The sequence below is a fragment of the Camelus dromedarius genome, chromosome 26 (genome assembly GCF_036321535.1).
Source record: "Camelus dromedarius isolate mCamDro1 chromosome 26, mCamDro1.pat, whole genome shotgun sequence".
Taxonomy (NCBI): domain Eukaryota; kingdom Metazoa; phylum Chordata; class Mammalia; order Artiodactyla; family Camelidae; genus Camelus; species Camelus dromedarius.
The window spans coordinates 3,072,147-3,212,544 of NC_087461.1; the positions used below are offsets into that span (position 1 = coordinate 3,072,147).

At 45.3% G+C, this 140,398-nt stretch overlaps 3 protein-coding genes and 1 long non-coding RNA gene across 7 annotated transcripts; 2 read left to right on the forward strand and 2 right to left on the reverse strand.

Annotated features, from left to right (window-relative positions):
- Positions 1-4,622: 4,622 nt before the first annotated feature.
- ASB13 (ankyrin repeat and SOCS box containing 13) lies at positions 4,623-18,033 on the reverse strand. Of its 3 annotated transcripts, none has more exons than XM_031444797.2 (6): positions 17,909-18,033; positions 14,019-14,206; positions 12,754-12,904; positions 10,539-10,673; positions 7,662-7,853; positions 4,623-6,476 (listed from the first exon to the last, which is right to left on the reverse strand). In XM_031444797.2, the coding sequence occupies exons 1-6, from the start codon at positions 17,949-17,951 to the stop codon at positions 6,349-6,351; spliced, it is 837 nt and encodes a 278-aa protein (XP_031300657.1). In that variant the 5' UTR covers positions 17,952-18,033; the 3' UTR covers positions 4,623-6,348. The 3 variants fall into 3 exon arrangements, with proteins under 3 accessions (XP_031300657.1, XP_031300656.1, XP_031300655.1); XM_031444796.2 differs by having other exon boundaries at positions 7,650-7,853; XM_031444795.2 differs by having other exon boundaries at positions 12,754-12,988.
- A 4,131-nt stretch (positions 18,034-22,164) lies between these two features.
- On the forward strand, positions 22,165-95,861 carry TASOR2 (transcription activation suppressor family member 2). 2 transcript variants are annotated; one of them, XM_064479297.1, is made up of 22 exons: positions 43,080-43,104; positions 43,401-43,496; positions 44,522-44,594; positions 48,418-48,555; positions 48,699-48,829; positions 48,913-48,932; positions 49,035-49,134; positions 50,961-51,061; positions 51,953-52,056; positions 54,970-55,042; positions 55,131-55,193; positions 58,040-58,759; positions 61,662-61,904; positions 64,960-65,836; positions 66,686-67,115; positions 69,422-73,213; positions 77,300-77,425; positions 78,167-78,320; positions 79,215-79,320; positions 81,052-81,233; positions 81,635-81,792; positions 95,111-95,861. In XM_064479297.1, the coding sequence occupies exons 1-21, from the start codon at positions 43,100-43,102 to the stop codon at positions 81,751-81,753; spliced, it is 7,653 nt and encodes a 2,550-aa protein (XP_064335367.1). In that variant the 5' UTR covers positions 43,080-43,099; the 3' UTR covers positions 81,754-81,792; positions 95,111-95,861. The 2 variants fall into 2 exon arrangements, with proteins under 2 accessions (XP_031300650.2, XP_064335367.1); XM_031444790.2 differs by lacking the exons at positions 43,080-43,104; positions 95,111-95,861 and adding an exon at positions 22,165-22,654 and having other exon boundaries at positions 81,635-82,447.
- GDI2 (GDP dissociation inhibitor 2) lies at positions 84,134-114,431 on the reverse strand. The gene is made up of 11 exons (XM_031444791.2): positions 114,162-114,431; positions 104,300-104,407; positions 100,884-100,983; positions 99,588-99,722; positions 94,475-94,673; positions 94,071-94,202; positions 87,995-88,094; positions 86,603-86,774; positions 85,350-85,494; positions 85,136-85,190; positions 84,134-85,045 (listed from the first exon to the last, which is right to left on the reverse strand). Exons 1-11 carry the CDS (start codon positions 114,204-114,206, stop codon positions 84,899-84,901), a joined length of 1,338 nt encoding a protein of 445 aa, XP_031300651.1. The 5' UTR covers positions 114,207-114,431; the 3' UTR covers positions 84,134-84,898.
- A 15,701-nt stretch (positions 114,432-130,132) lies between these two features.
- LOC135319380 (uncharacterized) lies at positions 130,133-132,277 on the forward strand. The gene is made up of 2 exons (XR_010377912.1): positions 130,133-130,475; positions 131,350-132,277. It is a non-coding gene; the product is annotated as an uncharacterized LOC135319380 (long non-coding RNA).
- The last annotated feature ends 8,121 nt before the right edge of the window (positions 132,278-140,398 follow it).

A 140,398-nucleotide genomic window follows, 5' to 3' on the forward strand; every position in this document is an offset into this window, starting at 1 on the left:
CCTCCCCCAGAGCATCCCACCCAGCGATTGAGACTTCTCCAGGCACAGAAGGTGCAGGGCTGCTGTAGCAGAAACCCGCAGACTGGAGGCTTATACAGCAGGCCTTTGTTCCTGCAGTTCTGGAGGCTGGACGTCTGAAACGAGGGGCCAGCGCGATCGGGTCCTGGCGAGCACTCTCTTCCTGGCTTGCGGACGATACTGCCAGCCCCAGTGCAAGGTCAAGAGAAAACCCCTGTCCAGCCCAGCAGTCAGGCAGAGCGCAGACACCCCGTCTTCCGTCTCTTTGTTCTATTCAGGCCCTCGAAGGACTGCATGGATGGGTGTGGGGGTGGAAGAAAAGCTAGGTGGATGGATGGATGAAAGGGAGGAAAGATGTGTGGCCTGACAGACAGGAGGAAGGCAGGAAGGAGAACGTGGACCAAGGGCTGAGAGGATGTTCCTGCTCCTTGTCTCACCCAGTGCTCTGTCTCCAGCACTGCAGAAGGAGCCTCCAGCTTCGGCTAACACCAAGAAGCATGGGAGATCCCTCCGCTGATCGTGCAGAAAGCAGAGAGCTAAACTCCTTGCACACGCAGCCTGAAGTTCAGTTGCAGATTCTCATCTCTGGAGTTCATGAGAACAGCACACCTGGAGACCAGCTGCTGGAAAGGAAAATTCTATACAAAGAAGTAAGTGTGTGTATGAGAGACAGACGTGTCACAAACCTTTTCTCCCTTTATTTGTGATCTTGAGACATTAGGCTTTTCCAAGGCACTCTGTTTAGACTGGACCAGCTAAAGACATATTTGCATTCAGACTGCCAGAGATCACAGGTCTTTGACACCAACGTCACGGGGCTTAGCTGTCAACAACTGGCACCTACACTGGAAAAGAGAAAAGGCAACGGCTTCAGGGTCTGGAAGTCTGTTCCAAGCCATTCCAGGGAGAGCAGTAAAAGCTGCAGAGCTGCCTGAGGGTGGGGGAGCAGTCGGCCTGCTAGGGCCCTGGGTCCCGGCAGGCGCTCCCGCGGGCCGGCACAGCTGCGCAGCACGGGAGCAGGGCGGCTTGGTGATGGGAATCCGGTTTAGGCTCATTCTCCTGCGTAAAGGAACTCAGATGCTTAAAGGTGAAGGGTGTTGCCCCTCAGAAAGCAAGCATGAGCCGGGGTTCCAACAAAGCAACCCAGGGCAGGAAGCGGCTGTGCAGACCCATCCTTTGTGTCCCGCTGAGCCGGTAACAGATAAACTGAGGCCTGTGAAAACAGGTGAGACTTTGCTTGAGAAAATCGATTCCAATCGGGCAGACAGAAAGGTGTTCCAAGATGCTGTGTAAAATCAGAGACTGTGACAGACGGGGGGAGCCGGAACAAGAAACGTATTCTCGGTGAAATGAGGGCTGGTTATTGCAAGGTCACGTTCCTGTAGGGGATACAGGGCTCTGTGGGGCAGACTAAGTCACTAGTGCGCACCAGGCGGTTCCCGACGGACTAGATTCCATTTCTGGGAGAGCCGGGACTGTAATCAAGCCTCGGTTCCGTGACGTGGGGCTCAGCATAAGTGACTTTATTTGGGGCCTGTCGTCTTGCTTTTAACAAACGCCAAAGCTTTGTGCAGACTCATCCAGAAGTATCGATGGGTGACCCATGTAGTGGCCCTGTGCTGGCTCAGCGAGGGAAGGAGGAAGGGGGAGACCCCGCGGCGAGCAAGGGAGGGAGGGCGCTGCTGGGAGACCCTGCATTTCCCTGCACCCCTTCTCCGCCACCACCCCCCCCCCCGCAGAGGGCAGGTGATGTCCAGGAGCCGGGGCTGCGTCCTCCCGCTGGGAAATGGGTCCTCCATTGAAGGGACTGGCTTTGATCTCTCCAAAGGCTAGGATTTGGAAGCTGGGGAAGAAGAGGGGTCCGGAAGGTCCACAATCACCTAGGGAGCGAGTCGCATCAGAGCAGGAGAGCTCTGCCCAAAGGCACCTTTCACCCCCACGGGTCATCAGCCAGTGAAGCTAAGTCTGTGTGAACGGAGACTCAAAGCAGGAGAGGCTAAGCGATGGAAGGATGTTACCCCACACGTTCCTCCGGGTGAGATGCGGGCTGGCCCCGCGAGCCACATAGCGTACTCAGGGCCTTTCCTTGAGAAAGTAGCTGCAAGCTGTTCCCTCATCCAGAGATGAGGTGGGTCACAAAGACGTGTCAGCTTGTGTCATGGGACACAGCCTCTTGGAACCAACAACACGACTCCATGGCCAACAGGAAGCTGGAAGTGATTCTTAAACAGAACCCCCCTTATAATGGTCACAAAGATCGCTTTCTTTTTTAAAGACACTTCCACCCTTTGTCCCTCCTCTGCATTAAATGTTTATCATGAAGAAAAATCTGAAACACATGGAGAATAACATCCCTGTGTCACTGCTCGTGTGTTAACCCATGCACCACCGCATGTTCGCTCACACCGTGTATGGATTCACCGCCCAGTGTAAACAAACAGCAGCGTTCTGTCATATTTGCTTCACATCTTCTTTTTAATTTTTAAAAATATTTTATGTATTTATTTTTGTATTAAGTTATTTTATTTTGGTGGTGGGGAGGTAATTAGGCTTATTGATTTATTTTCAGATGAGGTACTGGGGATTGAACCCAGGACCTCGCGCAGGCTAAGCACGTGCTCTACCACTTGAGCTGCACCCTCCCCTCACATCTTCTTTTAACAAATGAAGCATCACAGAGAGTTGAAGTTCCCTTTGTTCTCTTCCCCAAGTCACATGTCCCTGCCGCACCCAGCGTGACACGGGCGTGTGGGTTCCGTGACGTTACGTGTTCACTACACACATGGCTATCCTTCGACGCGTAGGCTATTTTGTATTTCAGTTTATACACATGGATTCACACCACCCTTAAATAAGGTCGGCAGCTCTTTTTTTGTTTTCCATTATAATGTTTAGGTCTGTTAGTGTTAAAACACGGAGCGCTCATTCACCTTAACTTTCACAGAGCGTAAGCATTAAATGAACATATTCTACAGCTCCCCCCCTACTAACGGGGCCTTCCACTGCTTAGTACTAACAGCGGGCAGTGAACACCCCGCCCACCTCCTTTGGGTACGACGGAGGGCTTCTTTAAGGTAACATTTATTTGCAAAAGCAGAAATACTCAGGCATCAGACAAAGGCAGTCAAAAGGTACAAACTTCCGTTTACAAGGTAAGTACCAGGGGTGTAACATCCAACGTGATAAAGATGATAAACACTGTGAATATACATGTATGTTCATGTATAACTGAAAACTTGTGCTCTACACTGGAATTTGGCACAACATTGTAAAATGATTATAAAGCAATAAAAAATGTTCAAAAAAAACATAATAAACACTAATGTATGTTACATGAAAGCTGTGAAGACCATAAATCCCGAGCGTTCTCATCACAAGGGAAGAAATGTTTCTATTTCTTTAATGTTGTATCTACAGGAGACAGTGGATATTCACTAAATCTCTTGTGATTGTTTCATGCTGTATGTTGTACACCTTAAACTTACACAGGGCCGTATGTCAATGATAGCGCAACAAAACTGGAAGGGAAAAAAAACACCCCAAAAAAGGTAGAAATACTGGGCACGTGTGGTAAGCACTTTTAATGGTACCACCTAATTGCTCTCCAAAATACACGTACCAATTTACACCCCCATTGGTAGTCTGTGAGCTCTCATTTTCCGATAGGATCCATCAGCACTAAGAAACTGCCAGGCCTTTTAATTTGCATCAAGATGATGGCATATAATGGTATCTTTTTGTTGAATTGCATATTGACTAATTTCAGCAAGTTTCCCTCATCATGACAGAACATCGCTTTCTGTCAGGGGACACTGGTGTTCTCTTTTGTAAATTTCTTGTTCAGAGTCTTAGCCTGTTTGTTTTTAATTGGTTGTTGATCTTTTTCTTAATGATGTATAAAAGATCCTTATATATTTTGATCACCAGTCATTTGTAATCTGTTGCAAATGTCTCCTCCAAATCTGTCAGCTGCAGGTTGAGTTTTCAAACGTAAACTGAGAGGTCTTGTACATCGATGACCCCTGAAATAGGTGGTCCTGTCTCAAAGTCAGAGGAGAATCATTTACACAGCTGTTAAGGTCTACAGACATCAACACAGCTATGGTAGTCATGACCATGTAACTTGCATCTGAGGAGCACGTAACACTTTTCCAAGGCATCTTCTAATCGCCTAATGTTGGCCTCACTTTCTCATCTGTAAGATTCTGTGGTTGATCATCAATATGCTTTTAGTGATCAAAGTCTGACCTTTGATCCTTCTTCTGCAGCTGGGAAGACCCAGCTCAGAGGATTGGAGACATCTGCCTTTAGCCACATCATACTGAGGGGTCCAGGCCCAAGGATTTCATGTTGATTACATCTCAGTACAAGTTGGGGGGTGGTACAGGAGGCCCTTAAAATCTTAGTCCCCTGATCCCTTGCAGGCAGCACTGAGGCCAGCATCAGGAGACAGAGAGAGGCAGGAAGGTGGGAAGGTGAGACAGACATCACTTGACCTCCCAAAACACAGGGGAGAGGATAGTGGACTCCTGTCGACTCCCCTTGGATGAGGTCCACCAGGCGCTCCTGCCCCCAATAAGAAAAGAACCACGTGAACACAAGGATGGACTTCCTTCAACAGCTTTTATTGAGCAGCGAGTGTGGGGACCGGATTCTGCACTGAGTGTCGCACATGGGGAAATGTCAGCTGCTCTCACGGCTAGAGGCAAGTTTCTGTTACAAATGGAAGGGCAGAACCCCATGTTTTCCCCGCCATTGTTATTAGCACATGCAGATACGGGGATGTACCCACAACGTGTTTCTGCCCCTGCAGCCAAACAGGAGGGGCTCTTATCTCAGCATCCAACCGAGCACCACCGTGACAACAGCTGGGACAGCGGAGCTGGAAAACCCCCACAGCCACCAGCACAGAACTTTCCACCAGATCAGGGCCCCACCCAAGGAGCTCTGCCAAGTGACACCTCTGGTCATGAGCACGACTGGCACCACCCGGGCCCATCCAGGCTCCTGCTCCCTATGCCCTCTAGGGGCATCTGGTGAGTTCACGTTTCTGGGGACGCCGGCTTCAGGCATGACCCACAATAGTGTCCACAAGTACCTCGTCCATTTCCCCCGACACCAAATACAGCTTAATTGTTTATACAAAGTCCTCTAGTCTAACTCCCTGGTTTCTGTTTTCTTCTTTTTCAAACTACGATACAGCACCTTCAGCAGATGATGCCGTCTGAACATACTGCGTAACGTTTACCTCATGGCTTGTAATGGAGAATTACAGATTGTGAAACATTTTCTTGCCCTGCCTTGATGATGAGTCTGATTCCTACCCAGTTCAAAGCACAGACACGATGCCTTAAGCATAACAGATGCTCCTCGAGTGGCTGCAAAAATGCATAACTCCGTGGTTGACAGTACCCACTGGGGCCGGCAACCTCTTCTGCCAATTTCAGAGCTTCCAGGAATGTGCAAAATTTAGAGCAGGGAAAGAAATCATTAGACAACTGTCAAAACAGATAAAAAATAATCTCTAAAGAGTCTCCTAACAGGGCTTCATACTGGAAATCCTGACCCCAGGAAGACGTGCCAAGATGCCTTCACGTTACCTGCTGCTTTAAAGACTCATTAACCAAACCTAAGTGTGAGAGGCCACATGGCCCCTAAACGTGTATACCCCCTACATAAAACTGAAGAAGAACTTCCCAAGAAACACTGTGCTTGTTGTGGGGAATAAAAAGCCTGAGTCTCCCCTATAAGCTCCCTGAGTGATGGGTTTACTTGGGCACAGGTGGACCTTGGAAAGGGCCAACCGCAGCTCCAGACAACAGCATCCAAGTGGCTGGCTGTCCCCAACGCTGCATCCAGGGCATGTGGTCAGGACCCACCCAACCCAGACCACCCCATGCAGCACGGCCTCCTCCCTCTGCACACTCTGGACCGCCTGGTGCTGAAGGAATCAGATGGTGCCTCCCAGGCGAGTGGAATCAGCAGCAGCGCCCTGGACCCCCAGCCCCACCCTGGGCTCCAGGGAGAGTCTTTCCTGAGAGTCCCTCTGCGGAAGGTCTGTGGAGAGGGACAAGTGCATGGCCGGGAGGACACTGGAGTCAGACTGAAGTCCAGGAGGGCTGGCCAGGGTCCGCCCAGTGCCTCGGAGACATTTTTCCTGAAGTCTGCAGAGAAGACGACGCGGGGCAGCCAGATGGGACTCGGGGCATGGTGTTCACGGCGATGACACAGCTTCAGGCAAACCAGACGAGAGCCCTGCGGCCCGACACTGGGCTCAGGAAGGCCAGCAGCCAGATGTCACCAGCCTGCCCTGCCTCCCGCGCCTGCAGCTCAATTGTAGGAAAGGTAATCGATGAGCCGGGGAGGGATGTCCAACTTGGCGATTTTCTCCAGCCCTCTGACGCCAGTGGCCCTCCTCAAGCTCACCCTGCAGAGCTGGGACAGGGTCAGAGGTGTCTCTGGAAGAAGGGGAAAAGGCGCACATGAGGTCAGCTTAAGGAAGCACTATAGTATCCTTCAACTTAATGAGCAACAAGATGGCACTAAAAACACCCGCCTTGTCCTGGAAAAGGGCTGAACTCCGCGCATCTTCTCTGGTAGTCTACCAGGAAGGACGGGCAGGGACGGAACATAGAAGCTCAGGAAATGGAATTCAGATGCAGGCCACTGAGATTTCACTCTGTGGGCTTTTGGCTTTTGGGTTTTTTTTGTTGTTGTTGTTATTTTTTCCCCATATTATAACTCATGCAGATTTGTAAGCAAAGCAGTAATCGACAGCTACTAGTCTTGTCTGGAAAACTTCCAGACAAATAAGGACAGGGCAAGGATTGGGGCACCGGGAGCTGGCTCTCCACTCCTGCTGTTTCAGGACACAAGCTGGGTTCTGCTCCCCAGCACCACAGGCCACAAAGGACCCACTGGGATGGAGCCACATGGGCAGTCCACAAATGCGCATCCTGGTGGCAGAGGGTCAGGATGGCAGGACTGGGGCCTGAAGTGGAGCTCAAGAGGGATGCAAACCAGGACCAAAGAAGGAAGGTGCCTGGGGGTCTCTGGTAACTGGGGCACCGAACTGTGTATGAACAGAGCCTGGCTGCGTGAGGTTGCTCTTTAGAATCATCTGTGATGAACACATAAATGAACCAAGGAGAGTATTCTCAATGCAGGACACGTTATGAAAGAAAAAGCTCTTTGGAAGAAAAATAAGAATTATTAGTGACATTCATTTTCCCATGTTACTTGCTCGCCCCAATTATTTGGCTGCAGGAAACGGAACATTTTCTAGATGTTTCACCGACAGATACCGATGGTATCTGCCTCTAAAATCATAATAGATTTTGGTTTGGTAAGGCTGGCAAGATTTTGAATAAATAGGCTTTTTTTTCCCCCAATAGATGGGTGTTTGAAGCCTCTTGTGGCTGTCATTCTATGTGAACTCATTTAAAAACGTGCCCCCAGAGAAGAGGTCTTGTCTCGGCCAGATCATGCGTACTGCTTCCTGAAAAGCGGGGGCTGCACCTGTATCACCAGCCTCCCGGGGGCCGGCCCGCGTACAGGGACCATTTCCTCATGGCTGAGCGGCCAGCGCGGAGCTTCCCGCGAGGCCCCACAGCGCGCGGCCTCACGCGCACCCGGACACGCACTCTCGTAGTGCTCGAAGCACTCGGCGGGGGCGCTGCTGCTCCGCGTGTAGTCGGACGGCTTCCGCCCCCGGTTGTCCCGCGCGTAGATGTTGCCCCCGAACTCGATGAGCATCTCGATGAGGTCCACGTTCTTCACCTTGGCCGCGTGGTGCAGCGCCGTCTCGTGCAGCTTCGCTGCGTTCACATTGGCGCCTGCGGGTCCAGAGGAGGCTGACGTCAGCGAGGGGCGGGGCTGGCGGGGAGGAGGCGGGGACTGTGGGAGGGGTGTCCATAGGTGAGTTGACGTCACCAAGGGGGCGGGGTGGGGAGGAGGCGGGGACGGCCCTGTGGCATCGTGCGTGCTCAGCGTGCACGAGGTCCTGGGTTGAATCCCCAGCACATCCTTTAAAAAAAAACATACTAGTCAACATCACCAAGGCGCACCAGACACCAAAACAGCCCTGCCTGGGAAACAAGACCAAGACTCTGCTGCAGCCTTTTTCAAAACCTTCCAGCAGTTTGGCAGATACAAACTACTGTGTACAGAATAAATAAACAAGGTCCTACTCTACAGCACAGGGAGCTAGATTCAATACCTTGTAGCAACTGGTAATGAAAAAGAATTCATATATGTGTGTGTATGTGAATCACTTTGCTGTACACCAGAAACGAATAATATAACACGATAAATCAACGATACTTCAATTTGAAAAATTTTTTTTTTAATTTTTAAATCTTCAAAATCTAGAAGCAGTGATTCCTTTTTTTCCCACTAAGGATAAGAGAGACAAGGACAGGGAGCAGTAAAGAATAAATATAACTGGGAACAGAACCAAAAAGAAGAAAAACAAGACAAAAACCTTCCCGGTGAGCTAAGAGTCTGCTCTGATGTCCTGTGCAGTCTGAGGCTCCGGACTCTCAGGCTGAGCTACTCAGGCTCTCCTGCCTGTCCTACACACACACACACACACATACACACCATGGAAACACCCCACACATGCACACACACACCACGGACACACACATCACATGCACATACATCATAAGCAGAGGACAGAGGCTCTAAAAATGTGTGTTGCATGAATGAATGAATATTCCTTAAGTATGAGAAATCTTGTACAAAAGGGAGGCTCAGCGGGAAAACAGGGAACGTTCCCCCAAATTCCTTGGAGTTTAGATCCAGATGAGGCATCCTGTGAACTCAGCTCTGCCCCACCTTGTGCTCAGGATGACAGGAGACGTTCACAAAGAGGCAAACAGTAGCTGAACACGGCCATTTTTAAATGCATTAAAAAAAAGATTTTGATAAAAATATGATTCAGGTAAAACACCATCCTTAGGGCACAGCTATCATAATTCTATACAATGGAATCTCCTCGAATTTTTTTTTTTTTAAGAAAATACCAACTGGCGTCCTCTGCAGAAGCTGGAAGCAGCAGCCCAGAGGGACACAGAGCCACGTGAGTGCATCTTGAAAACACAGGGCTGAGCGATCAGACAGGAAGCAGAGTCCCATCCATAACACCAGTCACCTCAGTGAAAACTTCATGCCTCAACCGATACTTTGTATTTTACAAAACACACAGAGGCACATTAGAATGGTGGGATTGGGGGGGGGGGGACAGAAGAAGGAAGGGAAGGAGGAGCTAGGGAGAAAGTGGCCTTGCAGGGACTGACGATGACACCACCTGGAACTCGGGACAGAGAGAGCCTGAGCCTACAGCGCCTGATGCCATCCGGGCCCTAAAAGTTCTCAGCTCAGAGAAAAGGGGTCTACGCTTGCTAGGGATCAAAAACCTGATTTCAAAGCAAAGTAGGATTAGAGTGGACTCAGTAGAATCTTAGGGAACAAAGACCAGGCTCCGGGGGCGAGGGAGTGCTGTCACGCGCCTGCCAAGAACTCAGCACGATGCCAGGGCAGCAGGAGGGTGCCGAGCATGGAGAGCTGGGATTTGCCTGCTGGAATAATAGCAAACACACGTCTGAGCAGCACTGTGCTGGGAAGGGAGGCGGGAAGCTCCTTCTGAACGCTCCCAGCACAGCTAAAGATGTACTGCTGGGGTGCGGATTAAAAAGTACCCCTCCAGGAATAAGTGGACTTTCACCTGCCTGACCCCCACTCCTCTGCACAAGTAATCCACAGCTCGGTGACTTAGCCTAGAGGCCTACGGAAGACCCACAGCCTCTGTATCCATCCCCAGGGGCACTCCATGGCTCCCCCACAGCTCCCCTCCTCAAGCAGGGCGGGGACCCTCTCCAAAATCACACGCAAAGGCACCTGCATGCAGACTTTTCTAGAGACGTGGCCCGTGGTTTTCATCAGATGTTCCAAGGGACCTGTGACCTACCCAACAAAAAGTTATGAATCACTGCCTTGGAAAGGAAACATATGCTGACCTCTTCTCTCTACTTTTCTGTATCTTTGAGATTTTTCCAGAGTTCAAAAATAGTTTTAAACAAAAAAGAGAAAAAGAATGCATGTGGTCTAGGAAGGGTGTCAAAAGAGGCCACCTGAGATTAGAATCAGGGACGACAGATGTCTGCAGCTGACAGCTGGTGGAAGACGCTGGCCTCCAGGAAGAATCACTCTCCTTTGGTGAACACCTACTAGGCACCAGGGGCTGCAGAAATGTTACCACGAATCCTCCCAACAGCCCTAAAAGATTGGTTTTATTTTTCCGGTTTTATAAATAGAGAAACGGGCAGGTGGGAGAGCCAGTGGCCCACCTGGGCCGTCTGACGCCCCCTCCCAGCTCTCTGCCGGCTCACGGTGCAGGCGAACTCACCGCGCCTGCGCTGAGCAGAGCCTGCGTAAACACTGACGCACCTGCCCTCAGCAGCCGCGGGCATGAACACAACACACCTGCAGTGAGCAGAGCAGGTATAAATTCGACGCACCTGCATTGAGCAGCACTTTGACGCAGTCCAGATGCTCCCGGGCACAGGCAACGTGCAGTGGGGTCCCGAAGTGGCAGTCGTGAGCTTCCAGGTTGGCCCCAAGGTCAATAAGAAGCCTCACGCACTCGGAACTTCCTTCAAAGAAACGGAGACGGATGAAAGGCATCGTAATGACACACGGCTGGAATAACGAGCCTGGCAGAGACGCGGCTGGAACAGGTGAGCCCCAGCCTGGCTGCAGGGGGGGGGGGCCGGGACTACATCCCCACCACAGGCAGTCCACGCCCCACATGGCCCTCGGGAGCGGCGGGTCCGGGTCCTATCTGGCCGTGGGAGAAACAGAGAGAGGTCACAGCTGGCACTCTTGATGGGAGAACACGAAGTTGGGGGCACCAGCTGTTGGACGCAGAGAAGACGCCTCACTGCCCCCTTGGAGGGGGGAAAAGGGGCTCCCCACTACCGGCTGCCTGCTAAGCTGTGTCAGGAACGTCCAGGCCGCCTGGGTGAACTTCCCTACACTCCCCCACCAAGCGGGTTCCCCACCCCTCCCAGCAGATACCTTCCCGGCCTCTTTGCAGGCATCTTTAACCCCCATCTGGGGGTCTGGGTTTCATTCTGTCCCAGACCCCATCCTCTCTCCTCCCTTGACCATACTTTGTTGTTGGCTCCTGAGCCTCTCCCCAGACCCCAGACCCCAGACCTAGCCCCACCTCCACAGCCGTCCGTTGGACATCCCCACCACTACCAGGTCCTCCCGTCCCCTCCCCAGCCGGTCTCCCCGCTCACCCTGAGTCGGTCTTGACCCTGTGCTCTCCTCTCAGCCTGTCCAATCCCACTGATTCTCCCCGCAAAGCTCTCCAAGTGAACCTACCCCACTTAAGCTGCAAGAGCTCCGCCCTTGGGTCCCCAGGATGGCCCCCACCTCATCTCCCCATTTCTGGGATACCCACCACCACCATCTCCTGAAGGAAGCAGAATGTGCCACCCAAAATACGCCACTTTGGTCTAAGGATTACTTTGAGCTGAAGATAGTTAAAGACGCAGCTAGAAGACAAATTCTCTGCTCCCCCTCACTTGCCCAAAAGCAGTATGTAAATGTGTAAAGCTGTCCCCTCCCCTCTCTCCCAGGAAGCTAATTGCCAGGGACAACTCGACCCCAGCCGGCTGAGAGCCAGCACCAGAGGCGTCCACGCAGCAGTCCTCACTGACCAGCCCTGCCTCCTGGCAGTTTCCCAGCAGGTTTGCCTTCCCATAACTTGCCACCCTCGAGCTCAAAGTCCTTCTCCTTTGTCTCGTCACTGCTCTTTATTAAGATGCTTCATAAACCCCAATTCTAACCACCCTTTGCCCGAGCTCCCCTGGGTGTCTGTGCAAGGCAAACCCTAGCAAACTTCGGCTTCTCTTGTTAATTGCTCCCTTGTCAGTCTCACGGGCAGGGCCCTGGCCAGCGAACATAACCTTCCCTGTCCTACACTGTACACAGATGGCCATGAAGCCACCCTTTAAAAATGTTGTTTTCCTATTGTTCAGCAAGTACTCAAAAACCTTCAAGGCTGCCTGTGGGGACCTCAGTGCCTGCCGGTGACAAAGATGGCCTAGCTGTGGGAATCAGCGTGGGGGCAGCAGAAAACAGTGGCCCTGGTGGGGCGGTGGAGGAGCCCACACCCCAACGAAACACGGCGAAGACAAACACCACACTGGCCGAAGCACAGGACGTGATGTGCAAACCTTGCTCAAAACAGCAGGGGTCAGACTCCTCAGTCTATCATTTAAAACACTTCCCACCAGCTCCCAACCTAAACTTCCAGTTCCACCCGTTGCAGCCCCTCTTCCGGGCGCTTCTGATCTCCCACCATCTGAGCTCCGTCCCTGCTCGGAGGGCAGCTGAAAGCCCGCCAGCTCCCCATCCTCTGAGGACACCTGCCTGGGCGATGCTCCGGGCCTCACCTCCCAGCGACATGTGGGGCCCGCAGGCCAGAGGGACAGCCGCCACCAAGCGAGCGGCTGCAGAGGGAACAGCTCCAGGCTGAGCCTCTGAAAGGCGCTGACTCGGCTGGACGCAGAGTCCTCCCTTAGAAACAAAGCGCCCAGTCCCGGGTGAGGACCGCTTCGCCAGGAGGAGGAGTGAGGGAGTCCATGGCTCAGCCGGGAGCCCCCTTCACCAGCAGAGCCTCCCCTTGCCCTCCCGTCCACACTGCTCCGCAGTACGGCTCACCGCTCATGCAGGCCTCGTGCAGCGGGGATGCCGTGTACAGGGGCGGGTTGACCTTGGCCCCGTGGGAGAGCAGGAGCTTCACACACTCGACGCTGCCCGAGGCACAGGCGTCACAGAGCGGGGTGCTGCCATCAATGTTGCGGGCATCCACCTGGCAGGAGGGAAGAAACCAGTGCCGGGGGCGGAGGGGAAGATGCAGGCTACTCTCTTGCTCGTCCTGATGGATGCTCTGCATCTTTGCAAAGACACCATGTAGTTTTTCTAAGTATTTGGTTTTCTACTAAGAGCTGAGGTGCCGTGCCAGGCAAAGGCATTAGAGAGAGAAGTAGGGGGGTGCCTGCTGGCCTCCTGAGCACAGTGGGCAGGCGGCTTGGGGCTTTCTTCTCTCTTGGGGAGGATCCACTCAGCCTTGCTCCAGCCGCCACCCCAAACAGCTAGTAAGCACAGGCAGGGCATGAAAACAGCCTCGGCTGGAAAGAGTGCCTGAAACTGTTTAACATGCCTCTTCCTGCTGGAAAATTACAGGGCAGGAAAACGGCAACTCCCCACAGTGGCAGCATCTGCTCAGAATTTGTCCAAATTCAGCTGTTATTTGGGTTCACACTGAAGCGTGTGCCACTTCCTCTGGAACCACCTTCAGAGCCAAGTTCTGCAAAGGCCCAGCAGCACAAAGTTTCCCTTCCTCCTCACCCCCACCTCTGTCCAGCGGTGGGCGAGCGGGGCCGGCTCCAACCAGCTCACCCAGCCCAGCCGGCCGTTAAACACGCAGCAGTTCCACCAGCCGGATGCCGCAGTGGGGTGAGTATTCACGCCAGGCAGAGCCGCCCATCAGCATCTTGGTTTGGTTCCTTCTTACCTTTCCTGCCAGAGCTGCTCGGCCAGCACCCCACTTAGTCATCCTGCTTTCTGAGCGCAGATGCCCCTGCAGCCAAGGCCCACCAGCCCTGCCCACGTGCAGACCACAGCACCCCACCACTGTGCTAAACTGCCTTCCCTCCAGCCACCAGTGACCTCCCAGCAGCCAGGTCCACGACCATCCTCACCGGCCCTCAAGTGTGCGGCTGACACAGCGACCCGCCCTCCCTCCTCCCTCAGCCGCCACGACCCCCACTCTGCCAGCCTCTTTCCTCCCCATCTCGGCTGCCTCCGGTGGTTCCCTTTCTTTCCATGAGTTTGCATCACATGGAACGCTATTCCCAAGCCTCTTTTCCTCTCGAGCTGGTCTCGTCCACCCCCCCAGGGGCCCATGCTGCAGGGCGGCTCACCTGAGCCCCGGCAGCCAGCAGCAGCTGCACACACTGGGCCTGGCCCCGCAGGCTGGCCATGTGCAGGGGCGTGATGGAGTCCACGGTGACCTGGTTGACACAGGCCCCGTTCTCGATCAGCTGCTGCAGCTGCCGGGTCTCCCCTCGCTGGGCCGCCTCATGCACGGGGGTGCGCTCCACCCAGAAACCTGGAAAGGAAAACACCGAGTGCTGGGACCACGCCACTTCTGGCCAGGTCCAGTGAACGTACGCACAACCCCGGGGACCTTTTACAAAACCCAACACACTGTACGTGTGATCATGTAGTTGGTCCAAACAGCCCTACTCGAAATCCTCGAGCGACCCCCACTGCCGGGGGGTGGGGTCCAAATAGAGGTAGCTTTGCTTCTTCCTTCCTAATCAGGATGCCTTCTCTGAGTGTCTAACAAGTTCCCAGACGATGCTGACGCAGCTGGTCTCGGGACTGCACATGGAGAACCCCAGCTGCAGACACTTCTCCCCCGGAATAAAGCCCCTTTCTCTCCCCACCTCTGGCCTCTCCCTCTCACCCACCACCCAACCTTACCCTAGGTAATGTCTACTTGTACCTCTCCTGATTGCCCTTGCCCCTCCTCAGCCCCCATCCACGCTGGGTTAGCCCCTCCTGGGTGCCCCCCACCGCCTGCCCCAGTTCCCACCAGTCCTTACTGTGCTGTGGTCCCCACCTGTCTGCCTGCCGCACAGCAGAAACAGACAAGATAGTGGTCCCTGATACGGGTTCTCAGTGCCACCCCCCCCCCCACAGACGAGTGGTCCAAGTTAATCACAGAATTCCCATTTCCCGTAGAACATCTGACCCAACTCCAGTGAAGGAGACCTAAGGGAGAGCCTCCTGAGACGGTTCACAGATTCAACACGCCCCTGGCTCCCAAGAAGGTACCGGCGAAGACTGTCTCCCTCCTTCCCCGGTATATGGCCTAGAGGTAAGCTGGGAACTTCTGCAGCCATCGGGCTACCTGCCTGAAGACAGAACCAGAACCCCGGAGATGGCCAAGCCCAGGAGATGGGACCACCAGGTGAATCACTGATCACATGGGGCCTGGAGCCCGCCGACAGCCCAGCTTCCCATGCTGCGAGCTTGGCGTTTCTTCGCCGTCTAAGCCAGGTGCAGAGAAGTGCATGCAAACACACAGGGTGTGAACTCCCCGCTGGCAAAAAGTCACAGGGTGTCTCCTCAGCACCCGTCAGAGCACCTGGGACAGAGTGGAGTCTTTTAGACACTCTAAAAATGTCACAGGGTAGGAGCTTGGGATTAACACACTCACACTACTATATATAGAATAGATAAACAACAAGGACCTACTGTACAGCACAGGGAACTATATTCAGTATTTTGTAATAACCTATAATGGACAACAATCTGAAAAAGAATGTGTGTGTGTATATATATTCTTTTGATAGTAACAGTGAAAACAGGGGGAAGGGAGCAAAACCCCACAAGGACGAGACCAGTGCCTAAGAATAACACACCTGCTGCACAGAATGCACCTGCTGCCATGGGAACCGGAGACACAGTATATGCAGCGAGCCCGGCACAAGCGGGTGTTTAATAAGTGCTTTATCGTGATCACCCTTGTTTAGCAGTGCAGTCCGAAGTAAAGCCCAGCCTGCGGGGAATGACCGGTCACTTTGATTCTAAGGGAAAACAGAAATCTGTATTTTGATATGAGGAAACCCTCACTCAGGAGATTGGGGCTGAGTACTTGGTTGCTTTTTAAGAGGTTTTTCAGCAAAAGGTTTTTCATATGAATGCCGTGAATATTGTTTGTCGGTAAACTAGTGGTTTTAAGATGTGTTACGGAGACAAGAAGTCAAAACTTGATTAAGAGAGGAAAAGAGAAAGTGAAAAAGAGTAAGTGAAAGCAAAAGAGAACAGTGGAAAGAGGTTACCAAGAAGTGGAAAACAGCCTGGACCCCTTTTAACATATAAAACAAGCAAAAACTAAACAAACAAAAAGAAACACCTGGGTTAAAACCTTGGCCTGATGGCTTTATAAGCTATGCAGACTCAGTTTTACCTCTGAGTTACCAATAATGATGACTGTCCCGTGTCTGCCACAGGGCGTATGGCCCGTGCCCGGCACACAACCTAGCAGCTCCGTGGCTCTCGTTGCGGTCCCAGGAGCTGCCTCTCCTTTTTCCGCTCCATCTCACCTTCTCAACACCCCAGAAGCCAATGAACTGTTTAAGGATAACTGAAGAACATAACAGCCCACCTTGCTTGGAGCCCAGATCCCTAAGGCACCTTTTCATCTTCTGCCAGCCTCTTCCTTCCAAGTGAGAAGCTCTTGAGCACACAGGCTGAATTCGGAGATCACCTTTTTCAGCTCTGCAAATAACACTTAACCTTGGGTCGATGAGGATGTGTATTACATTTGCTAATAAACACTAGATTCAGCTTAGGATGTGACTCTCCCTACATTCTTACTTATAAGGGCATATCCTAAGACTGCAGCCTTTACCTCTGTGAGGTATCATATGAAAAACAAACCTACCTGGTTTGGTTAGGGTACACCACATATACAGAATTTGAGATCAGAATATTACATTAGGTTAAACTTCCTATGATGGGAACTTCTGCTGGGAGAGCAGGGTTGTTTTGGATTGAACACACTGAGCTGATTCATTAGTGTTGAGAATAAAAATGTCAGCAGGACATGTCTTCAGAGAAATAAATGAAATAAAACAATGACAAAGTCAAAAGTGGCCAGGAACCCCAGAAGCCGTGCATCAGTTAGTCCAGAATGTATTTTCTTCTCAAGATACATTCCCTGAACTACATACATTCCCACAAACAACATGTTCAGAAGCGATGCTGGCTGCTGAATGTTGTACATGAACAAAAATATTAAAATGAGCTTAAATAGGTTTTCCTGGTGAGCTGTTCATTGCTTATTTAATTGAACCAACCAAGCACAGATCCCACTGGCAGGGTCAAAGCCCTGAGTCTGCCTGGGGCGGAATGCCAAGTAAAAACAGACGCTTATTAAATGCCTTTGATCATGTCCGAAGTGGCTGTTTTGCAAAACCAATTAAAATTGCTTTGCTTTGCTAGAACTGCAATTCCCCTTAAGCTAAATGTACCCTTAAGACTTCTCACTTTTATTCGGCTCCTTTTTTTTTCAATCAGCGTAAAAATACTTCAGTTGTTTTTTTTTTTTTTCTTTCCAGGTTTTCAAAGTGCTTTCACTGCTCATTTCATTTGCTCTAAAACTGCTTCCTAGGCAGGAAAGTTTGCTCCCCCAAAAAATGGCCCTTTGCCCTCCAGTCCATTTTATTCTTGGGTTGGCCAAGTGGTAGAGACGGTTCAGTGAAGATCCAAGGTGCATGGTTCGCACAGTGCGACCAGGGCACATCCCCCTCCTGGATCGGATTCCTGGGTGTCTGTAGGATGCTAATGACCCCGCGCCTGACCTTCTCACAGGGCGCCTGGAAGACGGTCCAGCTCCCACCCCGGGCTCGGGCCAGGGATCCCGCCAAGGCATTTCCTAAGTTGTCCTCGGAACCTGGCAACGACTGCGCACCCCCCTCCCCCGCACGCAACCACACCCGGGTGCGCCGCACTCCGGTGGGTCTGCAGTTCTGAAGTCCTCCCAAGGATGAGCAGCCCTGCAATGCGCCGATCCCGGCCACGGGTTGTGGGGACGAGCAAGGCGCGGGACGCAGAAGCCGAGTCTGAGATGCATGGGATCCCGGGACCGACCTGCTGAGTTAAGGACTTGGCCCTCCGTCACCGCGTCACCGCTCGGGGCGAATGTCCCCAGGTGCACCCTTCGGTCCCAGGAGCCAGCCCATTGGCGCTCGCTCCTCGGCCGGCCCGCGCTCCCCGCAGCCTGCGGTCCCGCACCTACCTACGTCGCCCAGGAAGCAGCCGTCCGCCCCGCGGGGCTCCATGCGGCCCGCCGGCTTCCGCGCGCCCCAGCTCCGCGGCCCGGCCACTCGCGCCCCGGGACCTGCGCCGGGACCTGGGCCGGGACCTGGGCCGGGCCCGCGCTGCCGGCTGGGCGGGGCCAATCGGCGCCGGGAGTTGTAGTTTCCGGCCCGGCCACCGCAGCTGCCCGGGCTTCGGGCCAGCGCCACGCCGCGGTCACCTGCGTCCAACTCCGTGGTCGCTGCCACAGGCTTTTCTGGGCACATGTGTGATCGTGCGCAAGATACATGTTCTTGTGCAAACCGTGATGTGTCCACGTGCAAAGCATGCCCCTGTGTGCAAAATGTGTCCACGTGCACATTGTGTCTGTGTGCGGAGCGTGTCTGTGTCCGTTTGCAAAACATGTTCACGTGTCTAGGTGTCCATATGCAACGCGTTCAGCTGCCACAACTCACTACCTTCCTTGGCACTGATCGAGCTTAGCAACTCTCCAGTCTTCTCATGCTTTCCTTTTAAGGACAGACTTCCTACTGGCCCCGGCATACTCCCTGTTTCTTTCAGCTTTCGAGAGAAATCGTAAAGTCCAGATTGTTCACATTCGTTTAAAAGAAAAAAAAACTAACTTTTGAAGTCTCATGACAGAAGGGAAGAACATGTTTACAAATGATTCCACATTTCCTCTATCCATTCATCCATCAGTGGACACTTGGGTTGATTTTATGTCTTGGCTACTGTAAATAATGCTGCAGTGAACATAGAAGGTACATATTATTGAGTTAGTGTTTTCATTTCCTTCAGATAAATACCTAGCAGTGGAATTGCTGGATCATATGGTAGTTCTATTTTTAATTTTTTGCGGAACCTCCATATTGTTTTCCAGAGAGGCTGCACCAATTTATATTCCTACCAACAGTACACAAGTGTTCCTGTTTCTTCACAGCCTCACCAATATTTGTTATTTCTTATCTTTTTGATAATAGCTACTCTTAACAGATAAAAGGTGATAACTCACTGTGGTTTTCATTTGCATTTCCCTGATGACTAGTGATGTTGAGCATCATTTCATGTACCTATTGGCCATCTGTTTGTCTTCTTTGGAAAAATGTTTATTCTTTACCCATTTTTAAATGTTTTAAAATTGGATTGTTGGTTTGCTTGCTATTGAGTTGTATGTATTCTTTATTTTGGATATTAGCCCCTTATCAGATATATGATTTGCAAATATTTTCTCCCATTCCATAAGTTGGCTTTTCATTTTGTTGATGGTTTTGTTTACTGTGCAGAATCTTTTTAGTTTGATGTTGTCCTACTGGTTTGATTTTGCCTTTGTTGCCATTGCTTTTGGTGTCAAATCGAAAAAATCATCACCAAGACTGATGTCAAGGAGTGTATGGCCTATGTTTTCTTCTAGGAGTTTAATCGTTTCACGTTTAATGTTCAAGTCTTTAATCTATTTTGAGTTGATTTTTGTGTATGATATGAGATAATGGTCCATTTTCATTCTTTTGCAGGTAGCTGTCTAGTTTTCCCAACACCATTTATTGAAGAAACTGTCCATTCCACATTGTATATTCTTGGCTCCTTTGTTGTAAGTTACCTGATCATATATGCATGGGTTTATTTCTTGGCTCTCTGTTCTGTTCCATTGATCTATCTGTCTGTTTTTATGCCAATACCATACTGTTTTGGTTACTATAGCTTGTAATATAGCCTGAAATCAGGAATTGTTATGCCTTCACCTTTGTCTTTGTTTTTCAGGATTGCTTTGGCTATTCAGGGTCTTTTTTGGTTCCATACAAATTTAGGATACTTTGTTCTATTTCTGTGGAAACTGCCATTGGAATTTGATAGGGATTGCATTAAATATGTAGATTGCTTTGAGTATTATGCACATTTTAACAATATTAATTTCGCCAACCCATGAGTACATGTTTTTCTATTTATTTGTGTCTTCAATTTCTTTCATAAATGTCATAGCTTCCAGTATACAGGTCTTTTGCCTTCTTGGTTAAATTTATTCCTAGTTATTTTATTCTTCTCAATGCAATTGTAAATGGAATTGTTTTCTCAGTTTCTCTCTCTAATCTGATCTATGTATTCAACACAATCCCAAACAAAATCCTAGCAGCTGTGGGTTTTTTGGGGTTTTTTTTAGGTAGAAATGATAAGCTGATTCTGAAATTTATAGAGAAATTAAAGTGACTTAGAATAAATATTTGAAAAAGAACAAAGCTGGAGGCAATGCATATTTACACCATAACACACCCTTCAAAGTAGCTAAAATTAGAAAATATTGGCCAAGCTCTAGGGCAGCTAGAATTCTCATACTTTTCTTGTGGAAATTTAATTTGGTAAAACCAATTTGCAAAGAGTTTGACATTATCTATTAAAGTTGAACATAGCCTTCTCTATTGTCACAATAATGCTGTATAATAAACCACCCCAAACTCAGGACGTAGGACAACAGCATTAATTCTCATACTCACCAATCTTCAGGATGTCTAAGGTTCTGCTAATCTAATCTAATCTAATGAGTTTGGCCTGCAGTTTGGATTCATATGCTCCACATATGTTTGGTCTGAGGGTGCAGACTGAAAGGTCAACAGCTACATGAGACAGTGGTCTCCTCATATGCATCACCTGAGCTCAAGGGCCAAATCAAACTCTACAAGCACACTTAAGACTCCTGCTTATCTCCTGTCTGCTACTATTCTATCAGTCAAAAGAATTCATATGACTAAGAACAATACCAGTGAGGTCGAGAGGTAAGCTTGACCAACCATGGAAGAGGGAAGGGGATAAATACTTGCTGAAACAAAAATCCAAATTATCATGTCCAGCACATCCAGCATGGTATACACCTAACATAAATGATGCCCATGGGTACTAAGAGACATGAATAAGAAAGCAGCATCGTTCGTAACAGCCAAGAACTGGAAACAGTGCAAATGTCTCTCAACAGCACAATGGATAAGGAAAACGTGCTCCATCCACATCTACATACATAGTAATGAAAGTGAAAGAGTAAGTGCACACAGAAACATGAGTCTCACAATGTTACCCCAAAGAAACTAGGCGCAAAATCATTCAATTTATATAAAGTTCAAACGACAAGCAGTACTAAATGATAAAGTTTGGGGATGTGTATTTAGGCAGCAAGCCTATTAAGAAAGGGAAGAGATTACCATGGAAGTTAGGTTAGTGGTTAGGTTTGATGGTAGGGGACAGGGTGGGTTTAGGCAGTGTTCTCTTTCTTGACCAGTGTGGTGTTTCATGAGTATTTGTTTTGTGATACATCAGGGAGTTGTACATATTAAAAATGTTATACTTTATTCTCTGCTTCTACAGGCAACCTTCCTCAGTTCTTGAATACAATTTCACATCCAGGGTTTTTGTACTTGCTTTGTCTTCTTCTTGGAAAGCTCGTCCTCCACATCTTTCAAGTATTAGTTTGGTGTGTTTTTATCATTGAGGCTTGACCTCAAATGTCCCTTTTTCAGTGAGACCTTGTAGCTCTGCCTCTTCTGCTCCTGGCTCCAGCCTCCAACCCCTTCCTCCAGCATTTCACAGAATTATTAAATTCTGTTTTGGTGGTAGTGGCGGTAGTTTACTTGCAACTGTCGTCCACCTCTAGAATAAGCTCCATTGTGTGCAGGGTCCTTGTCTGGCTTATTCACCACTGCGATCTTCGTGCCTAATTCAGCACCTGGCCCCAGTAAACGGTAATAAGTCACTCCATTCCCATCACCTGGCTCAGTGCCTGGCTCCCAGTTAAGTGTCTGTAGCACCTGCTACCTCTCATCGGTAGAATTAATGCTACTTGCGTTCCCTCAGCTCTCTCTGCGTTGGATTATAAAGTCCCAGAGGTGTCTTCCTAGGGAACCAGCACACAAACAAAGGTTACATGGATTATCGTTTATTAAATGACAAGGTTGTGACTTCGGCGACGTCGCTTTGGGGCAACACAAAACAAGCGCCGCTGCAGCAGCTGCAGCAGCAGCTGCAGCAGGAGACTCAGGGCGGTCCGGGGACCTGTCGCGGCCTCGCGCCTGCGCAGAGGGAAGCGGCGAGCGCCGCGTGGACGCCGGCCGCAGCCGGCGCCTGCGCGTCGAGTTCTCCTCAGGGATTGGCTCCTGCCGCCTAGCGAGACGCCACAGTTCAGTTTTCACTTTCTCTCTTTTCTCCCCCCCCCTCCTCTTCCTGTGGGTGCAGGGTTTTACTTCCGGGTCCCAGCGCCCGTCAGTGGGAAAGTCGACATGTTCCTTCAGGCGGGGGGGCGTCTCGGGGTCGGTGCCTTCCTATGACCCTCTGGGGCCGGGAGTACGCTTGGCTGACGAGCGCGCCGGGGCCTGCGGGCTCCAAGCCTGGACGCCGGGCCCGCGTCCCTCCAGCCGGCTCCTCGGGGCCGCCCCACGTCGCGCTCCTGGCACCCGGGCGGAGGGGAAGGACGGGCTGCGACGTGGAGGGTCCTGCGCGCCGCTGACGAGCCTGCGAGAACGCGGGCGACGGCGCCCCGTGGAAACCGGAAGGCGGGGAGTCCCGGAAAGGGGCGGCCCGAGGGCTCCCTGGCTCGTTCGCGGGTCCGACGGAGTCTGTCACACCGGCCGCGAGGGAGCGAGGGGAAGGAGGCGCGTGGAGGAGCGGGCAGCATCTCCGAGCATGGGGAAGAAATTGAACCCTAACCCCAAGTCCCGGGGGGCGGCGGCGGCGGCGGCGCCTAGGACAGGTAAACCTCCCCTCGCCGGTGCCCGGGGGGCGCAGGGGCGGCGGGGCGGGGGCTGGCACTTGTCATCTCACGGAAAATCACAGGCGACTCTGCTTTTCTCGCGTGCCGAGCGACTAGCGCGTTCTTGCCTGTCTGCCCTGCTCCGGGGTGCGGGCGGTGGCGCGGGTCTGGGCATTCAGAATCGCTTTTGCTTTGCTTTGCTGCTTTCCCGAACACTTGACGTGCGGCTGTTCTCAGTTGCTAACACCTGGATCTTCACTTGTTTCCAGTAAGTCAGCGTTTGACGGGCTCGAGCAGGGCTTCCGAGGCCCTCTGTCCCCGTTCTGAAAGTCTGGGATGCTTTAAGCCTTGCCTTGGAGTTGCCTGTCCGAGGACCGCTCCACCCTCGCGAACGTTGCGACAAACACCTGGGGGGAAGCTTTGCTCGTTTGGTCTGGCCTGGGCTGTGGATGCTTTGTAAAGTCCGCGCCAACAGTTTCTTTCTGTAGAGGTTTCATGTAGGCAGAAAACGAAGAGGTCTATCCACCGGGAGGGTCATCTAGCAGGAAACCGAGGTAGTGCGAAAGGAGTGTCACGATAGGTTGGTCCATGCAACCCAGCAGTTTGTCTGAAGGTGGCACCAGGCAGCACTTTGGGAGAACGTGGCACATTAACCTCCAAATTTAAGGGAGATACTTCGAAAGTCCTCGTTTCACTTTAATCACCATTTGTGTATTTGAAATCCAGAAATTTAAATACCCTTTATTCTCCTTGTAAGTTAAAATTAGAATGGTAAGGTCTTTGAAAATATGTTCTAAACCTAAGTGTTGTACAAGCATATGGTGTTAACTGCAGTAACATTAGTGATCCTTGGGCCCACGGTGTTCCAGAAGAACACCAGAAGGGAACAGGGGTTTGGATACGGTATTTAATATCATAGGCTCTGACGTTGGTAATAAGCCTGCTCGGGAGATTTATAGCAAAGTTCCTATTCCTTAATAGCGTAAGTATACTTTTCTGTTGAAAACTGACTTCCAGAACTGGATAGCTCTATACAATATGTTCAGTACATCAGTAAATAACCTAGATTAGAGAAAAATTAAAAGTGACATGGTGTTTATTCAGTTATTTTAAGGAAGAGAAAGAAATTTTGAAACTTCGTGTTTTCAGGACATTTGTCCAAGTGCAACCAGTTCTTTTTGAAAAGAGCTGTGTCATGAGCATCTCTTGTAATCCAAACGTAATTACTTAAATGAATTAAAATCTGCAGTGTCTAAAAATTTGCCTGAGACAGTGTTTGTTAAATAAATGCAGTATGATATATCTATTTAGTATAATTAAATAGATATGGCATCTGTTTAACAAATGAGTTTTTCATTCGTCTGTTGATGGACATTTATTTTCAAGTTTTCTCCTCTAATTAAAATGCTGCAGTGATTATCTTTTTTGCCATTATAAACAATGTTCCATGTGCTTATTACAGTATTTCTGTGAATCACAGAATTGGTTCCTTTTGAGAATGATGGATAATAATACTATTAAATTATCCTCAAATGAGTGTACCCTTTTACATTCAGTCTCTTGGAAGTTGTTTTTATCTCCCCACTAGCCAGCGCTTGATGCTAATATTTTACTAATTTTCCAATAATTGAAAATAATATCTCATTTAAATGTTTGTCTTCCTTGGGTAATAAGAAAATTAAGCATTTTTGGCCAGCTTATATACTTTGCTAGTTTTTTTTTTTAATTGGGTTCTGAACTTTATTATTTACTTTGACCCATTTAGCTGTTACCACACTGTTTTAGTTTTTGTAGCTTTGTAATATGGTTGGTGCTTTCTTTTCAAAAAAGCTTTGGGCTCTTGTGCGTTTTTCTTCCAAATGAAATTTAGAACCATCTTTTCAAGTTCTATAGAAAGTCTTGTTGGGATATTATTTGTGATTCCATTGAATTTATAGACTAATTTGAGAAGAGACATTCTTTTGAGTTTTTCTTTCTAGGAGAATAGGTATCTCTCTGTTTCTTCTATTAAAATTTTTGTTGTGAAACATACCATTTGTATGTACTGTTTTAAAAAAGTGTATCTATGTATTCTGCTTAATAGAATAAAACAAGTATCTTAGTAGCTTTTAATGTGTGCCTCTCGCCAGAAACAAAGGATTCCCTGCCTCCATCACCATGGGCATCCTGAATTTTGTGTTAATTATTCCCTTGCTTTTCTTTACAGTTTTATCAACTGTGTATGTATCTTTAACCAGCATGTGCACTTTCACCTGTTCTTGCACTTTAAGTAGAATCATACTGTATATTCTGAATTACTTCCGTTAAACTTTGTGCTTCTGAGAGTCATCCCTGTTGAAGTATGTGCCTGTAGGTCAGCAATTCAGAAACTTCAGGACTCCCTTACACTTTTGGAAACTATTGAGGACCCCAAAGATCTTTTGCTTATGTGGATTATTTCATATTAGTTATTAAAACTAACCAATTTTAAATATAGATATAGGTATATTTACATGTGTCAGTAAGCATATGGTATATTTATTGATACCTCCAAAATAGTAACAATAATAAATATTAAATCTTAAACAACATTTTTAATGAAAAATAACTATTTTCCAAAACTAAAAATAAGTTAGTAGCAAGAGAAGCATTGTTTTACATTTTCACAGATATCTTTAATGACTAGAGCATCATGTTTGCTTCTGCATTCAATCTGTTGCGATATATTGTTTTGGTTGAAGTATTTGAAGAAAATCCAGCCTCATTCAGCTGTATATTTAGGAGAAGGGGGAAATATTTTAATAATCTTTTAAATAGTTATATTTTTCTTTAATACTCATCAAAACCTAGTAGTTTCTTACAAGTTAGCAATGTAGAATTTGAAATCAATGGACTTCTCAAACTCTGTGATGTAAAAACCTATTGATCTGTCTTGCATTTTAAAGGAATCTTTCACCCATGCATTGTTCATGTGGAAGATTTTAGTTCATTGAATTATGTAGATCTCCCAAATGATGACACATTTCAGTATATAATATCAAAAAGTCACATACATTGTCATCACCACTTTGGGAAGCACTCCTGTGATTCATTCATGTTTGTTGAAGTATAATTATCTACTGTACGAATGTTATACATTTATCCATTTTATTCTTTATGAACATAATGGTTATTTCCAACATTGGGCTGTTATAGTTAGTAGTGCCATAGATGTTCTTGTTTGTCTCCAAGTTCATACATACAATACTTTTGTTCGGGCATATTAATAGTGGAATTGCTGTTTCCATTGGGAGGATATGGGCATGTTCAATTTCATTAGAGAATATCTAACTTTTCCCAAATGGTGATTCTGATTTATACTCCACCAATTGTGAATGAACTCCCTCTTTGCTCACCATTCTCTCCACATATGGTGTTGTCCAACTTTTAAATTTTTGCTGGTCTGGTGGAAGTGAAGTGATATATTACTCTGGTTTTAAATTTAAAAGTTAAAAGAAATTTAGGGTCTGTTTTCTTCTGTGTAATGTTAGATTTTCCCTACTTTTTCTACTGGGTGCTTGTTTTCTCTTCTATCTACAAATTAAAATGAACGTTATATATATATACAAGTTGATGACCTCTTCCTGTTGCTTAAAAAAAAAAAGTTACTGGAATCATTTATTTAAACAATTAAAAAATATGTGAAGGTGTACATTGAAGAAAATCTTTCTTCCCTGTACCTGTCCAACTCATTCCCCAGTATATTTTTTATATTCCTCCTTACTGTATGTGCTCCAGTATTTTCCTCCACTTTCCGGTATATTCTGGAAATCCACAAATCAGTATATAGGAAGCAGGCTCATTCCACATAGTAGGGAAAACTGTTTTCTGTTGTGTGGCTGTACCAGTTTATTTAACCTATAGTCTGTACTAGAGTATTCGAGTTTTGTCTAATCTTTTTCTGTTAAAAAAAAGATGCATGGAGTGACTTTGTAGAGTTGTCTTTTTTTTTTTTAACTTTATTTATTTATTTATTTGGGGGGTGGTAACTAGGTTTATTTATTTGTTTATTTTTTAGAGGAGGTACTGGGGATTTTACCGGGACCTCGTGCATGCTAAACATGTGCTCTACCACTGAGCTGTACCCACCCCCGCCAGACTTGTCATTTTGTATGGGAAATTTCTGTACAATTAATTTCTATAACTGTTATTACTGTATCAAAAGATAAATGCTTTTGAAATTTTGGTAAATATTGTCAAACTGCTTTTCCTTGGATTTTGTCTTCTTACCTGCAGTATACCAAAGTGACTTTTCCTAGAGCCTCCCCTCACAGAGTGTGCTAAACTTGTAGGTTTTGATAGTTTGATAGACTGAAAAATGGTATCAGTTTATTTGAATTTACATTTTATTGACTGAGTTTGAGTACCTTTTTATATCTTAGCATCTCTTTATATCCTATCTGTAGAGATCTTTCCCCCCTTTTTCTTGTACTAACTTTGTCCATTTTTCTGTTTTTTTATTGGGTTGTTGAACTGTGGGACTGCATAACATACTCTGGGTACTAATCTTTTGATAGTTAAATGGGTTGCAAATTCCTTTTCTCTTTGTGGTGTTAGAAGTTCTTGATTTTAAAGATTTTTATTTCATGTCTGTATACTTGGAGTTGTTATTTGTATGTAATTTGGAGTGTAGCTATAATTTAACTTTATTCTCATGTGGATAATTAGTTATAGTAGAATTTACTGTTGAATCCAGTTAGGTCTTAAGTGTTGATGGTGGCAGATTTTTGACTAGTGATTTAATTTCTTTATTGGTTACAGGATTACTTAAATTCTTAAAATTTTGTTCATTTTGGTAAATTAGTTTTTTAAGACTCTGTCCATTTTGTCTAAATTTTTAATATTTATTGGCACAGAGTTGTTAAAAGTGCCCTCTTCCTGTTTTTAATGTCTGAAGAATGTGTAATTATGTCTCCGTTTTTCATTTCTGATACTGTGAATCTGTGTTCCCAGTTTCCCTCCGCCATTCTGTTAATTCACCTTGCCTGTAGTTAATCAGTTGTATCAGCCATTTCGGTGAATCCTGTCTTGCCTTTGTGATTATCTCTAACATGCATTTCTTTCTTTGATTGTTTAGTTTTTCTTTTTTCACTTACTATTTTTTGATAGCTGTAAGATTCATATGCAATTCTATATTTTAGATATGTCTCTTAAAAAAGAGCATCTATTGGAATTTTTAATGCAATTTTACAACAGTTTTAACTGGGACATATAGCTTATTTAACTACAGTTGCTCTTATTTTGTGCTTTCTATTTGTCCTGGCTGTTTTATATTTCTTTTCTCTCTCTCTCTCTTTTTTTTTAAATATTGATTTAATACCTTATTTCATTTTCCCATAAACTAATTTAGAAATTTTATCCTTTTTTCCTTTTTATAGAAATACCATGCATCCTTGATTTTTCAATATCTAAAACTAACCAATAGATTTACCTTCCTCTTAGACAATGTAAGAACTTTAGAAGTTTGACTTCATTCAGCCCCATCATGACTTGCATGTTACCATCATGTATTTCAATTTTTTAAAAAATATTCTTACCAGATAGAAGGAGCCCTGTTTAAAATAACTGTTGTGTTTTATAGTCAGTACTTGTTTATATTCCCCACGTTTTGGCTACTTTCTGTATTACTCATTTATTCTTTTATTTTTTAGACCATCCATCTATAGGGCTATTTTCCTTTTGCTTAAAGTATATCCTATGGAATAACTTTTATTGAAGGTCTGTTGATGATGAACTCTCTCAGTTTGTGTTTACCTGAAAATCTGTTTCACTGTCATTTAAGGAAGATGTTTTTGCTGAATATAGCAGTTTAGGTTGGCAGTTGTCTTTTAGCTGTTACTCCTCTGTCTTTTGGTTTCCATTATTGAAAAGTCAGCTGTCAATCTCTCAATTTCTTTTCTCTGCCTGCTTTGATATTTTTCTATTTGTTTTTAGCTTTCTACTGTCTTGCTGTAATGTATATTTATCTTGCTTGGGGTTACTTGGCTTTAAGTATGTAAATTGAAGGTGTTTTAAAATGTGTTTATTGGCTATTCATAATTCCTGAACTGTGAATTTCCATTTTTCTATTCTGTTGATCTGTTTATCTTAATGTATAAATAAATCTTCATAATCTTCATAGTAAATCTTCTCTCCTGGTCTTTTGCTTTTCTTTTCCTTTGTCTCCCACAGTTTCCCCAACAGACTGCATTGCCAAACTTGTGGATTTTTCATAATCTGATAAGTGAAAAGTGAACCTTGACAATAAAACTCGAACTGGTCTTTTGAGAAAAGGAGTAGGACTGTGACCACTTTTTCAATTTTTTCATCATAATTGGTTTATTCCAATTCCTTCCAATTAAACCAATGTTAATAAATTATAGTTTTCAATTTTATTGGTATAGTGTGTGATAATTTATAATTTTAGAAACTTTTCCCCGTATTTTTTATTGTAGCCTCCTTTTTGATATTTTTTCTTTTTTTATTGATTATATTTGCTTATTTTATTCACAAAGAACCAGCGTTTGTTTTTATTAATTACCTTAGTTGACCTTTTGTTTTTGTTTTTGCTTTATATTTGTCTTCAGTTTTTTTAATTATAAATTTTATAAGAAATGTCTGGGGTATACTTTCTGTTTTCTCTTAACAAGATTTTAGTAACACTTAACTGGGTAACTAAATCCCTTGGTCATATTCTGTGGTAAAGACTCACTACCCTCCGTGGTACGGTGAAATAGACCCTGTTTAGAACCTCTGGGCACACCTGCTCCTCATTAGGAGAAGGAATGCTCAAGACTCCCAACTCCTAAGGCCTGTTTTGACCAGTGGAAGCCCCTGCTTCACCCTGTGGTTATCCCCTACTTCTCTGTGAGCCACCTTAGTGAAGAGGCCTGTTCTTGGCCCAGGATATTTGTAATGAGATGTATCTAGGGATGGTAGCAGTAAAAAATCATTGTTATGGCTGGATTAGGTGTCGCTTTCTATTATAGGTAATCATCAGAATAATCCAGAGCAGGTCTTAAAATGTAATTGAATCTGAGAGAAATTTATTGTTAGGATTTTCTTGTAAGAAGGACAGAACTACTTAACAATATCCTTGTAGTAAATCCAGTAACGAGCTTAATGCAGCCTTTTCATTGCAGGCTGTTAGTTTAATTCTAAAACACAAATTAGTAAACGTAGTTTGATGAGCCAGAACAAAAGGTCAGTTTCTTTATACAGATGTTTGAAAATGGCATAGAAACTTTGAAATGATTCTAGTAAAAGATGCTTGCATGTGGAAAGTATGGTCTCTAAAGAATCTGTTGATGTTTTACACAGCATGGCAAGAAAGACGGCAAAATTTGATAGATGAAAGATTGTTAAGTATCTGTCTGATTACAGAAATCCTTTTTACAGGAGGATTGGATTTTGAGAATGTTAAAACAGTCCTCAAAAATTGAATATTAAGTCTAAAAGTAAGCAAGCCACAGTTAAGTGAAAAAGTCAGTACATAAGTATAACTCATTTTTTGCAATGGAAATAACTTTTTTAAGTTTAAAAAAAAAGAAGGCAGTTTCTCTCTCTTTGTATATCTAAGTACCCAAAGTTAATTTGCTGTTTTAAGTAGTAATTAATCTACATGATTCTGGGTGAATTCAAGTCATTTACTTTGTGAGTTAAGATTTCCTTATGTTTTCTAATTGTACAGTACGTAGCAGCTGTGATTCTCTGGGAACTCCTGATTAGTTTTCCTCTAGCAAATGCAGATGCGGCCCAGGGAATGCATATGGATATCTCACATTACTTAGTTAAAACATGGGCCAAAAGTAAAGATGTCCTGAGAGCAGACCAGACACATCACACACACACCTCCCGCCACCCCACCCCCGTTCAGTTTTATTTTTGGTGAATTTTGTTATCGGTGGGTGGCTTAGTGGAAGGGACGGGCACCCCCATCTCAACCCCAGGATGCTGGTATCAGCATCTTCTGGGTAGGTATGGAGTATTCAAAACCGTATTCGGTAGGCCTTTTATATTTGTAAATTACATAACAAAGGCCCATGAAACTGTAGCCGGTGAGCTACGTAGACAATAATGAGAAAGCCTTACAGCGGCAGTAGTCAGAGTACCTTGGGGTCACCGTGGTGAAAAGACATGGATTTTGGGTAAGGTCGGGATTTGCAGTCTGGGATGGTTACTGAATAACCTGCGGGCCAGACCTTCGAGGAAATTGAAGCTTGGAGCGATCGTTGTAAAATAACAAACTGCCCACTCTCAGTACTGGGAGACGTCAGAAACTGAGGACGAGGCCGCTCTGCTTGCTTGCCCAGCCCTCGGACCAGACCGTAGCCCCGCTCCCGGCCGTGTGCGGGCTCGAGGTCTGCCGCGCTCGTTGACTTTTAAAAGGCGCAGCCTAGCGCCGCCGCGGCCGCACTGACTTTCGCTGGCGGGAGGGGGCCGCAGGGGCCGGCAGGGCCGAGGCACAGCCCCCTCCCCCGCGCACCATGAGGTGAGGAGGAGGGTCGGCCCTCACCTCCAGCCGGAGGCTCCCACCCGCTGGCCAGCCTGAGCGCTGGGAGAAGGGCGGGTCTAGGTGTCCCACCTTCGGGGGCTTTAGGGAGTGAAGCTTTGGTGGGGCCGCCGAGCTAGGTGATGGGCAGGTGGGTCTGTGTACTTACGGGGGTACAGAGCTCCCCGTGGGCTTCAGTGAGTGTGGTGGTGGGGAGGAGACCCCTGCGGGGCTGCTGGACAGATGGCATCTCTTCTTACAGCTCTTCTGTGTGTGTCCACTTAAGTGTTTCAGATGATCTTCTGAAATACAAAGCAGTGATTCCAAATGGACTTTGCACTTAAAATAATAGCAAGCGGTACCTTGGATTTTATTTTTTCTGTCCATGATTATTTTTAAACTTTTGTACATGGCAGACTTTTTACATATATTTTAAAATTTTTTATGAAAATCACACGTTCTTCATTACATAGTATTTTCCATTTTTTCATAGAGAAACTTTATTTTATGGAGTCTCTTTTATTATTTTGGCTTATGGAAAAAATGGTATTTCCATTTGTTTTCTCTTAGTTTGTCATCATTTTTAAAAACTAACTTCTACCTAGGGCAATGGGAGATTTTTTTTCCAAAATGAAAATACTTTACTTCCCCCAGATTATGTTTATGCTTATGTAAAATCTCAGGTATATATACATAAAGCCATAAAAAGTAAAACAAAAATTACCTGTACTTGACCCACTTAAGATAACTCGGTAGAGTATTGGATTTCTACCGTGATGCTGGGAGCTCTACTGGATACTAAGGGACTTTGTGAACAAGACAGAGTAGCTGCCTCTGCGGACCTTCCGTTTAGTGGGGAGGACAGACACCCCCCCCACACACACACAAAAGTACACTGACAAAACAGTTGTGTGTTTTAATGAGTGCTTTAAAGAAAATGCCTACTTTAGTGGGGTGATCAGAGAAGGTTTATCTGAGGGTATAATATAACTTCTTGATTTCACTAAAATATGAGAGGGAGCTAAGCTTGGGCAGAATGGGAGAGAGAACATTCCAGTCAGAAATAACAGCAAGTGCAAAGGCCTGAAAGGAGCAAACAGCTTGAATCAGCTCCCAGGGTAGTGGGAAGGTGGTTATAAGCATAAATCGGGAGGTGGATCAAGGTGAGGTATGGGAGTTAAGCAAGAGTCGGCGTTCACACGGCCTTGGCGGGGAGTGTGTGTTGTGTTCTGAGGGCAGCGAGCAGCCACTGAAGGGCTTTGAGTAGAGAAATGAGGTGATCTGGAATACGAATTGATTGGTTCATTACATAAATGTTTATTGAAACCTTACTGTGTACTGGGCAGGCGGGTTACAGCATGGAAAAGGATAAATTCCCTGCATTCCTGAAGCTAACAATCTGGTGATGGGGGGATAATCAAACAAGAAACATAAAGCATTGAGCATTAAACAGAAGATAACCGTTGTTTAAATCATGCTGTATGTTCTTAAGACTTTTATATATACATACCCTTCTCTTTTGTAATCTACTTTTCTTTCCCCTAAACAATTTATGGTAGGCCATTTTTCTGTGTTACTAAATTAACAGCTTTCTTTGGAACCATCAGTTTGTTTTTTAGATTAAGTGTGGCCAAAATAATACATAAATAAAAAATACTGTGCAGCAACAAAAACTTATTTAAATCATCTGTTGGAAAAGAATTATGAAGTACCTTCCTTTGGAGAGTCTGATGCAAGGCTCTCCTACGTCATCTCATGCTGCAGCAGCCCCTCGTGGTAACTTTGACCTGTCAATGTGGCTAGCTGAATTTATGGATTTCCTATTTATTGAACCAGTTCTTACATTCCTAGAATGTACCCTAATTGATCTCTGTAATTATTTTAATGTCCTGATGGATTCTTTTTGCCAGCACATATATTTTAAGATTTTAGTATCAGTAGTCATAAGAAATAGATCTATAGTTTCCTTGTGTATATTCTTTGTGAGATTTTGGTGTTAGCGTTTGACTGCTTTATAAAAAAGAATTGGGAAGATTTATTCCTTTTTCTGAGTTTTGGAACAGATTAAATTGCATTAGTAGTATTTATTCTTTCATTCAATTACCAAATACATATTTACTAAACATCCACTGTGTGTCAGGCATTGGGCTGATGCTGGGTAATTGGAGGTAAACAAAACATAATTCTTGTCCTCATAGGGCTTGGTTTATTAGGGAAATAGACATTGGTGAAGTAATTACGAATATGTAATTATAAACCATGATAAGTACTCTGAAAGGAAAGAACAGAAAGCTTTGAGAGAATTGAAAATCCACTTTGTACTTTTTATGTGTTTGAGTAAATGGTTATTGTGGACATATGCATTAAAAGCTAATTCTTTTAAATTAATCAAATATTTGTTGAAGATTTGATATGTAATTAGGTGTGTGATAAATATATAAGTAAATAAAGTGAGGTCTTCATAATTATAAAAGTTGAAATAAAAAATAATAGTAATAGTAGCGACTATAGTAGATGGTATATTCCACATTTTTTGATTGAAGAAATTAAGGCTTACATTAAGTAAACACTTCCAGTTGTGTCTGTGACACGTCCAATTGTACACACCCTCTGGAAATTCCACTAAGACTATAGTGAAAGAATAAAGGTATAAGTCCATGAAGATCAAGAGAACGAGAGAGGAGAAGATAGTGAAATCAGAAGTCAGACTGGCCCCGGCCTGGGTTGGAGGGCTGGGGTGACAGGCTTGTGCTGGCCCCAGTGACGATAGTGGTGTTTCATAATGAGGTGAGAATCGAGGACTTCCAGTATGACAGGGACTCGGAGACGTACTTCTACCCCTGCCCATGTAGGGTTAACTTCTGCATCGCCAAGGAAGATTTGGAGAAGGGGGAAGACGTGGCAGCATGCCTTAGCTGCTCTCTCATTATAAAAGTGATTAATGACAAAGATCAGTTTACGTGTGGAGAAACAGTCCCAGCCCCTTCCATCAACAGAGAATTAGTTAAATGCTGAAGAGGACTTTAGGAATCCCAAGCATGAACGTTGGAAACTGAGCCAAGCTGGAAAAATCAAATGTAAAGTTACCGGCTTCTTGATGGGGATGAGCACTTTGTAGTTTGCTGCTCCTGCTCCTTTAGGGTGTGGACTCCTTCCATTGGCCGCTGAGTTCATCCTCAGTTAAAGACGCGAGCCCAAGTGGAGATGTTCTTAATTTTCCATCAGAATTTAAAGGAAAAAATTTCAAAGCAGTGCTTTCTTCCCCTCAGTTTTATGTCTTATATCTTACCCATAATTACTTCATTATCTGCAAACAGCATATCTACCACAAAGTCATTTGGATTCTTTAATTTAAAAAATGGCGATTTTAAAAAAGGGTAGTGAAATCAATATTTGGGAAACTAGAAAGAAGGTGGTCAAGTAGTAAATGACTTAGTGGACTAGAGAATGCTGCAGAGAGCTAAGCCAATAAGAGAAGCAAGCTGATTCCCTCACATAATCTGGAAAAGGCTCAGGATTTGGAGGTACCAGGTACTTCTCAAGTCAGGAATACAGATGGAGTAGAAATAGAAGGGTTGATCAATGATTTTTAGAATTTTGATGCCCTCCATCCCCTTCACTCCATACACCCAGACAGCTGTCTGTCTTCTACCTGACAGAAGATGGAGGGTTTATACTCGGGAGACGTGAATGGGGCAGGCGCTGGACAACTGAGGTCAGGGTGAGGCACCTGAATGAGAATACAGATTCAGTGAAAATTAACATATGCAACAGTGAAACCAGAGTTGTCTTTTTCTGAGTGGTTCCCAGAACTAATAGTTAAGCTTACGCTTCCCCTAAACAAGATAATAAAGTTTCTTTTCTGGGGAAACTTAGAGCCCATGGCAGAATATTTAACAGACTCAGATTTTTCAGGTTCGCTTGACTGAACAGCTGCATCACCATCAGGTCACCTGCAAGGATGAGGACTATCGGTCAGGACGCGCTGTTCATGCACCAAACTTTGTCAGCCTTTTTTTTTTTTTTTTAAGGAAGTACTGGGGAATTGAACCCAGGACCTCAAGCAGGTTAAGCATGTGCTCTGTCATTGAGCTGTCTAACCCCTGCCCCGTCAGCTTTAAGTGCCTCACACTTAAATGTAAATGGACAGCCAAGGATCACCAGCCATTTGCTGGAAGTCTTGGTAGACTTGATTTACTACCAGGAATGTATGAGAGTTCCAGTTGTTTCTCGTCCATGTCAACACTGAGTATTTTGTCTTTTTAATTTTAGCCATTCTAGTGGGCAAATAGTATTTTATTTAGCGCCCCCTTGATAGCTAATAATGTTGACCTTTTTCCAGTGTTACGTCTTTTGTGAAGTGTGTCTGGGAATTCTTTATGTATTCTGGACACAAGCGTTTTGCAAATATTTTCATTTCTTAGTGACTTCTTTGGAAGATCAGAAGGTTTTAATTTTCATAAAGTCCGTTGTATCAGTTTTTCTTTTTATGGTAACTGATTTTTGTCCTAAGATATCTTTACGTACATCATGGTTAAGAATTTTTTTTCCTACGATCTTTTCTGGAAACTTTATAGTTTTAGCTTTTATGTTTAGGTCTATGATTCATTTCCAGTTGAATTTTATGGTTTGAGGTAGGAGTTGGAGTTCATGTTTTTTTTTTTCCATTTTGGTGCTTGTAGCACCATTTGTTGTAAAGATGGTCTTTACCTATTGTGTTGGCGGTGTTCCCAACCAGTATCTAATCTCTCTGTATGCATTATCTTTGCATCGACACCTTGGTCTTGACTCCTTTAGCTTTGTAGTAATTCTTGAAATCAAGTGGTGAGCCCTTCAGCATTGCCCTTCTTTTCTAAAGTTGTTTTGGCTGTCCTTAATCCTCTGAATTCCCATATAAATTTTGGAACCAGGTCATCAGTTTCCGCAAACTGGAATTGTGTTGAACGTCTGTAGATCAGTGTTGTATTTCAGCATCCCGCAGCAAGGTCTCAAAGCCAAGCAGCAGCGGTAGAGGGCACAAGTCCAGACTGAAGCTGGACAACATGTGCTACATGAAGGGTGTCTCCAAAAACACTTGCTGTATCTATCTACTCAGAGGAGATTCTTAGTTCTCTGGGAGACTTTTAGGCTGGAATAATGATTGGTAACTGAAAATTAAGCAGAGGTAATTTGAAACTCTGGAAAACAAAACAACATGTAAAAAAGGAAACTGACTACCCAGTGGGGCTCAGCAGTGAAACACTGAGTACCGATATAACAAAATGTGGCTGCAACTATGACAGCATGGTCAGAAGTGTGTTGGGGGGCGGCAGCGGGAAGTGTTTTTCATTAAAGGAATATCTAAAGTTTATATGGGTATTTTATTTAGGAACAGAGTTAAACCAAAAGATACAGCTGAAGTTGAAAGTGGTCACCTAAGAGGACTCCCTGGGAGGGTGGGGGCAGTGACTAATCAGCCTAGTAGTTACTGGGCTTTTAATTTAGTTTATGTTTAGTTTGTTGACGTTAACTCTCAAAAAGAGAGGGACAAAAGATTAAGTGGCTTTCTCAGAAGTCACAAAGCTAGAAAGATATGGATTCAAAATCCTATCTTGCTGTGTCCTTTCGATTCCAAAGTGCAAGTCCTTAATCACATGTTCCACATCCCCCCGTTAGTCTGTAGAGGAGACTGTCCTGAACACAGTTGTTTCACACATAATTCTGAAATTATGACCCAAAGGTTAAAGACCACTCTTTCAGGTAGGCACCTGGTCTTCAGTTTTCTCCTGCTCCAGTCCAGAGCTGTGCATGTAACAGGACTGTGGTGAGTACCTGTGGAACGCTTGTGAGGAGCAACTAATGTGAGCTGGAAAAATCTTAAGACATCAGAGAAGCTAGGTCTTAGGGTGGCCTTTAAACATGAGGAAAACTTGGACATGAAGCGGGGAGGGGCATGAAATCAGACTGTGTATAGCTAGTGGGGGAACCCACCTGAAGAGTGACCTGAGCCGGGGCGCTTTGCCTTGTGCCTGGGAGCGAGAGAAGGTGTACTGAGTGGGTGGAAATCAAGTGGCCAGAGGCTTTAAACATCTTGTGTTTTAAGTTTCGATTATCTGTTACCTGGTGCAGTGCGCGATGCCTCATGCATAACAGCCTTCAGTGAGGCACTTGTGGAGTCACAAGTGAACTGAAAGGAGCCTTACAAGGACGATCACAACTAAAGGAGCCTTTAGAGTAAATAATTTAATAAAGTCCATGGTTAGTCTGCTTTCAGCTGCCAGTAATCGTGGTTTAAAAATTAAGGAACGTTTATTATTTCACTTTTGGAAAGACGCAGAGGCAAGACAGCCCCAGGTTAGTTTATTCAACAGTTCAGGGACTTCATCAAGGATATAGATTCTTTCTGTCTGTTCTATTCCATCCTCAGTGTGTTGGCTGATCAACCCAGTCTTGGTGGCGGGGAGTTCTGGGCTCAAGCTCATCTTTAGATGAGACTCTTAAGGGTAGAATAAGATGAAGGTGGGGAGAGTGCATCTTGTGTCCTTTTGTGGGAACACTTTCCCAGAATTCTCTCTGTAGACATCCATTCACATCTCTTTGGCCAGAATCAAGTCACATGTTTACTCCTGAAACAATCACTAAGCAAAGAGAGTGGAGTCACCATAATGAACGTAGAGTGACTGATATTCACACAGCCCTCAACTCCCACCTTCCCGAGCCACTCCTGAAGCATGGGATCACCACGGTGTCTAAACACAGTTGTGGTTTGAGGGAGGGAAGAAAAAGGGACATGGGAAGGCAGTCAACACATCATCACACACAGGTCTCAGAACAAGTTAGAGGTAGGTCGGCCTTAGAATCTTGGCCTCCTGACTCCCAGTTTAATTCTCCCCTCTTGACATAAATAATGAATGAATATCATCAGTATTGTGACTTTTTCTAAACAATCTTAAATATATCCACACAATTGTACCTCAAATCCTTTTTGAAAAAAATGTGTTATTATAAAACTGTATGTGCTATTTTTTTTGGTAAAGCGTCTTGATTTCCAAAAATAATGAACTGCTTGTAGTCCTGATGTGTGTCACGTTTCTACCTCTGCATTTGCTCCTGTTTCTAGTGCCTTGAAAACATGTACACCAGTGCCGCTTTTCAGCTTCCTTACGTTTGAATACGCACTCAGATTTCAAGTATCCGTGCTTCTTGGAAGTGTCTCCTGACAGGTCCCCTGGGTGACTACCATCATACGCCCTCTGAGTCATGTTCCAGATTCTCCTACAGTGCTTAGTACTGGTTTCTTTATAGGTTTTTATCTTCCTTTTCTAGTCTAAGAGCTTTTGTTGTAGAGACATTTTCTCATTTGTCCACAAAATCCAGGGCATAGCGTAGTACTGAGTATGTAATAGTCACCACTGCTAGTTTTGTTTAGTGAATGGGTGAACCACATACTTACTTAGGGATGGGGAGAGAGTTTATTTAATTATGTTCTATTTGACTTAATTATTTCCAGCCAGTAGAACATAGCTATGGTCCTATAATCTTATTTTGAAAGTTTTTTTTCAATGAGGCAAAACTGATTCCTATAAGCATAACTTATTTCTGTGAAGAAAATTTTCTTTAGAAGTTAAAGAATTGGAGGAAAAGCTTTCAATTCATGCATGTTACTTCTTATAGAGCAAATTTAGCCCTTAGCGCTGGAGACTTGTCAAAGGGAAACATAAAATTGTGCCTTGTGTAAACTAGATGCTCAGTAGACGTTTATTTGTATAGTAGATATGCTAGAAATAGAACTATCCACTTTATGATTTAATTTTTTCTTTTTTTATTTTAGCATTTATGACATTAACAGAGAACAGGACTATATCAAGAATTCTGGGGGTGTACTTGGTGAAAATGAATTAAGACCACCCTCCCAGCTACATTCTTTCTTAGAGACGACCAAGACAGGGTTCATATCAGAAAAGAGTAGGTATTAAACAAAATGCTATAAGTTATTACTAATGACTCCTAAGTATTAAAGTATAATTTTTAAAATTTTAATTTAAATCATGTAAAACGAATGGACTTTTCAAAAGAATTAATTTCCTATAGCTACAGATTTCTTATTAGTCCAAAATTGATAGGTGATTAAGTTTTCAAATTGTATCAGAAGAGATACGTGTCCAAGGGAAATTGTCACATTCCTCTATTTGTATTTCTTTGAAATTAGGATTCACTTTACTTGATTTTTGAATTGCAATATATTAAATAGTAATACATGCTCATACAAGAAAAACCTAAATTGTAGTAATATATATGGTAAAAGTGTAAGTTCTCCTTTTTGTCTGCTCCCCAATCTCAGTAACATTGGTAATAACACTGTTAAACAGTTATGTATTTCCCATCTTTCTACATCTTTATGGTACACCTACAAACACATAATTTTTTTCATTTTTTTTACCAAAGTGATATTATATGGTGCATATTATTTCCTGAGTAGTATACAGTAGATATCTTTGTATGTCAGTATATAAGGATTTACCTTATTTTTTATTTAGGAGTTGTGAGGTGTTGTCTTTGTTGACGGCAGTTTAGGTTTTCTGGCTTGTTTTTGCTGTTAGAGATGCTGCTGGTGCATGGAGCACCCTTGTGCATGTATCCTCTGTACCTTATGCTAGTATTTCAGAGGAATGGATTCCCAGAAATGGAATGGTTATTTGGTATGCCCATGTAAGTTTGTGTTACTTCTTGCCAAATTCTGCTCTAAAAAAGTTGTATTTATGTTAATTTTAGGCTTAGGTGATCAGAGGGTGGGCTCTTCCTGCAGCAGCTCTCAGATGACCTGCTTGGACTAGATGGAGTATGTGGGCATCGAGTGTATTCCTGGATGTGGGCTGCGTTCTGCTAGTGAGCGCCCTTAACGGAAAATATTGTTGGGTTCTGAGCGTTCCTGTCTTTGCTGAGTTCTGGTGCTTAATTCACAAACAGATGTGGTCATGACAGTCGTGGGGAGATGTACAAGTGGCTGGTTTTTGTTAGAGGTATTGTCACACCTGAGTTGTTGGCACTGGTTCATCTCAAGATTTGCTTTCAGACCAGCTGCTTGTAGAATGGAAAATAGGTACCTGTGACATAGCATCAGAAATTGGTTTATCATTTTCTTCTCTCTTACTTGAAGCTAAAAAGAGAAGTGTCCAAACCCAGACACTCAGTATCCCTGTAAGAGCTTTTGCGACAGGAGGAGGTTGATGCAGGGCACTTTGAGCAGAATCCGCTTGTGTTAAGCTGGACCTTGCTTTTAAGATCACATCCACAAATAGCACAGAAATGTGCCCAAAGCTAGGTTCTACAGGAAAGAATATTACCTGAGTCATTTCAACTGAACTTAAATTTTCCCCCGTGTGCCCTTTCTTGGTCACATGAGCCCTAAGGGACAGTCTTTACACTTTATAGACAGATACTTTTCAAGTTAACCTGCTTAGATATTGTTTTAGGTTTCTTTGTGGAATGGCCCCATCTTCATCCTCTTAACATTCTGGTAATCTTGAATGTTTAAATACAGCATGTGCATTGCTCAGCAACAATGAAGCCATCCATTTATTTAGTGCTCGCATTGCTTTGTACACTTGTTAGAGGGTTACGTGAAAGTGCGTTGTGTAATTTCTCAGTGAAATCCTCATCTATTTCCTTATTTGTAGAGCCAGGAGCTTGTGCTTTCTTGAGAGTATAGTTGAGGTTATTTATTATGAAGTCATGAAAGATTCAGAATTTACTGTGCGTTTCTAGCAACTTTGCTTTTGACATACTTTTCCTTCTGCTAACCATAAAATTATTACTTTTATAATATATGGCTATTTGGATAGTGCTGACCTAAAGGGGAGGCATTTTTAACCATACTAGTTTTAGAAACAAAAATATGTAAGCACAAAACAAGTCATTTCTTACTTGTTCCTCTTTGCTCAAGTCATTACCGTTAGTCGTAGCTTTACTGGGAACAGTGTTCCCCATCATGTGTCAGGTGTGGCCTGACCACGTGTATTTGGGAAACACTGTGTTAGATAGGTGGTGGTTTTTGTTGTTGTTGTTAATTGCATTATTTCTCACAGTTTTCCGTTTATTACTGTGGATTGTCACTCAAGAATGGTGATATATGTAGTATTCAGTACTCCTGAAACTTAAAATCTATGTCTACTAGTTAACATCTTGCAGAATTTATGTAAGTTGATAGATTGTTCATTTCCAAAGCTGTGACAACTTTTCTTTCTTTCACTTGTAAGCAATGTCTTTCTCAAATATCTCAAATATTGAGCTGCTTAGATTTTTAAATTTTAGATTTTAAATTTTAATGTTTTGAAAAATATTAAATACAAGGAATCCAAAATTTTAACTTTTAAAGGAATCCTGAATTGATTTTGAGCCAGCAGTGCAGATTATTTGTAAAATGAATTTGCAAATGCATAGGCTTCCCAGTTTGTCTTGAGTAATTAGCTAAAGAGAGCCATGCTTTTAATTATCCCAGGTGTTTTGATATTTGAATCTCTTTAGAATATCCATATTTTGTACAGCACTGGTACACGATATTAAAGGAGAGAAGGTGAAACTGAGGGAAAGTAAAATAGAATATAGATCAGATATACCAACTTCAGAATATTCTTAAATGATTCTTCCTCTTTTCTTTCCTTCCTTGCTATTTATAATCTTTTATTTTTTTAAACTAGGAGGTTGTGTTTATTAAAAGCATTTTTAAATTACCTTGTTAATTGAAGTGTTAGGACCATTTAATCCAAAGTAATTTTACTGAAATGTTTGTTTTCATTTCTGTGATAGTCTAGGGTTTTTTAAATCTGCTGTTCATAAATTAATTTAAAAGCTTTTATTTTCCCTAACTTTTGAACTTCTCTGTAACTGGCAGAGTTCTGGTAAAAGTAGGAAGCCATATTAATGTACTCATTTATACTGTAAGGCCAAAACTTTCAGTGCTACATAAATTACTCTGTTTTCTCTACTATTTATGAATAATCAGTTTGTACCCTCACCCCCAACCTTGTTAAAGAGAGCAGAGAGGATACAGAGAAATCAAGTGGTTAAGCATTACGAGAATTAGCTCAATTCTTGCTAGAGTGAGGACTTGTAAAATCAAAATGCACAAAGGCTCAGCGAAGGGAATTACTGGATTGAGTCAGTAATTCTCATCTAGGTCACAGGCCTCTCGTGGGAGGGGCAGATCAGAATCTCCATAGCATGTGGGTGTGGTTTGAGAAAAACACTTTCAAAAAAAGTAATAAAGTTTTATTTGTATAAAAAGATCATTTTCTAACACAATCCATAAGAAGTGAATTTCAATAGATGTGTCCAGTCTGGTGAGGAAACCCCAAAGAAACACAGTTTCTAATGTGTTTACCGAGTGCAGTAGTAGTTGCCTTCCAGGGAACCTAACACACTTGGGGATTTGTGAGACAACGATAAGGGTAAGTTTATCAAAAAAAATGTGACATAGGGTTAAAAAAAAAGCTTAAGGATAAGAAACATCAGTCTGAGTGGTTGCTGACACCAGCTCGACACCACAGTTGGATCTGCTTTTACCACCTGTGGTTACAGCACCCAGCTTTACACCGAAGGCACGAGGGGTTTGCTCTTGCATTAAAGGTAAATCACCCTCAGTTGTAATCCATTTAGGTTATTTTTTTAACATACAAGGTCTTTTAAGATGGTGTGGATACAGTAGCCAAAACACACTGTAAGCGTCTCAGTTACGCAGGAAGGAAGCAGCTGGAATGTGCAGGGTACTTGGTGTGCCCCCTTCCCCCAGTCCTTCGGCTATCTTAAACAGTTGCATTATTTTTGTTTGTGTTTTACAGTTTTTGAGACAGTGTCCTTGAGTTCAGACTCTCTCTTCCAGAGGGCAGTTTCCATTCTCCATACTTCTTACTTGGACTCTGCATCTGAGCATGGTTTTCAGTACAGTCAAGTGACTTTGGTGAAAAATGACATTTTCTTAAATGAGGTGAGGTGCTTGGTACACACTGTGTCTGTGTGTTAGTTTTATTTTAGTTTTAAAAGAAATAGACCCATCATTTTTTATGTATAAGTCTAGTTCTTCTAGCTATCACATTTCAGCTGAGATAAAAGATCCTTGGAAATAGTCACTTGGAAGGTAATTATAATATATTCTAGGGAATAGAAGAATAATAAATTTCATTAGCTTTTTAGCAGGAGGAATTCAGATGATACATTTTTAAAAATTAATTTTTAAGGCAAAGTAACATGTTTATAGCATTTGATTATTCTCTCTTTATACAGTATAAAACTTTTTACCAAGAAAAGAAAGCAAGTAACTATACTCACGAAGAACTTCAAGAAACTTATGGATTTCTTCTGTTTGAAACTGAAAATCAGGTAAGGGAATTAGCTTGTAGAAAATTAATTTTGTGAGGTTAATGTACAAAATTATATATCATTAAATTTAAATATCAGTGTTTTAGTTCTAGAAAGTTTGTGAGATTACCATCAGTCTTTTTTGTTACTTAGTTTGGTGGCATCGTAAATGACAGTGAAAGCTTGTCAGGAAAGAGACTTGATTTCTACTTTTCACAGGTCCTCTATCTTAAATATACTTATAAGCTCGTGGTGACATTTGGATTAATACAGGTTTGTTATCAATTATGCCTTTTAATGGAGTGAATAGATGTTTTTCCATTTGGGGATCATTGTTTACAAAGACATTTTCTATTTCTTGTGGAATTTTTTCAAGTTTAAATTACATGGCTTGGGGGATCTTATCAGCATTCTAGTTACTTGGAGTCGTTTCATGCTGCCTTTGAAAACTGAACATACATATTTTAGCTTGTACCTAAATTGTGGGAAAAGGAAACTGCTGTGTGCAGGTATGTCTCCAAAGATGTATGTGGTGTCTGGATACGGTGTTAACAGTGCTAGTGATCCAACTTAAAATAGTTCAAAGGTAATGTTTTGGTTGGGTTCATGATTTTTAAAGTACAATGGTAGATTTGCTAAAGAATTATTTACATTAGCATATAACAAAGATGGTGTAGAAGTACCAGAGAGTTGATTTACTTGATTGTTCACTTCCAACTAAGGTGTGTCATGGATTCATATTAAGAAAGGCATTTGGGGTAAAACATTTTCAAATTTCATGATTCCCAAGCTGTAATTGAAACAAATCTTCAAGAGAGAACTTATCTGTGAGCTTGTTTCATTTAGTTTTGCTGATGACATTTCTGTTAACAGAAATGGTAGAAGTTCATGAAAAAGTTTGAACTAAAACACAGTTGCCTTATGTAAGTTTGCTTTGTGCCATGAATACAGTGTACAGATTCTGTATGGAAAATTCATAGATTATAGTGTTACTTCATTGACTCTCCCAAGAATGATATAATAAGCAAACTCCGATCTGTTTAAAGGCGAAGTTGGTATGTCAGCGTGGACTCTGTGTGGGCAGCAGTGCCATCACCACTCTGGGTGACCCGGCGAAAGGTATGTCTTTAAGAAAAAAGAATCTCTTCTTATATAAGCGAAGTGGGGTTTGGTCAGTTTCTAAGATACCTGTGTTAAAAGTTAGTTTCATTGATGATAAATAATAATCTTTAGAATCAGAACTTTAAACATGTAAATGAGCTTTGAGTCTAAGACTTGAGCTTTTCTAGCAGGAGTTACCTTTTTTTAAAGGTTGGTTAGACTAGGAAAGATACCTATCAGTGCCAGGAGCTGAGTGCAGGCATCCGGGGCTGGTGAGGGTCTCTCCTGAACTATCCCAGTGGCAGCGGGGATGGAGAACAGACAGAACTGACCAGGCCTGGCAACCATGGAATGCGAGGGGTCAGAGAAAGGAGAGGATCAGATGCGAGGCTTCAGACTTGCACCACAGCGACTTCATCAGTGGAAAAGAGATACACAAGGAGAGGAGAGTGTAGGGTGGCTGACGAGGTAAAGGAGAAAGGTCATCTGATCGCTAGGAATGTGAATTAGCACTAAGTTTCCTTAGGCTTCGCTCTCCTCATCTGTGAAATAGATGAGACTCTCTTCTAGATTTGCTGTGGGGATTACGTGAGACCATGTGAAGGACTTAGCTCTCAGTGAATGGACACCACTACTGTAACGAGTTAAATTTGGGAAATAATGAGATTTTTCTGAGTGTTTCTGGAAGCTGTCCTGCTGGTCGTAAAAATAGTTGGGAAAGGAATTAAGACTGGAGATTGGGGCTCAAGGTGGCAGGGAAGAGGGTATGAGTTGAAACCAAAGATACTGTCACATGGGACAGCAAAGAAGTTTGAAAGACGGCGAAGAACAAAACGTTGGGGTCATCATGGGACGAGGGATGGGGCGTGGGGAGAGGAGAAGAGTCAGGAAGCGGACATTGACAGAAAGCAGAGGACGTCCGGAAGGCCGCGTAGCAGTCTGATGCTGCGGAAGTTGGAGATGAGGACCGAGAAAGATTATTGGGCTTCATGGCTAGGTTCCTGCTGATCTTTTTTTTTTTTCCCCCAAATAACAGTTTTGTTGAGAGAAAATTCACATACCATACAATTTGCCCACTTAAAGTATACAATTTGATGTTTTTTAGTGCATTCACAGAGTTGTGCAGCCACCAGCACAATCAATTTTAGACCATTTTCATCACCCAAAAGCAAGTCCCATACCTGTTAGCAGTGACTCTCCACTCCCAGAAGCCTGGGCAGCCACTTTTCGCCTCTATGGATTTGCTTGTTCCAGACATTCCATGTACATAGAATCATATATGATCTGTTGTGACTAACTTTACCTCATTCAGTGTTTTTCAGGCTCATTCATGTTGTAGCGTGCACTTCATTCCCTGCCTTACTGGAATTTACAGTCTAGCAGACTTGTTCTGTTTCCTTTTATGTCTCTGCTGCCCAGCCACGAAGTACAGTGATAGACATTAGCACACATTCTAAGATACAAGTGCTTACTGAGATTTTTTTTCTTTTTTGCAAAAAATAACTTGAGAATCAGGTAACTGTAGGCCTTTTCACTGAGGGGCTGCATGGAGAAAAAAACAAAAGAAAAATTTTCCAAAAATTTGATACTTTTATCCCTTTCCAGTTACTATACCCAGCTAGAAAATTGGTTGTCAGACACATACATTCTGTCTTAGCTCTAACGTTTCCATACCTGTAGAATATCTCAAATAGGTTTTAAAAGGTAAGAAGTTTCAAAGTCGTTTATTAATATTAGCTTTTATTTGTCTTTTGTGTTGTATTGTTCCAAGTAGCCCTACATGTGAATTATATATGGTGAACAGTCTTTTTAAAGTGTAAATTAATGTATATTTTATACTTTCCTAGGTGTATATATTTCCAAATACTCAGACTATCTTCATGCAAGACCTTGGTATCATGGAAAGTCTGGTTATATTGTAATTTTTAATCTAATTAAGGTAAAACCGAAATGTACTTTTGTGTGATTTTTCTTTTAAAACTGAAAGCTTATCAGTCTGTGATAATAATCTTTGCAGATCATTTGCTAAACATAGTCCTTGTCGAAGAAAGCTCTCCAAATTCAGAAAAAAATAACTGCTATTTTTGCTTTCCTTAAAAGACAGCTTTTTGTTGTTGTTAATTTAAAAGATGATCTATTAATATGTTTTTTAAAAAAAACACTTCAAAATAATAAAACAAGTTCAGTGAAAACCCTTCCTCTCACCCCGTCCCACGATGCCACTCTTTAAGCATTAAATAACAGAAAACAAGTAGCTGCTTATAAAACTATGATTTCAGTTACAAGACATGAATTCAGAAAGCAACTTTTTTTTTAATTGTCTACTTTAAATTGTCAAAAATCTTTATTTTTTTATCCCTAGAACATCGAGACCTCCCTTGTTGACAGCTTCATGATCTCAGAAATTTTTTAAATGCCCTTTAATAATCCAGTATAAGTGAATCACACAATTAGAATTTTCACTCAAATAATAGGAAAACTCTGATTTTTGAGGACATATTCTGTGGTCTTGTTTTGTTTTTGCTTTTGTTTCAGCTTTTTTACTACCTTAAGTTCTTTGGTTATAAACCCAACACTACTGGGGTTTCTTGGGTTTTTTGTTTTTTTTTTTTTTTTTTTTTTTTTGGTTTGGTTTTTGTTTTTTTTTTTTTAAAGTGTGAACTGTTCATATTCCAAAATTGTCCCCAAGAACTGGAGGGAAGGTAGCATAGCTTTGGCACACAGTTGTTGCTCTTGCTGGTTTTCGCTCCTGCTCCGTGCCGAGTGCTGTGGTCCTGCTGCAGAAGATGCACCTGTCAGCTCAGATAGCAAACGCTGGTTGTTTATTTATGTCGGGTTGTGCCTCGCCATTGGTTTCCTGCCCCTCTGTCCCACCCTGTCTGGTGGGTGTTGCTGCTTAGTTCTTGCCCATACGCTTTCAGTCCTCCTTACTTTACTGCTCAAAAGCCAGCCATGCCCAGCAGGTTCTGACTGCTCACTGAGAAGTCCTGTTTGTATTATGCGTCTTATGTTGCCTTTGCTGGACCTGTGAAGGAAGAGGCAGGACCTCAACAGCAATACATTATATATATTTTTTAAGTAAGTCATCTTACAAAGATACAGATGAAATTGCCTGTAATTTCACACTTCATCTTGGTATATGTTTTGTATATTTTTATCTTTTCCATGTTTGTCATTATCTTATTCAAAATATCTTTTAAAACCATTGTATGATAAACTTGACAGCTTCCCCCCCCCCTTTTCTGGGAGATACATGACTTGATGAAGAGAACTATATGGGAAACACTGTCAGCTGTTTAGTTATCGGGGCTATCGGCCTGTTAAGGGGTTCACTGTGTATTTGCTCCTTGCTGATGTATGGGGTCCTGGCGTAACAGAAGGCTCTCGGTCTGTAATTTACAATTAATTATGTAATACTTCAGTTTGGAAACTCATCTTTTGAAATTTTAGATTTCACTTGTCATCTTTTATGATATAGTCATTAAATAGCCAGTCCGTTTGGTGGGCTGTGTAACTTTTCTTTTAAAGAAATGGTTCTCCTAAATTTGAGGCAGTTCGTGTACTCCTTTGATAGTGTGATAAAAGCTTTGGACATTTGCCTCAGGAAGATGCCCAAATGTACCAGATTTTTAAATACAGTTTTAAGGGTTAAATAGAAATATAAGGGGGTTTGTGGATGATTAAAACTATTGTTGCCCTTAAGATAATTTTCTATTAACTGTAGTTCTTTACACAGTTAACTGTTAGTCGACTAACATATCCACATCTTTATTAAATGAATCCTGGAGTAAGATTATTCCTCTTTGAAAACATCTGATTAGTCTTAATATTTTCATTCTAGGGAAGAGTCAAGTTCGTGCCTGAGAATTATACCACTAACTATACTAGCCCATCTTCCGGCTGTGACTGCCACGTGGCTGCAGATACTGACAAGGTCTCTCCCAAGACAAGTCATTTTCGCACCTTTGAGCTGAGTCAGGTATAGTCACCTGGGAACAAACTCCTACAGTACGTTTCTCAGTCTAATGAGTTACTTTTCGGGACTGGGTGGGGTTGCGATAAACTTGGTGCACGTGGAATTCCATAGTGCTACCCTGATAATATTTATTTTTCTTCTTTCAGTATTACCTCTATGAACTTTCAGGCAGCACTGTTACTGAGCGACCCAGACAGATCTGCCCTTACGTGATTGTAGCTTTTCAGTACAGGGAACCTAAAAAGATGGCAGCACCAGCTCCTCATCATAACAGCGTGTGAGTAATTATGTGCACACTTTGTTTTGCTGGGTTTCTTTTCTTTGCTCTTATAAAAAATGCTTCTTTTTTTTCCCCCCTAGACTTGAACTTAAAGAAAATGGTAAGAAATTATTTAATTGGTTCTTTTCATTTTTTTTTTTAAAGTAAATGTTTTGTTCGTAAGTAAGATAATCAGTTTCTTTCTTACCCTCATTTCTTACAGTTCTCATCTCTCCATGGAAAGGGAAATTAATCATTCAGGGCTGTCTGCTATGTGATATAACTCTTTGGTCGTCTTACGGTACAGTGGTTCCAACGCAACTGTGAGTATTGGATCAATGTCCTTTACTAATGCTTGTACAGTCTTTTAAGTCTCATTTTGAGGTCTGGCTTGCTGGCACCAGAGTGAGATGTAGCAGTTGTGCTGGGTTTTAGTTACTCCCGGGTAGCTGCACAAAGCACAGGAGCACGACGCAGGAGACCGAAATTCAGACCTAAATTCTGACCTTTGCTTCGAAATAAGTTAGTTTTCTCATCTTTCACAAGTCACTTTTTAAATTTTGGTGTCTTAATCCATTCATGGGACAATGACCTCTCAGGCTAAATTAATCTATTTGATACCAAAAGTTTGACTTTCCCCAGGAAACAAATTGGGTTTGCCTGAATTACAGTTGCAGCAGATTATAGCCACTTAATTCTGTTAGAGTCTTTATTAAGATTTGCAGCCTCTAATTTCCTAATTTTCACATGACTTTCCTAGACTAGTGTTAAAAAGAGTAGCTATTACATGTATTAACATTAGGATGAATTATAATATTTGCTTCTGGAGAACAGTGAAAGGCATCTTGTGATATCTTCCTGTTTAAAACCTCTGCTTGGTTTGCACCCAAACCGTTGAAAGTTATACATGGTTTAATTGAAATATGAGATGAAAACTGGTGTGCTATGTGAATTCATTTTCTTTCTATTGGCCCTTTTTTAAAAAAGGGAGGGAATTTATAGCCCATAGAATAAATTAAGAATTCTATGAATAAATAAATAGGAGAGAAGGGCAAGTTCTTCCTCACTACCGAATTCTGCTAGTAAGTATAGAAAAAGTGACGGAATTCAGAAGTTGGCAATACCATAGCAGTCATTGGAGGTTTGATATAGTAGATGAAAGTTTCTTGGTATTTGCTTATCTCACAAAAGGGAAAATGGACTTGACTATGGGAAGAGCTGCAGATACCACCTTAACTAAGTGGTTAAGTGAGACTACCAAGAGAGGAGTGAACATCCTGTGCTTCCAGTGTGCTGCACAGACAGTGACCGGGTATCCTGCCAGTCTCATCAAGAGGAAGCTCAGACATGCCCAGGCTGAGGGACATTCTGCAAAACAAGTGATAGTGTTCTGTATTATTCAAAAATATCAAGGTCACGAAAAGTGAAGAAAGACTAGGAGACTGTTGCAGATTGAAGGAGACTGAAGAGATGTGCCTGAATGTAGTGTGTCATCCTGGACTGGATTCTGGACCAGAGCAGGAAAAGGACATTCCTTTGGTTACAAGGGACCTTAGTGAGACAGTTGGCAACTTGTGAAAAGTTCTGTCTGTAGGTTAAAGTATTATAGTATACCATTGTTACTGTCTTGATTTTGCTAATTGTTTCGTGGTTACATAAAGAAATGCTTTTCTTAAGGATATACAAAGTATTTGGGGCAAAGGAGGCATTGGTAAGTCTACAAGTATTTCGTATTAAAAAAGGAAAATGTAGTCGGGGGAAATGGTGCAGAAGTCTGGATGCGGTTCATTCTTTGGCACTGCGGGATGGGCAATCCGACATTGTTGAAAGTTTTCAACTCTTAAAAGGCATACTTTTTAGAAAATTCTTGTTCCAGTGTGCATAGTTCTTCCACACGTAGATATTTTGGTTATGCCAAAAATGAATGCATTCAGAAAATGTGAGCATATTTTTAGACTATGGTTTATGAGGTCATATATTTGAAAATCTAAACTATTAATATACATGTTATTTGGCCTGGAGTTTATAGGTTCAAGGGCTTTTTGTGGTTATGATATCTTGGTCTGCATTTATATTAGAAAACCAAAAACTAAGATACAGTAGTGTCAGTGTTTATTATGTTACATGGTATTGTTGTTTTGTTTTTCAGACCACATGAACTAGATTTTAAGTATGTAATGAAAGTGTCGTCTTTGAAAAAAAGATTACCAGAAGCTGCTTTTAAAAAACAGAATTACTTGGAGCAAAAAGGTCTGTTGAAATGTCACATACACTGCCTGTCCTGAGCTTTGTTTCAGTTGTTCCCATGCTCCGTTTCGTATATACACGCGCACTCGCGTGCGCACACACACAATCTTACTTCTGTTTTCCCTTAAGTGATGCTTAAAGGGGTTTTTTGTGAAAGTTGTAGAATTGCTATGTGATTCAGTTCCTGGGAGGCCGGCTAGAACTAATGAAAGGTAGTTCATCTAATGTGGCAAAGACCAGCTTTAATATAGAATACCGAGGGAGTTAAGCAAACAGAGGTATGCTTACAAATAGTGGGGAGCTTATAATCATTCCTTTCAGGGGGAACAGAGGCTTTGTGGTTGTTTTTATTTATTTATGTACCCCTGACGCTGGAAGAACACAGGTTCACTCATACGCCATCTTTCCAGCACTGCGTGTTGCAGAACCACGTGGCCTGCGGCTGCGGAACCGCGGACACTGAGGGCCGCCTGCGGCGTTGCACCTGAGTTTCTGACTGCGCGGGGGTGGGGGACAGGTGCTCAGGGTCAACTGTATGTACTTTTAAATGAAGGAAAAGAGCAGAAGACACGGGAAGGAAAATTTCTTGGTCATTTAGATTAATTCACGGAACATTGCAGTTTGTATTATTTATATAGTATTTATTTGTCTTGTTAATCCTGTAGTAGTGGTGTTATAAGTAAAAGCATTGTTTTTGAATACTGTATACAGTAACTGTTTATTAAGAAGTTTTACAACCAAGAGCCTTGAATGATAAATGTTTTTTAAAAAGTATTCCTAGTTCTTTCCTCTTTTTAGCATGAATAAATCAGTCATAAAAATGCATAATAGCATTTTTTAATGCATAATCGCACTTTAAAATAACTGTTCTGTTTTTCTGATTTTTCTCCACAGTCTGTTGCCAAGAAATGTGCTTCAATATGTATGAGGTGGAACTGTCAAACAAACAAGGGGAAAAAATAGACAAGCTAACAGAATACATTAAAAATGAGCAATTGGTAAGAATCATCCATTTCAAGTATAATTATTATTTTTTCCTTAAATCGAGAAATCATCTAATTATTAGTTGGCCCTCTGCTAGATTGAATTATTTTAGTGTGCTGAAAGGGTGTTTATCATTTAATATGTATTGATATTTACTGGCTCACATTTTCAACCCCTTTGTGTCTTAGTTCACTTCTGTGCCTCACTAGTCAGTTTACACTCCTGGTTTTAAGAATAAGAGGATAGTTTTTCTCAGGTCTTTTTTTGTTGTTATTTTTGTTTTATGACTGAAGAGTAGATCCGTGGTATTTCTGCATTAGTCAAAGGACCACATGTGAATACTTCTTTAAAAGTGACTTGTGTCAATACTTACATTTAAAAAGAAAGAAAAGTTGCAGCTTCTACTGTTTTCATGATGTAGAAAGTAAGAGTCTACTGAGAAACACATAGCGAGCGGAAGACCTCCGTTACGTTGGCCACATTCCTCAGGGTGAGGATAGGAGTAGACACTTGACTTGACAGCGAGCGACTCCTCAAGCTCCCAGAGGAAACGTGTGAGGGAGGGACGGGGCCTGGCAGGTTCGAGCCCTCTCTGACATGATGGACTCTCCCTATGGTAGATAGCATGAAATCAGTAAATTAAACAGAACAGATGCGGAAGCTGTGAAGGTGAGCTGCCTCGGGGACGGTCAGGTGAGATGCTTTGAGTTGCGTATAAGCAAAACCCAAGCTGTCTTAAACAGAGTTTCAGTAGGCTCACTTCTCAGTTCTGGGTGATCAGGAAGCTCAAGTGCCACTTGCACGGGGCTCTGAGCTGCTTTCTCCTCTGCGTGACGGTTCTGTCCTGGGCTGCTGGGCAGGGTGGTGTGCCTCCTTTTTGCATCCAGAGAGAGAACGCCTCCTCCAGACCCTGGCGTGTTTCCTTAGAGCAGTTCCATCGTGTGCACGCATCCCGGCCAGCAACAGGAAAGGGAACGGCCCTCACTGTTAGCTCAGGCCACTCAGTCCACCTTTTCGAACTGGATGCGGGGCCAGCCCCCCCCACCCCACCCCCCAGTTCTGCAGTCCGGAGGTGCGGGGGGTGACAACAGGCGATGAGCCGATAACCACTGAATACAGGATGATAGGCCGTGTGTTTCTGAAGTAGCATAGTTCATTTTACATTTGGAAGTTGAAAGGAAGAAAGCTCAAGGGTATTTTCAGGAATGCATTGGGGAAGAGCTGCCTTGTGAGTGCTTCTAGTGTCGAACTCAGTGCTCGGCTTTGCTTCAAAACCTGTGTGTTCATTATAATTACTTACAGAAATTACACGTCACAGGAGGCCCTGCCCCTCGGTGCTCCGGGCCGCCTTTCCTGCCCCATTATATTAGGAAGAACCCTTACATATCGGTGTCCCCCACCTAGACGCCGCGCCCCTTGACGGCAGGTATCGCGTCTTAAGCTCTTTTGCCGCCTTGGTGCCCGCTGTGTAATGGCTGCGCAGTAGGCGACCCTGTGCCTCAGGAACAGGACAGAGCACAGTCTCTGAAGAGGTGTTACGGACACGTGTGGCAGTGCTTTCCTGTGTGTAAATGGAAGAGGCTAGAGGTGGACGTTTCAAAGATTCCCCACAAAGGGTAAAACAGGAACTTTCTGTAGTCTTTTCAGCACGTGCTTTGAGAGACTAGCAAGATAGCACTGCGTGTTTCCGTTTTATTTGCACACTTTTTGGAATGCAGAACTTACAGGTTTAAGCAGAGAGAGGGATTTTACTTTCATCTCTATTAAAACCTAAAATGCAGAATAATGTAGCCAATTACTTACTTTCACTTTTTACACTGATTAAAACCCAAACAAGAATTATGCGCATTTGCTAATAGGTACCAAAGCTCTGGGCACATGTAACTGCTGATGCCTTTATTCAGTCGTTCTTTCCTGAGTGCTTATTACGTGCCAGAAGCAAAAAGTACAAACTTGCCCCTGCCATCGAGGGACTCACTAGGCTGTGGAGGAGACAGAAACGTCCGCCAGCAGACGCACAGCGGCTGTGATGGGGGCGCCTGGGGACTCCCGGTGGTGGCTGCTTCTGTGCGGAAGCGTCAGTGTCGTAGCTTAGCTCCAGTAAATAATTAGACAAGATGTCTTTTTTCCACCCTTCAATTATTATTGAAGAACTTACTGATTTATCACATTTGTAGGCTTAGACCTGTCAGTTTTTGAAATAGGTTGTTTTTTCACTTCATAAAGTGGTATGTTTTATTCAGTTTTTTTAGCTGAAAAATTATTGTATGAACATTGATTTTGTCTTCATTATGGATATGTAGGCTTTTGAAATGGTGAATAATGGGAAAGAAGAACTGTTTATCTTTGTGGTTCAGAATGGCAGCTACCACTGAGGGCTAGTAGAGGGAAAGAGAGGAGACGGCTATTGTCTGCATTTCTCGTTTCCAGGGGACCTAATTAGGTCATTTCCCATCACTGTCTGTCTCCAGGAAGCTGCAGAAGGCGTTCCTTCAGTGGGGTCTTCCAGCTCTTCCAGTTCCAGGGGTCTGATACGTTTTGTGTGAACATGGGCTTAAGTGTCAGTCACAGGTCTGGCTGACCTTGAGTTTATAGTGGCTGCTTCGACAGCAGTGTGAGATGTCGGACGAGGCAGTGAGAAGGTGAAAGAAGTCGTTTCTGATTGATTCGTTAAGTTGTCAGACACGACCCTGACACCAGGCCTTGGTGTTCCCGTTAGTTATGAGGTGTAGCCCTGCCAAGGCCACGACTGAGCACTGAGGAACTGGCAGTTTCTGGTACTGGGGACAGAGTTGTCCTGATTCCTGTAAACACTGACATTTCAAGAACTTTTGTCTATAACTTTTCATGAGATTAAAAACCACTGAAGAATGTGGCAGAGGGGGAAGGAGAGAGGAATTGAATCTTCTTTCTTTTTTATGTTCAAGGCCATCATCAGATGCTTAGAAGAGCGGGAGTTCTTCATTTTACTTACATCGTCGGCCTTAATATCAGAAACAAGTAAGGACGACTTTGTGGAAAATGTGCTGTTCAGTATGTTTACTTCTATTGTGTGAACCAACAATCCAACTTCTGATTCTCTCTACAGATTCTGGGGAGGAGCAGGCGGGTCTACACGGGCTACATTTATTCCACTTATCCCCGTCAGCAGGTAAGGCCCGGGGCTTGCGGCTCCCTGCACCTGTGCGCCCCCTTTCCGTCCTCATCTGAAACTCTCAGCAGCACGTGATTCTGGTGACTGCTGTCTTCTCAAATGCCTGTCTTCCTTTACCCTCCCGGGTGGATCCTTCATCTCCCTTCTCTGTAGGCTTATCCTTTCCTGTCTGCTTCAGCACCTGCCTGCAGAAATGTCTTTCCACTGAGATGTCTCAGGTGCTCCTCACATTCAGCATGTCCAAAGCTGGATTCATTTGTCATTGAGCAGCAGTAGCTAGGAGATGCTTGTGTCAGAGTCTCCCCGTCAGTAGGACCCGAGGCCCTCGTGGGCACCCTTCCCTCTGTCTGGACTGCTGGTCTTCCCCCATCGGGTGATGCTGCCCCCCATGACCAGGAATTGGCTGTCAGGGGCAAAAATTACTGCTCATGCAGTGTGTACACAGAGATACAGAATATCTGTAGTATTAGAATTTCAGAGATCAGCTAGGAAGCGAAGTCTGAAGAGGCTCTTGTGGGGAGAGAGAACAGATAATATCTGAGGAGCAGCACGATCTAGCCTGTTACTCATGACTGTCAGGTGTCAGTGTAAGTGTCACCTCACTGAGCCCCATCACCACTCTTCCTTTGGTGAGGGCCCTCGGCTTGTCACTGGCGTGATTTAAATAATGATGTCTGTGATTATGTAATGCCTGCCTTGTGTTCTGCTGTATCCCTTCTGCCTCGCAGGGTCAGGCACCTAGAAAACGTTTGCTGAGCGAGTAAGTAAATGAAAGTAAACAAACAACTTGTTTCTGTCGTATGAGGAAAGTTTCCTCGTTGTTTTATAATCACACTGTGTTTAAACATAAAATTCTATATGGTATTTATAAAGCTACAATTAATACAAAATGTTTCAGAAATTGATGTTTTAAGATTGTATTCAGCTACTCAAAGCAGAGAACTGTACTTTTTCAGGCACCCCTTTGGAATAGGCAGAACATCACCAGTGGTGACAACGTAATGGCAGTAGCTGCTCGCATTCCTCAGGCGTCTGTGATGTCTGTATTCTGCTAGGTGCAGTTGACTTAACAACCCTTAAAACGGGTGTTTTTATTACGAGCAGTTCAGAGGGTCAAACAGCAGGCTCGAGCTGGCTCCCGCCTGTGCTCCCACCCTGCTGCCTCCCTCAGTGTGGCAGAGCTCTGCCTTTATTCTTGTTTTTCAGTGTCTACCACCACTCGCATAAGAAACATCAGTGGCCGTGTGTGGTGCCGAACAGCACAGGGTTTCTCTTTGGAGAAACACTGGAGTGCTGTGTTAGTGTTCTCGACCTCCTCTGGTTCATTGCGACGTTTTCTATTTCTGTCATTTAGAGGTTCAGTGCTGTGGTTGTTTGTTTTAGATTGAGTGATTCTATTAAAAAGAATCACTTAAAAAGTTCTTTTTCATAGATTTCATAATAATCTGTTGTAAGTCATTCTGGGTTCTGCCTTCCCAGGTTCTTGAAATAACGAAGTTGTTTAGAAGAATGCTAATTCATTGGAAACTGTTAGTATAGTACATGAGAACTTCTTTATATTTTATTTTTCCTTGTTACTGTTTAAATGAACCGCAAAAACAAGGAATTTTTATTTTAATGTCTGGTCACATTTTCCTGTTTATTCTTGCCCTTTCCATTCTTTCCCTTTTCCTGACACCTGCTCGAGTACAGATGCACTCAGCTGGGTGTTTCTTGATTTTGCAGTTTCTTTTTATGTAACAAGAATGGTGTTCAGTTGTACTTGGGTTTAGAAGGCACCAAAGGTCTATTGCCTGAGGGTTTTTATTACTGAGAACTCTTACATTTTCTAGGTTTTTATTAGTCCACTTCTGCCCTTTTCTCTTTTTCCCCTTACTGTTTTCCTTTAGGTTATTGATTTGCTGAAAAATTAGCATTTCAGTTACAGAGTGAGCCGGGGGAGGAAGGGAAACACAGACTAGTCAGTCTTGTTACTTAAGATAAAAAAATTTTTTTCAATTTCATTTGTTAGGGAAGATAATGAACTATACACCAGTAGTTACCAGGAGACTTGGGGGTTACTTAAGGATTTCACTTTTGCTAGTTCAGTTGGTTTGCACTGTGACTTTTTTTTCTTCCAGTGTTACTGAGATATAGTTAACATACAGCACTGTGTAAGTTTAAGGTGTACAGCATGATGATTTGACTTACATACGTCAGGAAACAATTGCTACAGTAAGTTTAGTGAGCATCCATCTTCTCATAAAGATTCAAAATTAAAGAAATAGAAAAAAAATCTTCTTTGTGATGAGAACTCTTAGGATTGACTTTCTTAACAACCTTCCTAGGTGATGTCAGCAGTGTTGATTATGTTTTATCATGTTGTGCATTACATCCCTACTTACTTATAACTGGAAGTCTGCCTTTTGAGGATTTGAAGTAAGTTATTTAAGGTACAGATAAGACACATTTTAAAAGCAGCAAATGAGAACAGAACGGCAAAGCTGCCAGTTCTGAAGGCTGGTGCTGCTGCTCCAGTGGTGCGTTGAGCTCTTCCTAAGCCCCGGTCAGGTGAGACGGAGCTGAAGGCAGGTCTGCCTTCTGCAGTCTTGCCTGCTGATTCCATTTGAATGATTCTTTTTTGGTTTTGTGTGTGTGTTTTCTATGTATGGAGATGATAATACATTCATTAAATGCAGCCGTAAGTCTTCTGTTCATTGCCATTTAGATTACTATTTGAAACGCTGTCTTATATTTAACCATCTCATAATTTTGTAATCTAAAGCAGTTTTTTCTGCATGTTACTATTTTTTTTTAAAAAAAAAGGACTTCAGGTTTTTAATACCTGTATATATATATTTTAGGGCTGAAAGACTTGAAAGTTGAAGATGACATCTCACTGAAGGTGACACCTGTTTTACCTGCCCTTAACTGTGCCCTGCTAGAAGCAAAGAAATCAGTTACTGAAAAAGGAATCTCTCTAAACACATTAGTCAAGCATAATTTCCGAGGATTATGCAAGGTGAAAAGAAGTCCTGCGTTGACTGCTGCGTCTCAGGACGGAGTTAAAGAGACTGCATTCTTTGGCAAAGCGTCCAATGGTTTTGACTTGGTTCCTCCCGCTGAAAAGTGCCCGTTACAGTCTTTCACTCAGTTGAAGTCTTATTTTTCCGATCCTAATGCATACATTTTGGAAGTATCCACTGCGTTAGATTTATTGGTAGAGCGTCCTCAGTCTCCTTGTATCTCAGATGGAATTTGTGATGCTGCATTTTCTCTAGTTATGACTCCAGATCCTGAATTTCATGACTCAGAGGCAGAAGTAAGAAAAGAAACAGAGACAGAAAAGAATTCTGAGGAGATGATTAAAGCAAGGCAGGGAGCTCTGGTCCCGTTAAGTTCGGCGGTGAGTCTGAGAGTTCAGCCCAAGAGAAAGGGGAGCGCAGTGCGCGCGGTGCCGAGTAAAAGGGTGAGCCTGTGCCGCCCTCTCCCCAAAAGGACCCCCGCTGGAGCCAACAAGGGGCCCGACTCTCCCACGACCCTCAAGTTAGTCAAAGGACAGTTTCCTCAGAAGAGGAAAAGAGGTAAGCATGGTCTGTGTCGATTCTCAAACGAGCAGTTACGACAACCACTGTGCCCTGCGCCGGTCTGTCCCCGACTCGGCCGGGTCGCGCAGGGCTGCTGTCCAGGGGATGGGTCTGTAGGCTGAAGTCTGGGAGGTGCTGACCTGGATAACAGGTGAAAATCAAGGAATAGGACAGAAACTTGGGTTTCACTTGTAAAACTGCTCAAACCATCAGTATTCACGTGCCATTCTAAGAAAAAAGGTCATCCAGTTTCTGAGCTGTCCTCGGGCAAATCTGAGCGGAAGAAGAGGCTCTTCTAAGTCTGGCACACTAACAGCAAAGAGCAGAAAGTGGTAGCTGACAACCCGAACATGTGTAAAGGGGGAAAGGCCTGGACCCTCCAAATCTAGAGCAGTCTGGGGCAGAATTTCTAATCCTTTGTATGTCAGAGTTTTATTAATGGTCACTGGATCCTACTACAGACCCACTGGAAAAGTGCCCGGCGGCCTGGAGGCTCACATGTTGAAAGAGTTCCACAAGCGGTTTTGTTGCCCCTAAAAACTGAGTGAGAGTCAGCGTCTAGAGCCATTTAATGTACAGTCAGATGCACCCTAGCGGACATAGACAAGAACACCATCTGGCTTAGCATCATCTCAGATTGTGTGTAGTGTATTTTATTTAAAACTGGGAACAAATGCACTATGACTCCTCAGAGAAGGGGTCAGCAGACTGTGGTCAGAGGGTCCCTCAGGCATTTACCTGTTGCCTCTGTACGTCGCTGGCAGAGTTGAGTGGTTGTGACTGAGATTGCGTGGCCTTCAGAACTGAAAATACATTCTGTCTGGCCCTTCACAGAGAATATTTGCCAACTCTATCAATAGTATTTGAATTTAGAAATTTTGGTGCCTAAAGAAGAAACGTTGGAGTTATGTGGATCTCCAGGATTCTAGATATTTAAGGTTTTACACTGTGGTTTAACAAATAGTTATTTCTGGCTAGTTGTAGTTTGAGAAAGGGTGTGTGCGTGTGTGCACAAGCCTGTGTGTGTCTGTTTTGGAGGGTGATGGAAAGAATGGCAGTATAACACAGTGACTCACTATAAATTCCAGGCCAGCCCTTACTGGGTTTCTTCTCCAGATGAACCATTTTACTGAGAGGTAGTAAATAAATTGTCTATAATTGAACATACATGTTTGTCACTGTTTCTCACATGTTTTTAGTTTCATCCACTCTAAGAAACACGATTTCTGTTGTAGTCCAGCACAGACTCATACACACTGAAACAGAAATTTCAAAAACTACCCTAACTGTGTGGAACACAATCTGGTATCTTCTGTTCCCTTTAAGATGGAATTCTGGTTGGAACCCGTTAAGTTTGTTGTGCAGACCCCCGTGGGTTATTGCACGCGGTTTGAGAAACACGGCTTCACGGCTTTGAGTAATGCAGATAAGCGGAGAGGCCCCTGCAGGGTCACCCGCGGCTTCTCGTCTCCCCTTTTCCTCCCAAGACCCAGGCTGTGGGAGATGCTCCCTTCCTGCCTGTGCAGATGTTACACTTCCCCTGATTTGGATCATCTCAGCTTTTTCGGGGGGGGGTGCGGAGGGGAGCGGTGATTGGGTATTTATTTACTTATTTACTTACTTACTTACTTACTTACTTATTTATTTATTTGGAGGTCTTGGGGATGGCTTAACTGTTCTCCTTCTTGATTAATGTTTTGCCTTTTTTTATAAAAATTTCAGAAATTGTAACTGTGTAGAATCAGCAGTCTTAGTCTCAAAAAAAACCATATATATACATATATATATATATATATATATATATAATACTTTATTGCCTTTTAATAATTCAGTAGAGAGGAAAATAGTTAGACCCAAAGAAATGTTCAACATTAAGAGATTCTAAAAGCTTTTTTTAAAAACCACTGATTTCTCTCACCCCCAAGAGTGATATGAAATTGGTCTCTTTTCTGCATTTCACTGTTAGCCATCACAATTTCTTAAACTGTTTAGTATCGTGTTTTCTGTCGTCAGTTAGAAATACAGTGTTTTCTGTATTAACATAATTGAGAAATATTTGCAAACATTCATATGTGTGATTATGTTATACATCTTTGGGCCTAAATTTTTTGGTAGGAACAACTGAAATTATGAGAAGTCAATGGGGAAGAAGTTTCCAAAGGAAGCATTTATTAAAATTTTTTTTTAGCTCTTAAAATACTGAAACTTCCCATGTGTGATATAAGCGGGTAGGTTTTCTCTCCTTGTGTGCCTCCACCTTTTGCTATTTCCTTCCTTCACCGTGAGAAGCAAAGCTGAACACTCCATAAGAGAAGTGAGCAGTTAGAGTAGATTTATAGGAAATTAAGTCAGATGAGGACTTTCTTCCGTGTACCTTCCTCTGTCTTCTCTTAAAAGGTGATTTTTCGAGTGGTATTAAGACTTCGATATTTAGGTGTAGTAAAGTAAAATACGTAAGATTGCAATCTTTGCAAACGACCGCCTCTTGTCTACAGTGTGATTGTAGTTTTAACCACATGGCCTTATGGGAGCTGTGTCGCTTTTGAGTGAATTGAACTGTCACCCAGTGCTGTGAACTAGCACATCCATCCTTGCCTGCACATCGCTCAGCAAAGATTAAGTCATACCTTGTTTTTGTAGTTATTACTCTGGTATTTTTCTTCTAAACCCGATAGGGATATAGACCAACACTTAGCAAGTTCATATTTCTGTATTTATATGAGAACTTTTACCTCTTGCTTTGTTTTTAAAAAAAACCTTTTAATGAAATACCCAAACTTTTGTATTTTATTCTGTTACTAAAGTTACCCACCCTTAAACAAAAGAAAGAAAAAGAGAAGCTATGCTGATAAATATCTGAGCGCCCACCCTTTAAAATACGGTGTCTTTTCTGCCTAAGGTGCTGAAGTGCTGACCGCACAGTTTGTACAGACAACCAAACTGGATAGGAAGAACCAAGACGCTCCCGTTTCTAAAGATGTTCCAGTGGCAACGGATGCTAAACGGGCAAGGAAACAAGAGAAACCTCTAGTCAAAACTGTTCCATGGGCTAAACCACCTGTGAAGAAATCTCCACAAAAACAGAGGGTAAATATAGTGAAAGGCACTCAGAATCCCAGAATCAGAAAGCAGCCGCAACCTGGTAAGAAATACTCTTCCTGTAAATTTAAACACCACAGTAGAGCAGTTGAGATGCAAGATAGTGTAACAGTACGAGAGCAGTTGACCCCTGTCACGGCCTTGCCGTCTTTAGTTCAGACACCCATGCCACGAGGAGCCCAGCTTCCGTGGGGGGTGAGGGAGGAAAGTGCCCTCGCCAGGTAGTCCTTCTCTCCAGTTTGCAGAAGGCCTGAAAAAGAGCTGCTTACCAGCGTTAAAGTACAAACGGCCTTTTTTATGACTAAATGCACAGGCAGGTAGGACCTGGCAGTGTTTCCTGGACCATAATCAGTTGTGAAAAGGAGACGGTTGTAAGCTTGTTTGTCCAGAGAGGACCGTAAGGCAGTTGTTCAAAGCAGTCAGTAATCCTGAATCCTGTGTCTGGTTTTAAAAGGCATTAAATTAATTTTAAAAGCAGTTTTACCGAACTAATTTTGCAGAAGTGAATGATAAAGTCTTGTTATCTGAGCAGACGACTGACTGTTCTAGTTCTGTGTACCGCTTTCCTGGAACGCTCCCTGTCACCACGGACTTCACTCCTCTCCCAGCGCCACGCCCCTTCTTATCTCCCCTCTGAGTTTAGCGCGGTTCTGCCAAGCTGTAAAACCTATAAAACTTACAGTATCTTCGCTATTGAGTCCTGTTAGGTTGTAGTGTGGGGTTTTTATATTTGGGTTTTTTTTTTAACTTCTATTTCCTCATACTTTTGTATTTAGAATTCTAATTCTCTGATTATACTTTCTCTCTTACCTGTCTTTAGATTGTTTTTTAAAAAGCTCAAATGTAGTGGAAGTCAGGGAAAGAAACTTGCTTCACTGGGGCGATGCTGTTGTGGATGAGCTTGGTTTTTAGTTTTCGGTTTATTTAGTGCTGTTTCGTGACTGCAGGTTTTCTGAAAGCTCACCAGCCGCGTTGATCTGCAGCCTGCGGTGCTGCGGTTCTGGCACCCGGACCAGGTGTGGGCGCCCATGCGTCCCCCTTTCTCTCCTGCCATTTCCCAGCACATCCCTTCCCTGCCAGGCACTCGGTGCCACCGAGCACACGTTACGCCTGCTTTCATTCCTGTGCAGGACCCTCTCCCAGTCCAGGGTCTGCTCGGCAAAGTCCGCGCGGAGGCCTTCCTGATCCTCTGATCTGCACACATCTCTCTCTCCTTCTGTTTCCTTTTGGGTTTTTTAGAACATTATGGAATTAAATTCATACATCTTTCCAGTCATTTAGTTTATCTTGGTCCTGTCTTTCCAATTAATTTGTCAACTTCATGAGCGTTGATTGTCCATAATGCCTTGTCATTTGAGCTCTTTGAATTGGCTTTCCGGTATTTGTAGACTAATCGATTAGTGGGAGGAGATATGCAATTGGGCATTGGCAAAAAAGTGAGCCCAGAAAAATGAAACGTTTTCAGAATGTGTGTTCAGACATCGGCTGATTGTGTTGCAAATGTCTGTATATATTGTGCAGCCAAGTTCCAAATTATAGTTTTAGAATTACCACCTTCAAAATAGTCTCTTAATGTTTCTTCTATTTCTTAATCCCCATACTAATCTGTTTTATTTCTTATACTTGAAATGTCCTAGTTCAAGGAGGCACATTTTGTTCACTGAAACTAATAGTGTTCTATCCTTTTTAAAGATTTTAATATTGTTTTTATTTACTGAACTTTTAATATTTTTGTATAATTCATTTGGCATTGTCTTATCTGTATTTCTTAAAAGAGATCATTGGTATTGTATTTTTAATTGGTTGAAAATCTCTAACAAGTCGATTTGCCTGAGATGACACACATTTATTAAAATGAACCCTTTTTCTTGATTCAGTGCCACGTTCTCTATGTTAGACCTTGCTCACAGTGATACTCAGTGTGAGAGCCGTGGTGGTAAGAAGGACAGAATGAACTTCATGTCGGCAGACACGTTAGATCCTAAAGTTAAATTTGTGTTTATAGTCAACCTGACGGGGGTCATGAGACTTCATTCTTTGGGTCAGTTTCTCCCACCTTCCCCTTTGGACTTGGCTGTTTTTAAATAAAAACCGGGCAGTGGTTGATTAATTGTACCCTGCTCACCATACACATACTCTTCTCACTCTGCCAGATGATCTCATAGGCCAGAGTGCCTTCTCCTCTATAAATGTATTGTTATTGGCCTTTGCAGACGGGGCAGTAGTTCATTTCAGACCTGCTGCTGTGAATTACAAAGAGGAGCACAGTTGCTTTTCTGTCCATCCGTCCACCTGCTGTAGGGACTTATGCCTCGTATTGCTGTGAACTTTGTCCTTCATGAGGACCGCAGTGAGGAAGGCTGAGTCAGTGTCCTGAGAACGCCAGTTCTCCAAATTAGAGGCAGATGGGTGTGTCTGATTATCAGTAAGTGAGGAGATTTGCTGTTTTGCAAATAGAGAGGAAATGTTTTCAGTGCAGAAACTAGTTTTAAAACTTGAAATTAATTGGCAGTTTTGAATATTCATGACTTTTTTTATTCATATCAATTACACATTATAACTAAACATGGTTTAGCTGATGTTTAAAATGGTTAAACATGATTAAAAATCATCTCTATTTTGAATTTAGGTGATTTCTCTAATAACATGTTAAGGAAAATGATTCTAAGATAAGTATGTTAATGTACTACAGTATACGTTTCAAACTTAGACATTCTTTTTACTAGATTGTAAGCTCTCTGAGGGCAGGACGCTCATTTTCCTTACTTGTTTTTGTTTTTTTCTCTGTATTTCTTTAGCTGAGTTGTATGCCTTATGTGTAGTTCAGTACATGCATTTTTGAAGTGTGATTTCTTTTTAAATTAACATGCACAATCCTTAAGACTTGTTCCTCTGGTAAATACGTTATAATGCATCTGAGAGTTGGAAGAGACCTCAGTCTGATAGCAAAATTTTAGTATACAATTTATGCAACATAATCGATTTTTTAAATATATTGACTTAATGTTGATTTTCACCAAGCCATAGTAATAGGACAAAGAATTAATTCTATGGAAATCAAATGTTATGTGTCTTTTTTTTTTTCTTTTATACTGAAGCCAAAGGAGAAACTGCCTCACAGCTTCAATCAGAAATTTCAGATGGTCAGGAGCATGTTCTTACCATAAATACAGCTCAACCAGAAAATATCACAGTGGCTCAGAAAGCCCCACCTGAAACCTCCCTTGTCAGCTGTGACTCTCAGGCCCTGAACATGTTGGCTGATCTGGCACTGCGTGCTGCTACCTCTTCCACAGTGTCACCTGAGCCCAGACTCTTTCACTGCTCCCCTGAATTGCCACAGAATGATGCTTTGCTTTCTAAAGAACATTCTTTGCACGGTACATCGGACCATGAATATCACAGAGGAGTTAGAAGTCCAAAAGGTGGACCATTACCTAAGTCCTCTCCTGATAAGGAGAGCAGCCCGACGCCGGACCCCGCGGTCAACCAGGAGGAAGGGAGCCTGGTGCCTGGCAGTCAGGCCCCCGCAGAAGCCCGGTCGGCACTTCCCGAGGAAACGCTGGAGAGTTCCGACTCAAGCCAGAGCTCTTTTGTTGCTGTGGAGCATTCCTACGCCCTGCTCCTTGCAGAACATTCAAAGAGGCACCTGCAGCAGAGAGGGGCACCAGGCCCTGCCTTTGCCAAGAATGGCACAAAAGGCCCCGAAGCGGGAACCCCCGTGGGGAAGGTGATGCCATTTCGGCATCAGCAGAGCACCTCCCCGTTGCAGAAGCTGTCCGAGGACCCGGCGCTCAGGCACAGGGGCAGACTGCTGCCCTCCAGCCTGAGAGACTTCTCCTGCTCTCACACCGTGTTCAGCTGCGACGGCTCCTTTAAGGTCACTTTCAAGTGTGAAACAGATTATGTGTTCAGCTTAGACAGCAAATACACCAACAACCCACTGGAGAAGACTGTAGTAAGAGCGTTGCATGGGTGAGTGGGCATGACGGTAAAGGCAGTGAGAAGGGCTACTTGTGACAGACTTCAGGGAGGGAGACAGCAGTGTGTGTGTGTGTGTGTGTGTGTGTGTGTGTGTGTGTGTGAAGTCCAGCAGCTTGTAATAATACAAGGCAGTCATGTTTACTGACGGTTGAGAATATGAGGCTGAGGGTAGAGAGTGTGGCTCAGTGGTAGAGTGCCTGCTTAGCATGCACAAGGTCCTGGGTTCAGTCCCCAGGACCTCGGTTTAAAAAAATGAACCTAAAATTACCTTCCCCCATTAAAATAAAGAAACAAACAAACAAAGGAATACGAGGCTGGTTTTGCCACTGTCTGTTAGTGATCACATGGAGAACTTTTGGGAGATGACTTTAGCCTTATGAACAACTTTCCATTTTGAGATGTCCGTGAGTCTTTGAAGTGTCATATTTAAATGGCAGAAGCAAGGAGATGAGGGTTTGGAAAGCTGCTGGAACCCTGATTCACTTAACATGTGTGCTGTGTCCAGAGAGTTTGCGTGGAACACAAGAGACGTCCTGGGCGGATTGGGGAGCCAGTGTTCTGATCACGGTCATACGGCTTAGGGGTGTTATGATTAAAAAGAAATCACTTTTAAAGTTCTGGTTTTCTGTTCCTTTCTCTGTCAAAGAATGAATTATACTCATTGTAATTATTTGTTAAATCAACTTCATTTTTATCTTACTCATTGTTTCACGTTAATGTAATTTGTAAAATATAAAATGAATACAAAACCTAACATTGAATGAAGGCATTTGCCTCTGATGAGACAATCAACTAAAATAATCATTTTTAGTGATTTTTGTTCTTTCTTTAAAATCTCAGGCCCTGGAATACTGACTTGCCTGATAACGTGGAAGAAGTGAAGCTTTTACTTCACATGTGGGTAGCTCTGTTTTACAGCAATCAAAACAAGGTCATACGGTCGTCCCGAAAAGTGGTAGAGCACAGCAACCCAGCAAAATACGTGTCTATAAACAGCACGTTAGACTCGTTTGAATTCAGTGAAGTCGAGGAGCCCTCCTGCGTGGACAGGTGCCCTGCGGACCCTCTGTCGGAGGCGAGGGGGGCTCCCGGGGGTTGTGCTGCCGAGGCATCCTTCCCCGACACGCACTCCCTGCTTCCTTTCGTGAGACCGCCACCCACGAGGGGCTTGGAGCTCTGGCTGCAGAGCGAACAGAAAGAAGTTTTTGTGACAGAGGGTCATCTGGAGACCCCAGAAAGCCAGAATTACATCTATTCTAGTAACGGTGAGGTAAGTAACCCTGAATGCTGTAAATGCTGGTAGTAGTTTTGAAGAAAATTTTTTTAATATGTAAAATCACATTCTAAACAAGGCCTCGGTTTCCCGGCGGGAGGCGGGTCTCTGGCCGAGTGAAGGCTTCTGACTCCAGCGCTCAGCTGCCCTTACTGCCTTTTAAAAGAGGTGGATACTGCCTGTTACGTCCTGCCTCGAGTGGTGTTTACGGATCACGTGTGCTAATACAAACATCAAAAATCTTCAGCAAACCTTAAAGTAAACTAAAATTGAATATATTAAAATTATTTTTAAAAGAAAATACTGGGACAGTAAATAAAGTACCAGACCTTTCACAGGTCTGCAGATAACTGTTTGTGCATGTGGAAAATACACTTTGTTTCATTCCACTGTTCTCAGCTGATCTTCAGCCAGGCCAGATAATCAAAGCTAAATCAAAATATTAAGTAAATGGGTTGACAGAATACCTGCCTTTTTAAGCTTTCAGCCCAGGTTTATTCCAGGATAATTTTGCGTGGGTTCAGGTGCCTGCAGGACCTGTGTCAACACTGAGTCTCTACCTGGGCCAACATGGAGGTGCGAGGGTGAGCCTCGGAGGGTCTGTGAGTGTCCCCAGCTGCTCCTCTTCATCGAGCGAAGAGCTGCGTGCTCGGGGCCAGAGGGCGGTCTGAGCGCTTTGCTCACAGTCATCAGTGAATCCCACACAGCTGGAGGGGGTAAGGACCGTGTCTCCCCACCTTGTAGATGAGGAGACTGAGGGCGGAGCAGCACAGAAGGGCCTGAAGTCACACAGGGAGTGAGCCATCAGGCCAAGATTCGAACCTGGACAACCTGGAGGTCTCCCAGTGCCGCATTCTGTGTGTGTGTGTGGTATGTGTACCTACATGTGTTGTGTTCACATGTGTACACATCTGTATATGTTATGTGGGGAGTGGGGTTCTCCGAGGATGGGGTCCATAAATTTCATCTTATTCTCAAAGAGACACATAAAATCCAGTAAAGAGTCACTGGTTTAGAGTGAGAAAACTTCTGTAGTTTGGTTAGGCAGACTCCAGTTATTCCCTATGTACATACTGGTTTCTTATGAAGTAAGAAATGTATGTATGTATGTTATGTATATTAACCATCACCAGTGCTAATTTTACTTTAGGATGTTAGGAATGATTTTTTGCAAACATAGAAGAGTATTAAGAAGTAGAAGGCAGAATATTAAAATTCATGCACCCAACACTTCCCGTAGCGTCTATTTACAAATGTTCCCCCGTAATTTTCTTGGACACCATGCCTGTGTTGTACAGGTGCATGTACAGGTCTGCTCCACTCCTTTACTCTCTGGGAACATAGGTGAGAAGAGGACTCCAGCACAGTAAGTGTTAGAAACCAGGGGCGTGTTGCCTTCAGTCAGCTGTTTCATTTAGCAGTTCTTTTTCAAATGCCCAGACTTCGCTTATGATTAAAAAAACATATCACTATAAACATGTCAAAGTTATTACCACCTGGATTTCACTGTGGCCCGGCTTCATCGGCCACAGTGAGATGGGAAGGGTCACAGGGGCTTCTTTTAATGTTTACCCTAAATCCTTCAGTCCCTTTGGTTTAGTTTATTCCTGCAAACCACACTGTGTTCTCTATTGCTCTGTCAAATTGGAAAGCATTATAATGAGAGAGAGACTCTCTCCAGTTAGAAGCAAAAAAGGTAGCTCAGGGCTTAAGGGACCTTTATTTACCAGAATGGAGATTGACACCTTGGGAAAGCTGCTAATCAGTGTGTTCTGAGTACGAGAGAGAGATTGCTGTTTCCTCATGGGAGAGTGCCAGGTGACGGTGTGTTTATTGTCTAACTGAAAGCTGGTGTTAAAAGTAAGTTATTCTTTGCTTTAAAAATTAATTTAATCTTACTGACAAACAAAATTAATTGAGCGGTTCTTCCTCTAGTGCTGCATTCCTGAGTTAAGTGGTGCTATTTAACAAACAGGGCTGCATTTGGAAGTCCTTAAATTGTCCATGGTCTGGTCACTTTTCTTCCCAAAATTCCATTTAAAAAAAGAGGAGGTTCTGTGCAATCAGGGAAGTTTTTGAGCTCTCCCCTGTGTGTGTATTGAAAGAAAACAAATTCCTGTTTGTGGGGTGTTTGACACGGACCTAAAAGAGAGGGCTTTGCCTCATCTCTACCCTGTGAAGATTCAGAAGAACACAGCAAACTAAAATTGACCTTTGTCTCTTCTGTTCTTCACATATGTGAGTGTTTTTAAAAAAAACTATTTGACGCTTGATTCTTAATTATTTTGTTTTTATTATTTCAGATAAGTGCAGGAAAAGCCAAGCAAGAGACATCAGAGAAAGTAGAGACTTCTGATCTCGTGCTTTCTGGCATCGGAGGCTCCCAGACTAATGGACCCTCGATTCCTGGTGAAGAGAAAGCCTTTGAGCCACTTGATAGCACACGAGTAACTTCGTACAACGACGCTGTCACACAGACCATGTTCGCCAAGACGTGTGATGGGGCCAGCAGTCCACCAGTGATCTGTCAGCAGTCTGTGTACGGCACCCTTCAGGGCGAGGTTGATGTTTTTCACGCAGCAGTGCAGGCAGAAGCAAGTGCTCTGCAGGGCCTTGCCCAGCATGCCAGCTTCGTAAACAAAGAGCGCCAGCCTTCGGCGGGAAGGGGGGATGACACGGGGTGTGTGATGATCAATCTGGAGCCAGTTACTCTCACTTTTGAAAAAAGTGCCTGTGTGCCGGTGCAGACAGAGGTTGTAAGCAGGCCTGAGAAAGCCACAGCCTTGAACGTGGAGCTGATGAAGCAAGTATCACCTGCTTCGAGTCTTCCACATCCTGCGTCCGCATTTGAAAAGGCACACACGCAGAGTGTTAGGGCCCTCCCCTCTCTAGCCGCGCCAGGACAGAAAGGCGCTAAGCACCTTTGTGCACCCTCAGTAAATGGAGAGACACTTGCTAAAGAAATGTGTTCATTACCGAAGGAGCAGACTGTTCCAGGCTCACCATCGCCGCCTGATAACTCAGTGGCATTATCATTAGTTAAAAGTTCTAATTGTTCATTACCCAGAGAGGAAATGAAACTGTCTCAAGAATTTCTCCTGCAGACTCAGAGTCTCTTGAGCATCTCTTCAGAAGAGATCATAGAGCCGTCCCAGGTTGAAGACATAGCCTCCTCGTCAGCCCCCGCCCCCTCGGGGAGAAAGCATCCCCTCGGCCGCGTCCCGTCAGTGAGGAGTGCAGCGGACGGCTCTTCAGAACCCAAGGGAGACAGGAGTGGTCTAACCAGTGACAACAGGGGATCTGGATCATATAATTCAGCACTTACCCAGCAAACCAGTCTACCCACGAAGAGAGAGGAGGTCAGCCTCGAGTTGTCCGAGGAAGACTCCGACCTTGACCTGACTCTCGCAGTGTCACCGCCCATGAGCCACACAGAGGTGCCCACTGGTGGAACAGGAGGAGGGCGGGTGGCCCCGTTACCCGGCTTCAAGCTTCAGAAGCCGGAGGAAGAAGTAACTGGGCCAGGAGATGGGGGTTCTGCTGGTAATACGTCAGCGGGACCACTGGAAGAGGAGGAGAGAGGTGACAACCTACCCACAGTGACTCTGCTACTTTCTAAAGAAACGTGTGCCCTTGGGGTTGCAGAGGAGGTTCACGCGGCCTCAGACTTCCCCTTCGCTCCCTTCATCGAAGAAGTGTCACCAGCTTCTAGTCCTGACCCCCAGGCACCAGGTGAAGCCACACAGCCAGCTCGGGCCGTGTCCCCGGGTGGTTTAAAACTCACTGACACACAGTGTAGGAAAAGTGACAAGTTCTCCCAGATGAAGTCAGTGGACTTGGCCACAACAGGAAAAGAAAATTTCTTTGTTGGTCCGACCCATCCAGTGGGACAAGGTGACATAACTCAGGCGCAGCAGGTGCAGCTCTCTGCTGAGACGCCTCCCACGTTCAGAAATCGCCCTGGAAGAGAAGATAGGTATTTAACCCTTCCTGGTCAAGTAACTGAGAAAGCGGTCCCAGCTGAGTGTGGTGAGGGTTTCTCATTCTCAGAAAAGGTGCCATTCTGTGATGCGGAGTTAAGCCAGCCTGCTTCTGCTGCCAAATACGGAGATTCTCCAGAAACCCTGGCAACATCGGGAACTCCACTGCAGCCAGTGAGCACAGACAGCAGAGACGCCGACCTGTGCCATCTTGTCCTGGGGACCGGTGAGCCTCCAGCCAGCCCCAGAAAGATGACGGACAGTAAGTCTTTCCCTGACACATTTCTTTCCGCCCCAAGTAGTGTGAGTGTGTCACTAAGACAGCAGGCCGGCCTGAAGAGTGGTAAGGAGCAGCTCGTGCTCAGCGATCTGAAATCAGATGCAGGCTCTTACCTGCCAGCTAAGTCCTTGAGCTCCAGCCCAGCTGCTACAGCCAGCGTTGCCCTGGCCCGTGTGCGTGCGGAGGTGCCCAGGCCCACCCTGTCCTCGGACAGCGCCGCAGTAGCCTACTGTCCAGGCCCCTTAAACGTGGAGACAGGGTTTCAAACTGAGGAAATCTCCGTCATCAGAATGGCCAGTTTGCTCAAGAATAATGACACTGAAGGTCAGTTACATGGAAGAGCCAGCCACCTGGGCAGCGCGGGCGCTCATCTGAGTACCGCCGCCCCTCCAGAAGGCAGGCAGAGGCCCGCCTGCGCGCTGCAGGACAGGGCCACGTGTGAGACGCAGGGCCTGCCGAGTGGTGGGCTTCTCCCCTTGTATTTACGCACCAATTCCTACCGGACAACAGCGGTAACCGGTGAGAATAGCAGTGAAGAGCCATCTGCGTCCTTTGTTCCCAAATCTCTTGCCCCTCTTGTGTGTGGGGTCTCTGAAGAGCAGACAGAAAATGAGACCGCGGGCGAGGGGCTTGGGGCCAAGGGGGAGTCTGAGGCCCTGGGCGGAGGCGTGGATATCGGGGTGAGTTGTGCCATCCATTATGAACCGCTCTCCGGAGACTCGGATCAGGACTTTCTTGGTGACTGTGGAAACCCCAAATCAGACACGGAAGACTCCTGTGCTTCGCGGCGTAGTCACTCCAAGAAAAAAGAAGGTGCTTCAAAAGGCGATTCTGACACTTTCCGGAGCCTGAACAGCAGCGGTGGTGATGGCTGGGGCTGCTCTGGCCAGGCCCCTGGGCTGCAGGCCTGCATCCCTCCCAGGAGCTGGCCCCTTGGGCTAAAGAAAGAAGACGTGCGTGTGCCCTGTTACGTCCAGATCCGAGATCTCTGCGGGGTGCCCAGGTCCTACGCCAACTTCACTGTGACTAAGGAGCACAAGGAAGCCTCGAGAACATTGCCCAGCCTGAGGGGGCAGCCCAGCATCTGGGCGACGTGGGGCCCGCTGAGCCTCTGGACGGATGCTGGGCAGGCGGCAGACAGCCTCACCCAGAACACTCTGGATCTGGAGTATCTGCGCTTTGCATATAAGCTAAATCAGATTGTGAAGGGTGGAGGTTCTTGGCTTTCCGCCCCTGCCACCACCGTTTTTCCAAAGGAGCCCCCTCTCCCAGCTGCCGCCGGGGCCTTCCCTTTGACCACAGCCCCCGATCCCCTGGGGCACCCTGCCTCCCGGAGCAGAAGTCCCCTTGTGGTGACAGTCGTGCGCAAGGACACCAGACACCAGAGTCAGCAGGCGAGGGGCCACACACCTGGCCATGGGAGCCGTCCCTCCTGGAATGAGAGGTGCGGCTACAGTAGAAATCGCCTGAGGAACTCAGACAGAAGCCAGACTGTTTCTTTCCACCTCAACAAACTGAGATACAACAGCACTCTGAAAGAGTCCCGGAGTGACATTTCCCTCATCCTCAGCGAATACGCCGAGTTCAACAAGGTGATGGCCAACAGCCACCAGGCCGCCCTCCCAGACAAGGGGCCGGCCGGTGCTCCTGGGGAGGCCGCGCCCTGCGAGCCAGGCCCCTCCCCGGCGAGGCCAGCCTCCTACGAGGACATGGTCTCGGACCTGTGCACCAGTCTGCGTGTCAAACTGGAGAGGGTGGTGAAGGAGGCCTGCACGAGCACCTTCCTCTTCCACCTTGTCGAGACGGAGGACAGGGCATTCTTTGTGCGAACGAAGGTAAAGTGCCAGCGCTTTCTTAGCGTTCACTCTATTCTGACTGCATCTAACTTGGTTTGTTTATGTCATGCAGCTTTCTTGGGCTCAGCAAGTGGCCGTGATGTGAAGGGGTCTGTGAGCTCCACAGCTCAGTCCTTCACTGCACGCAAGATGTTAGGCCTCAGGGATCGGCCATTTGTCCTGTGTTTAAAGATGTGTGCTGTTTTCCAGAATTAGCGCAGTGACTGACTGTCACAGAACAGCGCCAGGGTAGACATACTCAAACGTAAACACAAACATAGTCCAAAGCTAAAATTCAGATTTCTAAAAAATCACTGCCTGTGTTCCTCCATTAGTGTGTATAGTTGAGAGGGACCTGTTTTGGTTTTGGATTTTTTTTTCTTTGTATGTAGGATAACTGATGTTCTGGTGAACGTGGTCCTTAAATCTAAGTGATGGAACTGTGGTGAAACCCTTAGTTAGTAGGAGCCAGAATGTCTCACTTTATCGTCTCAGAATTTCTCTTGTATTTTGGGAAAAGACAGCATTCTTTGTTAAAAACTTTATTTTCAGTTTACCTGAAGGTTGCCGAAACAGTGCCCATTGCCCAGATGCCCTGCTGTTAACATTTCTGAACCAGTTGACTGTGTGCTGCAGACACGGGTGCCCTCGGATTGAGGCCGACAGGGTGTCTGCCACCCGGGGAGCCACCACGCGAGCGTGTGGGGGCTGAGTGTGCGGACTCGCCCGCATGACCCTGGCACCACCTGAACGTCGCACTGAGCACCTGCAGCCCCACGTGCAGCCTCTCAGGTCCTTGCTTGTCGTGTCTGTCAGTCTGCAGTGGCGCCGCTGTCACTCCCAGTGTTTTGCAAGACCGAGGCCAGGTGCTTGAGGGGCGTGCCTTTGTCCCTCGTTTCCTGGTGGTTCACACACTCTCCGCGAGGAGACCAGGTGGGATGTGTTCTGAGCGCTGCACGTCGGGAGGGACACATGGTGCCCTGGCCCATTCCCAGCGTGCTCACTCTTCACTTGCTTAAGCGCAGAGTTAACTTGTCAGCGTGTTGTCCTTGTTAGTAAGTGGGGCTCCTGGGGGGATGTAAATACCCTGCTCCTCAGGTTGTTCACTGGCCGCCATTCACTCTGCGGGTGTGACTCCCGTGAGAGACACTTGCCCGGATGAGGTAACGACTGTGACGGGTGCCAAGGGGGGACACTGACGCCCTTGTTCTTTGCACACGTGCTCGTTGCTTTCCCTCCTCTTCCTCTTGTTTATTTATCCACTTACTTCTCTCGGCATGGACCGGGGTTCCCTCTTACCCGACTCAGTTACCACCTGGCCCTTCATTGTTCCTCCTCCTGCTCCGATTGTCCCAGACCCGGCCCTGGGAGTCCCTGTAAGCTGGCTGCTTGTGTCCTGGTGGGAAGTGCCTGTAATTCTTCGGACACGTCTCCCTTTGAGGTGCCGTGTGGTGTTGCAGGCTCAGCCCACGTGTCCCCTGCCCCAGCCTTGAAGTCCGCCGTTTCTCCAAGGAGCTGGGATTCTTGTTAGTGGAGAACAGCACTTGGCATCAGGGTCAGGGCACTGGGTGAGCTCCGTGCCGCTGGTGTCACTGTGTCCGCGTCCTCCCAGCAGGCAGGACCAGGAAGTAGCCATATGTGTCCGTTCGCACACACACAACATCTCTGTTTCCGTTTCAAAAACAGGGCGGGGCAGTGGGTGCGTATAGCCCAGTGGTAGAGCGCATGTTTAGTTTGCATGAGGTCCTGGGCTCCATCCCCAGTACCTCCATTAAACAAACAGTCTCCCGTGCAGCCCACCACCACCAGGCTCATCCTTCTGTGCCGAAGCCGCCGCTCCGTCTCTGGCTGCCGAGCAGGGGGCTCAGTCCTGCACCCCATGCACAGTCACACTCCCCGCCTGCAGCTCAGCCCTGGCCCTGCCAGCCCCTCTTCCCCGCAGACCGGCATCTCCCTCAGGCCCCCCTCACAGCAGGCGCCGGCCCAGACAACAGGGTCCTTCTCTGTGTCTGTGTTGGAGCCTGTTGCCTTTCTGTCCTGATCCATCAGGTCTAACAAGCCAAGAGAAACACGATAAAAGAAACAGACACACAGACGTACAACAGCGGTGCAGGCGAGTCAGCGTTGTTTTGAGGGCAGGGGGCCTGGTTTGGGGGCTGAGGGATGTTTTCTCAGGGAACTGATGCTCTTGTCCCAGGTGTGGGCAGCTGGGCCAGGAAGACTCGGTTCTGAAGGCTTGGCTAGGTTTGTTTCAGACAGTTCACCCAGGCCCACGGCCCTGCTAAGTCCTGTGTTGAGCCTAGGGTGTCTGGCCTGTGGTGGGGGTGTCCAGTGATAAACCCGTCAGTGCTGAGCCTCCGAGGAGCGGGAAGCGTCCGCAGCTGTCAGTGACCCCAGGGCGGGTCCTCGGGGCCGGGCAGCGCCTGGGGTGCAGCGTGGTCATGGGAACCAAGTTGGGCTGGGAGGAGGGGCGCGGAGAGGCTGCAGGTGGTGGGAGGCACTGAGAAGTATTTCTGAAAGGTGACGTGTTTGCATTAAGAGGGGGACCTGCGCTGGGAGGCAGAGCACAGACTGGGGAAATGGGGAGGGCAGGCCTTAGCTTCAGGCCTTCAGTGTAGCCTCCTGCAAGGTGGCCAGTGCTTCCTGCTGTGCCATTTAAATAGGATTTTTATTTCATTTTTTCCAAATCTGTGGAACCCAACCTTCTGTATAACTGGTTTTTCCCCGTCAGGGACCCTTTCATTGTCCATGGTTCTTCACAGTTGCCAGATCTGGCGCCCCCCACGCCCTCCGCCTCCTGTTGTCTCTGCTACAGTCCCACGCCATTTCAGTGAGCGGTGTAGCTGGAAAAATAGAGCATTAAATGGCTTTCAGTCCATCATGTAGCCTCTACGTACAACAAAAAATAACAGATTTTGTGCAAAGGTTAAAACCGACCTTCAAGTGACAAAGTAGACACATTATAAATTTGAGAGTTAAGTGTGGTCAAGAGCAAAGTGCTTGGAGAAGCTCAGAAAGCTGTTGTGGAGAGTGCTTCTGCCCTGGAGCCCGGAAGCATTCGCTAGTGCCAGGGTGTCAGGCCCCCGTTTCTCGGAAGACAGCTTATTACTGTCCAAATACAGCACATGACAGAATAGCCCAGAATTCCACAGATCTGATGAAAATGTTCAACATAACAGAAAATGTATTATTCAAATAGTTTCTTAGTAAAATAAGTGAGGATTTATATTTAGATATTTTAGTGGGCTCTTCGTTAAAAGAAATCTTACCTGTAGGGATGTCTGTGAAAAGACATTGCTGTACATTTTGAGTGAAGAATTGAAATAGTCAAACTTTTAGTTGTTTTGAGATCCAGGGGAGACCAAAGTAACACCTTATTTTCATAAAGGAAACAAGAAGGGATGCTTGGACAATGTTTTTGGTAAACCTCCAGAATCCTTTACATGGAAACAACGTCAAAGTCACAACAAAGTTGGAGGTTAAGGGACCTCTGGAATTACATGAGCTCACCCTCCCGGCCGTCTCACTGCAGAGCGGTCCTGTGCGAGGGGACGGGAGACTGCGTCGCAGCAGCACGCGAAAGCCCGGCAGCATCACGCACGTCTCCCACTCTTTTCCAGAGAAGAGAGACGCCCGGATCCGGGGGACTGCTGGCTTCTCCAGAAGGAGCCCGTGTTCGTGGCACTCGAAGCCGTGCAGAGGCATCATGGGTATTGTCAGGAGCTCTAGGAACGTCATGACCGGAGGTGGCATTTTCAGAGTAGTGTCTGCCTCCCCAGGGTGATTCCCTTGAAGAGGGTGAAACTTGTGTGTGTACAAGTCTCATGTTTCAGAAGACTCAGCCCTTGTGGACATGAAGGGCTCATCAAGTGCTTTGCCTCTGAAATAAACTTGGAAAGCCCAGTGTCAGTGATACCCAGGGGGCGTTTAGGTCCAAGCTCATCCAATGAGGAGCCAGGCTACCATTGATGTTGCCTTTGGGATGTAACTCAGTGAACAGTGTGCGCCTCTGAGGTTTTCAGTAAACCTTCAAGTAGTTGTGCGCAGTATCCGTCGTGTAGTGACGGCTGTTTGTAACTCTTTCAGAACATCCTGAGGAAAGGGGGCCATGTGGAAGCAGACCCTCAGCGGTTCTGCCAGGCTCCTCGCAGAGAGGAGGACACGCTGATGGTCATCATCAGAAATGAGGACATAGCGTCGCACTTGCACCAGGTAGGTTTGCGAGCCACTTTCTTGCAAAGAAGCGTGTCCGGGCATCTTACGTTCTAGTTTTCAGACTCATCACTGCCTTTTTATTTAGGGAGTAAGTTAAACCACAATTGCACTGAGTCTAGGGGTAAGGCAGTGGGGTCGAGGTGATACTCTGTTGTCATTTACCAAGGTATTTACGGGGCATATTACGTCTCAGGGTTAGTTCTCATAGAAAGTAATGGAGAAGTTCAGTGAAGAGACATAGTGGTGAGTTTCCTCGCCTGAAATACGAATCTGCATCTCTTGCCTAACAGTAACAAATCTTGCTTTACAAGGATTTGTGAAAATTTTCTTAACTCTTTGTTGCCATATTTACATGTTGGTTAAATAAAAGTAATTGCTTGCCCCAAGAAGGTGTAACCTACGGGCCAGGCGGGCACCAGCCTGCGTCGGGGGGACCGGAACCCAGAGCACTGACCCGCGCCAGGCTGCGACGGGGCGAGCGGTGCTGAGCTGGCCACCCGCCCGACTCCGGGCCCCGCCTTCTCTGCCTCTGGAGCGGGAGAGATCACTTCGTAATTAACTGATTTTAATGAGTCTGCAGCGTTGCTAATGAACAGAGTTTATTCCTCCTGTGTGGGAGGATTCCCACTCAGTCATCAAGGGTAAAGGTGTTTCCCGCTATTTCTGAATCTGGAATAAAAGGGACAGAAGTGACCCACTGAACCTGTCTTCACTGGGGTGTCCTTTCCTGTTTCCCAGATTCCCTCTTTGCTGAAGCTGAAGCATCTCCCCAGCGTCGTCTTCGCCGGAGTGGACAGCCCTGAGGACGTGCTCGACGGCACCCACCAGGAGCTCCTGCGGACGGGAGGCTTCGTGGTGTCAGATGACACAATATTAGAAACTTTAACCTTAGGTTAGTCTTTTATTTAACTTTATTATCTAGTCAAATTTCTCCTCACTCAGTGACCCAAAAATTATTTCATCAAAAAGAAATGATTATTACAGCAGTCACCACCTACTGAACAGGGTGCCATCGGCCGTGCACACAGTCTGACGTGATTCTGGTTCCCACCGGGCACGTTCTTACCCTCTTGTTTTAACTGATTCCCTTCACGACCAAACCTCTCAGTAATGTGGCTAAACTACTGATTCTGAGATCTGGCTATGTTCAGTTCCTTCCTTTGCCAAATCAAGTCAACTACCTATTTGTTTAGAATCAGCCCTCTTTTCCATTTCTGTTGCCGTCACCCCTACCATCTTGTCAGTGTCGTGGAAATCTAAAAAATGGCTCTAAGTCTTCAGTTATCTGCTTGAACACTCATATGTAAGTCCTTTTGGGGCAACAAGCTTGACGGAAGAATGTTCGGGCACAGGGCAGACACTTGACACACAATCAGAATCTGCCCGGCCTGCATAGCTCATTAGAACTGAACACAGTGGGAGGTGAGGACAGCCCTGAACAAGCATGAACGTTGCATGGAAACTGGAGAGGAAAGCATTTGTAGATTCTGTGTTTAGGAACCTAGACCTGGCTTTTCTGTTGCAACGGGACCTCCTAGTTTTGTTCCAACTGCATGATCTCGTACGTTAGAAGCTGTCACTGCCCATCAGGCAGCGCTCCGCTGTGCGGCCGCCTGCTGCCAGAGGGTGAGCAGGCGTGGTCCTGCCCGGCTGTGAGGGGGGCAGTGGTGGCAAACACGCAGACGGGGGCACTGTTACTCACGAGTAACGATGACGGGACTGTGAGCAGACAAGCCCCAAATTCTAAAACACATCTTCTTTTGTCAAACTTAATTTTATTCTGTAGTTCAACTGAAGGAAATTGTCAAAATCCTGGAGAAACTAAATGGAAATGGGAGGTGGAAGTGGCTGCTTCACTACAGGGAAACTAAGAAGCTGAGAGAAGACGTGAGGTAAGGCCTTCTCGGCAGGGGAGGGCGCCCCGCGTGTCCCGGAGCGAGGCTGCTGCGCTCGGTGTGTCGGTCCGTTGACAGGCGTCTGGGTTTTGTTCTTAAAGCAGGGCTTGCGGTGGAGGAAGCGCGAGTTGTAACCGTAACCGCGAGTTTGAGGCACCTTCGTTGAGTAGCACTGTCTGCGCCTGCGCAGCACAGGCGCTGCAGCCCTGAAGTGTCCGTCGGTTCAGTCTCTACTGTTTGTTAAAAATTGAGTTATTCATATTTTAAGTTGCCAGAGTTATAAGATGCATGAAACGCGTGTATCCTTAATTTTCACTCTTCAACAGTAGCCTGTAAATAGGCGAGCCTTCTTAGAAGTGTGAGTGGGGTTTTCACGGCGTTTTGATTGGTTCTTTGGCTGAAAAGGCCTGCTGGCTGCGGGGGGACAGGGGTGCGAGGCCCAGGGAGGTCTACAGAGGAGGGGACATTAGTCACAGGACCACTTTGGGCCCCACGGGCATGGGCAGTACAGGGGCGAGGGCCGGGAGACTGGCCGTCCACGCGGCAGGCCCCTCCCCGACCTGGCGGCCACTCCTGCTTCGGTGCTCGGGCTCCTAGAGCGCCGGTGCGGGCGGGACGAGGGTCGCGACGAGGGTCGCGGCCGCCCTCAGCGAGGGAGGGGCTCAAGGCAGCGCCTGGGGGCGGGGGGGAAGGGTCGCCCTCAGGACTAAGGGGAGGCGGCGGCCCCCGCGTGCCTGGGTCGGGGGAGCGCGGCCTTCTGTCGCCCTTGGCCCCGAGTCTGCTCTTCAGAGCGTGCCAGTCTTGGATAATAGTAACTTTTCAGAAAACTCACCATATTATTTTGACCTTTGTGGGGGAGAATTTATCTAAAACTAAAACCAAAAAAAACCTAGCTTTTAAAAACCACTGTTTCTAGAGACGTTTATAGCCAGGGCTGGGGATCGGTAAAGACAGCAGCAGCCTCAGGGCCACCTCTGGGCGAGCACAGGGCTAAGCGGAAACGCAGCCCTTTAAAGGGATGCAAAGCGACCTCCCGCGGAGCTTACACCAGTAGAAGCACATCCAGACGTCTACTCAGTAACAGAAGTAAAAGCTCCGTACAGCATGGTGCCAACCTTAAGCCTTTACACGCACACAGGATGAAGCCTGGAGGGAAGCTCGGGGGTCCCTAGCGCCCGTGACCAGCTGTGGGAAGGTGCGGGGCGGGTCTCCCTCCAGCCAGGCTCGCGAGTGCTGGCACGAGACGGAACCGAGGGCGGAGGGGGAGAAGTCCCGGGAACATTTTCCTCTGGAAGGAAAAGCGGTCAGTCACCAATTTCATTAAAATCATGTAACAGCTAGAATTCCTTGTTCTTTTCCACCTCAGTTTAAATCTTGTTCTTACTTTTTTTCCAAGAAATTGGTGACTCTGACCAACAGTTAAGTGTAGAGCTTCTGAAGGGAGCGTAAGGTTTGGGGGCGCTGCTGTGGGGCGAGGCAGGAGGAGGGCCACTACTCAGAAACACCTGCCAAGCGGCAGGGGTGGACGCGGTGGCAGGTGACTGTAGGGCCCCTGCTGTGGGACAAGGCCCCCGTATTTTACCTAAGGAGGAGTAGGCGCGCCTGCGATGTTGTGCAGGAACTCGGCGGGACAGCAGCGAAGTCTAGGGAAAGTGTAGGAATAAAACTGAAAATGAAGGTACCTTCCCCACGCCGGGCCTGCTCTGCGCGCCTGCGCGCCTCCTCCAGGGTGGACCCGACCGCACACAGGAAGAGCCTGATCCTGAAGTCGTGTCAGAGCGCGGACATCACCGAGCCGCTCCCCTACCACCAGTGTGACTCTCGGTCATCAGCAAAAACCGAGCACCTGAAGTGCCTGCTAAGCCTGCAGGTTCAGCACGTCCACGCCAGGTTTGCCGTCTTCCTAACAGGTAAATCCAACCAGCTGGCGCCGTGGTAGGGCCGCTCGAGAACGTCCTCCACAGGGAGCCCCTGGACACCGTAAAACGTGCTGACCTGCCCCGGTTGGCAGCCGAATAAGCTCAGACCCGGCGTGTCCTGGCACCGCACGCGGCGGGGCGGGGGGGCGGCACGGGGTCTGTCTCGCTAGGAGCCTTCTGCTCCAGGCTTTTGAGGATGCCTTAAGGAGTGACTAGCTGTCACTGATCAGGTTTGCAGCCTCCCCTTCCCCGCTCTCGCTCTCGGGGCAGTGGCTGCTTTGGAATTCCCCTTACATGCATGAGGGTGGATTTTTTTGTTTTTTGTTTTTTTTAAAGGGATTCTGCTACTTTGTACGTAGATGAATTTTTCACCGATTTTTTTCTTTTTACAGAAAAGCCTGTGGTCTCCAGAGAAATCTTTGAAAATGGTGGCATCCTCGTCACAGACGTAAATGACTTCGTTGAAAATATACAAAAAGTAGCCGCTCCGTTTAGGAGTAGCTACTGGTAAGGACCCAGCCCTCACTCTCCAGCAAGGGACTGACAGCAGGTAACGTCACCCGTGAGCGACCAGCTGTGCGAAAACTGTCTTGCACCTTACACATCAGGCTGCAGAGCTCAAGTGTTTGCTTACTTAGGGGTGGAGCTGCTGCTGGTCTGGCATAAATGGCATCACTCAAGTGTCACTCATGAGGTAACTGACCTACTTTGGGAACGACGTACATGTCACCTGCAGGCCGTCTGACGCCAGGCCAGGAGCTGCTGTGACCCAGACGCAGACACTTGTTTCCCCCTTAGGCAGCCTCCTGCTGAGATACTTCATGGTTATTTGGTTTTAAAGATGAAATTATTGTCAATTTTGTACTTACCCAGGTAATTCAACTGCAGCTTACCTAGACATCGTTGATGCCAACAAGAAATTAGTTGTTTTCCCTTTTCCCTGAAAACCTCTGAGGTACACAGAACTTCAGATCAGTGCTCTGCAGCCTGCGGGAAGGCTCTCCTCCATCTTCACGTCGCTGGGACATCTGGCCTGGTCCCCAGCAGCTCTGGGCTGCAGTGTTGCCATTGTTCTAAATTATTCTCACTTTGAACAGTATGCCTTCAAAGCTTTTAATTGAACTTAACGTTAAAAATAAGAATTTTACAAATGTACTCAACGGTAGCAAAAACTAGCAAAAAAAAAAAAAAAAAACCCGTTTTAATCAGTAGCTTTGTTGTTGCATGTGAAGGTCAGAACGGCACGTGTAATGCATGTTACACTGTTTTACAGGTTCCACCACCAGTGTAAAAACTATAATCCTAAGTGGTTTTATTTGTTGTTATTCAAGCAACACTACATAAAGGTAACACTTTTTTTTCCTAAATGGTACAAATTTTTCACTTAGTTTTTGTAACTGGTACACTACAAAATCAGCTGAGGAAGAAATAATCACTTATTTATATTAGAAATCATTTCTACAGTAATCCTTAAAACTAAGCAAAAACATTTGTAAGATACATAGTATCTATTTGGAACAAAGATTTTTGTAACTAATTTCTTTTTTTAATAAAAGACAACTAAAAATCATTCAAATGCATCTGCAATGACTTTATAGCAAAAATTTGTAGAGAACGTTCTATAGTTTAAATTTGGAAGGCCATTTTGCGGAAGGACTAGCTTCCAGAGGAATCCGACCACTTACCTCACTTTGGCCTCGATCTGTCAGCCTAGGCCCCACTGACCTGCCCAGGGCGTCCCCTCTTAGGGCGAGGTGTCCCTGCAGCAGCGACAGGACAGTTACAGGACTTTGCACCTGGCCCTCCACGGGGTCACATGAGACCTGTACAGAAACGTCTCTCAAAGCCTTTTTCCTGCTTTGCTCACACCCCCTCCTCGGCCGGGCGTGCTGGCTGCACTAGTTCTGTGATTGTCTCAGGAGGAGGAAGCTAACAGTTTTAATTATTTTTACATTAGCGCTTGTGTAGAAGCCCGCTCGTTTAAGAATCTATTAAGAGGACCGTCACCATCCTTGGTACCCTGAGCTCAAGTAGTAAGGGGAAGGAAAAGCACGTTGGCAGGCACCTGCCACCTGCCAGGTGCTGCCTGCCTGACACAGTCGTGCGACCCCTGCTGAAGAGCCCACGAGGCCACCTCTTCCGGAACTGAAGGCTCCTCACCTTCGTACCTCGCTGGCCTGGCACGGAAATAGCAGCCGTTCAGTAAGTAAGCCGACTGGAGAACGTGAGAAGGCCCTGGTGCTCTTTGTATGTGCTGCTTACCCAGCCTGTGCCTCTGCCTGCGCCAGCAGCTCACAGCGTGAGTACAGGGCGAGGGGGAGGGCCGGCTGGAGTCTCAATCTTACGCAGACAAGCAGTGGTTTTCAAGCGGGTGAGCCTGTGCCCTGGAAGACTCTGGGTCATCACGCCAGGGAGGTGCATCCAGGGTACCAGGGCAGCCCCCACAACAAAGAATCCTCTGGCCAAAAAAGGAGCATGAGACTGAGAACTGAGCTGAGGTCATCACCGTGTGATGCTAGCTATTAACACCCCAATTCCTGTGACAGACCATCTGCCTAGTCTGTGTCAGGCTCAACTGTAAGACTCAGCATTCAGACGAAGAGAACGCAGCTGAGACACCCCTCGTTCCTCGGAGCTAAGTGACGGCATACACGGCGAGGCTTTAACTGTCAAGGCCATAGGAGGTACCAGTAAAAAACCACTTCTAACCACAGTTTAAGTGAAAGCAGTCAAGCACCCGTCCCACCCGACAGCGTCACCTGCGGGAAGGTCGGGGCTCTGAAGCACCAGCACGGCCGCCTGCGCGCCCGGTGACAGGCCCCCAGGGCCCACGCCGGCACAGTGCCTACAGCTCTGCCCCTCCAGGACACGACACACCGACACGAGGAAGCTGGTTTCCAGGGGGGGCTTTATTTTGCAGTACAGACACCGCTGGAGTGGGGGTTCTGTCAAGTCAATACTGCATCGCAGCTTGGTCCGTGGAAGAGGCCACACTTGGGATACAAAAGAAGCTTCTAGGTTTATCTGCTTTATGATGGGTCTTTCCCTCTGCTCTCATCAATCTTACTAGGTTAAACACCGCACACAGGCTCCCTCCAAAATGACTCAGACGCTGGAGTTCGTTAGAATTTGAGGCCCACGTAAACCAGACTCGTGGCCGTGCTGCCTGGGCACTGCCGTAATAGTTGACAGACACGTAAGGGGATGGGGCATGGTGGGGGATGCTGTCCCCAGTGATGGAGAAGTCAATTCCAGTCTTCCTCCTCCGCGTCTGGAGGACAGGTGGCAGGTGGCACGCGGTCCGCTCTGGAGCAGCAGAAGCAGTAACGGCAAAGGCTACACACTGATTAAAAGATACAAATGCCGTATCGAGTTCTCTGTATCAGTATCACAATGTTTTAAAACTGATCCTTCACTAGAAAAATCAAGCCAGTATAGGTTAAATTGGACAGAATGTGGGCACCTGCCAATTCTGCATAGCCACTCCATGAAAACAAGTTAATACATGATGTTAGAAAGGGGAGGGACATTTACTGGTACAGTGCTCTGCAATCTCAGTTCTGATCACAAAAGCAGGCCTTACAACACTGATCTCATACAATACACGTCATCTGCCAAAGTTTACGTCTGTCCTGATGGCGACGGCTGCGCTGCTGCTAGTCCTCCCCGTAGATGTCGTTTTTCTTGCGCTTCATCTCCTCGAAGTCAAACTCGGACCCTGTCATCCTCTTGTAGATGTCCTTGATGTCATCACAGGTTGTCTCGAAGTGAGTGGTCGCATCGTACGTGCGGGAAATAAAGATCTGAAAATGAAAATCACAAGACTTGAGGCTATTGAGGGACGACCCCAGTAAAGCCTGGTAATTAATTACCCTTTGCAGACGGCTACTCACCTGGCTTTCTGTCCCCAGATCTTTGGGTACAAGGAGGTCACTGATGCTAACGAATCTGGAGGGGGAGAGAATTAAGTCAGCAGGTGAGCTCCGTGCGGGCGCACGCACACGGCGAGGCTGGCGGAGATGGCGGCTGCCTCCCCCGCTCCCGTGGGTGCGCCCCACTGCGGAGCCAGAGTCTGTCTCAGCTGAAGCAAACGAGCGCGTCACTCACTTCTGCTCGATCGGCTCCAGGAGCTCCAGAGCTGGTCTGATTTCCTTCTCGGGCTCCTTGGTCTCCACAGTCGTGCTGACGATGGCGATGTACTTGCCCTGCGCAGCCACGTTGTGTGCGGAGGAGATCATGCAGACGTAGATGTCTGGAACAAGCAAGGCCGCTCAGCACAGGGCCCGAAACTGCAGGCCCTGCGTGCGCTCGGGAAGGCCGCCTTTCACCGAGGTGAGACCAGCGGCTTGGAGAGGCGTGTCGTCTAAGCCTAAGCTCTGTGCGGAGGAAGCAGGGCCTACGCACAACAGGCAAATCCACCCAGCGACTTTCAGCCTTTTGGAGGGGAGGGGCGTATGCGGCAGTGAGCCCCTGGGCCTGGCAATGAGACTCCCCAGCTCCGCCACAGCTCACTGGGGGGCTCTTCCTTGCTGAACCCCGTGTCTAGAAAGGTTCTGAATAGCTAAGAAAGGACTTATTTAACTACTGGTTTCTCATTGATTTAAAACATATAAAACTGCAAACAGCATTAAGCTATTCTTGAGTTGGCGAACAAGCTCATCTAACAATTCACAGGTTCTATGTGTCTGCACAGCACGAAGTAGCGAGGTGATTTCCCACAGAGAAGATCCTCGCTGGGCTCCCTTTACCCTACCGGGTCCAGAGGCCGCTTGGGAGCCCTTGATGGATGTTTAAGTCCCTCTGTCCTACTAATAATCTCCTGTGACTTGGTTTCTTTCATGGAGAAAATGAAACACAGACAGCTTCCACCAGCCATTAAAAGCTAGCAACCCCTTTTAAGTTGAACTTTGATGAAAGGAAGACACAGAAGCAGCTCCCGGGTGAAAACAGCCGGTTAAAGCAAACAGATTAGGAATTACGATTTTAGAGCTAAACCCCTGACCTTAATCAGAGAAATCAAAGTCAAAGACAAGTATGAAGTAGACAAACGATGACGTAAAAGCAGTGCTGTCATTGGCTCCAAAAACACACCGAACAGGTAAATCAGGTCAGCACAGCAGCACGGGCCCCCAGCAGCGCAGCGGTGCGCACCACCGCGGTGGGCGCGAGGCCAGGGGGCCCGGCCGCCACGTCCACCCCCACGCGAGGACCTGGCGCCACTGTGAGCTGGAAGAACCCGTCACACTGTTTTCCTGTGTAAACTAGTTTCCTCACCGTAACAGAGCAGATACTGGCATAAAACACAAAGTGAATTATGTCTAACAAGCGTCTACAGGCGCCTGCTGCCCTTCGGCACTCACCTGACTTGCGGTTGACCTGGTTCTGCGGGATAATGATCTGGCAGGAGTTGGCATCGCTGGTGTTCTTGATGGGGTGGCTGAGGATGCAGATCACTCTGATCACCTGGCCCACTTTCTCTACTCGGTCTTTCACGTAGCTGGGGTCACAGATGAGCTGCTTACAGCGCGCGATCTGCAACAAACATTCAAGACTGCGGCACTCAGGGTCGGTGACGCTACTGTACACTGGCGCCACTCGTCCTTCAAATTCATGTTATCTTCGTGAAGTTAAGTGTTGGTACTTAGTGAACTATAGATTACAAATTCTCCTGGAACAAACCCTAAATCTTACTCAAGTATTAGGAAAAATGCGTTGCCTAGTGTTCAGAAGTGTAGGTTTTAGAACTGGGCAGACCAGGGTTCAAATCCTGGCTCTACCTAACCACAAAGGGATGTGGTTAGGATTAAACAAAACTGTGTTTAAGGACTGTCATTACATGTGAATACACCCAGTGAAAAGTGTAACTGTCCGTCAGTGGTATGAATATTACAAACAGACCATAATCATTCTCATCTTAAGACTATACTAAGTAAAACTTAAGTTGCAAGATAAATTATGTTATTATATCACAGCCTTCCTCCTTCTATCAAAGGCTTGAAATGTAAGAGGAAGTAGTTGTGTGAAGCAAAGAAGAATGGAATGAAAGCTTGCAATAAAAAGGGCTCTGAGGCATCAGATTGACACGTTTAGCCCTCTTTGGTAAACCTCTATTACGTGTATGCGGAAAATACACGGCAGTTACAGAAGACCTCCAACAACAATCAGGGTTCGGGAGCCAAGCAGTGAGTGCGGACCGCATGGTCTGAACCCATGAAGACCGTTTCCGTAAGGGGTGACAGTTCATGGAACGTGAACGGTCCAGTCTGCACACCAACAGCACTGGCGCCACCTGAAAGCTTTCAAGAAAACACAGACCCACCACAAACCTACTGAGTAACAACGTGCACTTTAACAAAACTGACAATTTATATTCAATTTAAAGTTGAAACACACTGTTCAAAACACCACCTGGCCACCTCCATGGCTAAACCCAAATAAAATGATAAATGTTGATAGTAATGATTATTAACATTATTTAATAATTTGTTAATACTACTAAACTAAATAATAAAATGGTTAATACTGGCCAAGCCTCATTTCCACCAACAGTGGTACAAATAAAGCTAAATTTAAATGAAACTTTGGGAGCCAACACCTGTAATTATTCTTCGGTCGCTGTGAATACCAAGCTACCATAAAGAAAACAGCTAGTCTGAAACCTAGGACCAGCGTTCACAAGAAAGTAAGTACTATCAGACAATAAGGTTCTCTTAATAAGAGTATGACATTTTTATAAATTGTAAGCTGCTTACCTCTCCTTCAGATTTCACACCAACCACTTTTCCATTCTGCACAATGATTTCTTCGATCGGTTTATTCAGCATGTAGGTGCCCCCATAAATAGCACTCAGCCTAGAGAAGTATTCAAAGTGCAGTCAATCGTTTATAATTGTTCCAGATCCTCAAGTCTCCTTGTCAAATCTAACCAGCTATAGCCAAGATGTATTGCGTTTCCTTCCAGAAGGCAGCAGTTTAAAAGTCATTAAAGCATCAATCATAAAACAGAACCATGAAATGATGTCTCACATTCACAGTTATGACTGTCAAAGTCCAAAAAACACTAACCAGCAACAGGAGAACTGCTTGTGTACATCTAATCCTCCTGCGTGCAAGCAGAGCTCTGAACAAGGCTATCAGGAGAGCGACTAAAACCAAGTAGGAACCAGAGAAGGGACTGGAAAGGGAGCAGCTGGGAGAGACCTTTACGTGGCGCGTATGGGCCTCCCCGAGGACTACCACTCCAGGCCTCGTAACACGGGGCAGCTACAGCAGATGCAAAAAACCTGCAGTCTCACTGATTTAAGCTGCCATAAAACAGAATTTGGGGTGTCAAAGTAGATTAAAATTGTGGGAGGAAATCTTCCAAAAGGAGGAGCAACCAAATTATAAAATCTCTTCAAACCCTTAACTAACTCCAGAAGTGCCTGTACACATGAGAGAGACTCCGAGGAATCCAGCAAAACCAACAGCTGAGAGGCAGAAAAACCTGAGCAGCGACTTCACTCCAGGCCACGTGGACAGATGGTTTGCAGTTTAAACTGCCATGTCAGGGGAGCTTGGTACATACCTCGGGCTTTCCAGTGAAACCCCAAAAGATCACACCTGACTGTGCTGGGACCAAAGACTCAGCCAAAAACAAAGGACCCCCACCAAGAAAGTGTAAAACCAAGCCTCCAAAAGTTGAAGGTGAATGGCCAATAATGTAACTGCCAACAAAAATCAACACAAATAGAATCCAGCATCTCTACAATGTATCAATAAATCCAGGACACAAAAAATTAGCACAAAGGAGAATGGGTAAATGGGATGAAACCTTTGTAAAGTTCTTACGCTTTATGTAAAGTAGTACAATATTAACACCAAATAAAATGTGACAAATGAAGGATGCATAGTACAATTTATAGAGTGAACAAGGGAAAGTTAGAAATAAAAAGGCAAAGCTAAAAAGCCACTAAGAGCAATTAAAATGAAATGCATAAAATATTTGATTAATCAAATAAGGAAAGAGGAACTCCGGGGGAAAAGGCGGCCAAACAGATCTAATCCCAGCCACATCAGTAACTGTATTAAATGTAAATGACTAAACAATCCCATTGAAAGGTCAAGGCTGCCACACTGGATAGAAAAGCAATATTCAACTACCTGCTGTCTACAAGAGACTTACTTTAAATATAAAGACAGAGTTTGAAAGTAAAAGGATAAAAAAGGGTCTCAAGCAAACAGCAAGCTAGCTGGCATGAGTACGAGACAAAGACCTGCCCCAACTAGAAACGCACATCACCTGATGATAACGCTTAACGCAAGTGCAAGCTGACAGAACTGAAGTGAGAAACAGTAAGTCCACAGTCTTGGCAGGAGACCCTCCCTCAGTAATCCAATAGAAGAATCAATAGAAATACACATTTGAGCAACTCTATTAGCTGCTCTCACAAGAACACTGCACCCAAAACATGCCAAGTACACACTTTTCAAGGGCATAAAATTCACTAAAATAGATCATGTATTTGGCCAAAAATTATGCCTTAATTTCAAAGACTGAAATTTTACAAGTTCTCTCACCATACAGATATAAATTAGATGTCAGTGACAACATGTTCAGGGAAACCTCCCAATGTTTAGGAATTAAACACTATACTTTCAAATAACTCAAAAAAAAATTTCACAAGAAAGATAAGGTACCATATTGGGTAGCACATATTTAGAGGGAAATTCAAACCTTCAAATCCTCATGTTAGAGAAGAAAAGTATAAAATCAATTATCTGGTTCAACCTTAAAAAAACTAAAAGAAAAAAAGTTAAACCCAAGTAAGTAAAAGGAAGAAATTAAGAACAGAAATCAATAAAATAGAAAATAACTACGAAAGAAATTAAGAAGCTAAAAATTTGGTGCTTTGAACATAAAACTGATGAAACCCTATCAAGAAAAGAGAGGAAATAGAAATTACCCATCACAGGCACGAAGGTGGGACCCTCACTACTGACCGCAGAGCCATCAACAGGATAGTGAAGAGAGGTTACGGACAACTTTGTATCAAAAAGGTGAACTTACTTGAAATGGTCAAATTCCTTGAAAAATACAACTGAAAATAAAAAATAGTACATTTGAACAGCCTTACTTCTATTAAAAGAAAATGGAGTAACAATCAAAGTCTTAAGTTCCAAGAGGGAAGTTTACAGTGATACAAGCCTATGTCAGGAAACAAAAACCTCAAGCAACCTAACCCCACACCTAGAGCAGCGAGAGGAAGAACAAAACCCGAAGTCAGCGGGAGAAAAGAAACCATTAAGATCAGAGCAGAAATAAATGAAAGCGGCTGAAAAGCCAATAGAAAAGGTCAATGAAACTAAAAGCTGGGTCTTTGAAAAAATAAAACAAAACTGATAAACCTTTAGGCAGACTCATCAAGAAGAAGAGGGAGAGGGCCCAGATGAATAAAGTCAGAAATGAAGCAGGAGAAGTCACAACGGACACCACAGAAATGCGCATCTTAAGAGGCTACTTACAAGCAGCCACACACCAACAAAAAGGACGACCCAGAGAAACGGACGATTTCTTCGAAAGGCACAGTTTGCCAAGACAGAATCAGGAAGAAATAGAAAATATGAATAAACTAATCACCAGTACTGAAATTGAATCAGTAATTTTAAAACTCTCAACAAGCAAGCCCAGGACGAAATGGCTGTCATTCTACATGAAGTCAGCCAGAAAGAGAAAGAAAAATACCGTATGGTATCACTCGTATGTGGAAAAAAAGGTACACAGATGAACTCACCTACAAAACAGAAACAGACTCATGGACATCGAGAACAAACTTATGGTTACCGGGGGGAAAGGGGGTGGGGAGAGAGAAATCAGGAGCTGGCAATGTGCACCTCTTGGGAACTGCAGGAAATGTCAGCTATCTTGATTGTGGTGGCCATTTCACAGGTGTATACGTCTATTAAAATTCATCAAATTATACATCTGAAATACACACAGTTCACTGTACAGGAATTATACCACAACAAAGGTATCTAAATAAACAAACAGAATAACCAAGTGACATTAAGGGTTAAAGACCTTAACGATCAAGCACAATTGTTATTTAATAAAATATGAAAAGAAAAAATGAAGTAACTATCAAACTCCTTCCCACAAAGCAAGCTGCACAGGCCCAGACAGCTTCACGGGGCGACTCCCTCACACAATGAAGAAAAGCACCCATCTTCACAAACCCAGGAGACGGAGGAGGAGGAAACTCGTCCAGCTCACGAGGCTGCCAAGCCTGGTACAAAACCACGTCCACAGACAGGGACAGCACCGGAATCGTAACCAGCATCCATCAAACATAACAGAAACTCCTGTGTGAATGTACACACGCAAACATTCACAAGTACATACACATACACATGCAAATTAAATCTAACAATAAAAGGGAAATAATATCTTGATAAGTAGTGTGTACTCTAGGAGTACAAGGTTAATTTAATATCCAACAATCAACCTACACAGTTCACCGTAACAACGGCATAAAGGAAATCTGCATAATTAACTCAGTGTTAACCCTCGTTCATAATAAACATTCTCAGCAAGCTATGAATAAAAGGCAATTTAATCTGACAAAATCCATTTTAAAAACCTACAGAAAATATATTTACTAATAAAACACTGAAAGCATTCCCCTTAAGACTGAGAGTAAATCAAGGACGTCCACCTCCACCGCTGTCACTCATCATTCCTCTGGAAGTCCTGGCCAGCGCACCAAGTCAAGGGGTAAAAACACAGAGGCCGCAAAGCATGAGGCTAATCTCTCGACTCACAGATGACGTGACTGCAGGAAAAGTCTAAGAAATCTATAAAACTAACAGAACTAGTATGGGCAAGGTCACCGTATAGCAGGTCTGTATACAACAATCGATTGTAGTTCTGTATATAAGCAGCTAACAACTTAAATAAAAATGAAACTTTCATTGATAGCATCAAAGTAACAGAATCCTTACGAATAAATCTGACAAAGCAAGTGCTAGATGTCTGTGACAGAAGCTACAAAACACTGCTGAGCCAAAGGAAACCGCAAAACGTGAAGAGCGCACAGTCACGGGCTAGGAGGCTCTGTGCTGCTAATTCTCCCCCAAATTGCTTTAACTCAATCCCAACCAAAATCCCAGCAAATTTTTTTTTCTAGAAGTTGACAACCTGTTCTAAAATGTATGTAGAGGGGGAAGGTGCAGCTCAGTGGTAGAGTGCATGCCTAGCATGCATGAGGCCCTGGGTTCAATCCCCAGTACTGCCACCAAAAAAATAAATCTAATTACCCCGCTGAAAAATAAAACAAAATAAATGTATGTAGAAATGCAAAAGACCTAGAATAGTTAAAACAATTATGAAAAAGAACAAAGTTGGAGAACTTATATTCCCTAATTTCAAGAGTTACTGTAAAAACTAGAGTAACCAGGATGGTGTGGTAATGGAACAGGCAAAATAAATAGATCACTGGGACAAAACAGACCTGTATTTACGGCCAGCTAATTTTCCACAAAGACACCAGGGCAACTGGAAAAGGACGTCTCTTCAACAAATGGTGCTGGAGCAACTGAGTATCAGTACAGAAACAAACGAACCTCGAGCCTCGCCTCACGCCCCAACAGCATCTCCAAATAAATCACAGACTTAACACAAAGCTAAACCATAAAGCTTCTCAGAAAAAGGAGGGCATCTTCGTGCTCTGGAAGTAGACAAAGCTTTCTTAGGACCCAAGAAGCACTAAACATTAAAAAAAAAAAAAAACTTGATGTATTATCAAAATTTAAAACATCTGCTGATCAAAAGACAAGCCACAGAGCCACAGACCGGAAGGAACATTTGTAACACTCATACTGACAGAAGACTTGCAGCCAGGGTACGTCAAGATCACCTACAAACCAAAGACAACCCAGCCTTTTAAGATGTGCACGAGAAATGAGCCCTCAAACCACACAATTATACAAATGGCCAACAAGCTCACAAAAAGGTGAGTCAATATTGGTCCTCAGGAAATGCAAATTAAAACATGAGACAGCATTTCCCACATACCTGAGTGGTTAAAATTAAAAGACTGACAACACTAAATGCTGACAGGGATCTGGAGTGACCAGGATTCTCACACAGCACTGAGTGTGTGTAACGTGCTACAAGCGCTCTAGAAAGCTGCTGGGCAGTGAGTGCCAGGAAGCTGAACACACACCTGCCGGATCAGCCCCCAGTTCCACTCCCGGATACGCACCCAAAAGAAATGACAATCGACGTCCATACACACTTCTCCACGAAGTTCACCGTGGCTTCATTCATAATACCCGGAAACTGAGAACGACTCAGATGTCCATCCACACGACAAAGTGGTATGTTCACATGATTCATATAACGGAACACTGCTCAGTGTTTTTAAAACGAACTACTAGCATATGTATCAACATGGATGAATCTCAGAAGTACTGTCAGGCAAACGCCAGACAGAAGTGAGGACATAGCATTCCCCTTATAAAGACTTCAAAACCAGGCAGAGGTCATCTCCCGTGACAGGAGTCACAAATGCAGCTGTGCAGGGGCTGGGGCCAGGAGGGACCTCCCCACAGCCAGGACAACACTCTCCATCCTGACTGGCGTTTTGGTTACACAGGTCTATATATTCATCCAACTCAACTTTTTTTGAAAACTGTAGATCCGTGGTTTCATCAATAAAAATGAAAAGCATCCATCTTACTACTCAGACATTTGTCTCATCATTCACAACCGTATCTCACACACTTCCACTGAAACTGAGGTTCAGGATCTGTGGGGTTCGGGGCCCCAGGCTGAACGTGGGCTCTCACCTTGCAAACCCTTGTGGCAGTTCTCCAAGGCCATAGAGTGGGTAAAGGTAGGGGCTTTTGCCATATCTCGCCAGAGACTCACTATAAAGTTTAATCCTGTTAATGGTTTCAACACACGGCTGATCTAAATAGCTGGATAAAAGAAAATAAATATTAGAAAAGGGCTTTGGTTTGCATTCTGATGTTCAATTTAAAGTCTCCTTAAGAAGGGATTTTTAAGAAGGGATTCAATACCCTCACATTTTACTAAAAAGGTTCTAACACTAAGTTGCAGCTAGAACTTCGTCTTTAAGAGCATAATACAGCTGTACGTTTGTTTGCTTATTAGCATTTCCACTTTGGGGAACTGGGAAATTCAGTGAGAATTCCGAGAAAAATAAAAATGTAAAACCCAGAAAACTTACTCATCAGTCCTGTAAAGCGCCAGGGCATGGCCGGTAAAGTCTACAACGTCCTGGCCCAGGTCAAACTTCTTGTATACCTCTCGCATCACCGTCTTCTTAGGGTCGATGCCCTCGAAAGTTCTGGGGTCTTTCTCATCGAAGTTGGCAACAAACACCAAGAATTTTCTGAAGCGACGTTTTTCAAACAGCCCCATTAAGCCTAAAAAAGGATTTTTCAAAAAGCACACACTCACAATAGGCCACTGAAGGAAAGAGAGTGTGAGAGGAAAGTTTAAGTAGCCCATGCTGTTATCTGAGGCTCCTCTAATGCAATGTGCAATTTAAAATGCAGGAGTTTGGACAATGCCTTAAAATAAACTGACAAGTTTCATAACACTTTAAAATAAATTGTCACAATTATAAGAGATCAGCTATTAAGTCTTCACTTTTACAATACAATTACAAATAATTAGTGATTAATTAAATGTAGAATGTTTAATTCTCTCTCTTATTAGGAACAAGATAAATATGACTCTAAAAACTATTCTCCATGAAGGCATCTATCGGAGTGCTCTTTTGACAACTCTGGCCTGTACCACGTCAATTGCCTAAAATTCTAAATGCTCTTCATTTTTTTCTTTTTCTGTATGCCAACAGAGATTCTGGCATTTAATGGAAAAGCAGCTTAGATTCCAAGAACAAATTGACCTCGAAGAAATTTAGATGCTGGTCATGCTGCCAGTCACTTTAACAAAGCCAGAGATAATCAGTACACTGCTTTGTACACAAAGACGACGACGAGGAGAAAGCTGTAAACCACCACACAGTGAACCTCAGCTCCTCCTACCAGCCAGTACTCACAGCACCATGTACAGCTGGCAGAAAGATACAGCCAAAGGAGAAGAAAGTTTTCTGGTTCCGTCTTCTTCCCCTTTCTTCAACTGCACAGCTACTTTAAAAACAACTACAGCTTTAAAAATAAACTCTTAACTGTTTTTATATCTGTTGACAGTTTGATATTTTAAACATTACTTCCCCTAAGACTCTAGTTGAAATCAACAAAACTGAAAATTAAAATGATCATGAAGCTATTCATGCCAGCTGACTACATGTGTTTAAATTAGTATTTATAACCTAGCATTAAAAACATGGACAGAATGCATACACAGTAAAGGCGTAAGGTTAAAAAGAAACATTCTATTACTACACCCTACTTAAGACACAAGCTTAGTCGTCAGGGGAGGTAAGACACGAAAGGAAACCCACATCACCACACCAGTGCACCGATACTCTGGGTCACACTCCGGTGGACCCCGCCTTTTGGACCCTAAAGCTGTTACCAACACTTAATTGTGGAGGTACCTCATGACTTCTTCTAAAATAAAAATGACTATCATGTTTTCTCAAATTCCCCACTGTTTCCTTTTTTCATCTCCCTCCCTCCTTTAAGCCTCAAGCCTGCTGGGCCGCTCACACCCACAGCACCCAACACCGGCGCGCGCAGACCCTCCCACAGCAGAGGAGAGGCTCCCCACTGCTCGTCCACCCCTTTATGTCAGAACCGACAGCAGTGCAACTGCATCGTCAGAGACCGGCGCTCATTCTGAAAAAGCTCTAACTCCAAGGGGTCAAATAATACTTCCTACCGTATTATTTTTGTGACAGCTACTTCTGTGTGACGATGCCTTCCCTGCTCACTCTGCATAAAACTGGGGCCCCTCCCGTACCCCATCCTTTCATCTCTGTGCAGTATTTCACCATCTCATATGCTTTTCCTTATTTATGTATTGCCCATCTCCCACTAATGGAAGAAAGCTCCAGAAAGGAAAGCATTTTGTTTACTTTTCTCGTTCTGTTGAACCCTCCCTACCTCCAAACCCAGAAGGGGACCTGGCACACAGGTGCTCAATATTCAATCTACGTAATTGATGTCTGACGGGAGTGAATATAAAAGATGTTGACTTATATTACATTTATAATATACAAAGAAAATATAATCTAATTATGTGATAAGAGGATTAGAAAAAAACCTTTTCACAATTTAGTCCCAAGTCATGTCTTCGCTTCCTTTTTTTTTTTTTTAAGTGGAGGTGCTGGGGATTGAACCCAGGACCTTGTGCATGCTAAGCACATGCTCTACCACTGAGCTATACCCTCCCCCTTCACTTCATTTCAAATGGTTTCACTTTCCTTCATTCATTTGCACGGTGACATTTGTTTACCAAAAGACACATATGTCCAGACTTTTAAAACATAAAAATGCTACAAAAAAGAGTAGTTTCAATAAAAGAACAGAAAAAAACTTCCAATCAACTAACAGGTTTAAGATTTGATGATGGAATGAAAAATAAACAAAGAAATGAGAGTAGAATTAGTGTCGCAGGAGAAGCACTAAGGCATGGCACACGACACGTGACTCCAGCGGTGGCCCTGAACGGCCTCAGCCAGGTGGCAGCCGGGTGCTGCAGCAGGCTTTTAGCTGCTGCCCCGACAAGCCCTCCGTGACCTCGCTCTGGGATGCGAGAGCTGCTCCAGACAGACAGACGCCTCACAGCAGCAAGAGTGAGAACACACACGCTAACGTCTCAACCGAAGACGTGAGACTTAGCTGGGCCGGTTTCAAAGCTATTCCTGAAAACAGCTCAAACATTTCTGAACAGAGTATCTGTGTTCAACGTTAGAGGTCAAGTATATTTCTCATTAATGTGACTAAAGTAACATTTGACCAGTGAACAAATACTTACTGGAATCTTGAGGCTTTAGCTGGCATCATGACCTACCACAAGAACCAACAGTATACATTCAGCTCTTTAAAGAAGCCAATTTAAACCAAGGCTACATTAATAGAAATATATTCTCCTAGGAAAGTAGAAGTCCCACTGACACTCAGCGGGCAGAAGGCACTTAAGAGTACCAGGTCTGGCTGTAATTCTATTATATATAGGATAATCTCGGCAAGTCAGAATTTCCAAAGAAAAGCGGCCAAGAGACCTAGACGGCATATTACATGAAACACAATCACAGCAACTAGAAACACGCAGCAGGGACAAGAAAGAACTGGCGGGTACGTGACGGCTGTTAAAATGCCTGAGAAGCTGTATTTATATTCTAGATAGTTCAGTGGTTAAAAGTGAACCGGTCTGACCAGTCACGAGCTTGGCTGTCTGGACTCTTCCTTCCCACCTGCACACCTCAGCTTCCCGCCTGCGAACATGGATCACAGCACCGCATCTCAGAGGGCGGCAGCGAGGACCATGCAGAGCAGACAGCACACATAAAGTACTCGGACATACATGCCGGCGCGTGATGTTCAAAAACGTTAGCGACTGTCAAAACTGTAAGATAATTTGTTCTTAATTATCTTCCTCCTGAATTTCCCACCATCCACACTTCTTATTCCATTCATTCATCCTGCCTAGAACTGTCATGCCTGCCATTCTGACCTCAAAATCCTATCCTATCCATTTGCTGATAAGGGAGTGATTGGTAAAAATTTATAAAACAGTACACTAAAACACATAAATCTCACTGTATGTAAATTCAACCTCAATAAATCTAACCTTAAAAATACATACATTAAAATATTTGCTTGTTTTTGCAAAAAGGTCATAAGAAGGGTAAACCAGAAACAAGTAAAAATGATCACCTATCAGGGCGGAAAAGAATGGAGTGGAAAAGATAAGAACAAGACTCTAAATGTATCTTTTGATATAATTTTGACTTTCAGGTCATGTAAATGTTTTACATACTTGAAATCAAAAATGGAAAAATAAAACTGTCAAAAGTCCTTCAATATTTATTAAATGAAGGTAGTTGAAGCTATTAATATAGAGAAGAGCTCAAAGAGAGAACAAAAGATTTAAATAAAAAACCACAAACTTTGTTCAAAAGAATTCTACTCAAACTCTTAAACTAGAATTATTTCTATGAAAACACTTTACTTATATTAGACTGACCGATACTGAACAGATGTAAAACGGTTTCTAACCCGTGATGTCACCATTGACTCTCCTCCATTCAGTCAGGAGCCATTCCTTCCTCCCCTCACCCAGCTATCACTCCCAACCTGGCCACGATTCTGAGTGGTATTTTTCACTTTCTGGCTGTAGTGTCTTTCAACATTTTATGCCCAATATTTTCTCCCCTAATTGCAAGACGTAAGTAATGGAGATGGAGGAACTGCAAAAATAATTCATATCAGGCTTTTAGGTGAGCAATCTTTTCTACTCTAAATACCAAAATAATTACTGGAGAATTTATTGGTACCCTTCCCAATGTAAACCTTTCCCTCCTCTAAACTCAAAGAGCACTTACTATGTAAAACTCTTCTACCCTTTAGTTGTACACATTTTATTCCTCCTGGAACTGCGCTGCACAGCGTTTGAAACTCCTTCAAGGACGGAAGGTCTTTTTTAGGGGCGTGCTGTTTCAAAGAGCTCAGACAATATTAACCAGGACTCTTTGGTGAGCTAGTAAAGGGCATAATTTGGGGCAGAAAATAAAATCACTCCACGCTCACTGGGAATTTCTAGACACACAGACGCTGGAGAATGGCAGCAGCCCAGAGAGAGGCCGCACTTCGCCAGCACACAGCTCCTCCCCGTCCTGGCGGCCCCAGAGCCGGCGCGGTTCGTGGCGAAGCGCAGGGGCCCCGAACACCCCACCAGGTTCCAGCACCGCCCCGCTCCCTGTGTGAGTCCCAGGCCCGAGCATCCTCATCTGTACAACGGAACCCCTGCCCCACAGAGGGCTTCACACGTCAAGTAAGAGAGCAGGTGTGACGCGGCTCCCACAGCGCCTAGCACGGAGGAGACACCCCAAAACCGACGGTTCTTGTGAACCATTACTACGGACAGACAAAGCGCCATGAGATTGGGAGGCTGGGATTCACGGGCAACAAGCCCCCGGTGTAAACCCTCTCCTGGCTCCAGAGGGCAGAATTCTGAACTTCCTGCTTACTGATGCAGTCTCCACCGCTAGGACGCGGTCTGGCACGTGACAGACACCCAGTAAGTCTTCGCTGACTGGAAGAGTGGGTGGCTGGCTGACACCGGGGACCTTAAATTTTAATCTCTAAAATCCCTTTCCATTATACAATCTCAATATTCTGCGAAAATAAAATAAAGTTACTTACTAGATGCCAGGGCTTCTGCTTCAGTGGAAGGAACCTTGTAGATTTTTCCTCCCTTATAGACAAAACTCCCTTCAGTCACTTTGAAATCCAGATAGCGAGTGACCTCTGTAAAAAGCAGCATCTTAACCAGCTGACCTGTAAGAGTCACATCATTCATACTGTGAATTACATCTTACTGCCTTCAAAAATGAGCAGAAATAGAAGTACATTTACTAATACTAACAGCTTTCCAGTATTTTCTTAACACTGTCCAGGAACTCCTACAAAACTCTCCAAGGCCGTATTTTAAGTAGGACAATCAAGGTGCACACCTACTGCTCAGCACAGTTAGATCCTTTTTTTTAATGTTACAACTTCAAGGTTAATAACCTTATCAAACTGCTTTTGTAGAAGTTATACAGTAATTATGAGGGGTATGAGGCTTAGAATTACAATACTATTGCAAACGGGTTTGGGTTTCTTTAAAGTTCCTGTCATATTTTAAAGAGGGGCAACTGATAGGCAAAATCTTACAGTAGTTGTTGCTTTTCAGTTTCTAATTTATTTATATTTATTAAAATGGCCAATAACTTTGGATTGAGAAAAAGCTAGGCTAAACTAAAGAAATTTTGGTATGCTAAAAACAGTAAACTTCTTAGAGAAACCAAATTATGTTAAAGCTCATTTGCAAGGAAAAACATATTAGGACAATCAAGAAAAAATTGTTTTTTGAGAACAAGATAATGAGGAGAGTTTTATGCATTCAGGCGTTTCAGTACCTTGTATATTAATTCATCCATAAACCAGTGAAAAATAGAGACCCGTGTGTAAGAATTAAATATATAATGAAAATTTTCTAATCAAAGTGGAAAAGATAAATGGTGTTGAAAAACAATTATTCTGAAAAAGTAAATTCCTATCTCTATTTCTCAGACAGGTAAAAAACCAGACAAACTTACTTACATGGAAAAACAGAAGAATTTATGTATAAGGTGAAAAAAATGAAACTATAATACCATTAAAAGAAAATACTGTTTTTATAACCTTGAGGTAGAGAAAATTTTAAGCATATCCTTCCAAATCAAAACCAGTGAAAGGAAGGTCGACCAATACAACCACGTGAAAGGCTTCTGTCCCCACTTCCCTCCATTCTTCACTGACTGCAGACACCTCTGGGGACCTTTTACTCACCATACTGCCGCCATTCAACAAGATCCACTTCCACACACCCGAACTGAGACTCTCTGTCACGAGCCAGTTTCTACTTTTAAGTCTGACTCAATGTACTGTCATTAAGTTTAAGTGAGCATTCTTTACCGTTAGCCATAAGGAACTTGGGAATTAAGTCGACATTCCAGTCTCTTCCTCTCCCCATTGATGCTGGTGGCGCTCCAGGTATTTTAAATCTTTTGTATAACTAAAACCAAAGCAAAATTTAATTTTCATTATACTATGCAACTATTTTTTTGATGAAGTGGTTTTGGTAGAACAAAGTATCACCAACGTGAGGTAGAGAATAACAAGTTCATTTCATTTTTAGTCAGAATATTTAGCAAAGTCCCAATACACAGCTAAGCGAGATGTATGACTAAGCTCATGGACGCGGAAGTAAATACTGCAGAGGTGGCGTGTGCTTTCTTACTCGTGGAAAAGCAAGAGTACAGACAGTGAGATACAACTTCTGCAGACACACCCCTTAGTATTTGTAGAAATCATTTAAACTCATTCTCTCCTGAATAAAAAGCCAACAAAAGCTTAATTTTGCTTCTATAATTATGCAGGGAGTTGAAAATAAATTTTAGATTCTTCAAATCAGAAAAAAACAGCTAAAATTAGTTCCAGTTAACAAAAACAGACACAGATCAATGGAAAAGGACAGAAAGCCCAGAAATAAACCCACGCACTTAAGGTCAGTTAATCCACAACAAAGGAGGCAAGAATACACAATGGAGAAGAGACAGTCTCTTCAATAAGTGGTGCTGGGAAAACTGGACAGCCACCTGTAAAAGGATGAGAACAGAACATTCTCTAACACCATATACAGAAATAAACTCAAAATGGACTAAAGACCGGATACTATAAAACTTCTAGAGGAAAACAAAGGCAAAACACTTTGCCAGAAACCACAGGAATATTTTTTTTGGATCCATCTCCCACAGTAATGGAAATAAAAGAAAAATAAACAAATGGGACCTAAAAGCTTTTGCACAGCAAAGGAAACCATAAACAAAACGAAAGGACAAACTACAGAATAGGAGAAAATATTTGCAAATGATGCAACCAACAAGGGATTAATTTCCAAAAGATACAAATAGCTTAATGTCAAAAAAAAAAAAAAAAAAAACCCAATCAAAAAATGGGCAGGAGACCTAAATAGACATCTCTCCAAAGAAGACATACAGATGGCCAATAAGCACATGAAAAGATGCTCAGCATTGCTAAGTATTAGGGGAATGCAAATCAGAATGATAGTAAGGTGTGACCTCACACCAGTCAGAATGGCCATGATTAAAAAGTCTACGAACAACAACTGCTGGAGAGGGTGTGGAGAAAAGGGTACCTTCCTACACTTTTGGTGTTAATGTAAACTGGTGCAGCGACTGTGGAGAAGAGTATAAAGGTTCCTTATAAAACTTAAAGTTATCCTATGATCCAGCAATCCCACTCCTGGGCATATATCCCAAGAAAATTCTAACTTGAAAAGATACATGCACCCCAGTGTTCACAGATGCACTATATACAACAACCAAGACATGGAAGCAACCTAAATGTCCATCGACAGATGACTGGATAAAGAAGATGTGGTGTGTACATACACACACACACACACACACACACACACACACACACACACACACACACAGGAATGTTACTCAACCATAAAAAAGAATTCAGTAAGACCATTTTCAGCAACATGGATGGACCTAGAGATTATCATATTAGGTGAACTCAGAGAAAGACAAATATCATATTGTATCACTTATATGTGGAATCTTTAAAAAAATGATACAAATGAACTTATTTACAAAGCAGAAACACACTCACAGCCACAGAAAACTATAGTTACCTAACAAGGAGGGGTGGAGGGAGGAATAAATTAGAAGTTTAGCATTAACATATATAATATATAAAACAGATAAACAAGGACCTATTATATAATACAAGGAAGTATATTCAATATCTTAAAACAAGTTATAATGGAAAAAATCCGAAAAAGTATATACATATGTATGTATAACTGAACCACTTTGCTGTACACCTGAAACTAACATAACATTGTAAATCTACTATACTTCAATAAAAAATCAAATCAAGTAAGTTCCAGTTAATTTATAACTTACAAGAGTTTGAAGCTCTAGATAAAAAAGCTTGCAGCTTAAAATTTAAGAATATTCATTCAAACTCATGAATTCTATTGCCAAGGTGGAACAGACTGTATTTACTCAAAAACCTCAAGTTCTTGACTACGTTAAAAAAGAAAGCATACAGCTTGCTCCTCTTACTGACGAGGAGCTAATACATAAATGCACTAGGTGAGGGAGGAATGGTGCCAGCACATCGCTCCAGATGACTTAGGGTGACAAGCTGGGGGGCCATCACTTTAACCAGGTCAGACCGAGCGCAGTGCCCAGCGAAGCTACAGCGAGCAGCATGGTGTGAGGCAGCATGAAGTGCCCGGCAGTGCTGTCTATAAATCCGCCCAGACCTCCCAAAAGAAAGGAAGTGGAGATGTTCACAGATTAAGAGAATAAAGGGAAACAACACGAAAGGCAATGCTTAAACTAACTTAAAAAACGGAACAAAACAAACCACTACCACACAGCAATATCTGACATTCTTGGGATTACTGGGGAATCTGAATATGGTCTGGATATTAGGGTTAATTTTCTTACTTGTGAAATGGTATTAAAATTATGTAGGAAAACACTGTTCTTAGCAGGGGAATGAACTATTTAAGTCAAGTATCATGTCTGTTATTTTCAGCGGACATGAAGACAGACAGACATGGAACAAAAAAAAAATCCACTGATACTGTTCTTTCCTGGTATTCTTCTTTCCATACATATTGTCCTGTACGCCTAAATACAGAAAAACCTTTTTGATATAAACATTAAGTTTACCTAATTCAAGTCACTATTTAAAAAGTAACTGATATCTATCTCCCAGAAGGCACAGTACAGCTCAGATTCACTCACATGATGCTGAACAAACGTCAGAGAAGCGAATGTACCTGGTAAAACACACTCTGGAAATGCCTCACGTGCCCATGTTCTTTGAAAAGGCAGGAAGCAGGGAGGCTACCAAAAGGAACTAAGTTTTGCAGTCTTAACCTGGGTTCACAGCCCATCCCTGTGATCTTAACCCCACAGACTACTCTGTCCTCTGAAAAATAGGAGGAAACCTCCGAGTGACAGGGAAGGTAACTGAGACCGCGTAGAAAGCACTGGCGTGTGCCTGGGGCACATTAGTCTGCATCATAAGGTACCCTCTACGCACCCTGCCCAGCGTACACTCTACGAACTTCGAGAGAGAGCAGACAACTGCCCCAGATGGCTACAGAGGCCACCGTTTACATTTCTAAAAGCCCCAAACGAGGAGCTCCTGAAAACTACAATGCTACAGATCATCTATTTAATAAAACAAAATGAAAACCATCTATAAAAAGTAACGTTGAGATTCACAAGTAAAAGACTCAAAGGATAAAAGGCACATTAACTTATTCTAACACTTACATCTTCCAGCGGCGTTATAGATGCACTTTCTCCTCCGTAATACGGGTTTCTATCCATGTGAAGAACTTTCTTTCCATTCACCGACATTATCCCCGACAGGATACATTCCTACAGGGAAAGCACAAGTATCTTCCAAGAAAGTGTACAGCATGTTTCAAACAGATACATGATTAACACACACACACACACACACACAGGCCCGTCATTAAGCATTCTTTTAGTAATTAATTCTTACGCAATGTATGACGTACTTTTAAAGACAAAGCCCTAAAGGAACCAGGGTTCAGAGTGGTCTGTGGTTCCCAAAGTTAAAACTATCTTCATAGTAACACTAAGACATTATTTACTTTTTTCAGTGATGGTGCAAGATCCATGGTGGATAAAACAAATGAAGGCAGAGGCTCTAATCGCACCAGTCATTATATTCTTCACCACCAAGCACTCACAGTTTGAAAAAACAGGCCAATTTCACTTAAGATTGTCCTTGATGAAGCATTAAAAATCACCTCTGTTAAACGTACACCCTTGAACACCCATCTTTTACATATCCTGTGTAGCAAAATGGGACGTAACATAAGGCAACTCTGGCTCAAGAAAAGCCTTTCATGCAACTGATCCGTAAGCTAAACTAGCTACTTTTTTCATGGATCATCATTTTTACTTGAAAAAAGAACTGACTGACAAACTGTGATTACTCAGGCTTCGGTATTGGGCAGTTTCCCAAAACTGAATGTCAATGAAAACAACAGACAGTATTTGCTGCCAAAAATGAAAAGTAAAAATTCTGAATGAAAATTTGTATTTTGGAAAACTTATATCCAACACTACAGGCACGTCAGATCCCCAATACTTAAAGGACTTTTCAGACATCAGTGATGATACTAACAGATCTGAGTTTCTGATATTGCATAATGAAATGTGTCAACAGTTCAGAAGCTCTGCGTTACTAAACCAGTACTTTCCAAGTGACCAATGGTGTTACAAAATCATGCGGGGGGCGGGGAGAGAGGAATTCAAAGTGCAAGCTAGATTAATGGATTTTAATATAACAAAATATGAATTGTTCACTGATGTGCACATACTGCAATTAATTTTTTAAAAAGCCCGCCACTAGTGTTTCGGTGTAAAACAAAGAATATTTACAACAATCTGAAAGGCTATAAAATACACCTTTTTCCAACTACGCATCTGTGCAAAAGCCTTATTTTCTTCATATACTTAGCTGAGACAAAACTCACGAAGACTGAACACAAAAGCAGATGAGAACCCAGCTATCTCTTAAACCAGACATTAGAGCGATGTGTAGTAAATGAAAAATGATGATACTCTTCTCACAAGCTTTTTTTATCTTGGAAAACTGTTATGCTTCATTAAATTGTTACACGTGTTAACACATAATGGATTTATCACTGTTATCTTTAAGTGAATTAATAAAAACTATTTTTTAATTTCTCAGCATTAATTTCTAATAGGATAAGTATTGACAGATACCCTTCTAAACAAAAGCTCTTCAGGGTCCTCAATTTTTAAGACTAAACAGATCCTGAGACCAGGGGGGTTGAAAACTGGAGCCCTAAAGGAAGCATCCAGGATAACTGTTAATACAACTGACAATCAACAGAGGATTGTAAATGAGCACTCTCCGCAGAAAGAGAAAAAGGCATGGACATACTAAGACAGACCAAATCAAGCCGGGGAGAAAAACTCAAGGAAGAATCCAATTAATGGATCAATGAAAAGAAACACAGAGATGGGATACACATTCACTCAAAGCCACTACAACCAGAATTTAGGCGATAAAAGCTTTAATTTTTTTTTCCTTTGGCTTAAACAACAAATATTTATTTCTCATAGTTCTGGAGGCTGAGACATTCTTTTTTTTTTTTTTTTAAAAAGACTAAGGAAATTCCCTATACCTTTATAAATCCTAATGCTTCTCGAATTTATCCAAAAGACTCCAGACAACAGAACAATCTCACTACCCTAGAAGCCTGACTCTGAAAAACTTATTTTCAAAAATTCATACATATTTCAAACTTTCCATAATATACCTACACATTTTAATATTTTTAAGTGTTTTAAATTAGTTACTATCAGGTTCAAATTTTATTCTGGGAGGGTGCATTTTTTTTCTTTTTTTTTTTCCCCAAGTTTTTGTGGAGGGAGGGAAAATTAAGTTTATTTTTAGAGGTGGTTCTGGGGATAGAATCCAGGACCTTGTGCATGCTAAGCATGCCCTCTACCACTTGAGCGGCACCCTCTCCTCGTCATTTCTTATGTAGATCAAGAAACAAAACATTGTGAGCACTCCAGAAGGCCGCCCCCAGGTCATAACCCCTTGCCAGCTCATGACTTTGAAGAGCGAAGGCTTCTTCTATGTGGTTTTGAACTCTGAATACTGGAGTCATATAGTATATACTTTTTGTACACACCTTTTAGTGTGTTTGTGGTCAAAATTTACTTGCTTACTATAGGGCAGGGATCCCCGAAGTACAGAAGCCAAACCCAGCCCACAGGCTCTATCTGTACATCAAGTTTTATTGGTCAATACCCATGCCCATTCCTTACATGCTGGCTGTTTTTAATGTACCACAGCAGAACTGCAGGTGTGATAAAGACCACATGGCCTGAGAAACCTAAAATCTGACTATCTGGACTTTTACAGGTTTGCCTACTAGCGGTGGATATCAAAGAGTGTTTCCTGATTTGGTATCACCTGTGAACTTGTTAAGAAATGTAACTTCTAAGCAGGTTCTGAAACTTCACTTTGCATCCACATCACTCGGGCGGCTTGTTAAAACAGACTGCGGGGTCCCACCTCCAGAGCTTCTGAGTCTGGGGTGGAGCCTGAGAATTTGCATGTCTCACCAGTTCCCAGGCGATGCTAATGCTGCTGGTCCAGGACCAGTCTCAAGAACCACAACTGGAGAGGCCCTGCGCAGCCTTCACTGAACACCTGGGGATCATGTTACGCTGCAGACTGATTCAGTGTGTCTAACCTGCTGCACTGGCAGGTAATGTCCTCAGGTGTCCGCAGAAGCAGGTGCTCCATGGACCACACTCCGGGTAACAAAGCCAAAGGGGAGTCTGCTGAGGGAATGCTCCACACAGACATACCACAAACGGTTTATCCGCTCTATGACTGACGGACACTGGGATAGTGTCCAGTTTCTGGCTGTTACAAATAATGCTCTGTACACATTCTCAGTGTGTCTTTCACACACGCACTTGTTGGCTACACATCAAGGAGCGCACAGTATGAGCAACCTCAGCACACACTGCCAGCAGGCTTTCCACCATGCTTGCACCAGTTTACACTTTGTCAGCAGCGTGTGAAAGTTCCTGTTGTTTCAATTCCATGCCCAGCACTTGTGTTCTTGGTTTTTTAATTTTAGTCAATCTAGTTGTGATGTGGTTTAATTCACATCTCCTGATAACTAATGAGGCTGAGCAGGTTTTTTTTATAACTTACTGATAACAATGGTATCTTCCTTTGGTAAGTGCCTATTCACATTATTTGTCCACTTTTAAAATGGGCTCTCTGTCTTTTTCTTACTGCTATATAGAAGTTCCTTATGTATTCTGGATATATAAAGCCCTTTCTTGGTTTTATGCATTGCAAATATCTTCTTCCATTCCATGCCCAGCCTTTCACTTCTTCATGAGGTCTTGATAAACAGAACTGAAGGTATTTTAACTGTAAAAATCAACTCTAACATTACCAAAAGCAAATCACTTGTTTAAAAAAAATCCAAAGAAGCACTAACATACACGGCTCAATATATGATATGAAAGTAGAATAATATTTACAATCTCAAAAATAGATTATGACACAGACGAAGACCAGTCACACTTCCAGCCGTCAAAAGTAGACTTCACGGTTCAACTTCTAGAAGCAAAATCACAGCAAGAAACTGCGTGTTGCACAGCTCTGCACACAACTTCACGCCCACTGCGTGGCTCTAAAGCAAGCACTGAAGGCCAAGGCCTAATAAAGGACGCAGTAATGTAAAGATTCACCAGAGTCCAAAGAGCTGATATTAAAGGTATCACTTGGAGCAAAAAAGACAAAAGCCAGTTAAAACTCTGCAGCCTCACGGATTCTTCTGAACCCATCTCCAAAAGACTGCTCTTACACTGCCAAGAGAATAAAATACATAGTATCACACAGGCAAGACTTTAAATTTTACTTTACAACAAGGGATGAAGTCACTAATTCACTGATGAAACTTATCAATCATACCTGAGTACAAGGTGTCCATCGATACTAAAACTTGAGTATCTTTCCAAATTAACTCAAAACTAAAATCTACTACAACCTGGTGAATACAGGATAAACAAGCAAAGCAAGTCAAACTCAGAAAAAACTCTAAATGAATTTCCTTTTTTCACACAAGAAAACCTGGACCATCCACCGCATGTCAAGAACACTGATAACTTGTACTAGAAAACATACATAAATGAGTATTAGCCAACATATTAGTTTCAAATAAATCCAAGAGATGAGAGTGCTCCACATTGAATTTTGAATCATCCACAACCGACCTGAGCAGGGTAAGAATATGCAGACTTACATCCAAAATAACTAAAACTACAAAACCATCTTCAGAATCCAAGTCTTTATGATAATGGCATCTGACACCCAGCTGGGACACCCATGTTGTCCTACATGAAGAGGTAAACGATTAAACCAAATGTTTAAAGTTCAGCAAAGTTCTAGTCTGTGTGGATGTGGGTGTGGAGATGGTCAGAAAGGACCGAATCAGTGATATTGAGGCTCACTTCCCTTCAGCACCTACACAGAGCCCTGGGGGTGCAATGATCAGAGTAACTAACTCATAAGGACAGCACCTAAACACATTAGGTGAAGTACCTCTCACGTACTGAAGCAGCCTGAATGGTGTTCCTATACATGAATTGTGATGGATCTAAGCAGAGCCTCAGAGGCCAGTGGTACTAAGTGGTATTCTAGTACCCTGAAAAGGGAAGGCCCAGCCCCTTTCCTACTTAGACAGCAGCTTAGGCTTGGAAGAAAACAGAGCCAGAGTACATTGATATTCTGATGTAACTTCCAAGGGACCAAACTAAACACCATTAACACTCTAAATCCTACGGCATTTTAAAGTTCTGTTACGATTTAAAAAATAAAACAGAAAGTAAATACACACAAAAATGTGATTAGGAAAACAAAGCACCTAATAAGCGATGTTAAAGAAAAGTGCCTTTTGAAAGTTGCTTGTCTAGAAATAGAAGGAAAATGTATTTAGAAAAATTTTAAATCAGTTAATCTCAGTGTTATGTCTCACAGCAATAACAGAATAAAAACGAATGTGAGTTTTCAGCACTGTAAGTGTTTCTTTAAATGTTCCTGCCCCTCTAACGCAGCTCATTAAAAAAGCTGTCAGAAAGATAACTTTTCTTGAAATCTGGCTCTAATTATATCTCTCCCGCTCAAAATCCTCTCTCGTTGCCTAGAAGTTAAAATCCATGTTTCTCAGCCTAGTATCTCGAACATTCTTGGTGATCTGCCTTCTTTCCAACCCTGTTTCCACTGTACCTCTTCATAGCTTCTGCTTCAGGAAAAACAAACTCCCTGCTCCCTACACATATCCTCTCCTCAGTACTGACCCACACTGCCCCATCTGCCCAGAAAATCAGGTTCCTCCTCCCGTTCCAAGCTTGGTTTTATTGAGCTATAGCTGACGTACAGCACTGTAAAGGTGTGAAGCACGTGATCTGACTCACACACGTCATGAAACAACTACCACAGTAGGTTCAGTGAGCGTCCATCATCTCGTAAAGATACAGCATCAGAGAAATAGAGAAAAACATTTTCCCTCTTAGGATTTACTCTCGTAACAATTTCATTCATAGCGTACAGCAGTTACCTTTATCATGTTGTATATTACATCCCTAGTACTTATTTACCTTGTAGCTTGAAGTTTGTACCTTTTGACTACCTTCATCTAATTCCCCCTCCCCCACTCTATTTATCAGCATTTTTAACAGCCAGCTTAAATACTTCCATATTTCTGAAGGGTCTCCTGATTACCCTGTCTGAATTCCCACCTGTGTATCTCTCATGACACTTAGCACCTTCTCATACTAACTTATTACAGTCATCCCCACAGGAGAAGCAGCTGCTTAAAGACAGGTGTGTTTGCCCTTTTATTGCCCATAATCAAGCAAAACAGTCACAGGTAGCTGAAAGTGAGGAAGGAGGAAGCCTTTAATCGGGTCCTGTGAGAGGGGAGGTAAAGGTGATCACAGATCATATACGTGAGCCAAACATTTACCCCGTGGTCTTTCAAACCAAATGTCTCGCCACCACCTCTAGACGCTGAAATATGTCTGATTTTACTTCCATTGTATTGGGCCAGTATGCTTAAGGCTGATTTAAAATACAAACTGCCCACGTGGTATTTAAACTTTCCAAAAATAAGACATTTGCATGGATCACTGCTGCAGTGGACAGAAAGTCCTTGTCCACAGAACTCTAACAGTAATGGCAAGGATTTCCAAGGAGCAAATATAAAGGGCAATTTAAGATTTTTAAATTAGGTACAAAAACTCCTCTTTGAAATCACAAAATTTTAATAAAGAGAAAGGAGGAAAAGTATGTCTGGGATGTACAATGTTTTAAACATATAATGCTGAATGTAATCTGGTTAAATATCACTGAAGTGTCCTTTTCTATTCGTAACTCCTTACGAGAATTATCACAGAGGAAAACAAAATACCGCTGGGACACAGAGCTGCGGAGCTGGTTACCCTTATTTTATACACTATTTCTAAGATTCATGAATTTACTGCCAAGCCCAAAGTCACTCAGAAACAGCAAATTAGATGTTCAGAAGCTGCCTGTCATCGCCAGCCTAACCATCAAAATAAGCAAAAAGGAACAAATGAAAAGCAGACTGTAGAACTAACTCATAAAAAAGCAGTCTGAGAGGACTCAGTAAGGAGGCCAAAGTTTCTACAAAGCCCACCAGGTCTCAATGGCTTCATTATGTGACAGCACACACACAATCATCAATCCTCCTGATGCGAAATCTTAGTTATTAAGTCCGTTAATGACGGTCCTTAATTTGTTAGAGAAGTTGTGATACCATTTGGAAAGGCCTTCATCTAAAAGCTGTGGTTCTTTAAGGGGATAACCCTCAATTCCTTAAAAAATTCAATTACACGGACTATTCCATTTCTCCTGGACAGAATGAAGATTTTGCTCTGGTTTATACCAAATCGTTTTAGGTCTTCTTTGTTAAGGTTACTATCACTATTTGTGGACTAATATGACCTTATTTAGCCATAACAACTGATATAAAACAATAACACTAGGCAACACAGAAACTCCAACACTTCCTTACACTTTATTTTAAAAGTAACAAGTTACTGGCACTCAAAGTGCTTGACATACAGGCATCATGTAATATTTGGTACCCATAACTGATAACATATGCCTGTTTTTATATTCTTAAACCTCAGGCACTAAATATTTACAGATCAAAAATTAAGAAAATTAAATGATATGTTTACGCCAAATACTCAAAATTAATTCTAACTTGAGGGTTTTTAACTTTGGTATCCTCTTCACTTAAGTAATCAAAGTCCCTGTATGACTAAAACTGAAGGTACGAAATTTATCATTACCAAAGTCATCCCATCACCAGTCCTCCTGTCTATGAAAGTAATAATGTGACTGCTCTGAATTGATACAATTCTCAAAGAGTATCTTGTAAAAAAAACAATCTAGGAAGGCTCACAGGATTAAAGTTACCACAGCTATAAAATGACAGAACTTGGTCTGATTTCTAGTTAAATACACATCTACCACTCATCAAAAAGGTCACGATTAACCCAAACGAAGATTTAAATAAAGGGCATTATCTTAACTCAGTTGTTGTACAGTTAAGACTGTGCCGTCTTTGATACAAAGTGATGCCTCTGAACCAGGAGTGTGGAAACTTGCATGAGGATGGATTTGCACTCGTTTGTCCGTGTTTAACTGACCTAATCGAGAGCAAATCTGAAAGACCAGCGGTAACCGTAGAAAAACAGTGGAACTAACCAGCTCTTACAATACGCTGGCAGCGAGGGCACCCATTTCAGTGGGCAAAGTCCACCGCAAACTACTAAGCTCAGCTCAGAATCGCAATTAAGCACTTCAAAAATTAAAAAAAAAAACAACTGCGGTGGATAGGCCTATCCTGTTAGGCATCCAACAGTCTTCAAACTCACCACCAAAAAAGAAATTTAACCCAATACCTCCCAGTCCAACTGACTACACAGCTTTCTAGAGAGCAACCTCATCCACCTGGTGCTATGTCCTAGCCAGTCCCATGTCTGCTTCCGGACCGGCCAACATGAGCATGCAGAAGTGGGCATCATCCAACAATCACAAGTCCCTCTTAACACACAAATGACAGGTCAGAGAAGTGCCACTCTAGTTCCTAACAACCTTTTCCTCAGAAATCAGCCAAATGCAAGTTCGAAGGTTCTCTCTTGTCCAGAGAAATCTAAACTAGTCACTTGGGAGTGTTATCTGAAAAAAAAAAAAAAACTAGTTTGATCCCGAGAGATAATACAATGCATTTCAACAAATTTGTAGCAGGTTTACATTAAATGACTCAGGACTCTGAGGTCAGTTCATATGGGATACACAAGATCTAAATCAGTGGTCATCTTTTTAAAATGAAGAAACCCAAAGTCAAAATTCCAAATTTCAAAAAAACTTTGATAACGGAAATGATCCTCTCTTCAAATGGAAATTCTTTCGCAAGATGACTAGTCTTCGTTTTCTTTGAAATGCACAAAGAGGGGAGAGTATAGCTCAGTGGCAGAGTGCATGCCTGGCATGCATGAGGTCCTGAGTTCAATCCCCAGTATCTCCATTAAAATAAATAAACCTAATTACGTCCCCCCAACAAAAAATAAAAGCACAAAGAGAAGTAAAACACCTGCCTGCATTATTGGCAGAATGTTATCTGTTCTCTAAACAGACAGATAGGAGAGCAAATGTACCATGGTATTAGGAACACCATGCATTCGCATCACGACTGTTGTCTTTACTTTGTTACCCATTTATCTTCTAGCTCCCTGAAGAAGGTATATATAGCAGAACAAAGCCTGGCCTCTAGCAACCCATTACTAATCCATTTCTCAGGGGGAAGGCGTCCCGGAGAGATAAGGGACGCAAGGTCGGAACCAACAAAAGCAAAAGATGGCAAAGGTCAGGTGAGAAGCATTAGACAGGCACATTCTGAGAACACTCATTTCCAAATCAAGCTGCTCAAGGGGGATGGGAGGGTGGTTAAAAGGAACGGACAATGCCTCTCACCTGGAGGGGGGAAGGGGCAAGAAAACTAATTTTCTCCAAAAACGCGAGTTCACCGAACTCGAACAATTCAGCAGATTGTGATTACCCAGTGACCTGCCACCCAGACTAGCGGCGGCGGCGGGAGGCCAAGCAGGAAATCGCCCGGCGATCGGCTCCCACCCTCCCCCACTGCGCCGGGTGCCTTTCCGCTTCCAGTCGCGCGAGGCCGGCTCCTCCGTCGTCCTGCGGCGGAGCGGAGCTCTCTTCTCCGCCCACTTATGCGTGGCCGCTACGACCCTCCCCGGCACCTGCCGGACCGGGCGCCCCATCTCCCGGAGCCGCCTCCGCGTCCGGACGCGCCGGCCCGCCCGCCCCCCCCGCGCGGCCGCCAGCCCCAGCCCGCAGGGCCCCGCCGCAGGCGCGGCCCGAAACGGCGACGCAGGCCGGAAGGCCCGCCGGGAGGCCCTCCGAGGCGCCGCGCAGCCCGGGAGGGTGCGGGGGGCCGGGCTGGCAGACGCGCGGGCCGCCCCCCGGGCCCGGACTCACCGTCAGGCCGGTGCCTAGCACAATCACGTCGTACTCCTCATTCATGGCGGGGCCGGGCGCGGACGGAAGCCCAGAGAAAGGACAAGGCGCAGCACTCCAGGGGTCGGGGGCTAGGCGGCCACCCTGACGGGGCGGGGGGAGCGCTCAGGCCGGGCCGGGACGAGGGACAAGAGAGGCGGGAGCGGAGGGAAGACGGAGCTGGAGTGGAGGGAGCCAGCCGCCACCTCAGACGTGAAGAGAAGAGCGGGGCGGGGAGGGGAGGGAGGACAGGAAAAAGAGGGGAGGGAGACGCGGGCGGCGACCCGGACCTCCGCATCCGGGGCGGGGCTTAAAGGAGGCCGTCGATCACGCCCTTTCCACCCGCTCATTGGCTACGTCCCCGTCGCCCGCCCAACCCTCTTCCTTTCCGCTCTCTCGCGAGAGGAGGGCGGGCCGTCGCGCCCGTGGATTCCGGTTCTCCGCCCCGCGCGCACGGCCACCGTGGTTGGGGGCGGAGGCGGCGGCGCGGCCCTCGCGGGCAGGGGAGGAGCGGGCCAGCTCGTTTACCCCGCGCCCAGTGGAGGCCGGACGCGCCCTTGGACTTTGGGCCTGCGGCGGCCACGTGGAGCAGAACTGGCCTCCAGGAACGCGGGCCCCCGCGCTCCCGCCCGTCCGCCCGCGGCCCGGCGCCTGACGCAAAGTGGCCTGACCGACCCCGCTGCGCCCTCGCGGGCGCCTCGCCTGGCCCTTTGCCGCTCGTTTTGCTTTTCTTTTTTTCTGAAAGAAAAAGGACCCGACATGTTTTGAGCTCGGGAGTCACTGTTTTATCGCTTCCCGGCCTGTCATTCCCGCTTGGTGCGTTGCCCGTGTGCGGCCTTAGGAAACTGAGAGAATTCAAAAAAGAAAAAAAAACTTAAAAAAAACAAAAAAGTAACTCTAAGTATAAATAATGGGGAAGGCCAGGTTTGATTGGAAGCTGGTCAGCGCCTACTGAGTGCTGTGACCTGAACCAGCTGACCGCTCTGAACAGGTTTAGCCGCCCATCCCTTTACCCTGCCCGCCCCCGCTCCAAACACACGCGCCTTTTTTTAGGATTCTCTTAGGCATCGCCAGCTGTGGGTGAGGAGACAGGTGTAATCAGTGGCTAAAGAGGGCAGACTCTCCACAGGCCTTCGAGATAAATGATTTTCCTAAAGGGTTGACAGCCTGTGATTTCAGCCTTTGATAGTTCTGCATACTCAGCAGGCAAGAGTTGGTATTTCCTTCAAGATTTACTCTCTAATACAGCTGGGTAAGAGCTACTTAGAGCGAATCTTGGTAGATAGAACTTCCGTCATGTTTAAATATGATTCAGGAAAGAATGTAACAAGTTCTTACAATGTTACTTCACCCCGGAAGGAGTTTAAGAAGGTGTGTTATATTGGACAAAGGACGTTTTTTGTGGGGGAGGGAGAAGGAAGGAGTTTAAATTTGCATTCAGCCTAAATTGGATTTGAGTACGTTAGTGACCAAATGAATTTTTATAAGTAGAAAAAAAAATCAAGTGCAGTTACTATAACAGTGGGTGTAACCGACTTTTCTTTGAACAGGTGATGCCTTAAGGAAGTCCTGGGGTCGCCCTCCAAGTAGTCAGGAGATACATACATGTTTGTCAACGACAGAAATTTGTTTCCTACAGTTCTGGAGTCTAGGAAGTGCAAGATCAAGGTGTGTCTGGTGAGGAACAGCCCGCCGGTTCACACTGTCTTTTCACTGTGTCCTCACGCGGCAGAAGGAACAAGGGATCTCTCTCCGGCCGCGTTTATAATATTACCCATGTTTTTGAACTGACAGAAAAATTTGCCCAACTTTTTTTAAACTAGAGCATTTTTCACATTGCCTTCCGCCTCTGGATGTTAGAGAAGCTTCTAAGCATTTCAGCTGATTTGTGTTGCTTTGTTTTAAATGAAGGATAGTTTGCCAGTATTCACATGGCGTTACTGAGAAACTTAAAGGCATTGGACACGGGAACTGAATTTAAGGCTAATAAGGCTCCTCAGTCTGATTTCTTACACGCAAGTTTAGTTTTGTTGGCAGATAAGTCCTATGGCCCTGCAGAAGGACGAAAAAAAAAGAAAAAAGAAAAAGAAACTGGACTAATCTTCCAGAGATTGAGTCCATCCAAATTCCACCCCCACCTATTTCAGTCGCCAAGGAACTTGGCAGACAGCAAATAGTGCTTATGGTGAAGTGGCTTGAAAGCCACGAATTGGTTCAGTGCATCGAAGGCCACAGATGGCAGTTCCTGCTAGAGTGAAACCATAGGTTGGGGGAAGTAGGTTGGTGGAGAGGAGTAGAAGACACCCGCGATCTTGGAAACGTTTCACATCTTTACACAAAGCAAGAGTCTTATCCTCGGGTCCTTGGGAAGAAGTGTTTGCTGCTCTGTTTCTCCTCCGCCTCTGCCTGTGCTTCACAAAGGAAGAGTCTGAGTCCAAGGCAAAGGAGATTAGAGTGAACCTTAGTCCCGGCCGTCTTTCTGTCCAAAATCACAACTGTTTCTCAACCAGTTTTCCCCTCCTGTGTGTTCTGACCTTTATCTTCTTAAAACATGAATCAGGGCATGATCATGCTTCTGCCTGTCTTTTGCATTTAGAATGAAATGCAGACCCTTTCGCAGGGACTAAGAGGTATTGCTTCAACCATCCCCTCGTCCCTCTCTCGCTTCATCTTGCTGGACTTCTGGCTCCCGACACCCCCAACACACAAGTCTTTCAGTTCCTAGAATCTGGTCCAGCATTTAACCACCCAAGGGCTTGAGCTCTTGTCGGTCTCATGGTTACTGACCTTCACTTCCCCTCCTGCACCTCTTCTCACGGCTAGTTCTTTCCACTTCCTTAAGTCTCAGCTGAAAAATCTTCCCTGACCACTTTATGTCAAGTAGGTTCCCCCCAACTGTTATTCTCCATCTGCACCCGCTTGTTTCTTTCATTCTTTTTTTATCAAGTTGGTGATTATTTTCTTTACTTTTTTGCCTGCCTGCCGATCAGAATGCAAACTCCATGAAGACAGGGATAGTATCTGCCTCATGCACAGTTAGGCCCCTAAGACCCAGAACAGTGCTGGGTTCTTGACAGAGGATGGGTAAATATTTGACGAATGAATAAGACCTGGAAATTGATGCCTAGATCTACCAGGACTAAATGTGATGAAATAGGTACCAGTATGTCCTGATACTTTGAGAAGCACAGCTTTTCTTATAGCAGAAGATACTAAAATTCATATTTTGGAGGGTCTTAAAGATAGAGATCCACAGAATATAAATCTGTTTAAAATCTGGATGGCTAACGCTGCAGGTAAAACATGGTAGCATCTAGAAAAAAAAATTTAACAACATTCCAAAAATATGTATTTCCTAGTTTATGACAGACCTTACACCTGCACCCGCCCCCAAACTGCTCAGCTGGGCCCAAACCAGAATTCTAGACATCCTGCTTGATTCTGTCTTCTCTCCTTCCACATCTATTCCTGTTTTCTTTTGCTGTGCAGCAAACCACCCTAGAACTTAGTGGCTTTGTTGGGGTGGGGAGGGTGGGTATAGCTCAATGGTAGAGTGTGTGCTTAGCTTGCCTGAGGTCCTGGGTTCAATCTCTAGTACCGCCATTAAAATAAACAAGCAAACAAAAACTTAGTGGCTTAAAAAAAAAAACCTAGTGGCTTAAAACAACAACTACTGTTGTCTCTTAAGGGCCTGTAGGTTCAATGGGCTCAGATGGGTGGGAATCTCTTGGGTGGGTGGCACAATTACAATCAATGGCTGGGGCTGGGGTCATCTGAAGGCTCCACTGGACTGGACGTCCAAGATGGCACACACTCATGGTTGACAGTTGATGCTGGCTGTCGGCTGGGAGCGTAGCTGGGGGTGTCGGCCAGAGCCTCTCTATTTGGCTTGCACTTCTCAAAGTGTGGCAGTTGTGTTCCTAGAGTATAAATTCCAAGAAGCAAGAAATAAGAAATGGAAGCTGCAGGCCTCTTAAGGCTGGGCCCAGAAACTGGCACAGTGTCCCTCCTGCCATATTCTATTGGTCAGAGCAGTTACAGAGCACACCCAGATTCAAATGGAGGTGCTATGGAACCCACCTGTCAACAGAAACAGCCACCTCTAATCTGCCATGGCGTTCCATGACGTTCCAGCCTCCAACCTCATCAGAATCCTTCCAATCCGTTCTCTTCAACCTCACGGCCACTGCCCCAGTATCAGCCACCATCAAATTCTCCCTTCGATAACTGCAAAAACTTTCTTCAGTTTAGGTGCCTCTGTATTATAGCCCAAGTGATCTTCATAAAAATCAATAGTGACCAAGTTGACCATGACTTTAAAATTTTTCTCAGGTCTCCAGTGCTCTTAGGATAAAGTTCAAACACCTGATCATTTCCTAAGAGGCTGTTGAATGATCTGGCCCCCAATTACCTAGTCAACCAAATCCTCACCCCTGCCCTCCTCCACCCCTCACTGTACTATCTGATCCATGACTGTCTTAGTCAGTGTCCAGTCACAAAAACAGAACCCCTCTAGGTATCTTAAACAGAGGCTGTATTATATTACACAGGGAATTGGTTTCAAAACTTGAAAGGGCAGGAGGGACAAAAGAGAAAAGGTTAGGAACCAGCAGTTAGGAACTGCCTGGGGCTCTAGGCTGGAGCAGGAGGGAAGTGTGTCACCCAGCGCTCATGACTGCTGGGCTGTCCAGGCTGACCCACTTTGCCACAACTGCCCTCGGAGCCCAGGAGTCCTCCCCACTCACTGGGGATGCTACGACGGCGAGGGAATGTGGCTTCTCCTTCCGTCCTGACTCCAGTCTTCCACCGACACTTCCCACCGGCAGAACCTCACCAGAAGCGGTTGCCAGAGGGCTCTGATTCATGACATCTGCTGAGTCAGCCCCCTGCAATACAGGAAAAAGCAGGAGTGGAGCTGGGAGCTAACAAGCAGAGATTAGAGAGCTGCATTCCATGACCTTGCCACACTCTTTCCATACTAGACAGTCTTTCCCCTTTCCTGTCTGGAACATCCTTCACTTCTCCTTCTACTGGACCTTGCTTCCTCCTGCTTGTTAATACTTGTGAATGAAAAATATTGCCTGCCGTATCAGTAGACAAAGGATGTTGCAGCCATCAAGCCATCACATTGCAGCTGCCTCCAACAGGGATCCCTGAGGGAACTCAGGACGGGAAAGAACAGGAGACTGGCCCCAGATGGCAAAGGTGCACATCAGAGGAATGATTTTACTGAGCCCAGACCCTTGCATCTTCCCAAGTGTAGAAAAGCACTAAATTCCTTAACTTAATAAACGTAATCTTTTGATGTTCTGACTACCTGGTCTTTGCTCCAAAACTGCTGTATACTCTGGCTCCCCCTTACCTCTTCAGAGCAGTCCCTTAGAGCTAACTGAGAGGCTGTCTCCCAGGCTTGAAGTCCTCACAATGTCTGCTGAATAAAACATAATTCTTAACTTTTAGGCTATGCTTTTTTTTCAGTCAACATACTCCCAGCTCAGATGTCACCTCTTCCAGGAATCCTCCCTTAATGCCCAGTCTGGATTAAATTCCTCTGTCCGAGGCTACCACCCTTCTCTTAGCAAATGTTACCTGGGTTGCAGCTGAGTGTTTACTGCTCTGTAGTTTTATTAATTTGTGTTCCTCTCAAGGTTAGAATGCTCCCTTTTCATCCTTTTGTTTCCTATGTCTGAATCACAGTAGGCACTAAATAAATATTTAAGGCAGGGCTCATAATCTGGGGGATGATTATAATGGCCTCTCAATGGTCTATTGGCCCTCAGATTTGTATGCAAAATATAGTGCACATGTGCATTTTTCCAGAGAGGGGATTCACCATCAGATTCCCAAAGGGGTCAATGACTCCTAAATGCTTAAGAAACCATAGGTATGGATAAAAGAATGAATTCACAATATTCTTAAAATGTAGCTAAAGAACAGTATAACTTCCAGGAAGAAACTGAATGTCAAAAGACCATTTCAGTGGCTTACCCTCCATCACAACTTGTATTGAGTTCCTGTGTAGGGAGAAATAAAATCAGTACCCAGACTGATGGTGCGCATGGACATAGAAAACCATGTGCAAACTGGAAAGCATCACCAGGTGCCACTGGCGGCAGCGAGACGCTCTGTGTACACTGACTGGGGGTTGGTGAAACTGGGAGGGGCTCAGGTGTGTGGCAGAGTAGGCGAGCCAGGTGTCCCGATTCCCAAAAGACTCACACGCCCAGGGCAGGCGTGTTTAGACCCCTCTGCCCTTTGGAGAGCCTCCACTCACTCCGGTGCCTCATTGTAGAGGATTTGTGGGATAACAGCGTGGCTGTCATGGAGAAGTCATGACAGCGACTTCATTTTATGTATTTGTTCCATCCTGGAAAACTAGAAAGATCTCTAAGCTGCCCAATCGTATTAATTTAAGTTACTTTGGTTTCAAGTAACCAAAACCAGGCTACCTTAAGTGTGAAAGGAGAATATATTAGGGGGGTAAAGGGGCAAAACTGGAGTCTGGTGTCTGGAAGGAACAGGACTCAGGAACTGGAAGACTCTGGCTTTAAGCTCAATGCTCTCTGCACGACTTCACTGTCCTCTCATTGTCGGTTGACTCTGCTCCCCTTGGATGTGGAGGGTGGATGCCTCTGGCAGCCCCAGTCACCTGAGTTACCTGACACCTGTTCAGGTGCTCACGCTAGAGCAAGGTTTCTCAGCCTCACACCATCGACAGTGTAGGCAGGTAATTCCTTCTGGTGGGGGCAGTCCTGTACCTTGTAGCTTATTTAGCAGTGTCCCTGACTGCTACCCACTGGATGCCAGCAACACTGAAACTCTCCCAGACCCCAAAATGTCTCGGGATATTGCCAGTGTCCCCAGGGGTGGGGGTAAAAAAATCACCGTGGGTGAGAACCATTGGACTAGACTAACTAGGTTTTCATGATTCAACATCAAGTTTCCAGAAGAGAGAATCTGATTGTCCCAGCTAGGGTTCTTTGTCCAGTCTGATCCAATTAACTATAGTCAGGGCAAAGGGTCACAGGGCAGAAATATGGCTGCCAGGAGTCCACGCCTGTGGGAGGGGTGTCCCGTTCCCAGGAAAGAGGGATGGCCATCCTAGGAGGTGTCCATCACATTTCCTTAGCCCTAGTGAGGTGCTCTGGCCTGACTCAATGCACTATATTTGTACATGGTTTAGGGGAAATTTTCTGAGACATACTTATGTCTATATAACTTTAATATTTTAACCCCAGATCTTCCACTATAAGGCCTTTGAAATACAAATGTCTGATTGTTTTCATTTATTTCTTCAATAATTACTTATTGTGTCTCCTCTGGGCAGGCCCTGGACTAGGCTTTAGTGAGCTAAGTAGATTGGGTCCTGTCCACACAGAGGTTATGTCCTAATTCCAGGCTGATCTAATGGTTATAATAGTATAGCCTTAGTTTGAATTAGCATTGCTTTCATTTTCAAAGCTATTTAACCTTTGAGTCAGGCTTCTTTTTTTTTTCTTTGTAATTTTTAAAAACTTTTATTTATTTAAAAAAAACTTGGTGGGGTCATTAGTTTTATTTCTTTCTTTCTTTATTTTTTTTAATGGAGTTACTGGGAACTGAACCCAGGACCTGGTACATGCTAAGCATGTGCTCTACCACTGAGCTACCCCCTCCCCAAAACCTTTGATGTCTAATTACTATTTTAAATTTTAACCTTTTAAAATCAGTTCTCTTCTTTGCACCAGTGTCGGACTGTCTGCCTGTCAGACCTGGATATTGGTCTTGGTATTCTTGCCAGCATTTTGTGAATTGATGCCTGTGTTTTTCCTGAATAGTCACAGTTTTGACTGCTGAATCTCTGATGCCCACAGCCCTGGGAAAAAATTCCAAGGTCAATCTTGACTCCTAGCAGAAAACAAAACAAAACAAACAAACAAACAAACAAAAACCCCAAAGTATTAGGAAAAACATCTTGTCTTTTCTCAGATAACAGAAAAATAAATTACTGGGCCAGCCGCAAATCAGGATCCACTATGCAGTGATGTAAATACAATGACTCCGTGAGATTAAAAGCCAGCTACTAGCCTCTCCCCATCTCCCAAAACGGTGAGCTGCTCCTCCAGTCTGTCGTAATCTGTGTCAGTGTCTCCCAGGGTATTCTGTGAGACACCGAAGGCTCAGGATGCTTTTCCAGGAGAGTTTCAGGGTTGTACAAACTGGAGAAGTGCTGTTTATTTACACCCTCCTTCAGGAGAGCCACAGTGCAGATGTAAGGGCCCTGAGGAGTTCTCCCTGCCAGCCCTTTAGGAGAGAAACCCGGTACTATTTAATAAATTTAACGTGCATAAACCCCTGTGTCCCATCTCTCTACTCCTGAGTACCTATCAAAAAGAAATATTCTGGTGTAGAAGAAAATGGGTTAAAATGTTCATCTGATTTTAAAATATGGCAGCAAAGAGATGGAGGTAACCTCTCTCCAGCAATCAGAGGGATTAAACTACAATGTAGCCAGGTAGGGGGTCGCTGAAAACAATATTTTTCAGTCCAATGCGGTTATTTTAAAATTGGAAAACACATGCATCTTATACAGTGTTCAAAATACGTTTACATACCCAAGCAGAAGTTGAGAGAGTGCATGCATAGAGGGGGTGTCACTGAATCCAAGCTAGTACTGCTCGCCACACGGCAGGCCAATAAACTGAGAGCAGAGCTGCTGGGGCAAGGAACAGTGACTTTATTCGGAAAGCCAGCAGACGGAGAAGATGTCAGCTAGTGTCCCAAGGAACCATCTTACCCCTGTTAGAATTCAGGCGTCTTTTCTCTTAGAAGGGGAGGGGGTTTGACTGGCTGTTGCAAACTTCTTGGTGAAGGAATCCTTTGTTCTTGCAGACGCTTAGGTCTGGTCACAATGTTTCTATAAACCTTCAACATGACAAATATTATTCTCTGTTCTGCAACTTTTTATCTCTGTAGGAATGGAATAGTGTTATAGCCTTAAAGGTCAGAGCCTTGAGCATGGACTGCCCTGTACATTTCAGGGCACAGGCAACGTTCTTTTACAAAAGGTGCAGAACCAGCCTGACCAAGCGCAGGAGACAGCACAGGGTTAGAGCTAAAGGAATATAGACTCAGTGTGGAGTCAGGTTTGTTCTTCCCTGTTACAGGGGAGGCGGGTGGGGGACACAATAAAACAAAAGAAGGAACTTGAGGGAATATTTCGCAGATTGAACACAAGCTTTTAGTATGATTCCTTCCTCAAAGCCTACGAAAACGGCAGTAAAGGACTGAGAAAGGACATAAACCCTTGAGTTCAAAAAGAACAGGAAAGGGATTGGCTGTTGAAAGAAGCTGATGGAATTTTGAAAGCTGGCAAGCAGATTGTGAAACCGAACTGACTCAACAGACCGGAGGAAGCCAAAACTTCAGAGACTACACAGAGGTGAGGCGTTAGGAAGCGAACTCATTAGACCAGAAGTTAGGGGGAACCTCGAGGGCCAGGCCTCGAGCAGGGGCGAATACAGAACTAGCTGGAGGTACGGACAAGGAGCAGGGGGCTCCTGGACCTCCTCCTGCCGCCCCCTCCGCCCCACAAAGGCAGGCGGTTGACTGTGAACAGGTTGAGTCAGAGAGGCCCTGATCCTGGCACCCCAGGCAGAATCCAGAGAGAAAAAGCAGGCCACATCCTAATCAACGGGATTCCGAGCTGGGATGTGGATGGTGGGGGAGGGCAGGGGAGGATGGGGCAGAGGGGAAATCTCTCTACCCCTCACTCATTTCTGCTGTGACCCTGAAACCACTCTCAAAAATGAAGTATCCTGAAATAAATACATACATAAATAAATAAATACATAAATAAATAAATACCCTAAGAAGAAGAGAAAAATTAGAAAAAAATAAAGTATACTTTAAAAATTATAAAAATAGTTAGATGCTTTGGCATAGCTTCTCACTTGAGGAAAATAAGAGTATTTTCACTTCACAAAGTCAAAGCAATCCGAGTGGCACCTGACAGGTGGCAACAGTGATGCAAGGACAGTCAGAATCTTCCGGGAGATGACGGGGGGTGGGAGCCGCGGCCTGGGCCACTCCACATCTCAGCACCAGCGCAGCTGGTTCTGGGGACCACCGGCTGGCCGCACGTCCAGGCAGCCGTGGGTCTGCCGGGCCGCACTGGTACCTCTGGTTTTTACGGCCGCACGATTTTCCCTGCCGCTTGGGCAAATATCTGAGACCACTGGACCTTTCCTCTTCTGTGGAAATGAAAACTTCCACAAGGGACAGGGTCTGTGTTGATACCGCACTCTGTGGGCCTGAGCGATTTATTCAGACGAGCTCATCATTGTGTTTATCTGGTTTTTGACTCCTCGTGAGGATTTGGGTCTCCTGATGCTGTTTGTGGAGAATTGCTGGCCCAGTTCACCTCTCCACCCTCCTCTTCAGACAATTTAGAGCCTCTGGATTCTAGAATGTTCTAGAAAGGACTTTGGAGGCCCCACTCAATCTCCCTGTTCTATGGATGAGAAAACCGTGCCTATGAAAAAGTAGCTGGTCTGTCGGTTAATTGTTAAACTTCTCTGCAGACCGAGGCCTGTCAACCTTGCTGTGTTACATGAAAGCTTTGCTTTCTGCTGTGAAGAGTTTAATTTACACCCAGAGAACATCCTCAGCTTCCAGCCCTCTGACCTTGGAAGTCCGACTCACACTCAGAGCTGTCCGGGTGCTGCCTCTTCACTTTCAGGGGACTGACAGGTCCTGCCCTGCCGGCTGGCCCAGCGAACTCACTAATTGTCCTACTGGTCAGCACAGCCGGAAAACAAACAAAATGCAAGTTTAAAAAATATGCATTGGTTTATGTATCCTTGATGCCGTCCACTTCTATTGAAGCATTTCTTTCATTGTCTTAAGTCATGCTTTGAATCTCTCTCTCTTTTTTCTTTTTTTTGGTGTAAGGAAGTAATTAAGTTTATTTGTTTGTTTGTTTGTTTATTTAAATGGAGGCACTGGGGATTGAACCCAGGACCTCGTGCATGCTAATCACGTGCTCTCGCCGAGCCAAACACTCCCCCAGTCACGCTTTAAATAAAAGTTCATATTTTATTTTTTGTTTGTTTATTTTTTCTATTGAAGTATACTTGATGTACAATGTGTTAGCTTCTGGCAGACAGCACAGTGATTCAGTTATGTACATATTCTTTCCCATATTCTTTTTCATTATGGATTATTACAAGATACTGACCATAGTTCCCTGTGCTGTACTGTAAGACCTTGTTGTTAGGTCACCCTTTCTTTTAAACCAGAGCGGCGGCTGGGGGTCCGGAAGCTGGTCAGCGGCCCCTGGTCGCCCCGGGTTATGTGAGCGCAGCCTCTGGTCAGCTCTGCGCCTCCCACGCACACTTTCTCCCCCCCCTTCCCTGTTTTTTTACTTCTCTTCCTTTCTTCGGCTTCTTTCCAAGCCACCAGCATGAGAAGGTCAACTCCACCTGTGAGCACTGCTGGGAAGCAGGATGTAGTGTTTGCCTCTGCCCCTGAGGCTTCCTGTCTCTGTCTCTCTGTCTCTGTCTGTCTCTGTCTCTCTGTCTCTGTGTCTCTCTGTCTCTGTCTGTCTGTCTCTCTCCCTCTCCCTGTCTCTGTCTGTCTCTGTCTCTGTCTGTCTCTATCTCTCTGTCTCTGTGTCTCTGTCTCTGTCTCTCTGTCTCTGTCTCTCTGTCTCTGTCTGTCTCTGTCTCTCTGTCTCTGTGTCTCTCTGTCTCTGTCTCTCTGTCTCTGTCTCTCTGTCTCTGTCTCTCTGTCTGTCTCTCTCCCTCTCCCTGTCTCTGTCTGTCTCTGTCTCTGTCTGCCTCTGTCTCTCTGCCTCTCTCTGTCTCTGTCTCTCTGTCTCTGTCTGTCTCTGTCTCTCTGTCCTGGCACTGTTCGGTGCTGGGTTTCTCGGGGCTCTGTCTCTCTCTGGGGGTTTGCTCTCTTCAAGGTGCAGAGTGAAGGGACTGGGACATGGACTGAGGGTGTGCCTCACTGCATGGGCACCCTTCTTACTGCTCACCCAAGTGCCTCTGAGAACACTGTTCTGAAGAAGAGCATGTTGTTCAGACAGCTTTATTTGCATATTGGGGTCACTGGCACTTGTCCTGTGGGAAGTACCTGGGTATCCTGTGTTGCACAAGGACCGTCCCTCCCTCCGTGTGACAACACCAAAGTGGTTTTGACTAGCTCTGCGGCTCAGCTGGTTGGCAGGAGGAAGCTTCAGGCGCGGTCTCAGGACCTTAGAGCCTAAAGTTTCCCCGATGTTAGAAAACTAACATTGCAGTTGAACCTTGAAAAGCCAGGGGGGGCGGGTGTAGCTCAGTGGTAGAGTGTGTGCTTAGCATGCAGAAGGTCCTGGGTCCAATCCCCAGTACTTTCATGAAAATAAATAGATAAAAACCTAATTACCTCCCTTCCCCCCAGAAAACCTGACAAATTTATAGATGAATGAATAAATATGTGCCTTCCCTTGGGGAGGGGTGGGGACCAGTGGTAGATACTTTTATTCTTTTTTTTTTTTTTTTTGAAGGAGGAGAGGTAATTAGGTTTATTTATTTATTATTGGGTTTTTTTAATGGAGGTACTGGGGATTGAACCCAGGACCTTGGACATGCCAAGTACACACTCTACCATTGAGCTATACCCTCCCCCTCATTTATTTTTGACTTAAAGATAACACACATAGTTTAAAAAAAAAAGTCAAAATAAAACTTAAGAATATACAGTGGAAAGTAGCATGTGTTCCTTCCACCCCAGACCTCACTTCCCACTGGTAAGTTTCTTGGGTGTCCTTCCAGAAACATTCTGGACACACACAAGCATAAGCCCGTGTTTCCCTCTGCAGGGTAGCAGTCCGGTAAGTAACCAAATCATGACGTCGGCCATGGAGAGGTGAGTGGCATGATGATGCAGCGATGAACAAGAAAACGTTGGGGCCACTGAGAAGATGCGGGGGGGTGGGGCCCAGTGGACAGGTGCACGGACACTGACCAGGAAAACCACCTGGGCAGGACCAGGGCAGGGCTGTGTGCAGCGGTCAGGGCTGCTTCCCGAGTTAACAGTGCAGAGACAGAGGGAGAGCGGAGAGGGGAGACATTTAGGGAAAAACGTATTTTTTATACTTTCTGGCCCTTTAGGTGAACAGGCGACCTTCCACCGCTTACACCGCAGGCCTTCCTAACCTCCTCTGACGTCCGACGCGTCACTGACACCCTGGTCCAGGTTACGGTGGGCGATACGCCCGCTCTGCCCCTCATGCCAGTATCTGCCTTTTCCACGACTTGGTTTTTCTCTTCCTTTCCTTTCAAAGTGCGTCTTTCCTTGTGGTCACCTAACGTGTTTCCACGAAGGCTGGCGTGAAACACCATGACTATTTCCAACCAGAAGGAACAATCTTCTCTTCAAAAGGTCAGGACTCTTTTGAGACCAGATGCAGTTCACAATAGCTTAGGAAGAGGCACCACCTCCATCCTCCTTCACCAATAACTCATCACCCAAAATGCCAGGAGTCTGTCAGCCCCTCGAGGGGCCACATCAGCACAGGAGAGCCACCTCCAGGCCCTTCCCAGGCCCAGGTCCAGGGACGGGTCCTCCAGGGGCACAAAGACTCACACTTGTTACCCAACACATGTTCGTGTGCCAGACGCACAATGAGGCCAAACGAACTGAAACATCAGAGTTGGGAGCAGAGAAAGGTCTATCGCAGAGCTGAGCAAGGATGCGTGTCTTGTGCCTCAAAACTCCAAACTCCCTGAAGGGTTTCAGCAAAGCCTTTTTTTTAAATTCTTATTTTTGATTGAAGTGTAGTCAGTTTACAATGTTAGTTTCAGGTGTATGGCAAAGTGACTCAGTCACATACATACATACATATACATGTAGATTCTTGTCCATGACAGCTCATTACAAGAAACTGAACATAGCTCCGTGTGCGGTGCAGCAGGTCATTGTTGTCTGTGTTCTATAAAGTAGTGTGTGTCTGTGGTGGGCTGTGACTTGGTGGTCCGAGGGGCCCCTCACTGCATGCTCCTGGGCACGTTTGTTTCTTGACACCGTTTAAAACTCCTGAGGTGGGCGTCGTACCTTCTGAGCTGTACCCACCCCGGGCCTTGGCTGGGCACAACACACGTGGCTGATGAACCGACTCTTGTGCCTGGTTGTTTAGACGGAGAGGAATGGGTGGACTGCCCAGCAGCGAAGGTTCTGCTAACCCCCCACTTAGATGTGTTTTCAACCCGTTCCAGCTGTTCAGACCACGGCTCAACCCTCGGTGCAGCAGGCCCAGCTGCCACCCCCGTGAAGCGCTCCTGCTGTGGTGGCCTGGGGTGGGTTTTGGGCTCCTAGTTTTGGTGACAGGCCCATCAGGGAGCCGGTGGGGCCTGGGGGTCCTTGATGAGCCAGGCCCAGCCTGTGGCTGCCCGTGGGTGGGCAGCAGCCTCACGGGAACGACGTGGAGTTAGCTCCCCTCGGGACGGAGGGCCTCTGCTGCCAGCAGTGGAGGAAGGGATGCTGGTCAGGCAAAACCAGGCCCACGGTGGCTTTTCACCTCTACCCTCTGCATGGAGCGGCCCGTCCACCATCTGCCCGGCACTAAAGAGTGCAGCCCAAAGGGCCAAGACTCTGGTGCAAACAGAGGAGAGTGGAATGAGGGCTAAGGATGGGCCCTCTCTTCGCTGCAGGACCCCTAACAACTATTTATGCCTTCCACCAGCTGTTAGAACACGGGAGTGGGGCCGCTTGGGCCGGGCACTGTTCCAGGCCCAGGGACTAGAGGATTTTTTTCAAAAGGCACAGGCCCTGGTCTTCAAGTGCTCTCCGCCTAGAGGAGGAGGCAAACATGTGAGAAACTGGAATGTGTTGAGAGCGACAACAAAGGCACACGAACACATCCAGGATATGCAAAGAATGCTTTCAGCTCAACGTGAAAAAGACAGAAGACTCAGTGTTGAAAAATGGACTAAGAATGTGAAGAGACGTTCCTCCTAAGAAGATACACCAGCGGCCAGCAGCCCGTGAAAAGCCACTCAGCATCACCAGTCATGAGGGAGATGCAAATAAAATCACGGGACACCAGTCCACACCTGCTGGGGGGGCTGCGGTACCAAAAAGCAAAACGAAGGATGTGGAGAGAGAGGGGCCCTCGCGCGCTGCCGCCAGGAATGTAAAATGGTGCAGCCATTGTGCAAAACAGCTTGGCAATTCTTCAGACAGTTACACAGAATTACCCAAGTCCCAGCGGTTCTGCTCCTGGGTATCCACCCAAGAGAACTGCAAGCAGGGACTCAGACCCATACTTGTACACCAGCGTTCAAAGCAGCGCTCTTCACGAGGACCAACAGCTCGTCAGTGAATGAATGGAAAACAAACTGGCCTACACACGCCATGGAACCTCCATCCGTAGAAAGGAATGAGGCGCTGACTGTTACGGGCGCTAAAACCGGATGCTAAGTGAAAGCAGCCCTACGCAAAGGTTGCGTGTTGTGTGTTCGTATGAAATATTCAGAACAGGCAAATCCACAGAAGCAAAGCAGATTGGTGGGTGCCAGGGGCTGGGGGAGAGGAGGCTTGAGGAGTAACTGCTTCTTGGGGCTTCTCCTGGGGTCACAAACAGGTCTTGGAACTAGATAAAGGTGGTGGTTGCAAAATACTGTGATTTCACTAAATGCCACTGGATTGTTTACTTTAAAATGGATCATTTTGTGTGATGGGAATGTCACCTAAATAAAAAAACAAGCAAAGGTGCCCCTGAAGTTGAATGTAGGGTATGCAAAGCGTATGAGAAGTCAGGCGGGGAGGGAGGCAGGGGTGGGGTCAGGAAAGCCTTTCCGGGTGCAGATTGCCTCTGGGGAGCTGCTGCGTCTGAGTGAAGGAGGTGGGCGCAGCTGTGCGGGGACCCGCGGTTCCGGTTCCTTCTCGTTTGCAAGGAGGCCGGTGCTTCTCACCAGGGAGCACGGCCTTCACTTGAGGGTCAGCCCCGAGCCCAGCTGGGCTTGCTGGAGCCGTTAGGTTTAGCGGAGCAGGGCTGTTTTCGAGGAGGCACGTCCCGGCCCCATCACTGGGCTGCACCGCATCCCGGGAGGCGACAGTTTCCCGGGAGGGACAAAGCTGCCCTTGTATAGAGGAAGCGGCCACAAAGGACGTTTTCCTCTGGGGGTGAACTGCTGCCCTGCAAGGCTGGAAGCTTTCTTTCCACTGCTCAGAGCACCGCATTTCGCGTCCGCCTGGCCACGGGCAATCGGGACCACGGGGGCTGGGCCAGAGGCCCTCCCTGGAAACCCCAGACGACGGAGCCCAACGCAGGTGATGCCGGCGTCCCCCGAAGTTCACTCTGCAATTGGCCTGGTGGAGGAAGGGGGGGCTTTCCTCAGAGCCCCTCTTCCCCTACAGGGGCATCTCCTCTCCGATTAAGGCCCTCTTTCTGAGGCCCACGAGACCTTCCCTTATTTTTTTATTTTTTGAGGGGGAGTAATTAGGTTTTTATTGATTTATTTTTAATGGAGGCACTGGGGATTGAACCCAGGACCTTGTGCAGGCAACCCACATGCTCTACCACTGAGCTATACCCTCCCCACCCCAGACCTTCCCTTTAATAGACAGCAGACCCCTGCTTCTCTTCACGAATCCCCTCCCACCTGTCCCCCTGTCCCCCGGTTGCAATCTGCTTTCTTTCAAGGTCTGCGACACCCATTCAAACCACTGCTTTGCGGTTCTGCTCTGGCTCATACTTACCGTCTGCCGGTTCATTTAACCCAAGTTATTACCACACAAAGCGGGTATTACCAAGTCTGCTGCACTGATGAGGGAACAGCCTCGGACACATTGGGATTTGGCCAAGGCAATCAGCTGGTTAGTGGTGGCATAGGATTCAAATTCTAAGTTTAATGTTAATAAACTGACCTCTCCTAGGAAACCATTTATTGAAGAAATGATCATGGATGAATCATGCATGATTTCATGTCTCAAGAGAGTAAAAATAGGAGATTTTTGTGGTTGCAGTGGCTTATTTGCAGAGATGGGAGGTACCTGGACATACATTTTTCACGGGGAGGAGGTCTTCCTATAATCCCCAAATTCCACATGTGACAGCCTAGTCTGCTTTACCAGAGCTGCTGTCTAACAGCTTTGTGTACCAAATGACTCCGTGGTGGTATTTGCTCTTTGAATCCACATACAGGTGACGCCGAGGGAGCACCAGTGTGCCGAGGGGCGCCCTCTGCCATCCTCTTAATTTACACGCTGGAGAAACAAGACTCACGGAGACCACAGGCCAGCTGGGACGCTCTTCTCAACCCACCTCAGGCGCTCCGGCTCCTGGAAGCTCCCAGGCCACACCACTAACACGCGTTGCCCCTGTGTTAGCTCCTTCACTAGACTGTGGCATCCTCTGCTCAGGGACTGCATGTGCGTGATCGCCTTGTCGAGTGCTCTCTTAGTGGCAAAAGGGAGAGATAGAGGAAGGAAGGAAGAAACAAAATTGTCCAGAGATTTATTTACAAAAAGACAAGCCAAGTGGTGATCGTTTTGTAATGTATAAAATTACCTAATCACTACCTTGTACACCTGAGACTAATATAATACTGTAATATCATACTTTCAATATTAAAAAAAAAAAAAGACAAGCCAGTTAAAATATGGGCAAAGGACTTGGACAGACATTTCTCCAACCAAGATGTACAAATGGCCAACAAAGACATAAAAAATGCTCAACAGCATTAGTCAGCAGGGAAATGCAAATCAAAATCACTTCACACACGACAGAATGGCCCGAGTTGAAAAGACAGATAATAATAAGTACAGGAGAGGATGTGGAGAGTCAGAGGATCTGCAGGAAAAGACAGTCCACTTCCCGCCAGGCCCCACGGGAGTGGAGTGACTGGTGAGGGAAGATGACCAGTTGGCTAAATGCCACCACAGACCAATGGGTACCAACCTGGCACCGCCCTCCCACCCCATGCTGGGTGACCCCATGTGCTGTGACCCAGGAGAGGGAAAGGGAACTCTGCCCTTAAGAAAGGCACCTGATGAAGATGAGCCTTTCCCCCATTAAAAAAAAAACGGAAGTATAGTTGATTGACAGTGTTTCAGGTGTGCAGCAGACTGATTCAGTGATACATACATGTATATAAGTTTATTCTTTTCCAGATTCTTTTCCATTATAGGTTATTACAAGATATTGATATCTCGTACTGTCTAGCACAGGGAACTATATTCAATATCTTGTAATAACCTATGATGGAAAAGAATCTGTAAAAGAATGTATATACATGTATATGTATCACTGAATCCCTATGCTGCATACGTGAAGCTAACTCGACATTGTACATCAACTATTCTTAAAAAAATATATATATACACCTGTAATTATACCCACTCAATGGAACCCTATGTAGCAGTTAGAAGTATAAACTGTGTCTATAAAATGCTGGCACAAAAGGATGTCCAAGATATAGTTATGAGAAAAAAGAAACTGAACTCCAAAAAGAAAGTACTAAATTATGATCTTTATTTGTAGTGTGCTCTCCCTGCAAAAATGTATATATTTAATTGCACACATATAGAGAAAAACCCAGAAAACCACCCTCTAAGCCATTACCTCCGGTTGTCTCTGAGAAGGGTAACAGGAAACTGTCACTTTCTGTGCTCATAGTTCTGTATCGTTTGCATTATTAACATGCATACACTTTGAGTTTAATGAACATTTTGAATCGTAAGGCTTTTCTTCCCCTTTTCATTTTTTGCACTTGATCATTTATGAATTTTATAGTTAGCAATAAGAAAATGCAAATCACCCATTTTAGCTACACTTTTTTTTTTTTTGGTAATTGCATTAAAAAAAATCTAATTCTTGGAACTTGTTCAAGCTGAGTCTGGCACAGACCCAATTCTAAACCAGGACCATGTGCAGCTTTTCACATCTCATTCTCTGGTGGAAGGAGCAGCCGTTCCATCAAACAGCAACTCCTTCCTTCCGCAGTGAAAACGTGGCGTCCCCCCGGCTATTCTCATCTGCGTAAGTAATAATTTCCTCCTGTAACCTGCCTCCTCTCTCCCTACTCTCTTTCCTGTTTATTCGAGGGGAAGCTCTGTATGTTGTCCAGCTGCACTTGGCCGTCAGGGAGGATGGTGACCACCTTCAGAGGGGACAGTGCAGGGGGAATCGGACCTCCTTGCTGATCTGTATCAACAGTTATCACGTGAGATGCTCTCTTTGTCTTTTTTTAAGGAAGAGTCACCTGTGAGTCTGGTTGTCCCAGTTCTGAGCCTGGGCGTTGGCTCAGGGCTCTTAACAGCTCATGGTGCACGTGGTTCAACCCAAAGGCGCCACCTCCCTCAGGGAACTTTCTCCTCCCTCTTGGGAGGCAGAGTGGAAAGAAGGCGAGGGTGACTTCTTTCTCAGGGAACACCCTTTCAAATATTTGTTCTAAATACACTGTAAATCATAAACCTCATTTTATTTTTGTCAAAGGGCTCTTTCGAGCGTTCCTGTAGAACTGGGTAGTACATTTATTACATGGCCTCGAACGTATGTGCTCACCAGTCTGCCAGGGGGCAGTCTGTCTTGTGATTTGCTGGAAACCACTGGTGAGGAGAATGGGCTGGCACTGTTTTGTGGGTTAATGAATCAGTTTGAAGGACATTACCTGCCTACAAAGTGCACTGCCCCATCTTTGGGGTGAGAGAAAAGGGGGAAGTTGTCTATCCCTGAGGTCTGGGGGCCCCTGTCCCATTCTTGGACACTGGCGGGTGGGCATGGCCACCACAGTCCACCAGCTGAGGCAGTTGCAAGAGGTCCCAAGGCTGGAATGTCTGAGACTCAGGTCAGTCAGTTGCTCCTCTGTCCTTGACCCCACTCTTCCTTGTCACTTGGGAAATTATGGTGAAGACAAGTCAACCCAGGCAAGGCAGGTGCTGATCGAGGAGGAGCCACGGTCACACGATCTCAGGCCCTGCTGCTGGCTGGGCAGTTCGGCCTCCTGAGCAAGTCCCTTTGACTCTGCAAAATGAAACGAAGGTGAAACCCAAAAAGCAAAGCAGGGGAAATTCGGTCGGGCTGTTTCACTGCTTGTTGTCGTTAGCAACCCACTCTCAGTGCAGATCGACATCTGAATAGTGAAAGTGTCTGGTTTTATCACTGGGGCTGGTGTTGGATGTACTGAAAAATGAGTAAGACCCCCGGGGCAGGCAGGGGCGGGTGTGGAAATTCACCCCACCAGGAAGTCAGGTGCAGTGCTGACGCCACTGAAGAGGTCAGAACATTTCTCTGGTTTTCTTTTGCTGGATTATACTCAGGCAGCTGGAGTGGGAAACTGAAATTCCAGGCTTGGCACAATCTCACTGATACTTTTTTTCATTTTTTAAATTGGACATAGTTGATTGACTTTGTTTCAGGTGTACGGCAAAGTGATTCAGTTTCACATACATATAAATCTGTTCTTTATCAGATTCTTTTCCATCACAGGTTATCACTGATGTTTGACAGAAAAGAAATTCCCAGCTATTGCGTAGAAGTGGCAAGGCAGCCGGATGCCTCCACGTGGACGTGTCTGGGGGACTGTGGACGTTCCGGGAACGTCACATCGGTCACTGAGAGGGCAGGGGGCCAGCTGTGTTTTCAGACACTCGGCTGTCGGTGCAGACGAGTTATCAAATGTTTCTGAGCCTCCACAGGACTGGATGGCTTCTTAGCACCCGCCTGGACCCCGCGGTGGTGAGCTCGGGGCGCACGGGAAGATGGCATCTCCTGGAGCCGCGATGCCCACAGGGGAGTCGCAGGACGTTTCCCGCTGTCTCTTCCCCTGGTTTGTGAGATGGGGAACAAAGGCACCGCTGCTCCGTGGAAACCACCCAGGAGACGCCAAGATGCTCCATGAACTGGAGTCTCATTTAGGGTCTCCACCCTGTTAAATCTGCATTTCAGATAAACAACAGATACTTTTTTAGTGCAAGTATATCCTCTGAAACACCTGAGGCATACTTATACTAAAAAAGTACTCTTTGTTTATCTGAAATTCAAATTTCACTGCCTCTTCCCTGGCAATCCCAAACTCAAGGTATCGCATCCTTGCTGTTGACTCTGCTCAGAAAGCCCTTTCCCACCGTCTCCACAAATCAAAATTATTTCCATCCATCAAGTCCCCGCCCACGTCTCCTGCGAAGCTGTCCCCTGCAGGCCGTCCTCTCTCGGCCCCATGGCACTGCGCCCGCCCCGCACGCTGGGAGCAAGCCGGGAGATTCTCGAGGGCGGAGGCTGGCCGGTTGTCCAGGCTCCTCACTGGGCCGTTCATTCACCCCACAGAGAGCCACGCTGGGCCCGCGCCGGGCCAGGCGCGAAACAGACATGGATGCCGATCCTGAGTTTTGGTTTTGCAGGGAAGACTGGCATTTTTTGAGCAGTTCTGAAAGGATGTGCCGAAGCCCCATAGAAGGGCTGCTCTTGGGTTGGGGTCAGGGATGGCTTCTCGGGGTGGGGAGCCTCGGGGGGCGGGGAGGATCAGAGGAAACCACACGGCGAGTTAAGAGAAGTTTCCAGGAAGACACTGAGGTGCGTGAAAATCTGAAAGAGGAACTTGGACAGGGAAGTGGGTCCCGGAGTGGTTTTCTACGCTGTATTTCCAGTCCCACCTGCCCCTCCGGAACCTGTCCACACCTGGGAAGAGGTGGGTAGAGTCTGTTTCCCTTGCCCCTGAAGCTGAGTGAGATTTTTCCTGACGGTTTTGACAGATGGCAGGTGGGGAGTGAGGCGGTGACTCTCACGGCAGGTAAGGAAAGGCGTTGCAGGCTCCTTCCCTGGACGCCCGTCCCTGCAGCCCCAGCCTCCACCCCGTGAAGACGCTCACACCCCGAGGGAGGAGGGGAGACCCGAGGCTGCCAGGCAGCAGCAGACGAGCCCCCGCCATGCGTGGTCTGAACCCCTGACCCACAGCATCCAGGAGTGCGGGAAACCGTTACCGCTTCACACAGTTAAACTCCGGGGGCGGATGCTAAGAGGTCCCAGAACCAGAACCAGGAGATGCTTGTTGGAGGCCGCGCAGCAGCGAGGATCTGGAGAACAGTGGGCCTCCCGGAGATGCTGAGAGGAAACCAGGCTAACAAGACGTCGCCATGAAAGGGGTGGAAAGCTTCTCCACTAGGAAGCCAGGAGGAGAGGCCCGGGTGGAACCCTGGTTTTAAATCTCTCTTCACATTTTTAATGGCGCAGTCGTTTCATCTTGAGAGCTGCCTTCGTTTCGTTTAATAGTTTCACTCCCGGTGAAACGCAGGTAACTCAGGGATTGATGAAATTTCAATTTTTCATGCCTTCGTTACCATCTCAGCATGGATAGAGATTTTGAGATCAAGTAGTATGGTGGGAAGAGATAGACTGGCATTTCAAAATTGTAGAACAGATAAACAAGATTATACTGTACAGCACAGGGAAATATATACAAAATCTTATGATAGCTCAGAGAAAAAAATGTGACAATGAATATATATATGTTCACGTATAACTGAAAAATTGTGCTCTACACTGGAATTTGACACAACATTGTAAAATGATTATAAATCAATAAAAAATGTTTAAAAAATGTATCTTTCTGATAAAGAAGGTGGAGGCACCTGAGGGCCGAGTTGGGGAAAGACCCCCCAAGGGAGGAAGGAGAAGGAAAGTCGGGGACACGGAACACAAACGGTGCCCCACAGCTGCCTTCCTCGGCAGCCTTTCCTCTTGACTCTGCTGCTGCTAACGGTGACTGTGCCATCGGTTGACACACGTGTGCTTACCGTGTGCTGGGACCCACGGGTGCGAACCCACTGCATCCGCACAATAAATAGGAGGGAGGCACCATTGAAACCCCTTCTACCAGGAAGCTGAGAGCAGCACGTGGGAGTAGCTTGCACTGGGCCCCGCCCAGCTCCACGGGGCCCCGAGCTGCTTGTCACCCCAAGCCCCTGCACACATGGCCTCCTGGTCCCGCACACCTTCACGTCTGTGAATGAGTGGGCTGCTCTCTGCTCTCCAGGACTCTGAAACCTAGGGTTAGGGAGGGCGTGTGTATGTGCGTGGGGTGGCGGGGGGACAGTTGACTGTACATGAACCGTCCCCATCAAGGCAGCTCTGAAAGGGGCAGGTGGCACAGACCCCTACTGGACCTGACTTCAGTTCTCTTCCAGTGACCACGGCGAAGCTGCGGCCAGCGGGGCGGGAATGGTGGAAATGACGCACCCGCCTTCCTGAGAAGGGGCGTGACTCCCTGCGCGGGCTGGTGAACACTCGGGGCCTGGACCACTGACACCGGCGTCTACCTGTCCCTAAGTGTCCTAACCCCCGAGGCTGGCTTTTCCCAGGCTCCTACGCAGGAAATGCACTTGTGTTTATGCTGTTATTTTGGGTCTTGGCTGTAGGAGCAGAATTTACATCCTAACACAGGAGATGTGGATAGGGTGGATGGAAGCGCTGAGGAGGAGGGACAGTCACGCGTGACAATGTTTTACTGAGCTTCCCTCCCCACGTGCACACATGTAAGGTCAGGAAGGTGGCGGTTTTTGAGAAGATGTGGTGTCCGCACCAATGGAGCAGACGGCCTGCTCTTCTCTGCTTTTGGAGTCTGTGTTTTCCTCTACTCGCACACCCTTCTTACTAAGTGATTTTTGTTTCGAAGGTTAGACGGTTAGGTTGAGCCAGCTCAGCAGCACCAGCTGGAAGACAGGGAAGGGGGTGTGAGACCCAGAGCCACGGCCCGAGGGGCAGGGCAACCTGCAAGCTGGGCTTTGTTCCTAGGTCCTGTATGTTCATCTGAATCTCGCGTGATTGCGGACCTTCAGCCAAATGGAGGAAAATAAAGCGCACACACGCTGCAGGCTGGTACAGACGAGCGCCCTGGAGCATGTTTAGCACGCACGAGGCCCTGGCTTCAATCCCCAGCACCTCCTTTTAAAAAATGGTGTTACACCATCCAGTGACGGTGTGAGGGGATCGGGTACTTTCCCAGGAGGTAGGTTTTAGGCGGTATTTCAGTGATACCAGGTGTGGGGGGGCGACCTCTTCTTCACGTGATTTCCTGCAAGCAGAAGCAGGAGGGTTACACGTTACATTTCCTGGGCTCCCTTCCAGCTGCGTTTCTGGGTGTGAGTTGGATTCTGCTGACTGTGTGAGTCTGGAGAGGTGCCCGGCCTGGCTGGCCTCACCGCTGGTCCTCAGCCGGCCTGGTAACCAAGCGCGGGGGACTGTCTGGGGCCGTGAACCCTGAACAGGAGCGAATCACCACTGCCATGGTTTTTATGTTGTTTCGCAGACTCCCGGTGTGCCACTCACCCTTCCAAAGACTGTGGAAAACACAGGCTTTCAGAGACGGGGAAGAAGGAAAAAGAGGTTTAGATTCCACCACGAGGCTGGTGGAAATGCCTGCGTTCATGCCTCAGTTGACATCTTCAGGCCAGAAACGGCGCCATGGCAGAGCCTTGGGCTGAGAAACGTAATCCCCCAGTGCTGTTCTCAGGGAGGCCTAGGGCTGTCTGCGTGATGATCAGTGACTTTTCTCCGGGCGTTTGTCCCGCCCGCTAAGCACACCCACTGTCACGGCTGAGAGGCCAGCCCTCACTTCGACCTTGTTTTTCTCAATCACATCATATCACTCTCTAACTGGGTCTTGAACCCCTCCACACCCTTGCTGGCCTATGAGAGCAATTTTTAACAAGTCTACAAGCCATCAAATATAGGTTAACATTGATATTCACAATTGTAGAAAATGCAGTTCCACCGAACCCTCTCCCTTTAAACACTGATGTCAAATGGGGTACGGGTGTGGGTCCCCCTGAAACTGTCTCCTCACCGTCCTCCCCTCTTCCTTGCCGAACGTTCCTCCTGCACCCAGGGCTCGGCCTCTGTGGGCTCCGGTCCCCAGTCCCCACAACTTTCTGGCAATGAGCCTTCGCAGTCTGGCTGCCTCAGTTTCCTCCCCACCACGGGCTGCTTCTGTGTCTGTAAACAGCCTGCGGCCTCACTCTCTGAAAGAATCCGTGTCAAATCATCCCCTCACGTCTCTCTTCTTCAGCACTCAGCGCGTCCCAAGGCCCCCCAACCCCAGCCCTAGCTCAGCCCCGACCTCCTCGCTGCCTCGGCTTTCAGTCGAATTTGACGAAGCTTCACTGGTCGTCCCACCTGTGGCTCATCCTAACAAGACCGAAAAACCACAAATGACAACATAAGAGAGTAAGTGCGGATGATAATCCAACGGGGCGTTGGAGAGTCATTCAAGGGAAAGCTCACAGGATTCTGAAGGGCGCCAGGATGTGCTTGGGACGCAAAGTTGGGAAAAAACCTCACACAGAGCGTCGTCTCCACTACGTGCACTTAGAGACTAGGAGGAAGCAAGGCTGGTCATTTCAGGGCAGTGGAACGATCGCTTTTTTTCCCCCTTACTTTTTCTGTATTTTACAATGAGCTCTAAAACAAAAATCCTGGGAGAATAAAAGGAACATTGCTCTGTGCCGCCACCTGCTGGCGGTTCTAGGAACGGCAGGCTGAACGAACCACCTGCCCCACCTGCTACCACCAAGAGCCCGCTTCACTCAGCACACTTCCCTCATTTTCTGGGTGTGCTCCGTGCTTCCGTTTCCATGCTGTAATCCCGTTTCTATTTTCTTCTTGTAAACACTTCCTTGTATAACCTATGGGGAACACGGGTTAGGTCCCAGCTGTTTGCAAGTGACGGGGACTCCTTGTGTCTCTTCCTGGCCTCGCCCCGACCCCTGCCACGTGGACCAGCTGTGCTCTTGGAAGGACCGGCCGTGGCCTCTGGAAGCGGGTCGTGGACGAGGCGCTGGGAACCTGAAGGCGGAGGTTGTTTTCTGGGAGGGGACGCGGCCAGCCAGCACGGGAGGTCAACACCCTTCGTCCAGTTAGAGCCTAGACGACTGTGCAGGGACAGCTCTGAGGGGACAGGAGGAGGACCTGGGGGGCTGTGACAACAACGGTCTGGATGCCACGCTGAGGCTCAGACCAGGGGGTCCCCGTAGGGATGGAGCCAGACTGGCCAGCCCTTCCTGCCCAAGGAAGGGTCCCGGACGACTGATCCTGGCTTCCAGCTGGGGAGGCCGGTGAACAGTGGTGTCGCAACTCAGGGGACACGGGACGAATGTCAGCTTTGGGGAAGGCTGGGGTCTGAGTAAGCTGAGCGTGGGGTGCAGGAACGTACAGCCGGCAGCAGAGTACGGGCTGGAGGGCTCAGGGTGAGGGGCATGGT

Coding starts and splice junctions, on each gene's coding strand:
- ASB13 (XM_031444795.2), bottom strand. CDS start 17,951: ATGGAGCCCCGCGGGGCGGACGGCTGCTTCCTGGGCGACGTAG. Junction 10,674..12,753: donor GCACGAGGCCTGCATGAGCG/GTGAGCCGTACT, acceptor GTTTCTTTGAAG/GAAGTTCCGAGTGCGTGAGG. Junction 7,854..10,538: donor CAAAGTGCTGCTCAATGCAG/GTGCGTCGAATT, acceptor CTGGACCCGCAG/GCGCCAATGTGAACGCAGCG.
- TASOR2 (XM_064479297.1), top strand. Junction 48,933..49,034: donor ACTTGAACTTAAAGAAAATG/GTAAGAAATTAT, acceptor CATTTCTTACAG/TTCTCATCTCTCCATGGAAA. Junction 61,905..64,959: donor CAGAAAGCAGCCGCAACCTG/GTAAGAAATACT, acceptor TTTATACTGAAG/CCAAAGGAGAAACTGCCTCA.
- GDI2 (XM_031444791.2), bottom strand. CDS start 114,206: ATGAATGAGGAGTACGACGTGATTGTGCTAGGCACCGGCCTGACG. Junction 94,674..99,587: donor AGCAGAAGCCCTGGCATCTA/GTAAGTAACTTT, acceptor ATCCTTTTTTAG/GCTTAATGGGGCTGTTTGAA. Junction 85,191..85,349: donor CTGGAGCCGATCGAGCAGAA/GTGAGTGACGCG, acceptor CTCCCCCTCCAG/ATTCGTTAGCATCAGTGACC.